At 67.5% G+C, this 134,573-nt stretch overlaps 5 protein-coding genes and 1 long non-coding RNA gene across 32 annotated transcripts in view; 2 read left to right on the forward strand and 4 right to left on the reverse strand.

The window, feature by feature from the left end:
- The first annotated feature begins 673 nt into the window (after positions 1 to 673).
- On the forward strand, positions 674 to 75,789 carry TNXB (tenascin XB). Of its 24 annotated transcripts, none has more exons than XM_089771592.1 (54): positions 674 to 1,124; positions 3,737 to 3,976; positions 6,275 to 6,732; positions 6,970 to 7,446; positions 8,387 to 8,499; positions 9,240 to 9,393; positions 9,809 to 10,084; positions 12,031 to 12,738; positions 13,800 to 14,132; positions 14,427 to 14,717; positions 16,653 to 16,934; positions 17,618 to 17,911; positions 19,007 to 19,300; positions 20,612 to 20,896; positions 22,901 to 23,191; positions 23,644 to 23,919; positions 24,591 to 24,881; positions 25,751 to 26,026; positions 27,722 to 28,009; positions 28,678 to 28,968; positions 29,956 to 30,246; positions 31,317 to 31,607; positions 32,454 to 32,744; positions 33,467 to 33,757; positions 36,925 to 37,212; positions 37,644 to 37,934; positions 42,772 to 43,065; positions 45,914 to 46,207; positions 47,100 to 47,390; positions 48,175 to 48,468; positions 50,060 to 50,353; positions 52,130 to 52,423; positions 54,032 to 54,319; positions 55,185 to 55,478; positions 56,305 to 56,589; positions 58,893 to 59,180; positions 60,175 to 60,453; positions 61,791 to 62,084; positions 63,146 to 63,436; positions 65,097 to 65,387; positions 66,097 to 66,384; positions 66,820 to 67,131; positions 68,222 to 68,539; positions 69,963 to 70,085; positions 70,278 to 70,421; positions 71,073 to 71,192; positions 71,508 to 71,651; positions 72,192 to 72,322; positions 72,602 to 72,734; positions 72,972 to 73,123; positions 73,210 to 73,306; positions 73,799 to 73,960; positions 74,075 to 74,238; positions 75,203 to 75,789. In XM_089771592.1, exons 3-54 carry the CDS (start codon positions 6,294 to 6,296, stop codon positions 75,281 to 75,283), a joined length of 13,842 nt encoding a protein of 4,613 aa, XP_089627718.1. In that variant the 5' UTR covers positions 674 to 1,124; positions 3,737 to 3,976; positions 6,275 to 6,293; the 3' UTR covers positions 75,284 to 75,789. The 24 variants fall into 24 exon arrangements, with proteins under 24 accessions (XP_089627718.1, XP_089627709.1, XP_089627717.1 ...); XM_089771583.1 differs by lacking the exon at positions 3,737 to 3,976 and having other exon boundaries at positions 674 to 955; positions 1,009 to 1,124; XM_089771586.1 differs by lacking the exon at positions 3,737 to 3,976 and having other exon boundaries at positions 675 to 955; positions 1,009 to 1,124; positions 36,925 to 37,154; positions 37,877 to 37,934.
- Positions 75,790 to 76,745: 956 nt separating this feature from the next.
- Positions 76,746 to 85,665, reverse strand: CYP21A2 (cytochrome P450 family 21 subfamily A member 2). 3 transcript variants are annotated; one of them, XM_075918446.2, is made up of 10 exons: positions 85,354 to 85,665; positions 85,075 to 85,164; positions 84,707 to 84,861; positions 83,374 to 83,469; positions 82,786 to 82,893; positions 81,758 to 81,844; positions 80,402 to 80,620; positions 79,582 to 79,751; positions 78,253 to 78,356; positions 76,746 to 77,572 (listed from the first exon to the last, which is right to left on the reverse strand). In XM_075918446.2, exons 1-10 carry the CDS (start codon positions 85,568 to 85,570, stop codon positions 77,325 to 77,327), a joined length of 1,494 nt encoding a protein of 497 aa, XP_075774561.1. In that variant the 5' UTR covers positions 85,571 to 85,665; the 3' UTR covers positions 76,746 to 77,324. The 3 variants fall into 3 exon arrangements, with proteins under 3 accessions (XP_075774561.1, XP_075774562.1, XP_075774563.1); XM_075918447.2 differs by lacking the exon at positions 81,758 to 81,844 and having other exon boundaries at positions 85,354 to 85,664; XM_075918448.2 differs by lacking the exon at positions 85,075 to 85,164 and having other exon boundaries at positions 85,354 to 85,663.
- A 10,301-nt stretch (positions 85,666 to 95,966) lies between these two features.
- On the reverse strand, positions 95,967 to 100,477 carry CENPA (centromere protein A). The gene is made up of 5 exons (XM_089771454.1): positions 100,457 to 100,477; positions 98,603 to 98,651; positions 98,144 to 98,247; positions 96,617 to 96,694; positions 95,967 to 96,467 (listed from the first exon to the last, which is right to left on the reverse strand). The coding sequence occupies exons 1-5, from the start codon at positions 100,475 to 100,477 to the stop codon at positions 96,333 to 96,335; spliced, it is 387 nt and encodes a 128-aa protein (XP_089627580.1). The 3' UTR covers positions 95,967 to 96,332.
- A 350-nt stretch (positions 100,478 to 100,827) lies between these two features.
- Positions 100,828 to 107,851, reverse strand: LOC149522016 (proteasome subunit beta type-7-like). Its single transcript, XM_089771611.1, has 8 exons — positions 107,721 to 107,851; positions 105,449 to 105,542; positions 105,155 to 105,252; positions 103,357 to 103,497; positions 103,097 to 103,212; positions 102,950 to 103,008; positions 101,378 to 101,529; positions 100,828 to 101,009 (listed from the first exon to the last, which is right to left on the reverse strand). The coding sequence occupies exons 1-8, from the start codon at positions 107,780 to 107,782 to the stop codon at positions 100,898 to 100,900; spliced, it is 834 nt and encodes a 277-aa protein (XP_089627737.1). The 5' UTR covers positions 107,783 to 107,851; the 3' UTR covers positions 100,828 to 100,897.
- Positions 107,852 to 110,385: 2,534 nt separating this feature from the next.
- On the forward strand, positions 110,386 to 112,644 carry LOC149522017 (uncharacterized). Its single transcript, XR_016347422.1, has 3 exons — positions 110,386 to 110,469; positions 112,268 to 112,408; positions 112,510 to 112,644. It is a non-coding gene; the product is annotated as an uncharacterized LOC149522017 (long non-coding RNA).
- Positions 112,645 to 112,701: 57 nt separating this feature from the next.
- The window catches only part of C4A (complement C4A (Chido/Rodgers blood group)), a 46,613-nt gene continuing 24,741 nt past the window's right edge, over positions 112,702 to 134,573 (reverse strand). Inside the window, exons 20-41 of one of the 2 annotated variants that reach the window (XM_089771609.1) lie at positions 134,486 to 134,573; positions 133,867 to 134,076; positions 133,700 to 133,751; positions 131,888 to 131,977; positions 130,277 to 130,480; positions 129,996 to 130,071; positions 129,382 to 129,538; positions 127,980 to 128,120; positions 125,258 to 125,423; positions 124,131 to 124,345; positions 121,711 to 121,869; positions 121,580 to 121,639; positions 118,673 to 118,766; positions 118,376 to 118,532; positions 117,959 to 118,049; positions 116,471 to 116,545; positions 116,262 to 116,364; positions 116,089 to 116,178; positions 115,903 to 115,995; positions 115,098 to 115,181; positions 114,891 to 115,026; positions 112,702 to 112,897 (exon numbers count right to left, since the gene is read on the reverse strand). The exon at positions 134,486 to 134,573 is cut by the window's right edge and continues 52 nt beyond it. In XM_089771609.1, coding sequence (XP_089627735.1) covers positions 112,756 to 112,897; positions 114,891 to 115,026; positions 115,098 to 115,181; positions 115,903 to 115,995; positions 116,089 to 116,178; positions 116,262 to 116,364; positions 116,471 to 116,545; positions 117,959 to 118,049; positions 118,376 to 118,532; positions 118,673 to 118,766; positions 121,580 to 121,639; positions 121,711 to 121,869; positions 124,131 to 124,345; positions 125,258 to 125,423; positions 127,980 to 128,120; positions 129,382 to 129,538; positions 129,996 to 130,071; positions 130,277 to 130,480; positions 131,888 to 131,977; positions 133,700 to 133,751; positions 133,867 to 134,076; positions 134,486 to 134,573 — 2,683 coding nt within the window. In that variant the 3' untranslated portion in view covers positions 112,702 to 112,755. Of the gene's footprint in view, positions 112,898 to 114,890; positions 115,027 to 115,097; positions 115,182 to 115,902; positions 115,996 to 116,088; positions 116,179 to 116,261; positions 116,365 to 116,470; positions 116,546 to 117,958; positions 118,050 to 118,375; positions 118,536 to 118,672; positions 118,767 to 121,579; positions 121,640 to 121,710; positions 121,870 to 124,130; positions 124,346 to 125,257; positions 125,424 to 127,979; positions 128,121 to 129,381; positions 129,539 to 129,995; positions 130,072 to 130,276; positions 130,481 to 131,887; positions 131,978 to 133,699; positions 133,752 to 133,866; positions 134,077 to 134,485 lie in introns of both variants that reach the window. The other variant, XM_089771608.1, reaches the window with a different exon arrangement.

Here is a 134,573-nt window from a genome sequence, read left to right on the forward strand (position 1 = left end):
CCTTTCTGCGGGTTGGCCGAGGCGGCTGTGGTCAGTGAGCCGTGGAAGGCAGCCAGGGCAGGGCCCGGTCTCCCGGGGGCACCGCTCCGCTCCGCTCAGTGGCAGGAGTTTGCTGGTTCTCAGGTTAGCTTGGCAGAGGCCTCCGGTCCGCTGGCCCTGGGCACAGATGCAGGCTGGGGGCTGGGTCGCGGCCTTAGCCCCCCAGGTGCCCAGCTGCCTGGCAGGGGTGTGGGGGGGGACCCCCTGCCGCCCCACTGAGCTCAGGCTGGCTGGCTGGCTGGTAAGGCTCTGGCCCAGCCATGCCCTGGACCGTCCCGGTCCCCTCCACCCACAGCCCCCAGGCAGGGGTGTGGCTGGGGTCCAGCCGCCATGGGGCCAGGGCCAGGTGCCTGTGGGTCGGGCCTGTGCCCCATGGCTGCAGCCGGGTGGGCTCTAGGGCATGAGAGACCCGGTGGGGGCCATATGGGACCCGCTCTGCTGGGGGTGCAGCGCCTGGAGCTACCAGCCTGGCTGGGATCCTGCCCTCCACGCGGGGTGAGAAGCCAGGGCCGGGCTGAGGTTGCGGGGGCGGGGCAGGCCCGAGCGGGCGCTGACCCGGCCCGGCCATGACATCACCCCCCCCCCCCCGCAGGGAGCGAGGGGATGAACCGTGTGTATGAAAGTGGGAACGGGCCAGCCCCGGCCACACCCGGCCCGCCCCCCGCCCGGCCCCAGGGCGCAGAGCCCGGAGCGCAGCAAAGGGTCCGGAGCGCGCAGTGAGCGCGGATCCCTCTGCCCCGAGCGCGCATCATTGAGAGGAGCGCAAAGCCGGGAGCGCGCAGCGCAAAGCCCCGAGCGCGCAGCGGGGAGAGGAGCGCAAAGCCGGGAGCGCGCAGCGCAAAGCCCCGAGCGCGCAGCGGGGAGAGGAGCGCAAAGCCGGGAGCGCGCAGCGAGCCGGGATCCCCCAGCTCCGAGCGCGCAGCGCAAAGCCCGGAGCGCAGGGGAGAGTCCCGGAGCGCAAAGCTCAGTGCGCAGCGCAAAGCCCGGAGCGCAGGGGAGAGTCCCGGAGCGCAAAGCTCAGTGCGCAGCGCAAAGCCCAGAGCGGGGCGCAGACCCCCCGGCCCGGCGCAGCCGCCCCCGCCCAGGTAGGTCCTCGAGCCCGACGCGCCGGCACCGAGGGGGCAGCAGGTGGTGGGGCGGGGTTGCAGCGAGTTTGGAAAGTGCCCGCGCGAGAAGCTGGGGGGGGGGGGGGGGAGCGAGGGGGCAGGGAGGAAGGGAGGGGGGCGGGGGCAGGTGGATGGAGAGAGGGATGGCGAGGGGCAGTCGGACGGGGGGAAGGCGGGGGGCCGGAGATGCAGAGGTGGAAGGCGGGGGGGGCCCAGTTCTAGTGATGGGGGGGTCGGTCAGGGCCCCCCCATTGCTATCCCCTCCCCCGCTCCTAGCGCTGACCCAGCCCCTCGCCCCCAGAGCACAGGCCAGGGGGGCCAGTTTCCAGCAACCCCCCATCCTTACAGCCTCCACCCCAGGGCCCCTTCCCACCCACCCACAGCACCGCGCCCCGATACAGGCGCCCGGGAATGGAGCAGGGGGTCGGTCCCTGGGGCAGGGGGCTGCGAGTGGCAGGACAGAGGCCGGGGATGCGGGGGGGGGGGGGGGTCAGGAGCACGTGGGTTTGTGGCTGGGAGGCCAAAGACATGGGGGGCTGGTGGGCCCACGTCCTGCCCCCCTACAGGGGCCAGGCCCCTGCCCCCCGAGCCAGCTAGACCCTCGTTAGAGCGGGGTGGGGGGAAGCGGGCTGGGACCAGGGCTGGGAGGGGCGTGGGGGCTAGTGGTTAGAGCAGGAGGAGCCGGGACTCCTGGGTTCTCTCCCTGGCTCTGGGAGGGCAGTGGGGGCTAGTGATTAGAGCAGGGGGGCTGGGAGCCAGGAGCAGGGGAGCGGGGCCTAGTGGTTAGAGCAAGGGGGGGATGGGCGCCCGGGCACTCTCCCAGCGCCCTCTAGAGGGGCCAGGCCGCTGCCCCCCCGGAGCCAGATCACCCCCCGCGGCCCCTCCGCCCCCGCAGCCGGGCCGGGATCTGGGTGGGGCCCTTATCTCCTCGCAGAAGAATTTCCCGGCTGTCCGCAGCGCGCGGGGACGGAGCCAGGCCGGGTCCTGCGGGGCTGTGCGGGCCGCGCGGTGCCCGCTCTCGCCGGGGCTGCGGGGCGGGAGTGAGGGGCGCCGGCCGGGCTGGGGGGAGGGAGACTCCGGGCTGCGATTCAGGGGCACCAGCAGCGCAGCGCCCCCAGGGCCAGGACTGCGGGCGTCTCTCCTGGCTCCGGGAGGGGAGCGGGGGCTAGTGGCTAGAGCCGAGGGGGGGGGGGGGGGCTGGGAGCCAGGACGCCTGCGTTCTCTCTGGGAGGGGAGTGGGGACTAGTGGTTAGAGCAGCAGGGTTGGGAGCCAGGACGCCTGCGTTCTCTCTGGGAGGGGAGTGGGGACTAGTGGTTAGAGCAGGGGGGCTGGGAGCCAGGACGCCTGCGTTCTCTCTGGGAGGGGAGTGGGGACTAGTGGTTAGAGCAGGGGGCTGGGAGCCAGGACGCCTGCGTTCTCTCTGGGAGGGGAGTGGGGACTAGTGGTTAGAGCAGGGGGCTGGGAGCCAGGACGCCTGCGTTCTCTCTGGGCTCAGAGAGGGGAGCGGAGGCTAGTGGCTAGAGCGGGGGGGGGGGCTGGGAGCCAGGAGGCCTGCGTTCTCTCTGGGAGGGGAGTGGGGACTAGTGGTTAGAGCAGGGGGCTGGGAGCCAGGACGCCTGGGTTCTCTCTGGGAGGGGAGTGGGGACTAGTGGTTAGAGCAGGGGGCTGGGAGCCAGGACGCCTGCGTTCTCTCTGGGAGGGGAGTGGGGACTAGTGGTTAGAGCAGCAGGGTTGGGAGCCAGGACGCCTGCGTTCTCTCTGGGAGAGGAGTGGAGACTAGTGGTTAGAGCAGGGGGCCGGGAGCCAGGACGCCTGGGTTCTCTCTGGGCTCAGGAAGGGGAGCGGGGGCTAGTGGATATAGCAGGGGGTTGGGAGCCAGGACGCCTGCGTTCTCTCTGGGAGGGGAGTTGGGACTAGTGGTTAGAGCAGGGGGCTGGGAGCCAGGACGCCTGGGTTCTCTCTGGGCTCAGGAAGGGGAGTGGGGACTAGTGGTTAGAGCAGGGGGCTGGGAGCCAAGACGCCTGGGTTCTCTCTGGGCTCAGGAAGGGGAGCGGGGGCTAGTGGATACAGCAGGGGGTTGGGAGCCAGGACGCCTGCGTTCTCTCTGGGAGGGGAGTGGGGACTAGTGGTTAGAGCAGCAGGGTTGGGAGCCAGGACTCCTGTGTTCTCTCTGGGCGGGGAGTGGGGACTAGTGGTTAGAGCAGGGGGCTGGGAGCCAGGACGCCTGCGTTCTCTCTGGGCGGGGAGTGGGGACTAGTGGTTAGAGCAGGGGGCTGGGAGCCAGGACGCCTGCGTTCTCTCTGGGAGGAGAGTGGAGACTAGTGGTTGGGGCTGGGAGCGAGGACGCCTGCGTTCTCTCTGGGCGGGGAGTGGGGACTAGTGGTTAGAGCAGCAGGGTTGGGAGCCAGGACTCCTGTGTTCTCTCTGGGCGGGGAGTGGGGACTAGTGGATATAGCAGGGGGCTGGGAGCCAGGACACCTGGGTTCTCTCCTGGCTGCGGGAGGGGAGCGGGGGCTAGTGGTTAGCGCCTGGGCGCCCGGGTCCCCTGTCTGTGTGTGGTGGGCTGAGGCGCTGTCCGTGGCCCAAGCAGTAGCCCCGCTGGGAGTCCAGGGGAAGTCCGAGCCGAGCGGCGGTTGGAAATCCGTGTGAACCAAAGGCTGCAGCTGTGAAAACAGCACGCCGCAGGCACCGGGCCAGCGCTCAGCACTGCCCAGCGGCCACCGGCCTCCCGCGCCTGCCCCTCAATGGCCCCATTATGGGGAGGGGAAACTGAGGCATGAAGCTGGGACAGAATCCAGGATTCCCCGCCTCCCCCCGACAGCAAACCTCAGTACGAAGGCTGCTCCTTTTTAGCCAGATATCGGGGCGTGGGTCCTAGGACTGGGCCATGGGGGGCTGGGCCGGGGCGGGGTCCCGGGGCTGGGCCAATGGGGGGCGGGGGCTGGGGGCTGGGCCATGGGGGGACTGGGCTGGGGCAGGGTCCCGGGGCTGGGCCATGGGGGGCGGGGGCCGGGGGCTGGGCCATGGGGGGACTGGGCCGGGGCAGGGTCCCAGGGTTGGGCCAATGGGGGGCTGGGCCATAGGGTCCCGGAGCTGGGCCATGGGGGGCAGGGTCCCGGGGCTGGGCCATAGGGTCCTGGGGCTGGGCCGGGGCGGGGGCCGGGGGCTGGGCCAATGGGGGGCTGGGGTCCCGGGGCTGGGCCAATGGGGGCAGGGTCCTGGGGCTGGGCCAATGGGGGGCCGGGGGCTGGGCCATGGGGGGCTGGGCCAATGGGGGGCTGGGGTCCCGGGGCTGGGCCAATGGGGGGCTGGGCCGGGCGCTGGGGTCCGTCCGGTGCTGCTCTCCCGGCGTGAGAAGCCTCCGAACGCCCCGCTCCCCTGGCCCAGCTCTTGCCCCGTTTCCCCGGCTCCGGGCCAGGCCTCCAGCTGCTGGACGCGGCCCCCGGCCCGGCTCCAGCCACATTTTTGCAGCATGATCCTGGGCTGTTCCGCCGGCCTGGTTCCCGCTGGGGCGCTGGGGCCCAGCACCTGCCCCCGCCCCCTGCTCCGGCCCCTGCCAGGCCCTGCTCCCCCACCCGGACCCCAGCTCTGGGCCTGGCGACCCCGGCCGACCGGCCTCTGGATCGGGAACTGGGGCTGTGACTGGTGCCAGGGTGCCTGGGGGCTGGGATATGGGGGGAGGCTGGGGCCCTGTCCGGGGCCGGGGTACCTGGGGACTGGGATATGGGGGGGACTGGGGCTGTGACTGGTGCCAGGGTGCCTGGGGGCTGGGATATGGGGGGGACTGGGGCCCTGTCCGGGGCCGGGGTCCCTGAGGGCTGGGATATGGGGGGGACTGGGGCTGTGTCTGGTGCCAGGGTGCCTGGGGGCTGGGATATGGGGGGGACTGGGGCTGTGTCTGGTGCCAGGGTGCCTGGGGGCTGGGATATGGGGGGGACTGGGGCTGTGTCTGGTGCCAGGGTGCCTGGGGGCTGGGATATGGGGGGAGGCTGGGGCCCTGTCCGGGGCCGGGGTCCCTGGGGGCTGGGATATGGGGGGGACTGGGGCTGTGTGTGGTGCCAGGGTGCCTGGGGGCTGGGATATGGGGGGGACTGGGGCTGTGTCTGGTGCCAGGGTGCCTGGGGGCTGGGATATGGGGGGAGGCTGGGGCTGTGTGTGGTGCCAGGGTGCCTGGGGGCTGGGATATGGGGGGGACTGGGGCTGTGTGTGGTGCCAGGGTGCCTGGGGGCTGGGATATGGGGGGAGGCTGGGGCCCTGTCCGGGGCCGGGGTCCCTGGGGGCTGGGATATGGGGGGACTGGGGCTGTGTGTGGTGCCAGGGTGCCTGGGGGCTGGGATATGGGGGGGGACTGGGGCTGTGTGTGGTGCCAGGGTGCCTGGGGGCTGGGATATGGGGGGAGGCTGGGGCCCTGTCCGGGGCCCCTGGGGGCTGGGATATGGGGGGGACTGGGGCTGTGTGTGGTGCCAGGGTGCTTGGGGGCTGGGATATGGGGGGGACTGGGGCTGTGTGTGGTGCCAGGGTGCCTGGGGGCTGGGATATGGGGGGAGGCTGGGGCCCTATCCGGGGCCCCTGGGGGCTGGGATATGGGGGGGACTGGGGCTGTGTGTGGTGCCAGGGTGCCTGGGGGCTGGGATATGGGGGGAGGCTGGGGCTGTGTGTGGTGCCAGGGTGCCTGGGGGCTGGGATATGGGGGGGACTGGGGCTGTGTGTGGTGCCAGGGTGCCTGGGGGCTGGGATATGGGGGGAGGCTGGGGCCCTGTCCGGGGCCCCTGGGGGCTGGGATATGGGGGGGACTGGGGCTGTGTGTGGTGCCAGGGTGCCTGGGGGCTGGGATATGGGGGGAGGCTGGGGCCCTGTCCGGGGCCCCTGGGGGCTGGGATATGGGGGGGACTGGGGCTGTGTGTGGTGCCAGGGTGCCTGGGGGCTGGAATATGGGGGGAGGCTGGGGCCCTGTCCGGGGCCGGGGTCCCTGGGGGCTGGCATATGGGGGGGACTGGGGCTGTGTGTGGTGCCTGGGGGCTGGGATATGGGGGGGACTGGGGCTGTGTGTGGTGCCAGGGTGCCTGGGGGTATCTTGGGGTGCCCGGGGTGTCTGTGCCCCCAACACTAACTGCCTTCCCCCCCACAGGTCCACCCCCCTGCCAGCCATGGGGCCCTGGGTGCTACTGTCGCTGCTGGTGCTGGTGCAGGGGGCGCCCCCTCCGCCCGGCGCGGGGCCCCTGGCCCCCCATCGCCGCCCCCCCCGGGCCACGGCCCCCGCCAACACCACCGTCTTCTCCCACATCTACAGCATCAGCCGGGGAGCGGGGGCCGGGAGGGGCCCCCAGGAGGCGCGGGGCCCCCCCCAGCAGCAGCAGCCCCCCCAGCTGTATGAGCACACGCTGGGGGGCGACGAGCAGGTGGTCTTCACCCACCACATCAACCTGCCCCCCGCGGCCTGCGACTGCGAAGGGGGGGGCGACGGGGCCGCCCTGAGGGAGGCGCTGAGCCGGCTGCGGGTGCTGGAGGCCCAGGTCCGGGCGCTGCGGGAGCAGTGTGGGGCCAAGCGCTGCTGCCCCGCCTCCCCCACCGCCCAGGCCAGCACAGGTCAGAGAGGGGGAGGGGCGAAGGGGGCGGGGACGCCAGGAGGGAGGAGCTTAGGAGGAGGGGGTGGAGCTACAAAGGGGAGTGATATTGGGCAGGGCCAGCGTGGGAGGGGAGGCCAGGGTGTGAAAAAGGGGTGGAGCCATAAAAGGGGCGGGGCCAGGGCAGACAGGCAGCGCCCCCTGGTGGGGCTGCAGGGAGGTTGCCGTTTCACCCCCCTTCCCTCTCTCGGTGCCGCAGGCCAGACGGACACCCAGAGCCTGTGCAGCCGGCACGGCACCTTCGAGCTGGCCAACTGCAGCTGCGTGTGCCAGCCGGGCTGGGGCGGCCCCACCTGCGCCGAGCCGCAGTGCCCGGGCGGCTGCGGGGGCCGGGGCGAGTGCCTGGCCGGGCGCTGCCTCTGCCCCCCCGGCTTCTCCGGCGCCCGCTGCCAGACGCCCGTCTGCCCCGACGACTGCAACGACCAGGGCCGCTGCCTGGGGGGCCGCTGCGCCTGCTTCCCCGGCTACTCCGGCCCGGCCTGCGAGCGGCCCGACTGCCCCGGCGACTGCAGCGGGCGGGGGCGGTGCCGCGAGGGGCGCTGCGTCTGCCAGCCCGGCTACCTCGGCCCCGACTGCGCCGCCCGGGCCTGCCCCCGGGACTGCGGGGGCCGCGGGGAGTGCCGGCTCGGGCGCTGCCAGTGCCAGGAGGGCTACGCCGGCGAAGACTGCACCGTAGGTATGGCCGTCCGGCTCGCCATGCCCTAGGGGGCCCCCCTGCACTGCCCCGGGGGACCCCCCTGCACTGTCCCAGGGGACCCCCCTGCACTGCCCCGGGGGGCCCCCCTGCACTGCCCCGGGGGGCCCGGCCCTCAATGATCTAGGGCGCCCGACCCGCACTGCCCCGGGGGGGGGGGGCTGTCCCACACTGCTCCGGGGCGCCCATCCCACGCTGCCCAGAGGTGCCCGTCCCACAATGCCCTGGGGTACCAGTCCTCAGGGTGTCCTGGCCACTTGTCCCACAGAGCCCAGGGGCAATCCTGACCCCCTGTTCCCACAATGCCCCGGGGCACCCCAGCCGCCCGTCCCACAATGCCCCGGGGCCGCCCCAAGCGCTCGGCTCCCAGTGCCCCGCGCCTCTCCCCGGACTCACAGTCCCTCTCTGTGCCTGCTCCCACATCCCTGGGCATCCATCCCTGTGGCTGGGGGGGGGGGGATTCCTCCCCCCATGTGTGGGGCAGCTGTGGGCATGGAGCTGAATAGCCTCTGTGCTGCCTAATCCGCTCCTGACCCACGGCCAAGGCAGGGGGCCCTGGCCCCAGATCTGTGCGGCGGCCGGGACGTCCCGTCCCCGGGCACAGAGCCCCCCTGTGCGAGCCGCCCGCCCGGCCAAGATCAGCCTGGCGCCGGGCCCCAGCGGCTCGGCTTCCCCCGGAGAATCGGCCCCATTCATGCCGGCTGGGGGCGCGGTGCCGGGGGGCAGCGTCTGAGCTGTGCTTGTTCCTCCAGGTGTTTGCTTTCCCCCCCCCGCCCGGGACGGGACACAGATCAAAGGCCCCGGGTGGATGGAGGGGGGGCCCTGGGCCTTGTCCCTCTATGGGGCCTGTCCCTGGGGGCCCAGCCGCAGGGCGGGGGGGTGGCGGGGGGCCGGAGAACGCTCACCCCCTCTCGCCCCCCAGAGATCCCGGCCCTGGATCTGCGGGTGACGCGCCGGGACGAAGGCTCCTTCCGCCTCCAATGGACTCGGCCCAGGACCCAAGTGGACAGATACGACGTGCACCTCGTTCCCACGGTAACGGGGGACCAGGGGGTCGGCAGGCGTCAGAAGCCGGGTCTGGGCCTGGGGGGCAGGGGAGATCAGCGGGGCAGGAGGGGGTTACTCCCGGGGTCTCCCTTCTGGGGGGCGCAAGAGGGGAGGCGGATGGTTGAGGAAGGAGGCTGAGGGGTGCAGCTAGGGGATCCATATCACCCCCCACTCTCCAACCCCTCTGACCCCCAGCACTGCCGTGTCCCTGCAGTTGGGGGGTGCAGAGGGGGAGGTGCCTGAGAGGACTGGGCCCCCCACACCCCTGAACCCCACTTTCTCTCCCCCCCAGTATGACCCCGAGGGTGCTGTGTCTCTACAGTTGGGGGGTACAGAGGGGGGAGGGGCCTGAGAGGACTGGGCCCCCCACACCCCTGAACCCCACTTTCTCTCCCCCCCAGTATGACCCCGAGGGTGCTGTGTCTCTACAGTTGGGGGGTACAGAGGGGGGAGGTGCCTGAGAGGACTGGGCCCCCCCACACCCCTGAACCCCACTTTCTCTCCCCCCCAGTATGACCCCGAGGGTGCTGTGTCTCTACAGTTGGGGGGTACAGAGGGGGGAGGTGCCTGAGAGGACTGGGCCCCCCACACCCCTGAACCCCACTTTCTCTCCCCCCAGTATGACCCAGAGGATGCTGTGTCCCTACAGTTGGGGGGTACAGAGGGGGGAGGTGCCTGAGAGGACTGAGCCCCCCACACCCCTGAACCCCACTTTCTCTCCCCCCCAGGATGACCCCGAGGGCGCCGTGTCCCTGAAGTTGCCCGGCTCGGCCACGTCCTTCGAGCGCTCCGGGCTGGGCCCGGGCCAGGCGTTCAGCGTCACCATCCGGGCCCAACGGGCCCAGCACCTCGGCCCCCCCGCCACACAGAGCGTCCGCACCCGTACGTGGGGCTGGGGGGCCTGTGAGGGGAGGGGCTGTGAAGGGGGGAGGCTCCCGCGATACCCGACGGGGGGTCCTCCCCTTACAAGGCCCCGATGGAGCCAGTCACCCCCTGCCTGGGACGGCCCATCCCCAGAGCCCCCTGGTCGGAGCCGTCTGCCCCACATCCGGGCTGGCCCGGCCCAGGACTAGTGGAGCCAGACGAGATCTGAACGAGGGCCCAAGGCCAGCCCCGGTCCCAGGTCGACACCCCCAGATCCCGCCGGCGCTCCCAAAGGGGCCCCCGTAGCGCCCCCGTCCGTGCCTGGCTCGGCGCCTTGGCCCCACGCTGCTCTGAACGCTCACGGGGGGTTCTCTAGGGAGGGGCCCCGATCCCCACTCTGAGATCCACACTCTGACCCCTCTGTCCCCCCCAGGGATGGACGCGCCCCGCAGCCTGCACCCCACGGGGGCCACGGCCACCTCGCTGAGCCTGCGCTGGGAGCCCCCGGCCGCCCAGCCCGACGGCTACACCCTGCGCTACGGCCCGGCGGGGCGGGAGAGCACCGAGCCCCCCACCCGTCTGGCCCTGCCCCCCGACCACGCCACCGTCACCCTGACCGGCCTGCGCAGCGCCACGCCCTACACCTTCACCCTGACCGCCCACCGCGGCTCGGAGCAGAGCCCCCCCGTCAGCGCCAGCGCCAGCACCGGTGGGTACCAGGGCCGGGGGAGGGGGCGGGGAGCAGCGGTGGAGGGGGTGGGAGAGGAGGGGCAGGGGGGGGGGAAGGGGAAGAAGGAAACGGGAGGGGAGGATGAACGACGGAGGGAAAGCAGCACAGACTGGCCTGTGCCAGTTGCACAGAGGGACAAGAGCATCCGTCTGTCCGTCCATCCACCTGTCCGTCCATCCATCCGTACGAATGTACATACATCCCACTGTGCGTCCATCCATCCATCCATCCATCCATCCACCCACCTGTCCGTCCATCCATCCGTACGTATGTTCATACATCCCACTGTGCGTCCATCCATCCCTCCGTCCATCCACCCACCTGTCCGTCCATCCACCTGTCCGTCCGTCCATCCGTACGTATGTACATACATCCCACTGTGTGTCCATCCATCCCTCTGTCCATCCACCCATCCGTCTGTCAGTCCATCCACCTGTCCGTCCATCCATCCGTACGTATGTACATACATCCCACTGTGCGTCCATCCATCCATCCGTCCATCCACCCATCTGTCCGTCCATCCACCTGTCCGTCCATCCATCCGTACGTATGTTCATACATCCCACTGTGCGTCCATCCATCCCTCCGTCCATCCACCCATCTGTCCATCCATCCACCTGTCCGTCCATCCATCCGTACGTATGTACATACATCCCACTGTGCGTCCATCCATCCCTCTGTCCATCCACCCATCTGTCCGTCCATCCACCTGTCCGTCCATCCATCCGTACGTATGTTCATACATCCCACTGTGCGTCCATCCATCCCTCTGTCCATCCACCCATCTGTCCGTCCATCCACCTGTCCGTCCATCCATCCGTACGTATGTACATACATCCCACTGTGCGTCCATCCATCCCTCCGTCCATCCACCCACCTGTCCGTCCATCCACCTGTCCGTCCGTCCATCCGTACGTATGTTCATACATCCCACTGTGCGTCCATCCATCCCTCCGTCCATCCACCCGTCTGTCCGTCCATCCACCTGTCCGTCCATCCATCCGTACGTATGTACATACATCCCACTGTGCGTCCATCCATCCATCCGTCTGTCTGGGTACGTCTACACTGCATCCCTAGTTCGAACTAGGGATGCAAATGGAGACAATTGAAGTAGTTAATGAAGCGGGGATTTAAATATCCCGCGCTCCATTAACATGATCTCGCCGGCGCGCTGGTTCTAATCACAGCTGATTCGAACCAGGAAGTGCGCGCCGGGACGCGTTAGTTCGGACTAAAGCCCTTAGTCCAAACTAATGTTACTTGAACTAGGGATGCAGTGTAGACGTACCCTCTGTCCATCCACCTGTGCAATCCATATGTACATACATACATTCATCCCACTGTGCATCCATCCATCCACCTGTCTGTCCATCCCTCCGTCCATCTGTCTGTTCTCCCACGTGTCCGTCCATCCATCCATCCATCCATCCATCCATCCACCCAATTGTCTTACAGCGTCCGTCCATCGATAAAGGAGCCAGATGTTTCTCCTTCTCTTCCCCCCACCCTTCTGCGGGGGGTTTTCCTTCCCTCTCTCCCACAGCGAGCGATTTCTTCCTTCTGGCTGGAGCCGGGCTACCCAGGAGCCTCCCTCCCCTCCTCCCCTCCTGCTCCCCCCCATCTATTTCGGATCCACAGGTCATGGAGCTGGGGGCGCCGGACTAACCCCGTTCTCTTCCCTTCTCTCTTCGCAGCTAGCTCCTGGCACTGGCTCGGGAACACGGGCTGCTCCCCTCTAGGGGCGCTGGCTCCTGTCCGACCTGGGGGGGGCGGGGAGGGCAGGCTGGCTCGGAGGGCCTGTGGCTTTTCCTTTCTAGGGGTGCCGGTTCGGATCCAGTCCTGGGAGGGGCCTGGCTGACTCGGGGCGGCGTGGGGGAGAGGGAACGGGACCCCCTAACCGCACCACTATTTGCTCCCGGCAGCACCGGCGCCCACCCCGCCCCGCCGGCCGCCCACCCGCCCCCCGGCGCCTCGTCTCCGGCCGCCCGGCCCCGGGGGGCAGCCGGGTCCCCAGCCCGCCCCGGCCAACGCCTCCTCACTCCCCAGCCAGCTCTTCCTGCAGACTGTGGCCAAGGACCTCCCGGCCAAGCTGTCCCGTTACAACGGGACGCTGCTGCAGCGGCTGGAGAGCTACCTCCGGGCCGCCCGCTACCCGCTGCGCGCCAACCAGACCCTCGCCGGCGTGGCCACGGCCATCTACCACTACCTGCTGTGGACGAAGTCCCCGGAGGAGCAGCGGATGGTCTACCAGCGGCTGGGCGAACCCTACCCGGAGCCCGGGCCCACGGCGCCCACCCCGAGGGAGCCGGGCCCCTCCCGCTTCTTCAAGGAGGCCAGCAGCATCTTCGCGGAGGGCACCGAGCCGCGGCGCCACGCCAAGCCGGGGGTGGTGGCCCGCTCCTCCGGCGCCATCGTGGTCTCGCTGGACAGCGTGCGGGGCCACTCGGAGCGCGTGGTGGTGCGCTACTGGCGGGTGGCTGACGGCGGCGGCCAGGGGCAGCTGGAGGTGCCGGGGGACACGGCGGCCGTCCATCTCCAGGGCCTGGCGCCCGGCACCACCTACCAGGTGGAGATCCACGGGCTGGCCCAGGGGCAGCTCTCCAAGTCCTATTCGTTTGTCTCCTCCACAGGTAGCGCCGGGCGGCCACCCCCCTCGGCTCCTTAACCCCACGGCACCCCCCACCGCGCCCCCCGGCTGCTCACCATTGCCACCCGCTGGTGCTAAACCTCTCCCCCTTCTGCCCTCCTCTCTCCCGCAGGCTGCTGGCTTGTGCGCACCGGCCTGGCATGGCCATGGGGGGGCCGACTGCGCCCCCCCCTCCACCGTTAACCCCACCCTTTCTTCTGCAGCTGTTTGGCTTCCACCCCCTACAGGCTTCCCGCCATGGACGCAGCCGGCAAGGGGCCGGTCGCCTCTAGGGGGCGCCAGATCCAGGGCAGGGATTGGCTGGCTCGGGGAGGCAGGAAAGGGGGCAGGGTCTCTCCCCTCTAGGGGGCGCCAGATCGCAGCTGGCCCAAGAGCAGGGATTGGCTGGCTTGGGAGGCAGGGAAGGGGGTGGGGTCTCTCTCCTCTAGGGGGCACCAGATCGCAGCTGGCCCTAGGGCAGGGATTGGCTGGCTTGGGGAGGCAGGGAAAGGGGGGGTCTCTCCCCTCTAGGGGGCGCCAGATTGCAGCTGGCCCTAGGGCAGGGATTGGCTGGCTTGGGGAGGCAGGGAAGGGGGTGGGGTCTCTCTCCTCTAGGGGGCGCCAGATTGCAGTTGGCCCTAGGGCAGGGATTGGCTGGCTTGGGGAGGCAGGGAAGGGGGCGGGGTCTCTCCCCTCTAGGGGGCGCCAGATTGCAGTTGGCCCTAGGGCAGGGATTGGCTGGCTTGGGGAGGCAGGGAAGGGGGCGGGGGTCTCTCCTCTCTAGGGGGCACCAGATTGCAGTTGGCCCTAGGGCAGGGATTGGCTGGCTTGGGGAGGCAGGGAAAGGGGGGGTCTCTCCCCTCTAGGGGGCGCCAGATTGCAGCTGGCCCTAGGGCAGGGATTGGCTGGCTTGGGGAGGCAGGGAAAGGGGGGGTCTCTCCCCTCTAGGGGGCGCCAGATTGCAGCTGGCCCTAGGGCAGGGATTGGCTGGCTCTGGGGGGCAGGGAAGGGGGCAGGCCCAGTGGACTCTAGGGGGCGCCCTTTCACCCTTTCCTGCTCCTCCAGCTCCTGAGGCAGCCAGCACCGAGCAGCCCCTGGAGGCCCCCACACCCGGCGTCTCCCGCCCGGGGCCGCCCCCGGGGGACCTGGCCGTGACGGACGTCTCCCCCGACCGGTTCCGCGTCACCTGGACGGCCTCCTCCGGCGCCTTCCGGCGCTTCCTGCTGCGCTACTGGGAGTCCGGCACCGCGGCGCCCGCCCGGCAGGCCCAGGTGCCTGGGGGGCAGAGGGGCGTGACCCTCACCCAGCTGAGCCCCGGCACCAGCTACGAAGTGGAGCTCCGGGGAGTGGCCCCCGACGGGACCATCTCGGAGCCTGTCTCCACCAGCGTGTCGACAGGTAATGCCCCGGCCCTCACTCCCTCCTGGCTCCCAGCCCCCTGCTCTAACCGCTAGACCCCACTTCCCTCCCAGAACCGGGGAGATCCCAGGTGTCCTGGCCCCCAACCCCCTGCTCTAACCGCTAGCCCCCGCTCCCCTCCCAGAGTTGGGGAGGGATCCCAGGCGTCCTGGCTCCCAGCTCCCCGCTCTAACCACTAGCCCCCGCTCCCCTCACAGAGTTGGGGAGGGATCCCAGGCGTCCTGGCTCCCAGCTCCCCGCTCTAACCACTAGCCCCCGCCCTCTCTCTTGCAGCGCCTATGGGTGGGGCCCCGGAGCCCATCGAGCTGGGGGCCATGGGGGTGAGGAACGTGAGCAGCGAGGGCTTCGGGCTGCAGTGGCGGGCGCGCCAGGGCCTGTTCCAGTCCTTCCTGCTGCGCTACCAGGACGCGGCCGGGCGCACGGTGCCCCGGGAGATCGAGATGCCGGGGGAGCAGCGGGAGACCCACATTGGGGGGCTGCAGCCCGACACCGAGTACCACGTCACGCTCTACGGGGTGCACCACGGCCAGCTCTCCCCGCCGCTCAGAGCCAGAGCCCTGACAGGTAGCGCCCCTCCCCCCCGCGGCTCCCGCCTTGGCCCCCTGCCAGCTGGGGCAGCCCCCCTGCACCCCCTTCTGCTCCTCACTAGCCTGCCAGTCTGCTGTCCTTCCGCAGGGCTGGGGGCATTGCCCAGTCGTCCTGGCTCCCAGCCCCCCTGCTCTAACCACTAGTCCCTACTCCCCTCCCCAAGCCAGGGAGAGGACCCAGGAGTCCGGGCTCCCAGCCTCCCTGCTCTAACCACTAGTCCCTACTCCCCTCCCCAAGCCAGGGAGAAGACCCAGGAGTCCGGGCTCCCAGCCTCCCTGCTCTAACCACTAGTCCCTACTCCCCTCCCCAAGCCAGGGAGAGGACCCAGGAGTCCGGGCTCCCAGCCCCCCTGCTCTAACCACTAGTCCCTACTCCCCTCCCCAAGCCAGGGAGAGGACCCAGGAGTCCGGACTCCCAGCCCCCCCGCTCTAACCACTAGCCCCCACTGTAGTGTAGACATAGCCTGGGTAACCACAATAGGGCTACGTCTACACTATGAGTTTTCTTGGCTAAAATATGCTAATGAGGGACTCATTTGATCTCCTTTGCATATTTTCTGCCCATCCATTTTTGCGCAAAACCAAGTCGTATGGACGTTTTCTTTTTGCGCAAAAAGTCCCCTTTCCCTGCCAGATCGGTCGACGTCCTTTTGGGGCGTAAGGATCTTGCGGGAAAAAGGGGTTTTTGTGCCAAAAGAAAGCGTCCACAAGCAGAAACCCCAGCACAAAAATGGATTGGCAGGACATATGCAAATGAGATCATGATGCATGCAAATGAGTGCCTCATTAGCATATTTTTGCCATGAAAACGCGCAGCGTCGACGTAGCCTAGGAGGGCGGCGCCTGCCGCTGTCTCCCAGAGAGCAAACACGCCAGCCCCGAGCCCAGCGACACGTCACACACACAAAGCACACGTGTGACGGACACGCTCTGCAAAGCCCCAGCGTTCAGACATCGGGGGGGGGGGTCTGCTTTGTACCCCGCTCTCCCCACCTGGCTCTGTGCGGAGCGATTCCCACTGACTCCACTGGGACGCCGCGTTGGGGACCCCCCGACCCTGCACCCCACCCACAGCCAGACGGGGCTCCGCCGGCTGGTAGAACAGGGGGGTTCATTGGCTCTCCGAGATACAGCCCAGCCTGGGTACCATGTGGACATCGGAGTGAGGGGCCGGCAGCCTCAGCCCCCTTGGGGTGGGGCACACAGGCCCCGAACCCCCAGTACCCGATTTAGTCTCTTTTCATCACGTTTGCCCAGCCCCCAGCCCTGCCCCCCAGCCAGGTGGCGTCTCCGCCTCCCTCCGTTTGTCTCTCCCCCTGCGAAGAGCCTTGTTCCCTGCCCAGGCTGGGACTGGGTGTCTGGGCCCATCCACGCATGGGTGAGTCAGTGGGAATCAAACAGCCCAGCGCAGGGGGACCCGGGGTTACAGAGCAGACAGCCCCCCCCCCACATCACACCCCTCCCTGGGCCACTTTGCCCAAGATCTGGGGCACACACCCAGCGGGGGGGGCAAGTCGGCTGTGTGTGTTCCTGCTACAGTCCAGCCAGCTGGCAGAGAGCGAACGGGGCGGAGGGGATGGCGGAAGGACAGAAGAGCGAAGGAGGGTGACCGGGAAAGGCAGGCCGGCAGGGAAGGCAGGAGCCGGGCCGCGAGAATGAGCAGAGATGCGGAGGCCAGCCCGGGGCGGGGCAAAAGGGAGAGGGGCAGGAGTGGATGGGGCAGGACGGAAGGGAGGACGTGGGACAGGCGGCAGACAGACGCACCCAGCAATCCCACCCCGCTGCTCCCTCCCCAGTCTCGAGACGGTTTGGTGCGACCCCCAACAAGGCACCTCCGCTAGCCCCATCTACCCCCTTGGCCCTGCCGAGACCCAGAACTACGGGACCTTCCCTCCCATCCTCTCGCTTCCAGCCCCGGCAGAACCCGGCGCCCAGCCCAGCCTGGGGGAGCTCTCAGCCTCCGACGTCACCCACGACTCCGTCCTGCTCTCCTGGACCGTCCCGGCCGGGGACTTCGACTCCTTCCTCCTCCAGTACAAGGACGCGGAGGGCAAGCCCCAGGCGCTGCCCATGGACGGAGGATCCCGCACGGTCACCGTCCCCAACCTGGCGCCTTCCCGCCGGTACAAGTTCAACCTCTACGGCGTGTCCGGCCGCAAGCGCCTGGGCCCCGTCTCCACCGACGCCACCACAGGTCAGCGGCTGCTTCCGGGACACCGGCCCCTTCCCCTCCTGCCCCCTTTGTCTCACAGTGGGGCCTTGGTGGACTGATGGGAAGATGGGTGGGTGGATGGGCAGGGGGTTACTGGGCATGACGCTGGCTGAGAGAATGGAGAGACGTGTATGGGGACGGGTGGGTGAATAGATAGGTACATTAATGGCTGTCTAGAGGATCAGACGGAGGGATGGACAGACAGAAGAGTGGATAGATACGTATGGGGGGAGATGGTTGGAGGGACGGATGCAAGGATGGGTAGGGATCTATGGGCATGGATAGACAGCTGATGGAAGTGTGGTACATGTGTATGGCGACGGATGGACGGACAGAAGGCTGGGTAGCTATGTATGGGGGTGGAGGGATGGACGGACAGACTGAAGGGTGGGTAGGTGGTTATGGGGGTGGATAGACGGATGGGTGGACAGAAGGGAGCTTAGCTATGTATGGGGTCGGACAGACGGTTATAGAAGTGGATGGAATGCTGGGTAGCTATGTATGGGAGTGGATGGACAGACAGACGAAATGCTGGGTCACTATGTAGGGGTATGGACGGACAGATGGACAGCAGGAGTGTAGATATGCAGGGGGATGGATGGACAGACGGACGGCAGGGGCACCTTCCCCTTCTGGGTGCAGTTTCACCCCCTTCTCTCTTCCAGCCGCGGAGCCGCAGGAGGCAAAACCTGCCCCTGAGCCCAGCCTGGGGGATCTCTCGGCCTCCAACGTCACCCACGAGTCCGTCCTGCTCTCCTGGACCGTCCCGGCCGGGGACTTCGACTCCTTCCTCCTCCAGTACAAGGACGCGGAGGGCCAGCCCCAGGCGCTGCCCGTGGACGGAGGATCCCGCACGGTCACCGTCCCCAACCTGGCGCCTTCCCGCCGGTACAAGTTCAACCTCTACGGCGTGTCCGGCCGCAAGCGCCTGGGCCCCCTCTCCACCGACGCCACCACAGGTCAGCGGCTGCCCCCGGGACTCCGGCCCCTTCCCCTCCCGTCCCCTTTGCCTTGCAGTGTGACATGGACGCAGATCAATGGGCCAGGATCTTGCCATGAAGATACTTTGAACCTTCCAGCCTCCTCAACTAGACTGCTGGCTGTAGACGCAGGGATGGGTGGGTGGGTGGATGGACAGACAGAGAGGTGGTGGGTGGATGAGAGAGGGAAGGATGAGAGGGACAGACAGATGGTAGAATAGATAGATATGTTCGGGGATGGATGGATGGATGGACAAGTGTGCAGGTGCACGGATGGATAGACGAAAGGATGGATAAATAGATGGGTGGATGGATAGATGGGCAAATGCATAAGTGGATGGATGGACGGTAGGTGAATGGACGGACGGGTGGATGGAAAGAGGCAGTGGGGAGAGGCATTTATGGGGATCTTTCCATTGACACTGGTGGCTTTGGTTCACCCTCTTCTCTTTCGCTCTCGTTCCTTCCTTCCCTCTCGCTGCTCCTGCCCCAGCTCCGCACTGAAGTTTGTGCTGGTCCCTCTGGGCCAACCCGGCACGGAGGCAGGAAGGCTGTGGGGACCCATGGAGCGCAGTACCTTCTTTGCAGACTGTGACGTAGTGGGGGTACTTGCTGGGCTGTGGTGACCTCTGCTGTCTGGGAGTATGGAGGAGACAGCCTAGGGAAAGGGGCTGGAGTTTAGGGGCCCAGTCTCCCCCATCTCAAGGGGGCCTGAGGCATCCTAGCCCAGCTCTGTGACCAGATTCCATCTGTGCTGTGCTGTACCCTGGAGAGGCAATAAACTTCCTCTATTCCACCGGCTGGTGCAGTCTGTTTGTGCCATTTCGGGGTGCAGGAGACGGAGGACCCCCAACGCGCCGTCACACAGACATGCCCCCTCTGTCTGTCTCTCCTGAATTCTTGCCTGTAGCAGGATCTGAATGTGTTGTGGGCCAGTGTCTGGGGCTCCCTGTCCCCTCCCCACATCCGTTCTCTCTGCAGGTCTCCTCTGGCTGGGAATTAACAAGCCCTTGAGATCGTGGTAAGACATGCTCTACCCGGACCGCACCCTTCACCCGCCTCTCTCTGTTCCAGCCGTGGAGCCGCAGGGGGCAAAACCCGCCCCGGAGCCCAGCCTGGGGGAGCTCTCGGCCTCTGACGTCACCCACGACTCCGTCCTGCTCTCCTGGACCGTCCCGGCCGGGGACTTCGACTCCTTCCTCCTCCAGTACAAGGACGCGGAGGGCAAGCCCCAGGCGCTGCGCGTGGACGGAGGATCCCGCACGGTCACCGTCCCCAACCTGGCACCTTCCCACCGGTACAAGTTCAACCTCTACGGCGTGTCCGGCCGCAAGCGCCTCGGCCCCGTCTTCACCGACGCCACCACAGGTCAGCGGCTGCCCCCGGGACTCCGGGCCCTTTGTTGTGCAGTGGCAGGAATGCCAATGTCTGAGCCTGATCCTTCTCAAGAAGCTTACTGGGCATTGACTGGCTAGACAGAGGAGTGTGGAAAGGCATGCATGGATGGATGGATGGATGGATGGGGAAAGGCGCTAAGATGGGAGGATGAAGGGATAGATGGAGTTACACGCAGAAAGGTGTGTGGTCGATTTCGGTAAGTATAGACAGTGAGAAGTGTTCGTGTTTGTGTTTGGGTTTGGGTGGATGGGTAGATGGAAGTGCGAGTGGTTGTGTTTGGGTTTGGTTGGATGGACAAACGGAAGTGCGAGTGTTTGTGTTTGTGGTTGGATAGATGGATTGTTGGAAGTGCCAGTGGCTGTTTGGGTTGGGGTGGATGGACAGATGGAAGTGTAGGGGGCTGTGTTTGCGGTAGGTTGGTGCATGGACAGACAGCGGTTTGAGTGGCTGTGTTTGCAGTAGGTTGGTGGACGGATAGATGGAAGTGCCAGTGGTGTTTGGGTTTGGGTGGACGGACAGACGGAAATACAGATGGCTGTGTTTGCGGTTGGTTGGTGGACGGACAGACGGCGGTTTGAGTGGTTGCGTTTGCAGTAGGTTGGTGGACGGACAGACGGAAGTGCGAGTGTTTGTGTTTGTGTTTGGGTGGACGGACAGATGGAAGTGCAGGGGGATGTGTTTGTGGTTGGTTGGTGGATGGACAGATGGCGGTTTGAGTGGCTGTGTTTGCGGTTGGTTTGGGGACAGACAGACGGAAGTGTGGCCGGATGGGTGTTGTGAGGAACTCCTGGGGCTGTGTCCATGGGTATCAGGCCAGGTGGCGCTGTCTGCGCCCAGGCTGGGTGCGGTGGCAGACGCACATGTCCGTGTGGTACAGCGATGGGCGTGGGCTGGGATGGATGGGGGCGCTTTCCCCGCGGGGCTCTTCCCACTGACGGTGGCTTGGTTCACCCCCTTTTCTCTCTCTCTCGCTCGTCCTTCCTCCCCTCCCCCCTCCCGTCCCAGCTCCGCCTTTCCCGAGGTTTGCGCCAGTCGCCCTGGGCCAGCCCCTGCATGGAGGCAGCGTGGCCAAGGGCAAACAAGGAATGTGGGATCCTCTTTGCAGACATGCCCTGTCCGTCTGTCTGTCTGTCCCCAGCTCCAGGATCCAGCTGTGTCCTGAGCCGGTCCCTGGCACTGCCTGCATTCCCTCTCCCAAGAATCCTCCCTGAAGGTCCCCTTGGGCAGTGAACTGCCCACAACCCAGCCTGCACCCTTCACCCCTCTCTGTTCCAATCACAGCACCGCGGGAGGCACCCGCCCCCCAACCCAGCCTGGGGGAGCTCTCCGCCTCCGACGTCACCCACGAGTCCGTCCTGCTCTCCTGGACCGTCCCGGCCGGGGACTTCGACTCCTTCCTCCTCCAGTACAAGGACGCGGAGGGCCGGCCCCAGGCGCTGCCCATGGATGGAGGATCCCGCACGGTCACCGTCCCCAACCTGGCGCCTTCCCGCCGATACAAGTTCAACCTCTACGGCGTGTCCGGCCGCAAGCGCCTGGGCCCCGTCTCCACCGACGCCACCACAGGTCAGCGGCTGCTCCCGGGACGCCGGCCCCTTCCCCTCCCGCCCCCTTTGCGTTGCAGTGTCCAGGACCTTCCCAGAAAGTTGCTTCCAAAGCTCCAGCCTCCAGGAAGAGAGTGACAGCCATTGACTGGACAGAGAGGAGTGTGTGGATGGGGGTGAGTGGAGGGAGGAAGGGATGGATGGATGGACAGATGGACAGACAGGTAGATGGACGGCTGTCTAAGGAGGTGGACAGAGATGGAGGGATGGATTGAGAATTGGGTAGATGGATGGATGGGAGGATGGATGGATGGATATGTAGAGGGGTGGGTGGATGAACGGAGGGTTGGATGGACGCCGGTGTAGAGGGACGGATGGATGGATGGATGGATGCTCAGAGGGATGGATGGATGCACAAAGAGATGGAGGGATGGATGAATGAGTAGAGGGGTGGGTGGGCGGAGGGATGGATGGATGAGTAGAGGGGTGGTTGGGCGGAGGGATGGATGGATGAGTAGAGGGGTGGGTGGTCGGAGGGATGGATGGATGAGTAGAGGGGTGGATGGTTGGAGGGATGGATGGATGAGTAGAGGGGTGGGCAGATGGATGGATGGATGAGTAGAGGGGTGGGTGGTCGGAGGGATGGATGGATGAGTAGAGGGGTGGGTGGTCGGAGGGATGGATGGATGAGTAGAGGGGTGGGTGGTCGGAGGGATGGATGGATGAGTAGAGGGGTGGGTGGTTGGAGGGATGGATGGATGAGTAGAGGGGTGGGCGGTTGGAGGGATGGATGGATGGATGAGTAGAGGGGTGGGAGGACAGACGAAGGGTTGGATGGATGGATGAGTAGAGGGGTGGGTGGAGGGATGGATGGATGAGTAGAGGGTTGGGTGGTCGGAGGGATGGATGGATGAGTAGAGGGGTGGGTGGTCGGAGGGATGGATGGATGAATAGAGGGGTGAGTGGAGGGATGGATGGATGAGTAGAGGGGTGGGTGGTCGGAGGGATGGATGGATGAGTAGAGGGGTGGTTGGGCGGAGGGATGGATGGATGGATGAGTAGAGGGGTGGGTGGTCGGAGGGATGGATGGATGAGTAGAGGGGTGGATGGTTGGAGGGATGGATGGATGAGTAGAGGGGTGGGCAGATGGATGGATGAGTAGAGGGGTGGGCGGACGGACGAAGGGTTGGATGGATGGATGAGTAGAGGTGTGGTTGGAGGGATGGATGGATGAGTAGAGGGGTGGGTGGATGGATGGATGGATGAGTAGATGGGTGGGCGGACGGACGAAGGGTTGGATGGATTCAGGTGCACAGGGATGGAGGGATAGATGGACAGATGGATGGATGCACAGGGGGATGGAAGGATGGATGAGTAGGGGGTGGATGGATGGAGGGACGAAGGGTTGGATGGATTCAGGTGCACAGGGATGGAGGGATGGATGGACAGATGGATGGATGTACAGAGGGATGGAGGGATGGATGAGTAGAGGGGTGGATGGATGGAGGGATGAAGGGTTGGATGGATTCAGGTGCACAGGGATGGAGGGATGGATGGACAGACGGATAGATGCACAGGGGGATGGAAGGATGGATGCACAGAGGGATGGATGGACAGATGGATGGATGCATGGAGGGATGGATGGACAGACGGATGGATGCACAGAGGGATGGAGTGATGGATGGACAGACGGATGGATGCATAGAGGGATGGAGCGATGGACGTATTTGGAGATTGAGGAGTAGCCTGGACTCTGGTTGCCGGTGAGAATCTTTCCATTGACATTGGTGGAATGTGGGATCCTGTTTGCAGACATGCCCCGTCCGTCTGTCTGTCTGGGCCCAGCTCTTCTTCCCTGCAGCAGGATCCGGCCGTTCCCTGGGGTCTCCCTGCAGCATCCTTCCACTAATGCTCACTGCAGATCCTCCCCTGGCTGGGAATAGCCTGGCCCTGGAAGGCCCCAGTGAGCCTACAAGGGCCCCGCAAGGACCCTGGCTGCACCCTTCACCCCCTCTCTCTGTTCCAGCCACAAAACCGCAGGAGGAACCCACCCCCCAGCCCAGCCTGGGGGATCTCTCGGCCTCTGATATCACCCACGACTCCGTCCTGCTCTCCTGGACTGTCCCGGCCGGGGACTTCGACTCCTTCCTCCTCCAGTACAAGGACGCGGAGGGCCGGCTCCAGGCGCTGCCCGTGAACAGGGAAACCCGCACGGTCACCGTCCCCAACCTGGCGCCTTCCCGCCGGTACAAGTTCAACCTCTACGGCGTGTCCGGCCGCAAGCGCCTTGGCCCCGTCTCCACCGACGCCACCACAGGTCAGCGGCTGCCCCCAGGACGCCGGCCCCTTCCCTGGAATAAATTGCCTGGGGTGGGGGGGGGTTGTGGAGTCTCCATCCCTGGAGATATTGCAGAGCAGGTTGGACAGACTCCGGTCAGGGGTGGTCTAGACAGTGCTGGGCCCTGCCGTGAGGGCAGGGGACCGGACTCGATGACCTCTCAGGATCCCTGCCAGTCCCAGTGCTCTAGGATTGTGCGGTGGATGGGAGGGGTGGACGGGTGGAGCTGTGGGATGTGTAAGGATGGATGGAGAAGGTGGAACCAGCTGTGGGGTGATGGGGGTCACTCGTGTGGGGGTGACCCTGGTGCCAGGAGGCAGCTGGAGGGGCTGTGATGGGTCTGATCATGGATGCCTGGTGAGATGGACGTGACAGGGCATGTCGCCGCCCCCACCCCGGCTGCACCCGTCACACTCCTCTCTCTGTTCCAGCCGCAGCGCCGCGGGAGCCCAGCCTGGGGGAGCTCTCGGCCTCTGACGTCACCCACGACTCCGTCCTGCTCTCCTGGACCGTCCCGGCCGGGGACTTCGACTCCTTCCTCCTCCAGTACAAGGACGCGGAGGGCCAGCCCCAGGCGCTGCCCGTGGACGGAGGATCCCGCACGGTCACCGTCCCCAACCTGGCGCCTTCCCGCCGGTACAAGTTCAACCTCTACGGCGTGTCCGGCCGCAAGCGCCTGGGCCCCCTCTCCACCGACGCCACCACAGGTCAGCGGCTGCTCCCGGGACTCCGGCCCCTTCCCCTTCTGCTGTTTTCCTTTTCAACAGTGGCAGAGGAAGTGATGTGTTAAAATGTATCACAGACACATCAGAGGGTGGACACATGGAGGGAGGGAGGGACGTTTGAACGGGTCGGTGCGCGGATGCATGGGGGGGTGGAAGGATGGAAGGATGGAAGACAGATATGCAAGCTGAGTGCAGTATTGTGGATGTGTGAGTGGACAGACGGACAGACGGACGGAGGGACTGAGGAATGGTGGGGGCCGAATGGGCGCCAGTTTGTATTTCTCCACTGAAGTTGGTAGCTGTGGCTGCCCCAGTCTCTCTCATTCATTCCTCCTTCCCTCTCTCTCCTCCCATCGGAGCTTGGCTCTCACCCAGGTGTGTGCCGGTGGCTCTGGATCTGGGGTGGCCGTGGGGAACCCAGGAATGTGGGATGCTCCTTGCGGACATGCCCCGTCCGACTGTCTGTGCCCAGCTCTCCTTCCCAGCAACAGGATCCAGCCGTGTCCTGGGGCCAAAGTCTGGGTCTCTCTGCACCGTCCCTCAATTCATCCTCTCTGCAGATCGTCTCTACCCAGGAATAACCTGGCCCTGAAAGGACCCAGCGAGCTGCCCCCCTTGCAAGCTGCACCCTTCACCCCCTCTCTCTGTTCCAGCTGCGGCACCACAGGAGGAACCCAGCCCCCAGCCCAGCCTGGGGGAGCTCTCGGCCTCCGACATCACCCACGACTCCGTCCTGCTCTCCTGGACCATCGACAAGGGGACCTTCGACTCCTTCCTCCTCCAGTACAAGGACGCGGAGGGCCAGCCCCAGGCGCTGCCCGTGGATGGAGGATCCCGCACGGTCACCGTCCCCAACCTGGCACCTTCCCGCCGGTACAAGTTCAGCCTCTACGGCGTGTCCGGCCGCAAGCGCCTGGGCCCCGTCTCCACCGATGTCACCACAGGTCAGCGGCTGCTCCCGGGACGCCGGCCCCTTCCCTGGAATAAATTGCCCAGGGGGGTTGTGGAGTCTCCATCCCTGGAGATATTGAGGAGCAGGTTGGACAGACTCCGGTCAGGGATGGTCTAGACAGTGCTGGGCCCTGCCGTGAGGGCAGGGGACCGGACTCGATGACCTCTCAGGATCCCTGCCAGTCCCAGTGCTCTAGGATTGTGCGGTGGATGGGAGGGGTGGACGGGTGGAGCTGTGGGATGTGTAAGGATGGATGGAGAAGGTGGAACCAGCTGGGGGGCGATGGGGGTCACTCGTGTGGGGGTGACCTTTGTGCCAGGATGTGACGTAGTGGGGGTACTTGCTGGGCTGTGGTGACCCCTGCTGTCTGGAGCAAGAACCAGCAGGGAAAACCTCACTAGGCAGAGGTAATGCCAAACTTGTTGAACCAGTGGCCAGACACCCCCCATGGAGAGGAACAAAGGAAGGTGGATGCTGCCCTGGCTGGGGGGCAGGGCTGGAGGAGGGTTAGTTAGTTCCTCGCTGGAAGGCAGGGTATAAGGAGCTGGGGAGGGGGCTGGGACTCCCCTATCTCAAGGGGGGGCACTGAGGCCTCTTAGCCCCAGTTCCTGTAACCAGATTACATCTGTGCTGCGCTGTGCTGGAGGAGCAATAAACCACCCTCAATTCCACTGGCTGGTGCAGTCTGTTTGTGCCATTTCGGGGTGCAGGAGACGGGGAACCCCCAACGCGCCGTCACACAGGAGGCAGCTGGAGGGGCTGTGATGGGTCTGATCATGGATGCCTGGCGAGATGGACGTGACTGGGCATGTAGCTGCCCCCACCCCGGCTGCACCTGTCACCCTCCTCTCTCTATTACAGCCGCGGCACCGCGGGAGCCCAGCCTGGGGGAGCTCTCGGCCTCTGATATCACCCACGACTCCGTCCTGCTCTCCTGGACCGTCCCAGCTGGGGACTTCGACTCCTTCCTCCTCCAGTACAAGGACGCGGAGGGCCAGCCCCAGGCGCTGCCCGTGGACGGAGGATCCCGCACGGTCACCGTCCCCAACCTGGCGCCTTCCCGCCGGTACAAGTTCAACCTCTACGGCGTGTCCGGCCGCAAGCGCCTGGGCCCCCTCTCCACCGACGCCACCACAGGTCAGCGGCTGCTCCCGGAGCCCTTTGTGCACCCTTTCCTGTTGCACAGTGGCAGAGGAAGTTATGTGTTAAGATGTCTGCATAGAGGTGTATCAGAGGGTGGTTGAATGGATGGACAGGTGGGTAGGTAGGTGAAGGGATGGATGGATGAATGGTTTAGTGAGTAGGTGGGTTGGTGGATGGATGGATGGTTGGGTGGACGGATGTATGGAAGGATGTATGGGTGCATGGGTGGACAGACCAATGGATGGACAGACGGACAGACGGACAGACAGATGGATGGGTGGGTGTATGAATGGATGGACTTATGGGTGGGTGGGTGGCTTAAAATATGGATGGGTGGGTGGATGTATGTGTGGGTAGATGGGTGGGAAGATGGATAGATGGACAGGAAAGTGGGTGACTGGTTGGATGGGTGAGTGGGTGGATGGACGGGTGAGCGGGTGTGTGGATGGACAGATGGTTTGTGACTGGACAGAAGGACAACTGGCAGGCTGGAGGGGTGTGTGCTGGGACGAGTGGATGGAGAATGGATGATTTTCGGGCAGACGAATGGCCGTCTTGTGGGTGTGGGGGTGTGTGTGGAAGGACGGATGGATGTGCAGACCCAGTGGGGTAGGAGGCTGTCTGAGGACAGATGGCCTACAGGGTTGGGTGTGGGGTATAAGTGGGTGGGGGGGCGGGTGTAGAAGGACAGATGGATGTGCAGACTCAGTGGGGTAGGAGGCTGTCTGAGGACAGATGGCCTACAGGGTTGGGTGTGGGGTATAAGTGGGTGTGGGGGGGTGTAGAAGGACGGATGGATGTGCAGACCCAGTGGGGTAGGAGGCTGTCTGAGGATAGATGGCCTACAGGGTTGGGTGTGGGGTATAAGTGGGTGTGGGGGGGGGTGTAGAAGGACGGATGGATGTGCAGACCCAGTGGGGTAGGAGGCTGTCTGAGGACAGATGGCCTGCAGGGTTGGGTGTGGGGGAGGGGGGGGTGTAGAAGGACGGATGGATGTGCAGACCCAGTGGGGTAGGAGGCTGTCTGAGGACAGATGGCCTGCAGGGTTGGGTGTGGGGTATAAGTGGGTGTGGGGGGGGTGCACAGCCCGATGGAGGCAGCCCTGTTCCGCGGGGTGGATGGATGCCTGCCTCTGTATGGGGACAAAGGGTGAGCGTGCTTGGGAGTTAAGGGACGGTCGAGGAGCGCATGAGGAGATGGACAAGTGCACAGGTGCCGACTTCCTCCTTGCTCTGGTAGGAACTCAACCCCTGATTCAACCCAGGCCCCTTTCCCCATCTCTGCCCCCGGCTCTGCCCGCCTCTTCCCTCCTCCACCCCTTCCCCGAGCACTTCCAGCACCCCACGACACAGCTGATCGGGAGGGCGGGGGAGGAGGTGTTTGCTGGGGCGGCTGAAGGACAGGTGTGTGCTGCTTGCTCTGGGCCAACGGAGGCGGGATGGTCGGGGGTAAACCGGGCAATACAGACTCCCCTTTGCAGACATGCCCCGTCTGTCTGTCCCCCCAGCTGTCCTTCCCAGGAGCAGGACACCACTGTGCGCTGGGGCTGGTCCCTGAGACTCCTGCCATCTCTCTGCTCATCCCCCCGCAGGTCCCCTCTGGCTGGGAACATGCCAGCCCCCCAAGACCCCAGCAAGCTGCTCCCTATCCCAGCTGCACCCTTCACCCCTCTCTCTGTTCCACCTGCAGCACCACAGACGGAGCAACCTGCCCCCCAGCCCAGCCTGGGGGAGCTCTCGGCCTCCGACATCACCCACGACTCCGTCCTGCTCTCCTGGACCGTCCCGGCCGGGGACTTCGACTCCTTCCTCCTCCAGTACAAGGACGCAGAGGGCCAGCCCCATGCGCTGTCCGTGGACGGAGGATCCCGCACGGTCACTGTCCCCAACCTGGCGCCTTCCCGTCGATACAAGTTCAACCTCTACGGCGTGTCCGGCCGCAAGCGCCTGGGCCCCCTCTCCACCGACGCCACCACAGGTCAGCGGCTGCCCCCGGGACACTGGCCCCTTCCTCTTTAGCTCTTTTCCCTGGAGCTCAGCGAGGACACTGGCCATGGGGCCAGCATGTTCCCAGAGAGAGAAATCCCAACCGCTGTAATATGGTCACCAGGGAATCAGTGGATAAATAGCTTGGGGGTGGAGTCAGAGGGAAGGTTAGAGTTGTGGGTAGATGGGTGTATATGTGGAAGGCCGGCCGACTGGCCAGCCGTGTGTAAAGGGTTATACAGGAGTGGGAAATGGGAGGGGTTGGTGGATGAGTTTGTGGATAGTCTGTGTGGGAATGGATGGACAGGTGGGTGGGTGGATCCGTGTGGGGATGGATGGATGGACGGATGGACAGGTGTGGGGGTGGATCTGTGTCGAGATGGGTGGATGGATGAACAGGTGGACGGGTGGATCCGTGTTGGGACGTGGCTGTGGGAATCCCCGCTTGTGGGGTCCTTTTTCCAGACATACCCCATCCTTCTTTCTGTCCCCAGCTCTCCTTTGCAGCACAGAGCTCAGCTGTGCCATGGGGTGGGCCCTGGAACCCCCCTCACCTTCCCCCTGCAGACCTCCTCTGGCTAAGAATAACCCAGCCCCCAAGCCAGCCCGGAAAGCCACCCCCCAACCTTGGCCTCACCATTCACCCTCTCTCTGTTCCAGCCGCGGAGCCACAGGAGGAACCCACCCCCCATCCCAGCCTGGGGGAGCTCTCAGCCTCCGACGTCACCCACGACTCCGTCCGGCTCTCCTGGACCGTCCCGGCCGGGGACTTCGACTCCTTCCTCCTCCAGTACAAGGACGCGGAGGGCCAGCCCCAGGCGCTGCGCGTGGACGGGGGAACCCGCACGGTCACCGTCCCCAACCTGGCGCCTTCCCGTCGATACAAGTTCAACCTCTACGGCGTGTCCGGCCGCAAGCGCCTGGGCCCCCTCTCCACCGACGCCACCACAGGTCAGCGGCTGCCCCCGGGACGCCGGCCCCTTCCTCTTTAGCTCTTTTCCCTGGAGCTCAGCGAGGACACTGGCCACGGGGCCAGCATGTTCCCAGAGAGAGAAATCCCAGCCGCCGTAATATGGTCACCAGGGAGTCAGTGGATAAATAGCTTGGGGTCAGAGGGAAGGTTAGAGTTGTGGGTAGATGGGTGTATACGTGGAAGGCCGGCCGACTGGCCAGCTGTGTGTAAAGGGTTATACAGGAGTGGGAAGTGGGAGCGGTTGGTGGATGAGTTTGTGGATAGTCTGTGTGGGGATGGATGGACAGATGGGTGGGAGGAGCCGTGTGGGGATGGATGGATGGATGGATGGATGGATGGACAGGTGGGCGGGTGGATCTGTGTTGGGATGGATGGATGGATGGATGGATGGATGGATGGATGGATGGACAGGTGGGCGAGTGGATCTGTGTCGGGATGAATGGATGGACAGGTGGGCGGGTGGATCTGTGTCGGGATGGATGGATGGATGGTTGGACAGGTGGGCGAGTGGATCTGTGTCGGGATGAATGGATGGACAGGTGGGCGGGTGGATCTGTGTCAGGATGGATGGATGGATGGTTGGACAGGTGGGCGAGTGGATCTGTGTCGGGATGAATGGATGGACAGGTGGGCAGGTGGATCCGTGTCGGGATGGATGGATGGATGGTTGGACAGGTGGGCGAGTGGATCTGTGTCGAGATGGGTGGATGGATGGACAGGTGGGCGGGTGGATCCGTGTTGGGACGGGGCTGTGGGAATCCCCGGTTGTGGGGTCCTTTTTCCAGACATACCCCATCCATCTTTCTGTCCCCATCTCTCCTTTGCAGCACAGAGCTCAGCTTTGCCATGGGGTGGGCCCTGGAACCCCCCTCACCTTCCCACTGCAGACCTCCTCTGGCTAAGAATAACCCAGCCCCCAAGCCAGCCCAACCGTGGCCTCACCATTCACCCTCTCTCTGTTCCAGCCGCAGAGCCACAGGAGGAACCCACCCCCCAGCCCAGCCTGGGGGAGCTCTCGGCCTCCGACATCACCCACGAGTCCGTCCTGCTCTCCTGGACCGTCCTGGCCGGGGACTTCGACTCCTTCCTCCTCCAGTACAAGGACGCAGAGGGCCAGCCCCAGGCGCTGCGCGTGGACGGGGCATCCCGCACGGTCACCATCCCCAACCTGGCGCCTTCCCACCGATACAAGTTCAATCTCTACGGCGTGTCCGGCCGCAAGCGCCTGGGCCCCCTCTCCACCGACGCCACCACAGGTCAGCGGCTGCCCCCGGGACGCCGGCCCCTTCCTCTTTAGTTCTTTTCCCTGGAGCTCAGGTTGGACACTGGCCATGGGGCCAGCATGTTCCCAGAGAGAGAAATCCCAGCCGCCGTAATATGGTCACCAGGGAATCAGTGGATAAATTGCTTGGGGGTGGAGTCAGGTGGAAGGTTAGAGTTGTGGGTAGATGGGTGTATACGTGGAAGGCTGGCCAACTGGCCAGCCGTGTGTAAAGGGTTATACAGGAGTGGGAAGTGGCAGCGGTTGGTGGATGAGTCTGTGGATAGTCTGTGTGGGGATGGATGGACAGGGGAGGGGGACCTGTGTGGGGATGGACAGGTGGGTGGGAGGAGCCGTGTGCGGATTGATGGATGGACAGACAGGTGGGCGGGTGGATCCGTGTGGGGATGGATGGATGGACAGGTGGGCGAGTGGATCTGTGTCGGGATGAATGGATGGACAGGTGGGCGAGTGGATCTGTGTCGAGATGGGTGGATGGATGAACAGGTGGGCGGGTGGATCCGTGTGGGGATGGATGGATGGACAGGTGGGCGGGTGGATCTGTGTTGGGATGGATGGATGGATGGATGGTTGGACAGGTGGGCGAGTGGATCTGTGTCGAGATGGGTGGATGGATGAACAGGTGGGCGGGTGGATCCGTGTGGGGATGGATGGATGGACAGGTGGGCGAGTGGATCTGTGTTGGGATGGATGGATGGATGGATGGTTGGACAGGTGGGCGAGTGGATCTGTGTTGGGATGAATGGATGGACAGGTGGGCGAGTGGATCTGTGTCGAGATGGGTGGATGGATGGACAGGTGGGCGGGTGGATCCGTGTTGGGACGTGGCTGTGGGAATCCCCGCTTGTGGGGTCCTTTTTCCAGACATACCCCATCCATCTTTCTGTCCCCAGCTCTCCTTTGCAGCACAGAGCTCAGCTGTGTCATGGGGTGGGCCCTGGAACCCCCCTCACCTTCCCACTACAGACCTCCTCTGGCTAAGAATAACCCAGCCCCCAAGCCAGCCCAACCGTGGCCTCACCATTCAACCTCTCTCTGTTCCAGCCGCAGAGCCGCAGGAGGAACCCACCCCCCAACCAAGCCTGGGGGAGCTCTCAGCCTCCGACGTCACCCACGACTCCGTCCTGCTCTCCTGGACCGTCCCGGCCGGGGACTTCGACTCCTTCCTCCTCCAGTACAAGGACGCGGAGGGCCAGCCCCAGGCGCTGTCCGTGGACGGAGGATCCCGCACGGTCACCGTCCCCAACCTGGCGCCTTCCCGCCGATACAAGTTCAACCTCTACGGCGTGTCCGGCCGCAAGCGCCTGGGCCCCCTCTCCACCGACGCCACCACAGGTCAGCGGCTGCCCCCGGGACACTGGCCCCTTCCTCTTTAGCTCTTTTCCCTGGAGCTCAGCGAGGACACTGGCCACGGAGCCAGCATGTTCCCAGAGAGAGAAATCCCAGCCGCCGTAATATGGTCACCAGGGAATCAGTGGATAAATAGCTTGGGGGTGGAGTCAGATGGAAGGTTAGAGTTGTGGGTAGATGGGTGTATACGTGGAAGGCCGGCCGACTGGCCAGCCGTGTGTAAAGGGTTATACAGGAGTGGGAAGTGGGAGCGGTTGGTGGATGAGTTTGTGGATAGTCTGTGTGGGGATGGATGGACAGGGGAGGGGGACTTGTGTGGGGATGGACAGGTGGGTGGGAGGAGCCGTGTGCGGATGGATGGAGGGACAGGTAGGTGGGTGGATCTGTGTCGGGATGGATGGATGGATGGTTGGACAGGTGGGCGAGTGGATCTGTGTCGGGATGAATGGATGGACAGGTGGGCGGGTGGATCCGTGTGGGGATGGATGGATGGACAGGTGGGCGAGTGGATCTGTGTTGTGATGAATGGATGGATGGTTGGACAGGTGGGCGAGTGGATCTGTGTCGGGATGAATGGATGGACAGGTGGGTGGATGGATCCATGTGGGGACGGGGCTGTGGGAATCCCCGCTTGTGGGGTCCTTTTTCCAGACATACCCCATCCATCTTTCTGTCCTCAGCTCTCCTTTGCAGCACAGAGCTCAGCTGTGCCATGGGGTGGGCCCTGGAACCCGCCTCACCTTCCCCGTGCAGACCTCCTCTGGCTAAGAATAACCCAGCCCCCAAGCCAGCCCAACCGTGGCCTCACCATTCACCCTCTCTCTGTTCCAGCCGCAGAGCCGCAGGAGGAACCCACCCCCCAACCAAGCCTGGGGGAGCTCTCAGCCTCCGACGTCACCCACGACTCCGTCCTGCTCTCCTGGACCGTCCCGGCCGGGGACTTCGATTCCTTCTTCCTCCAGTACAAGGACGCGGAGGGCCGGCCCCAGGCGCTGCGCGTGGACGGGGCATCCCGCACGGTCACCGTCCCCAACCTGGCGCCTTCCCGTCGATACAAGTTCAACCTCTACGGCGTGTCCGGCCGCAAGCGCCTGGGCCCCGTCTCCACCGACGCCACCACAGGTCAGCGGCTGCCACCGGGACACCGGCCCCTTCCTCTTTAGTTCTTTTCCCTGGAGCTCAGCGAGGACACTGGTCACGGGGCCAGCATGTTCCCAGAGAGAGAAATCCCAGCCGCCGTAATATGGTCACCAGGGAATCAGTGGATAAATAGCTTGGGGGTGGAGTCAGGTGGAAGGTTAGAGTTGTGGGTAGATGGGTGTATACGTGGAAGGCCGGCCGACTGGTCGGCCGTGTGTAAAGGGTTATACAGGAGTGGGAAGTGGGAGCGGTTGGTGGATGAGTTTGTGGATAGTCTGTGTGGGGATGGATGGACAGGGGAGGGGGACTTGTGTGGGGATGGACAGGTGGGTGGGAGGAGCCGTGTGCGGATGGATGGATGGACAGGTAGGTGGGTGGATCTGTGTCGGGATGGATGGATGGATGGATGGATGGACAGGTAGGTGGGTGGATCTTTGTCGGGATGAATGGATGGACAGGTGGGTGGATGGATCCATGTGGGGACGGGGCTGTGGGAATCCCTGGTTGTGGGGTCCTTTTTCCAGACATACCCCATCCATCTTTCTGTCCCCAGCTCTCCTTTGCAGCACAGAGCTCAGCTGTGTCATGGGGTGGGCCCTGGAACCCGCCTCACCTTCCCCCTGCAGACCTCCTCTGGCTAAGAATAACCCTGCCCCCAAGCCAGCCCAACCCTGGCCTCACCATTCAACCTCTCTCTGTTCCAGCCTCAGAGCCACAGGAGGAACCCACCCCCCAACCAAGCCTGGGGGAGCTCTCAGCCTCCGACGTCACCCACGACTCCGTCCTGCTCTCCTGGACCGTCCCAACTGGGGACTTCGACTCCTTCCTCCTCCAGTACAAGGACGCGGAGGGCCAGCCCCAGGCGCTGCGCGTGGACGGAGGATCCCGCATGGTCACCGTCCCCAACCTGGCGCCTTCCCGCCGATACAAGTTCAACCTCTACGGCGTGTCCGGCCGCAAGCGCCTGGGCCCCCTCTCCACCGACGCCACCACAGGTCAGCGGCTGCCACCGGGACACCGGCCCCTTCCCCTCCTGCCCCCTTTGCCTCACAGTGGGGCATGGATGCCAGCCACTGGCCTGGGATGTTCACAGGAAGTTGCATCAAAGCCTCCTGCTTCCATAAGCTAACTCCTGGCCACACAACAGCTAGAGAGACGAAGATGGACGGATGTGTCTGGGGCATGTTGAGTGATTAGATAGATGTGTCTGGGAATGGGTGGGTGGGTGGATGAATGGATGGGAGGGTGGGTGGGTGGGTGGATGGATGGATGGATGGATGGATGGGAAAGTGGGTGGATTGATGGATGGATGGATGGATGGATGTAGGGACAAGTGGATGGGTGGATGGATGGACGGAGAGGTGGGTGGATGGATGGACGGAGAGGTGGGTGGATGGATGGATGGATGGACGGAGAGGTGGGTGGATGGACAGAGAGGTGGGTGGGTGGATGGATGGATGGATGGATGTAGGGACAAGTGGATGGGTGGATGGATGGACAGAGAGGTGGGTGGGTGGATGGATTGATGTAGGGACAAGTGGATGGGTGGATGGATGGACGGAGAGGTGGGTGGATGGATGTAGGGACAAGTGGATGGGTGGATGGATGGACGGAGAGGTGGGTGGATGGATGGATGGATGTAGGGACAAGTGGATGGGTGGATGGATGGACGGAGAGGTGGGTGGATGGATGGACGGAGAGGTGGGTGGATGGATGGATGGATGTAGGGACAAGTGGATGGGTGGATGGATGGACGGAGAGCTGGGTGGATGGATGGATGGATGGATGGATGGATGGATGGATGTAGGGACAAGTGGATGGGTGGATGGATGGATGGAGAGGTGGGTGGATGGATGGATGGATGGACGGAGAGGTGGGTGGATGGATGGATGGATGGACGGAGAGGTGGGTGGATGGATGGATGGATGGATGGAGAGGTGGGTGGGTGGATGGATGGATGGGAGGGTGGATGGATGCAGCGACAGAGGAATGGCTCTGTGTGGGGTTGGATGGACAGACGGGTGGGTGGGCGGTTTGTATTGGAGGGATGGATGGTTTTGGAGAGTCACACGTAGAGGTATATACGTGTATATACGTGGAACCTTCTTCTGCCGGGTGGTTCTGGCAGCAATAATGGCAGCTGGATGCCTGGGGGGTCGACAAACGGAGGTGTAATGTAGCAGGGTTTCTGAAGGCACCACCGAGATGGTCAATTCAGGACAAATTGCTTAGAGACAGCTCAAAGTTCTCCACTATAAGGCACCAAACCAAGTACGCAGCTTCTATTCACCACCCTGGCCAGCACGGAGCCTCACAAGCAAAACCCCCCCAGTCACCCCAGTGTTCCCTGTGACCCACCCAGCCCCCTTTACACAGGGGAGAGGTTATAACCCATCCCCCACCTCCCCTCAGACACCCCAGTGCTCCCTGTGCCCCCCCAGCCCCCCTTACACAGGGGAGAGGTTATAACCCATCCCCCACCTCCCCTCAGACACCTCTGTGCTCCCTGTGCCCCCCAGCCCCCCTTACACAGGGGAGAGGTGATAACCCATCCCACACCTCCCCTCAGACATCCCAGTGTTCCCTGTGACCCACCCAGCCCCCGCTTACACAGGGGAGAGGTTATAACCCATCCCCCACCTCCCCTCAGACACCCCAGTGCTCCCTGTGCCTCCCAGCCCCCCCTCACACAGGGGAGAGGTTATAACCCATCCCCCACCTCCCCTCAGACATCCCAGTGTTCCCTGTGCCCCCCCAGCCCCTGCTTACACAGGGGAGAGGTTATAACCCATCTCCCACCTCCCCTCAGACACCCCAGTTCTCCTTGTGTGAAAGCTGGTCCCAAGATGGAGTTGGTCCCATGAGCGAGTCCCCTGTCCCTGTAGGACTGTCCTTTTTTGTTAGCCACCATTGCTCACATGCTGGTCTGAACCTACACAGCAAAGCTTCTGAGATGTGGACGGGTGCCTATCAAGGTGCATTGTCAGTCAAGCCCTTCGATTCGTGTGGCTAGTGACCCTTTCACAATGGTCTGGCCTAACCTCCCACGGAAGGTCTCCCAGGAGCAAAGATGTGCAATACCCGCACGGAACCGACTCTCCTCACTGCAAGCCCAACAGCGAAACCTGCCGAGGAGCAGCATAAACATAAGCTTCAAGGGGTAGCTGAGTTAGTCTGTTCGGGTGTGTCTAGACTATAGGGGATTTTTTTCGAAAAACTTCCCCTGCCTCTAGACTTCTGCCACGTTCTTTTGAAAGTAAATCGAAAGAACGTGGCAGTTTTTTCGACCGTGGAAAGACTCGATTTACGAAGATGAGTGCCTTTTTTCGAAAGTACTGGTTGTCGTCTAGACGCTTTTTTTCGAAAGAGGCTTTTTCAAAAGTATCTTTCGAGAGAGGCTTGCAGTCTAGACGTAGCCTTACGTAGAAAAAAACAACAAATGGTCTAGTCGCAGTTGATAGACGGATAAAACATGTAGCTGGTATCAAGAGCCTTTGGGGCACAGCCCACTTCTTCAGATGACCAGAGTTATGAGTTTAGGATGTGCACACCCAAAATAGTTAGCAAACGATGAGCTTTCAAGAGATACCTCACTTGGCCCCCTTTGTACAAGACTTGGTGCCAGGCTAGAACGGAGGGTACAACAATGATTTGAACGCTCACATTCGAATTTTAATAACATCACCGGTGACTCAATGGTCAATGACTATATTGGTGTGTGGGAAGGGAGAGACGGGTGCGTCTGGGGATGGAAGGTGTCAATCGGGACCTTTCCTTTCACTTTTCTGGCTATGGTTAACCCTCTTCTCTCTCTCTCATTTGTTCTTCCATCCTCTCCCCGCCCATCCCAGCTCTGCTCTCACCAAGATTAATGCCGGTCACTCTGGAGCAACCAAGGCGGGATGGCCGTGGGAAACCAGGAATGCAGGGTCCTCTGCAGACATGCCCTGTCTGTCTGTCTGTCTGTCTGTCACTACCTCTCCTTGCCAGCAGCAGGATCCAGTCGTGTCCTGGGTCCAGCCCCTGAAGCTCCCTGAACCGCCTCTTGCTAATCCTCTACAGCTCCCCTCTGACTGGGAATGACCCAGTCCCCCAAAGAAGTAGTGAGCCCGCCCCTACCCCAGCCATACCGTCAACCCCCCTCTCTCTGTTCTGCTTGCAGCACCGCGGACGGAGGAACCCAGCCCCCAGCCCAGCCTGGGCGAGCTCTCGGCCTCCGACATCACCCACGACTCCGTCCGGCTCTCCTGGACCGTCGACAAGGGGACCTTTGATTCTTTCCTCCTCCAGTACAAGGACGCGGAGGGCCGGCCCCAGGCGCTGCCCATGGACGGAGGATCCCGCACGGTCACCGTCCCCAACCTGGCGCCTTCCCGCCGGTACAAGTTCAACCTCTACGGCGTGTCCGGCCGCAAGCGCCTCGGCCCCGTCTCCACCGACGCCACCACAGGTCAGTGGCTGCCCCCGGGACACCGGCCATTTCCCTGGAATAAATTGCCTAGGGGCGTGTAGTTTCTGACACTGGAGATATTGCAGAGCAGGTTGGAGAGACACCTGTCAGGGACGGTCTAGACGGTGCTTGGTCCTGCCATGAGGGCAGGGGACTGGACTCGATGACCTCTGGAGATCCCTGCCAGTCCTAGTGCTCTAGGAGGGGTGGATGGGTGGAGCTGTGGGATGTGTAACGATGGATGGAGAAGATGGAACCGGCTGGGAGTTATGGGGGGTCTCACAGGTGGGGGTGGGGGTGACCCTTGTGCCAGGAGGCAGCTGGAGGGGCTGTGATGGGTTTGATCATGGATGCCTGGTGAGATGGACGTGACTGGGCACGTCGCCGCCCCCACCCCGGCTGCACCCGTCACCCTCCTCTCTCTGTTCCAGCCGCGGCGCCACAGGAGGAACCCAGCCCCCAGCCCAGCCTGGGGGAGCTCTCGGCCTCCAACGTCACCCACGACTCCGTCCTGCTCTCCTGGACCGTCAACAAGGGGACCTTCGACTCCTTCCTCCTCCAGTACAAGGACGCGGAGGGCCAGCCCCAGGCGCTGCCCGTGGACGGAGGATCCCGCTCGGTCACCGTCCCCAACCTGGTGCCTTCCCGTCAATACAAGTTCAACCTCTACGGCGTGTCCGGCCGCAAGCGCCTGGGCCCCCTCTCCACCGACGCCACCACAGGTCAGCGGCTGCCCCCGGGACGCCGGCCCCTTCCCTGGAATAAATTACCTGGGGAGGAGGGCTGTGGGGACTCATTGGGTTAGGGCTTTTCCAGATAGATGCGTCCAAGCCTTCCATCTTCAGAAGCGGGTTGCTGGCTACAGAGTGTGGCTGGCCGGGCGTGTCTGGCGAAGGAGGGATGAGGAGTTTGGAGGGGTGGACGGAGGCGTGTTTGGGGATGGAGGGAGCGATCACTTTCTGGGATCGGTGGGTGTCCGGCCCTGTCTACACTGAGCGGGAAGCTCGAAGTTAGTCCGGTTGATTGTCAGCACCCGATTTTGCAAAGTCGAAGGAACAGTCCCCAGGGCGTGCAAGAACTTGTCGCCATTTAAAGTAGCGCATCTCCCGGAGGGTGGCTGCCGCCGGCTTGGAGAGCCCTGCAGTTCCTGCACCCCTTTGCATTCCGGGTTAGGCTCCCATAATGTTCTCGTCTTCTTCCTCCCCCGGCTTGAGGTGTTTCGCGCCCTGCTCCCCCGTTAGTCGCGAGGACACCGTGTCAGGGTGAGCACGGAAGCCCGCAGGGAATCGAAGCCTTATGCTACTGAGATCAGCCATGGTGCGGCTAATGCTGGCCCACGTCCAGAGCACACGCAGGGCCCGCCGGCATGAGGCAGAATTTTGAGAGGCCATGGACGTCTTCTGCGAAACCCTTGGATTGAGCCATTTGGACTGAGCCGGCGTTCACGCCTGTGCCCGCGTAAAGTCACTTCCATGGAGGCTGGTGATGCTCTCCCCCGCCCTGAAGCGCCGGTATAGGACAATGACCATGGGAACCCTGCAATGCCAGTGTGACGACGCAGTCGGGGTTCCCCCAATTCTGCACCCCCATAGCAGCAAGAACAGACTCCGCCAGCCGGTAGAATAGAGGGTGTTTATTGCGTCTCCAGGATACAGCCCAGCACAGACGTGACGTGTCTACAGGAGTCAGGGCCAGGGTGGTCCAGACCCCTTGGGTTAGGGTCTATCACCCCTCGCCCTCAGCCCCAGCAACCTCAGTCTGTCTCCCTCGTGGTCCAGCCACAGACTGCCCGTTCCCCGAACACTCACTCCCCGAGGCCCCTCGCTGCCCCCACTCGTCTGACCGGTTGGGTCTTTGTCTAGTGCCTTAGGCAGCCCCCCCGCTGGGCCGTGCTCACAGGCCGAGGCCAGTAGGGGTCAGTCACAGCCCACAACCCAAGCGCAGCAACCCGCAAGGTACTGACACTACATCAGCACATGTGGGTGAGTCAGTGGGAATTACACAGCCCAGCGCAGGGGGACCCCGGGTCTCAGAGCAGACAGCCCCCCCACTGCGCCACAGCCAGACAGCCACCGGTCAACTGGGAATTGACTCGGAGAGGGAAACCTACAGTGGGTCTGTGACCCAAGGCAATCAATGCCCATCCGCTATGGGCGGCAGTGACTCTGGGAAGTGTGACCAGCGAGCAGGGCTTTGCTGAGATGGGTTCCCGAATGGCGGCGGAGCAGCAGAACGCACGTCCCTACCTTGGCCCCCAGCCACTGTCAAGGAGGACACGAAGCACAAGGGATACGTCTCGGCGGTGTGAACTGGATCACGAGAGCCATTTCACTGACCTCAGCGTAGGATGGCCAGGAGAGGGTGCTTGACGCACGTCTTTGGGGACTTGTGCCTCTCCACAAAGCTGCGCCCTGGAACTTTCTTCCCAGACCGGAAAATTGGCATTGGTGGCATTGAGACGCCAGCTGGGATCCTTGGCCACCAAGCCGACCCCGGGCTGCCGTAACGTACGAAGCCGTACACAGGCCGCCAGGGGCAGCCCGGCTGTAGGCTGAGGAAGTGCAGGACGGCTGTAGGATGTGCTGCTGGGCGCACAGAGGGAAGGTCCCGCTGTCCGCTGGCAAGGTTGGACCTCAGGGGAAGCAACTTTCCTGTTGTCGTGGCCGCCTGCCACGTGCTCCATAATATCTGTGAGCGTAGGGGACAGCCAAGCGGGGGAGCGAGGCTCGAGACAGCGCCCAGATGGTGGCTCGGTGCAGCCAGACGCCAGGGTGATACAGCGAGCACAGGGAGGGGCGCTCCAAATCGGAGACAGCTTTCGGAGCTGAAGGAGGTGTCTGTGCCTTCAGCATGCTTGCCTCCAAACCCACCCTTCTACGCCAGCAATGAGGAGCCTGCTGTGCAGAAGCCATGTGGTTTTACTTAGAGAGCACAGCAGGGAGAGGAAAGGAATCCGGGGCGTGTGTGTAAACACAACGGTGCTTTGCGCTGCCCCCCCCACCAGCAGCGCATTCCTCCGCTGGCTTACACGCTCCCTGGCCAAGTGGGCGGGCGGCGTGTGCTCCTTCGTGCTGTCATCCCTGGTCCGTCTGCCTGCCGGTGTGTGCCAGTGGGTGGAGCCGAGGGAGCACACAGCGGGCCCGCTGCAACAAAAGGCGAGGAGCTGCGTTGTGCAGCGGGTCGCCTTGGATCCGCCTTCTCCCGTTCACACCCAGAGGCAGGGAGCGGAGGCTGCCTGAGTGTGGCCACAAACCTGAGTCTACACGGCAACACTTGGCACGGCCGTGACGCCAGGCCCCTCGCGGCAAGGGAAGGCGTCCTGGCTTGGAGGACAGAATAAGGCACCTCCCCAGACACCCGTGGGGAAGGTGTGATGTAGTGGGCAGGCAGTACACTCTCTTTGGGCAGGTTGCTATATAAAATCATGAGTGGTGTGGAGAGGGCAGATAAAGAAAAGTGATTTATTGGTTCCCATAATAGAAGAACTAGAGGACACCAAATGAAATTAATGGGGAGCAGGTTTAAAACTAATAAAAGAAAGTTCTTCCCACAGCGTGTAGTCAACCTGTGGAACTCCTTGCCAGAGGAGGCTGTGAAGGCTAGGACTATAATAGAGTTTAAAGAGAAGCTAGATAATTTCCTGGAGGTTAGGTCCATAAAAGGCTATTAGCCAGGGGATAAAATGGTGTCCCTGGCCTCTGTCAGAGGCTGGAGGGGGATGGCAGGAGACAAATCGCTTGATCATTGTCTTCGGTCCACCCTCTCTGGGGCACCCGGTGCTGGCCACTGTCCGCAGACAGGACACTGGGCTAGATGGACCTTTGGTCTGACCCAGCACGGCCGTTCTTATGTTGCTGTGTTTGGGCTGTGGGTGACCCCTACTGGCCTGTATCTGTAAGCGCTGCCCAGCGGGGGGGGGGGGGGGGAGGGGGCAGGGTCTGCTGAGGAGTCTGAGGTCCCGTAGATGGTGACCCAACCGGTTCCCACCTGTGGAGGGATGGGACTGAATAAAGGAAGTGAGTGTTTGGGGGAAGGGTCAGTTTTTGGCTGAAAAACATGGAGAGGAGTCTGAGCTGGGGGTTGAGGGGGCGATGGGCCCCCAACCCCAGGGGTCTGAGGCATCCTGGCCCTGACTCCGGTACCCACGTCACGTCTGTGCTGGGCCGTATCCCGGAGGAGCGATAACCCCCCTGTTCTACCGGCCGGCAGAGTCTGGTCTGGCTGCTGCGGGGCTGCAGGATCGAGGGGAGCAGAAGGATCAACGGGTCTCTCTGTGGAGATGCGCAGGGAGGATTCCGGCTCTGGCTCCAGACACGTTAACACGCTGTTCCAGGGACACACCCACACCCTGCTGCGTTTGGCAGAGCGGCCCCCACAGATCACACCCAACTGGCCCAGCCCACTTGTAGCAAGATGAAAAATACGACCTCACCAGAAGCGCCCTCCCTGACGTCCGGGCCCGGCGCGAGGCACCCGAGCGGAGGGGATTGGCTCCGAGGTTAGGAAAAGCGCCTGGCTCTTGGTGACATCAGCTGTCCTGATCATTCTCCCTTCATCCTCCGTTGTATCCTCCCCGCTGCTGCCTGTGGAGTGTCTTCGGAGGAATCCACGGCCTGGCTGGGGAAGCTGGCCGGGTCCCCTGCAAGGATCGCCTGCAGCTCCTCACAGACATGGCGTGATCCAAACCATCTGCTTGCTTCCTTTGTCTTCTGGCATGACGGCACCAGCTCCTTTGTTTTCACTGCTGGGCGTCCCTGGCGGATCCTTCCTCCTCCGTGCACTGTGCAATCTTGGCGCGGAGATCCACGTTTCTTTGGCTGGTTCGGAGTTCTGGGAGAACCGAGTCCTCTCCCCACATAGCAGTGAGGTCCCGCGTCTAAGGCACGCCCCACGCTGGAACTCGGCTGCGACTCCGGGCATTCGTGGTCTGGTGTGCTGCTGGGGTGGGCTGCCAGGCCTGAGGTCTGCTCGCCATGCCGGCCACATGGGCCATGAAATTAATATGTTCCTGTTCCCCTGCCGAGCAGCAGCGTTGACAGTCCTAGCCTGTGACATTTCCCGGAGGCCAAGAATGCCCGCTTTCACAACAGTGTGTCTGCACGACCATAAAGTCGACCAGGCCTGGCCAAATATAGCGCAACTCCTCGTGAAAAGCTGGTGTATCAAATCGACTTCAGCGGTCCTCCGAGTCAGCAGACCGTACTCACTGCATAGAAATTTGACCTACTGCAGCTAAGTTCGACCTAAACTCCCACTGTAGACCAGGCCCCAGTGAGGTCTGTGGCTTTGGGTCGCCCCCTTCTCTTTCTCTCCTTCTGTCTCAGCTCACCAAGGTGTCTGCCGGTTGCTCTGGGCTGTCCCCTCCATGGGGACGGGGTGGTCACCGGGAACCCGGGAATGTGGGGTCCTCCTTCCCAGCAGCAGAATCTAGATGTGTCTTCAGGGGTCCCTGCATCCTCCCCCCATCAGTCCTCTCCACAGATCCCCTTGAACTAGGATTAACCCAACGACCTGCCAACTGGTCCCCCACCCCCACTTCACCCCCTTCCTCTGTTCCAGCCACAACACCACAGAAAGAGCAACCGGCCCTCCAACCCAGCCTAGGGGAGCTCTCGGTCTCTGACATCACCCACGACTCCGTCCTGCTCTCCTGGACCATCGACAAGGGGACCTTCGACTCCTTCCTCCTCCAGTACAAGGACGCAGAGGGCCAGCCCCAGGCGCTGCCCGTGGACGGAGGATCCCGCACGGTCACCGTCCCCAACCTGGCGCCTTCCCGCCGGTACAAGTTCAACCTCTACGGCGTGTCCGGCCGCAAGCGCCTGGGCCCCCTCTCCACCGACGCCACCACAGGTCAGTGGCCGTACCAGCATTGCTCGGGTCCTTAACATAATTAATTTAAAAAAATTAAAGGAAAATGTTCATGATTTATTGAAATGACTCTATTTTTTAAAGCAGTGTTGCTTTTACAAAGTTAATTTTAATAATTTTTTACATGGGAATTCCATCAAGTGTCTTTTTTCACCTCTATAAAATCTTCCCATTCCCTGTATTTTAACAAGAAAAGGGCTGTAGTCAATTTGGTTTCCAAGAACATTTTCTAGTTTCCAAACCTTAAGCATTGACTTAGCTGGGCTAAAACAGAGCATGACTCCATATTTCTCCTTTATCTCTTTTCTGTAAGGTTTCTCGAGAACACTCTTCCCAGCTCATCCTATTTTTCTGGCTCGTCTTGGCTCAGTCTCTCAATATTCGTTCAGTCCTGTCAGTGCTAAGAACTGTCCTTGCTTTGGCAATTCTATCTTTTCTGTTTGGTTTTCTGAGAACTAGTTCCATTCTAGGCACATCCCATTTTCCTGGCACATCCGAAGCCGGACGTTGCTTTAAGTTATGATCAGAGGCAGCTGTATATCGAAGTTGGTAGCCTTTGCTCTTACTGTTTAGCAGGAGTTCTTGATCAAACAAACTGTCTACAACAGTGTTTCTCAAGCAGTGGTATGAGTACTCTTAGTGGTACTCAAGAGAAGTCTGGGGTGTACGTCAACGTAACTGAAACTTGGAGAAAACTGAATTTTTGTTTTAGGTTTTACAGCACTTTATTATTTTTGCACTTTTTACACCCAAAAATTTCATCGCCCGCCCGGTTACGATTAAGCTGTTTAAACAAATGTGTTGCAATAGTAGAAAAAAAATTGTGCGTCTCTGATAACTGTAGGTACTAGCGGTACTCACAATTTTTTTTTAAAACAGGTACTTTATAAAAAATGGTTGAGAAACACCAGTCTAAAATATATAGTAAATGAAAAGTAGGATTTAAGAGGCTGTAAATAACAGCACACAGAACAAAGTCAGATACTAAGTAAAATAAAACCAACCACACCAGCTAAGCCTAATACACTAATATGCGTCTAGACTGGCAAGATTTTGCGCAAATACTTTTAACGGAAAGGTTTTTCCATTAAAAGTATTTGCTCAAGAGAGTGTCTACGCTGGCACGGATGCTTTTGCGCAAAAGACATCTTTTGCGCAAAAGCATCCGTGCCAGTGTAGATGCTCTCTTGCGCAAGATAGCTCCGATGGCCATTTTAGCAATCGGTCTTTCTTGCGCAAGAAATTAACTTCGCTGTTTACACCGGCCTCTTCCGCAAGAATAGTTGCGCAAGAGGGCTTATCCCTGAGCGGGAGCGTCAGAGTCTTTGTGCAAGAACCACTGATTTTTGGTGGTTCTGCACAAATACGTCAATGTTCTGCACAAATACTCGCGGCCAGTGTAGACAGGCGGCAAGATTTTGTGCAAAAGTGGCCGCTTTTGCGCAAAATCTTGCCAGTCTAGACGCAGCCCAAGGGTATGTCTACACTACAGCATTATTTCGAAATATCTAATTTTGAAACAGTTATTTCAAAATATCTTATTTCAAACTAACACGTCTACACACAAAATGCATTTTGAAATAGCTTTTTGCTATTTCGAAATAGCGCGTCCACACTGATTGGATGCTGAATCGCATTTAAGGCCATTCGGAACTGGTTCCAGCAGGGCATCAGGTCAGAAGTTACCTTGTGGCCAGGGCAGCCAGCAGGACACCCTGGGAAGGGCTGGAGGACCCCTATTTCGAAATAAGCATCTACACAGCGCTTATTTTGAAATAGCAATTTTGAAATTGGCGCTATTCCTCATGGAATGAGATTTACCAATTTCAAAATAAGCCCTCCTCTATTTCAAATTAATTTCAAAATAGCAGTTGGCTTGTGTAAACACTAGCACAGTTATTTCAAAATAACGTCTGTTATTTCGAAATAACTTCGCTGTGTAGACATAAGAAACTGGTCACATGGAATCTCTCACCCTCGGTTATTATGGTTAGCTTCTTTCGCAGTCTGGTCCGCCTCCCAATTTGGACTTGATCCTTCCTTCATCTGGTCTTATATGTGTCCAGACTTGTATACCAAGGCCCCCAAAATCTAACACCCCAGGCCCATAGGAGAGGGAATCCAGCCCTGAGCACCTGACCCATTGGTGAAAGCCCTTCAGCTCCTGCACACCCAGTGTGTTCTGCTGTGTCCTTAGCCAGGGCCGTACTCACAGAGAGCTCGAAGCGTCTCTTTGTGTTGCTAAGTGCGAGTTGGGCATAGGGAGACGAGTTCCATGCTACGGCGTACAGCCCCGTAAATCCCATTGGTGGGTGGGTGGCCGTAATGCCAGGAGGCATCTAGCCATGACTGGACAGGACTGCCTGGGAGCATAGGGGCGTATGAGGATGGTGCGAAGGGCGGTTCTGGGGCTGGGTGGGTGTCTGTCTGGGGGGGTTTTCCCCTTGAGGGCGGCTTTCGCTCACCCCCTTTTCTTTTGCTCTTCTTTGTTCTTCCTTCCCTCTCTTCCCTCCCGTCCCAGCTCCGCTCTCCCCGAGGTGTGTGCCGGTCGCTCTGGGCCAGCCCCTCCATGGGGGCAGGATGGTCACAGGGAACCCGATGCAGGAACCGCTTTGCAGACACTCCCCGTCCATCTGTCTGTCCCCAGCTGTCCTTCCCCGCAGCAGGATCCAGCTGTGTCCTGGGATGGATCCATGGGGCTCTCTGCGCCCTCCCCCAATAAACCCCCCTGCAGGTTCCTTTTGCCTAGGAATTACCTCGCCCGCAAAGACCGTGTGAGCAGCGTCCCCCCACACACACACCCTAGGTTAACCCCCTCTCTTGGTTGCAGCTGCAGCACGACGGGACGAGGAACCCACCGCCCAGCCCAGCCTGGGGGAGCTCTCGGCCTCCGACGTCACCCACGAGTCCGTCCTGCTCTCCTGGACTGTCCCAGCCGGGGACTTCGACTCCTTCCTCCTCCAGTACAAGGACGCGGAGGGCAAGCCCCAGGCGCTGTCTGTGGACGGGGGATCCCGCACGGTCACCGTCCCCAACCTGGCGCCTTCCCGCCGATACAAGTTCAACCTCTACGGCGTGTCCGGCCGCAAGCGCCTGGGTCCCCTCTCCACCGACGCCACCACAGGTCAGCGGCTGCCCCCGGGACGCCGGCCCCTTCCCCACTGTTTTCCTTGGCCCTGCAGCACAGGAATAGACTGATCGTTGGGAAGATGCTCACATCCCACCCTTCCACCTTCCCAGCACTCCCTCTCCCCATGGCTCAGCAGTGTGGGGGGCTCAGATGCTGTTTCCATTCCACTTGTCTGAGTCTCCCCTAGTCCCTCTTTCTTGGATGGTCTATGGACCTCTTCATGCTGCCTCTACATGACTGTACTTCTCCATCCATCCCCTGCATGTATCCACAATGCCGTCCGTCCAGCCATTCATCCATCCATCCCCTGCATGTATCCACAATGCCGTCCGTCCGTCCATCCATTCATCCATCCATCCCCTGCATGTATCCACAACGCCATCCATCCATCCATCCATCCATCCATCCATCCCTGGAATGAAGTTTAACTGGTAATTCGAAGTAAGGGGTTTATTTCGGAATCGCCCTTCTTTGCCGCATGTAGACGCGGGCAGTTCTTCCAGGCTAGTCAATTTCTAAAATGGCGACCAGCCAGGAACATGCTAATGAAGGGATATTTAAATCCTGCGCTTCATTTGCAATTTTGGTCGTCTTCATTAGCCTCCCTAGTTCAACCTAGGGGGCTAGTGTAGACATACCCCATCTGGACTGTCCATCCATCCGTCCATCCATCCAGGATACACTGAGGGGCACCATGCTCTGTCTCTAGGTCCCATCTCTCATTTTTGCTGCCTTGTGGCCTCACTGGTTAACTCTTCACCCCCTGCCGAGTCCATGGGTTATGGGGTAGGAGCTCCCGGCGCCCCCTGTCCCTGCTCTCTGTGGCTCGTTGTGCCTTGATGGACTCAGCAAGTGGCCGCACGCTTCACCCCCATCTCTTTTCCAGCCACAGCGCCACAGGAGGAAGTCAGGACGCAGCTGCGCCTGGGGAAGCTCTCAGCAGCCAACGCAGCCCACGACTCCCTCGACCTCTCCTGGACTGTGGAGGAAGGGACCTTCGACTCCTTCATCGTCCAATACCGCGACGCAGATGGCAACCCCCGGGCCCTGCCCGTAGATGGCGCCCTGCGCTCCCTCCACCTCCACGACCTGGCGCCTTCCCACCGATACAAGATCAACCTCTACGGCGTGTCCGGCCGCAAGCGCCTGGGCCCCGTCTCCACCAACGCCACCACAGGTCAGCGGCTGCCCCCGGGTGCTGGGTCTCCTCAGCTGCTTTGGGGTCCTCGAGCTTCACGTGTCTCTCCGGCACTGCTCATGCCTGTTGCTCACTGTTGCAGCCCAGGTTACGGGCAAGCACCGTGTGCACATCCATGCTCATCCGCTCGGCCTCCATCTGGTCCCCTGAGTCCAGGGGCAGTGTTCTCCCTCACGCTTCACCGGCCTCAGCTCCTCGTTCTCTCCCTCCACCCACCTTCCGTCTGTGCGGCTTGCTTCTCTACAGCCCAGCCAACCAGCTCTCCCCTCTTCTGTCCATCGAATGTCCTTCGTTTATCTCTTTCCCTCTCCTGCGCCTCCCTTCTGGCTCCCTTTCTGCCTTCCCAATCACAGTCTGTGACACCTCTCGCCTTCTCTCTCATTTCTGTAACTGGTCTACTCCTCTTTTCTCTTTCTCCTCCACCTTCACTTGCTGTCCATCCGCTCCAGCCAATTCTCACCTCTCCTTCCTCCAGGCTGGTTCTTCAACTTTCCTTCCCCATCATTCTTCTGTTTCCTCCTCCTGCATGCTTTCCTCTCCCCTTCCCTTGCTGCCTCCCCCTTCCCCACGTCCCTTGGAATTTTCCTTCTACTTCCCTTCCTTAGCTGCTTCCTCCCTTTTCACTTGTCCGCTTCCTGGTACGTTTCTCCTCCTGCCTGATTCATTTGTTCTTTCACTCACTTCCAAGCTTTTATTTTTCCTCTCTTGTTGATTCTCATCCCAGACAGCAATCGGCACCCTTCACCCCCTCTCTCTGTTCCAGCCTCAGCACCGCAGGAGGAGGAACCCACCTCCCAACCCAGCCTGGGGGAGCTCTCAGCCTCTAACATCACCCACGACTCCGTCCTGCTCTCCTGGACTGTCTCAACTGGGGACTTCGACTCCTTCCTCCTCCAGTACGAGGACGCGGAGGGCAACCCCCAGGAGCTGCCTGTGGAGGGGGGATTCCGCACGGTCACTGTCCCCAACCTGGCGCCTTCCCGCCGATACAAGTTCAACCTCTACGGCGTGTCCGGCCGCAAGCGCCTCGGCCCTGTCTCCACCGACGCCACCACAGGTCAGCAGCAGCTGCTGATCACCAGCTCAGTGTAACCCTTTGCTTTGCAGTACGGTAGGGACATGTTCACCATGCCAGGAGCAGCCCAGGGAGATGCATCTGAGCATCAGGTGTCCACATGCATGGACACGGATCAGACAACCAACAGAGAGTAGGGAGGGATGTGTGGATGTATGTATGGGGGAAGGGAGAGAAGGAGGAAGGAAGGAAGGAAGGGAGAGAAAGAGGGGTGCTGGATGGAGGGAGAACGGGAGGGGTGGAGAGGTGAATGGGTGGAAGAATGGAGGGGTGGATGGATGGGTGGAGGAAGGGAGGGTTGGAGGAACGGTTGCAGAGGGGTGTGGATGGATAGACAAGTTCACCTAGGACTGTATGGGATCGCTGACCGATGGATGGATGTGTTTAGCAGGACGGGTGTGTGGAATGAATGGCCGGATAGAAGGACGTGGCAGTGGATAGATGGCCACTGGGTATTAATAGAGAGGGATGGATGGATGGATTTCTGTGGGGGTGGATGGATGGATGGATTTCTGTGGGGGTGGATGGATGGATGGATGTCTTTGGGGGTGGATGGATGGATGGATTTCTGTGGGGGTGGATGGATGGATGGATGGATGGATGTCTTTGGGGGTGGATGGATGGATGGATGTCTATGGGGGTGGATGGATGGATGGATTTCTGTGGGGGTGGATGGATGGATGGATGTCTATGAGGATGAATGGATGTCTGTGGGGGCGGGTGGATGGATGGATGTCTGTGGGGGTGGGTGGATGGATGGATGTCTGTGGGGGTGGATGGATGGATGGATGTCTATGGGGATGGATAGATGGATGGATGTCTATGGGGATGGGTGGATGGATGGATGGATGTCTATGAGGATGGATGGATGGATGGATGTCTATGGGGATGGATGGATGGATGTCTATGGGGATGGATGGATGGATGGATGGATGGATGTCTATGGGGATGGATGGATGGATGTCTATGGGGATGGATGGATGGATGGATGGATGTCTATGGGGATGGATAGATGGATGGATGTCTATGGGGATGGGTGGATGGATGGATGGATGTCTATGAGGATGGATGGATGGATGGATGTCTATGGGGATGGATGGATGGATGTCTATGGGGATGGATGGATGGATGGATGGATGTCTATGGGGATGGATGGATGGATGTCTATGGGATGGGGCTTTGGATGGAGGAATGGTCGGTGATGGGTGGGGGTATCCATGGGAATTCCTTCCTCCCCTCCGGCCCCGCTATCTTTCTCCTTGTTTGTTCTCACTTCCCTCTCATGCCCGCCGTCCCAGCTCAGCTCTGAATGAGGTTTGTGCCCGTTGCTCTGGCCAACCCCTCCACAGAGGTGGGACGACTGCGGGGAACCCGGGACATGGGATCCTCTTTGCAGATACCCTCCATCTGTCTGTCCAGGCAGCAGGATCCAGCTGTGTCCTGGGGCCAGTCCCTGCAGCTCTCTGCACCCCTCCCCCATCCTCTCTGCAGATTTCCTCTGGCTGGAGCCCCATGGACCCAGCGAGCTGCTCATTACCCCGGCTGCACCCTTCACCCCCTCTCTCTGTTCCAGCCGCAGAGGTGCAGGTAGTGGAACACAGCCCCCAGCCCAGCCTGGGGGAGCTCACAGCCTCCAGCATCACCCACGACTCCGTCCTGCTCTCCTGGACCGTCCCAGCCGGGGACTTCGACTCCTTCCTCCTCCAGTACAAGGACGCGGAGGGCCAGCCCCAGGCGCTGCGCATGGACGGGGGATCCCGCACGGTCACCATCCCCAATCTTACGCCTTCCCGCCGATACAAGTTCAACCTCTACGGCGTGTCCGGCCGCAAGCGCCTCGGCCCCGTCTCCACCGACGCCACCACAGGTCAGCGGCTGCTCCCGGGACGCCGGCCCCTTAGCCCCTGTCCCCTTTGCCTTGCAATGTGACATGGATGCCAATCAATGGGCCAGGGTCTTTCCAAGAAGATACTTCTAACCTTCCAACCTCCACAACTAGACTGCTGGCTGTAGCGCGTGGGGTTGGGTGGAGGGAAGAGAGGTGGATGGCTGGGTGGATGACAGACAGCAGGGTGATGTCTGGGGGTGGATGGATGAGTAGGCAGATGGAAGATTGGGGAGATATGTATGGTGAGAATCGACAGACAGAAGGGTGGGTGGATATGTGTGTGGATGGAGGGATGGAGGGATGGAAGGATGAGAGATATTTATGGAGATAGAAGGACAGATTGGCTGTGTCTAGACTACATGGCTCCATCGATGGAGCCATGTAGATTAGGGTTGTAGGCAAAGGGAAATGAAGCGGCAATTTAAATAATCGCGGCTTCATTTAAATTTGCATGGCTGCCGCGCTGAGCTGACAAACAGCTGATCAGCTGTTTATCGGCTCAGCGCGCTAGTCTGGACGCTCCACGGTCGACATCAAAGTCCTTTGTCAACCACCCCGTTATTCCTCGTGGGATGAGGTTTACCGGGGCAGTCGACAAAGGGCTTTGATGTCGACCGCGGAGCGTCCAGACTAGCGCGCTGAGCTGATAAACAGCTGATCAGCGGTTTGTCAGCTCAGCACGGCAGCCATGTAAATGTAAAGGAAGCGGCGATTATAAACAAATCTCCATCGACGGAGCCATGTAGTGTAGACATACCCATTGACAAAAGGACCGTTAGATATGTATGACAGACGCAAGGATAGGTAGATATGTATGGGGAAGGATGGAGGGGTGGATGGAAGGATGGGTGTATATGTCTGGGATTAGAGGAATGCCTGGATGAAAGGGTGGACAGATATGTAAAGGCATGGATGGCTGGACGGAGAGAAGGCAGTGTAGATATGTAGGGAGATGGATGGACAGATGGATGGCAGGGAGTGTAGATATGCAGGGGGATGGATGGACAGACGGACGGCAGGGACTGTAGATATGCAGGGGGATGGATGGACAGACAGACGGCAGGGAGTGTAGATATGCAGGGGGATGGAGGGACAGACGGACGGCAGGGAGTGTAGATATGCAGGGGGATGGATGGACAGACAGACGGCAGGGAGTGTAGATATGCAGGGGGATGGAGGGACAGACGGACGGCAGGGACTGTAGATATGCAGGGGGATGGACGGACAGACGGACGGCAGGGAGTGTAGATATGCAGGGGGATGGATGGACAGACAGATGGCAGGGAGTGTAGATATGCAGGGGGATGGATGGACAGACAGATGGCAGGGAGTGTAGATATGCAGGGTGATGGCCGGGTGTCCGGGGGATCTTTCCATTTCGTTATTGACTTTGGTTCATCCCCGTCACTTTCTCTCTCCTTTGTTCTTCTCTCCCCCTCTTTGCTCCCGTCCCAGCTCCGCCCCTCCCCGCCCCCTGGGCCCTGTGCCGGTCGCTCTAGGCCAGCGAGGCAGGGTGATGGTGGGTAGCCGGGGATGCAGGATCCTTTGCAGACACGCCCCACCTGTCGTCTTGCGCTGGCTCTCCTTCCCTGCCGCAGGACCCAGCTGTGTCCTGGGCCAGTCCCTGGGCCGCCCTGCCCCTCCCCCGACCAATTCTCTCTTCAGGTCCCCTCTGGCTTTGAATTCACAGGCCCTGAAGTACCATCAAGGCACCTTCCCCTTCTGGGTGCAGTTTCACCCCCTTCTCTCTTCCAGCCACGGAGCCGCAGGAGGCAAAACCTGCCCCTGAGCCCAGCCTGGGGGATCTCTCGGCCTCTGACGTCACCCACGAGTCCGTCCTGCTCTCCTGGACCGTCCCGGCCGGGGACTTCGACTCCTTCCTCCTCCAGTACAAGGACGCGGAGGGCCAGCCCCAGGCGCTGCCCGTGGACGGAGGATCCCGCACGGTCACCGTCCCCAACCTGGCGCCTTCCCGCCGGTACAAGTTCAACCTCTACGGCGTGTCCGGCCGCAAGCGCCTCGGCCCCGTCTCCACCGACGCCACCACAGGTCAGCGGCTGCCCCCGGGACTCCGGCCCCCTCCGCTCCTGCCCCTTTGCCTTGCAGTGTGACATGGATGCCGACAGATGGGTGATATTCACTCCTGGAAGATGTTTCTAAGCCTCAGGCATCCATGACCCTGTTCACCCCCCACAGATAGTGGGGGAGTGTGGATACATGGACAGATGGAGGAAAGGAAGCAGTGGGGAGGCACTGTGTGCATGGATGCATGGCTGGGTGGATGGATGGAGGGACAGACGGATGGATGGGTGGACGGGTGGGTGAGAGGGTGGATGGATGGAGGGACAGACGGATGGACGGGTGGGTGAGAGGATGGATGGATGGAGGGACAGATGGGTGGACGGGTGGGTGAGAGGGTGGATGGATGGAGGGACAGACGGATGGATGGGTGGATGGGTGGGTGAGAGGGTGGATGGATGGAGGGACAGACGGATGGATGGGTGGATGGATGGATGGATGGATGGATGGATGGATGGATGGGTGGGTGAGAGGGTGGATGGATGGATGGATGGACAGACGGACGGATGGGTGGACAGGTGGGTGAGAGGGTGGATGGATGGAGGGACAGACGGATGGACGGGTGGGTGAGAGGGTGGATGGATGGAGGGACAGACGGATGGATGGATGGGTGGGAGAGAGGGTGGATGGATGGATGGATGGATGGATGGATGGATGGGTGGGAGAGAGGGTGGATGGATGGATGGAGGGACAGACGGATGGATGGGTGGACGGGTGGGTGAGAGGGTGGATGGATGGAGGGACAGACGGATGGACGGGTGGGTGAGAGGGTGGATGGATGGAGGGACAGACGGATGGACGGGTGGGTGAGAGGGTGGATGGATGGATGGATGGATGGATGGGTGGACGGGTGGGTGAGAGGGTGGATGGATGGAGGGACAGACGGATGGATGGGTGGATGGGTGGGTGAGAGGGTGGATGGATGGAGGGACAGACCGATGGATGGATGGATGGATGGATGGGTGGATGGATGGGTGGATGGATGGAGGGACAGACGGATGGATGGGTGGACGGGTGGGTGAGAGGGTGGATGGATGGAGGGACAGACGGATGGATGGGTGGACGGGTGGGTGAGAGGGTGGATGGATGGAGGGACAGACGGATGGATGGGTGGACGGGTGGGTGAGAGGGTGGATGGATTGATGGGGGATGGATGTCAGTGGGTATGGCTGATGGGGAGGGAAGGGGACATTCAGGGCTAGCTGGGTGTCCGTGGGGATCTTTCCATGGACATTGGGGGCTTTGGTTCACCCCCTTCTCTTTCTCTCTTGTTCCTTCTCCTCCTTCTCCTCCCATCCCAGCTCCGCTCTCTCCGAGGTTTGTGCCAGTCGCTCTGGGCCAACCCCTCCACAGAGGCAGGATGGCTGCCGGGAACCCCAGACATGCCCCATCCGTCTACCCCCAGCTCTCCTTCCCAGTGACAGGATTCCTCTATGCCTTGAGGCTGATCCCTGGGGCTCCCTGCTAATCCTCTCGGCAGAGTCCCTCTGTCTGGGAATAACCTGGCACCCCATGGACCCAGTGAGCAGCCCCCATCCTGGCTGCACCCTTCACCCCCTCTCTTTGTTCCAATCGCAGCGCCGCACACAGAAGTACCCACCACCCAGCCCAGCCTGGGGGAGCTCTCAGCTTCCAACGTCACCCACGAGTCCGTCCTGCTCTCCTGGACCGTCCCGGCCGGGGACTTCGACTCCTTCCTCCTCCAGTACAAGGACGCGGAGAGCAAACCCCAGGCGCTGCCCGTGGACGGAGGATCCCGCACGGTCACCGTCCCCAACCTGACGCCTTCCCGCCGATACAAGTTCAACCTCTACGGCGTGTCCGGCCGCAAGCGCCTTGGCCCCGTCTCCACCGACACCACCACAGGTCAGCGGCTGCCCCCGGGACTCCGGCCCCCTCCCCTCCTGCCCCCTTTGTCTCGCAGTCGGGCAACAACACTGGGCAATGGGCTGGGTCCGTCGTAAGAAGATACTTTGCAGACTCAGCCTCCGTGGCCCAGTTTCTGGTGAATCTGCCTTTAGAGGGGGAACCATGTGGGGATGAATGGAGGAGTGGCTACATGGATAGAGAGGTTAAGTAATGTGGGTGCGTGGGTGGGTGGATGATGGATAGGCAGGAGGGCAGATGGATGGACGGACGGACAGACGGACTGGGTGTCAATGGGTGGACGGACGGACAGACGGACTGGGTGTCAATGGGTGGACGGACGGACAGACGGACTGGGTGTCGATGGGTGGACGGACGGACAGACGGACTGGGTGTCGATGGGTGGACGGACGGACAGACGGACTGGGTGTCGATGGGTGGATGGACGGACAGACAGACTGGGTGTCGATGGATGGAGGGATTCTTAGGTGTCCATGGGGATCTTTCCACTGATGTTGGTGGCTTTGGTTGACCCCTTCTCTCTCTCTTCTCCCAACTCAGCTCAGCTCCCATGAGGGTTTGTGCCAATTGCCTTAGGCTGCCCCTACAAGGCCAGGATGGCTGTGGGGAACTGGGGAGGGTGGGGTCCTTACAGTCATGCCCCAGCCGTCTGTCTGCCCATCCCCAGCTCCCCTTCCCCGCAGCAGGATCCAGCTGTGTCTTGGGCCGGTCCCTGGGGCTCCCTGCACCCTCCCCCCACCAATCCTCTCTGCAGGTCCCCTCTGGCTAGGAATAATCTGGCTCCCCAGGGATCCAGCAAACCCCCCCTTGGCCATGCCCTTCACCCTCACCCCCTCTGTTCCAGCCGCGAAGCCGCAGGAACCAAAACCCGAGCCCCAGCCCAGCCTGGGGGAGCTCTCGGCCTCCGACGTCACCCACGACTCCGTGCTGCTCTCCTGGACCGTCGACAAGGGGACCTTCGACTCCTTCCTCCTCCAGTACAAGGACGCGGAGGGCAAGCCCCAGGCGCTGCCCGTGGATGGAGGATCCCGCACGGTCACTGTCCCCAACCTGGCGCCTTCCCGCCGGTACAAGTTCAACCTCTACGGCGTGTCCGGCCGCAAGCGCCTGGGCCCCCTCTCCACCGACGCCACCACAGGTCAGCGGCTGCTCCCGGGACACCGGCCCCTTCCCCTCCCGCCCCCTTTGCCTTGCAGTGTGGTGAGAACTGGCCTGAACAGCTGGGAAGATGCTTCGGAGACTCCAAACTCCACAAGTCATCTGCTGGGCATTGAACAGAGAGAGTTTGGATGGATGGATGGATGGATGGATGGATGGATGGAAGCATATAGCGGTACATGTGGGGGATGGGTGGATGGGCAGGTGGAAGGATAGGTGGATGGATGGATGGATGGATGGATATAGCGGTACATGTGGGGGATGGGTGGACGGACAGGTGGAAGGATAGGTGGATGGATGGATGGATGGATGTGTACACGTGGGGTGGATGGACGGACGAGCATGGGCTTCGAAGGGGATGCAGAGGACATATGACGTGGGCAGACGTGTGAGTGAGTGGCCAGGGAATGGATGAAGGGCAGGTTGGGGATGGCCGGGTGGCATTGGGGATCTTTCCATTGATGTTATTGGCTTTGGTTCACCCCCATCACTCTCTCGTTTGGCTTCTTTCCCTGCCCCCCAGCTCTCACCGAGGTGTGTGCCGGTCGCTCTGGGCCAAGCTCTCCACAGAGACGGGATGGCCGCGGGGAATCTGGGAACTTGGGATCCTCATGCCCCATCTGTCTGTCTGTTCCCAACTCTCCTTCCCAGCAGCAAGGTCCAGCTGAGTCCTGGGGCTGGTCCCTGGAGACCCCAGCACCCTCCCCCCGCTAATGCTGTTTGTGAATCCCATCCGTTGGAGGACCCAGCGAGCTGTCTCCTACCCCGGCTGTTCCCTTTATTCCCTCTCTCTGTTCCAACTACAGCACCACGAGAAGAACCTGCCCCCCAGCCCAGCCTGGGGGAGCTCTCAGCCTCTGACATCACCCACGAGTCCGTCCTGCTCTCCTGGACCATCGACAAGGGGACCTTCGACTCCTTCCTCCTCCAGTACAAGGACGCGGAGGGCCAGCCCCAGGCGCTGCCCGTGGACGGAGGATCCCGCACGGTCACCGTCCCCAACCTGGCGCCTTCCCGCCGGTACAAGTTCAACCTCTACGGCGTGTCCGGCCGCAAGCGCCTCGGCCCCGTCTCCACCGACGCCACCACAGGTCAGCGGCTGCCACCGGGACACCGGCTCCTTCCGCTCCTGCCCCCTTAGCTGTGCAGTGTGCTGGGATAGCAGTTGCCAGCTGGGACCTTCCTGAGACATGCTTCCTAGATTGCAAACTTCACGTCACATTTACTGGGCAGTGAAGAGAGGAAGGGACGGATGGAGGTGGGAGGGTGAATTGAAAGACAGGCAGATGAATCAGTGCTTATGAAGCAGACTGGATGAAAAGATAGATGAGGAAGGAAGGAATAGATAGAAAGATCTATAGGTGTCAGTGGGGATGAATGTATGGGGAGTGCCTTCAATGGATAGATGAGTGAATGTTTCTGGGGAAGGGCAGATGGATGGATGGATGGATGGATGGATGGATGGATGGATGGAAGGGCAGGTGCATGAGTTGATGGATGGATGGATGGACAGATGGATGGAAGGACGGGTGGAAGGAGGGCTATCTTGGGTTATGAATGGAAGGACAAGTGGATGGGTTATGGGTTATCTTAGCTTATGAATGGAGCAAGGGAGGGACGGATGGGAGGATGGAGGGCTATCTTGGGTTATGAATGGAAGGAGGGAGGGAAGGACAGATGGATGGAAGGACGGGTGGATGGAGGGCTATCTTGGGTTATGAATGGAAGGAGGGAGGGAAGGACAGATGGATGGAAGGACGGGTGGATGGAGGGCTATCTTGGGTTATGAATGGAAGGAGTTAGGGAAGGACAGATGGATGGAAGGACGGGTGGAAGGAGGGCTATCTTGGGTTATGAATGGAAGGACAAGTGGATGGGTTATGGGTTATCTTGGCTTATGAATGGAGCAAGGGAGGGACGGATGGGAGGATGGAGGGCTATCTTGGGTTATGAATGGAAGGAGGGAGGGAAGGACAGATGGATGGAAGGACGGGTGGATGGAGGGCTATCTTGGGTTATTAATGGAGGGAGGGAGGGATGGAAGGATGGGTGGATGGAGGGCTATCTTGGGTTATGAATGGAAGGAGGGAGGGAAGGACAGATGGATGGAAGGACGGGTGGATGGAGGGCTATCTTGGGTTATGAATGGAAGGAGGGAGGGAAGGACAGATGGATGGAAGGACGGGTGGAAGGAGGGCTATCTTGGGTTATGAATGGAAGGACAAGTGGATGGGTTATGGGTTATCTTGGCTTATGAATGGAGCAAGGGAGGGACGGATGGGAGGATGGAGGGCTATCTTGGGTTATGAATGGAAGGAGGGAGGGAAGGACAGATGGATGGAAGGACGGGTGGATGGAGGGCTATCTTGGGTTATGAATGGAAGGAGGGAGGGAAGGACAGATGGATGGAAGGACGGGTGGATGGAGGGCTATCTTGGGTTATGAATGGAAGGAGGGAGGGAAGGACAGATGGATGGAAGGACGGGTGGATGGAGGGCTATCTTGGGTTATGAATGGAAGGAGGGAGGGAAGGACAGATGGATGGAAGGACGGGTGGATGGAGGGCTATCTTGGGTTATGAATGGAAGGAGGGAGGGAAGGACAGATGGATGGAAGGACGGGTGGATGGAGGGCTATCTTGGGTTATGAATGGAAGGAGGGAGGGAAGGACAGATGGATGGAAGGACGGGTGGATGGAGGGCTATCTTGGGTTATGAATGGGGAAGCAGGGGGCGGACGGACGAGTGGATGTGTATAAGGATGGAATGAGGAGGTGGATCTGGCAGGGTGATTTGGGGGTTGCATAGGTGGGGGGTGGGAAGGTGGGGGCAGCTGGAGGGGCCATGCTGGGAATGATGATGGGTGCGTGGCTAGCAGGCTGTGACTGGGTGTGGGTGCATGGACGGGTGCAGCTGTAGAGGGTGATATGGACACACACTCTGCCACTAGGTTACCTCCCCCACCCAGGGATGGAAGGGCATCCGTGGGGATCTTGCCAGTCACGTCGGTGGCTTTGGTTCATCCCCTTCTCTCTCTCGCTCGTGTGTTCTTCCTTCCCTCTCGCTCCTCCCGTCCCAGCTCAGCTCTCACCGAGGTGTGTGCCGGTCGCTCTGGGCCAGCCCCTCCATGGAGACAGGATGGCCTGGGGCAACCTGAGAAAGTGGGATCCTCTTTGCGGACATGCCCCGTCCATCCGTCTGTCCCCAGCTGTCCTTCCCAGCAACAGGATCCAGATGCGTCCTGAGCCATTCCTGGGACTCCGTACACCCTTTCTCCACTAATCCTTTCTGCAGGGCCCCTGTGGCTAGGAATAAGCTGGCCCTCCAAGGACCCAGCACACTGCCCCATCCCACCCCCGCTGCACCCTTCACTCCCCTCTCTGTTCCACCTGCAGCACCAGAGACGGAGCAACCTGCCCCCCAGCCCAGCCTGGGGGAGCTCTCGGCCTCTGACGTCACCCGCAACTCCGTCCTGCTCTCCTGGACCGTCCCAGCCGGGGACTTCGACTCCTTCATCCTCCAGTACAAGGACGCGGAGGGCAAGCCCCAGGCGCTGTCTGTGGACGGGGGATCCCGCACGGTCACCGTCCCCAACCTGATGCCTTCCCACCGATACAAGTTCAACCTCTACGGTGTGTCCGGCCGCAAGCGCCTGGGCCCCCTCTCCACCGACGCCACCACAGGTCAGCGGCTGCTCCTGAATTACTGTGTCCTCCCCCGCCCCTCCACTTTGCTTTGCAGTGCGGTGAGAACATCTTCCAACTAGGAATTTTCTGGGAAGACACTTCCCACATTTCAACCTCTACAACCCATCTACTGGCCATTCCAGAGATGGAAGCACTTGGGAGGGAGAGCTAGAGGGATGGGTGGAACGGCAGGTGGATGGATGGAAGGAAGAAAGGAGCAGTGAATGAATGGGTGGAAGGGTAATTGGATGGGAGGACACATGAATGGATGGGTGGATGGATGGACAGGACAGTGGATGGAAGGATGGATGGATGGATGGACAGGTGGATAGATGGGAAGACTGGTGGGTGGATGGATGGATGGACGAACAGGTGGGCATGTGGATTGGGAGGAAGGGTGGACGGATGGATGGCTGTGCTCATGGACGGACGGAGGGCAGGGCACACGGACGGAGGGCAGGGCACACGGACGGAGGGCAGGGCAAACGGACGGAGGGCAGGGCACACGGACGGCTGTCTGAGGAGATGGATGGGGAAGGAGCGCATGGCTGGGGACGGATCTCTGAATGGGCGCACAGGAGCATGTAGGGAAGGGTGGAGCAGGCGTTGGGGCTGGACGAGTGTCCCTGGGGACCTTTCCATTCATGTTGGTGGCTTTGGAGACACCCCCTGGCCGCTCTCTCTGCTTTGTTCTCCCTTCCCTGCCTCTCCTCCCGTCCCAGCTCAGGTCCAGGGTGACCCATCCACACAGGCAGGATGGCTGGAGAGAACCTGGGAATGTGGGGTCCTTCTTTCCCCATCCGTGTGTCGGTCTGCCCCGTCTCTTTCCCAGCTGCCGGATCCGGCTGATCCCTGGAATCCCTGCACCCTCCCCCGCCTCCCCGCTAAGCTTCTCTGCCGATCTCTTCTGACTAGGAACAACTTGCCCTATGAGGACTGGTGAGCTGCCCCCTACCCCAGCTGCACCTTTCACCCCCCCTCTCTGTTCCAGCCGCTGCACAGCAGGAGGAACCCAGCCTGGGCGAGCTCTCGGCCTCTGACGTCACCCACGAGTCCGTCCTGCTCTCCTGGACTGTCCCGGCTGGAGACTTCGACTCCTTCCTCCTCCAGTACAAGGACGCAGAGGGCAAGCCCCAGGCGCTGCCCGTGGACGGAGGATCCCGCACGGTCACCGTCCCCAACCTGGCGCCTTCCCGCCGATACAAGTTCAACCTCTACGGCGTGTCCGGCCGCAAGCGCCTGGGCCCCCTCTCCACCGACGCCACCACAGGTCAGCGGCTGCTCCCGGGACGCCGGCCCCTTCCCCTCCTGCCCCCTTTGCTGTGCAGTGCAGTGTGGACAGCAGAGAACAGCTGGGGCCTTCCTGGGAAGACGTTTCCCAGATTCCAACCTCCCCGACCCTCCTACTGGCCATGGAACAGAGAGAGGCCTGTGGATGGAGGTGGATGGGTGGATTGACAGACAGGCAGATGGATGGATCTGTATGAAGCAGGCTGAATGAATGGTTAGATGAGTATGGAATGAATGAATGAAGGAATGAAATGTTGGGTGTGTTATGAATGAATGTATAATGAATGAATGAACAGATGAATGAATGAACAGATGAATGAATGATTGAACAGATGGGTGTAGAAGGACTGAATGAATGAATAGATGGGGTGGAATAAATGAATGAAGAGATGGGTGTGGAAGGAACGAATGAATGAATCAATGAATGAAGAGATGGATGGCTGTCATTAGGGGCCAGTGGGTGTGGGTGGGTAGGGATGGTCATGGATAGATGACCGAACGTGTATAAGGAGGGATGTCTGGATGAGCGATGGACGGCTGGCTGGCTGGCTGGCTGGCTGGCTGGCTGGCGGGCGGGCGGAGATGGGCATGTGTCTGTTGAGAGAAGGGTGGATTTTTATTGAGATGAAAGGACCAGTAGAGGTCAGGCCGTGGGCGTGGATGTATATTGGTGGATAGGTAGCTGAATGGACGTGTGTGAGATGGCTGGAGTTTAAGCAACTATCGGGGAGATTTGGGGAAGGCCCAGTAGAGGCGAGCGTCTGCCCGTCACCCTCCTGCTGGGTGGAAACTGGAGGGGCTGGGCTGGGAGCGGAGGTGGATGCCTGGGTGGCTGTACGCGAGTGGACATGGGTGGGTGGGTGCCCACGGGGATGGTGCTACAGGCATGTCTGGGGCTGGGTGGGCATCACTGGGGATCCCTCCATCGGCGTGACGACTTCAGTTCACCCCTTTCTTTTCCTATTTCATGTTTTCATCCTTCCTGCCCGTCCCAGCTCCGCTCTCCCCGAGGTGTGTGCCGGTCGCTCTGGGCCAGCCCCTCCATGGGGGCAGGATGGCCACGGGGAACCCGATGCAGGAACCGCTTTGCAGTCACTCCCCGTCCATCTGTCTGTCCCCAGCTGTCCTTCCCCGCAGCAGGATCCAGCTGTGCCCTGGGATGGATCCATGGGGCTCTCTGCGCCCTCCCCCAATAAACCCCCCTGCAGGTTCCTTTTGCCTAGGAATTACCTCGCCCACAAGAACGCTGTGAGCAGCCTGTTACCCCTCCCCCTCCCCCCGCACACACCCTGAATTACCTGCCTCTCTTGGTTGCAGCTGCAGCACGACGGGACGAGGAACCCACCGCCCAGCCCAGCCTGGGGGAGCTCTCGGCCTCCAACGTCACCCACGAGTCCGTCCTGCTCTCCTGGACTGTCCCAGCCGGGGACTTCGACTCCTTCCTCCTCCAGTACAAGGACGCGGAGGGCCAGCCCCAGGCGCTGCCCGTGGATGGGGGATCCCGCACGGTCACCGTCCCCAACCTGGCGCCTTCCCGCCGATACAAGTTCAACCTCTACGGCGTGTCCGGCCGCAAGCGCCTGGGCCCCCTCTCCACCGACGCCACCACAGGTCAGCGGCTGCTCCCGGGATACCGGCCCCTTCCCCCCCTGTGCCTTGCAGTGCTGCGCTAACAGCAGCCAGTACCCAAGACCGTTGCAGAAAGACACTTCCTCGATTCCATGACCCATCTGCTGGCCATTCTACAAAGAGAGATGGGTGGGTGGGTGGATAGATGGATGGGTGGATGGACGGACAGACGGACTGGGTGTCGATGGGTGGATGGATGGACAGACGGACAGGGTGTTGATGGGTGGATGGACGGACAGACAGACTGGGTGTCGATGGGTGGATGGACGGACAGACAGACGGACTGGGTGTCGATGGGTGGATGGACGGACAGACAGACGGACTGGGTGTCGATGGATGGATGGACGGACAGATGGACTGGGTGTCGATGGATGGATGGACGGACAGACGGACTGGGTGTCGATGGGTGGACGGACGGACAGATGGACTGGGTGTCGATGGATGGATGGACGGACAGACGGACTGGGTGTCGATGGATGGACGGACGGACAGACGGACTGGGTGTCGATGGATGGACGGACGGACAGACGGACTGGGTGTCGATGGGTGGACGGACGGACAGACGGACTGGGTGTCGATGGGTGGATGGACGGACAGACGGACTGGGTGTCGATGGATGGATGGACGGACAGACGGACTGGGTGTCGATGGATGGAGGGATTCTTAGGTGTCCATGGGGATCTTTCCACTGATGTTGGTGGCTTTGGTTGACCCCTTCTCTCTCTCTTCTCCCAACTCAGCTCAGCTCCCATGGGGGTTTGTGCCAATTGCCTTGGGCTGCCCCTACAAGGCCAGGATGGCTGTGGGGAACTGGGGAGGGTGGGGTCCTTACAGTCATGCCCCAGCTGTCTGTCTGCCCATCCCCAGCTCCCCTTCCCCGCAGCAGGATCCAGCTGTGTCTTGGGCCGGTCCCTGGGGCTCCCTGCACCCTCCCCCCACCAATCCTCTCTGCAGGTCCCCTCTGGCTAGGAATAATCTGGCTCCCCAGGGATCCAGCAAACTCCCCCCTTGGCCATGCCCTTCACCCCCTCTCTCTGTTCCAGCCGCGGTGCGGCAGGAGGCACCCACTGCCCAGCCCAGCCTGGGGGAGCTCTCGGCCTCCGACGTCACCCACGACTCCGTCCTGCTCTCCTGGACCGTCCCGGCCGGGGACTTCGACTCCTTCCTCCTCCAGTACAAGGACGCGGAGGGCCAGCCCCAGGCGCTGTCTGTGGACGGAGGATCCCGCACGGTCACTGTCCCCAACCTGGCGCCTTCCCGCCGATACAAGTTCAACCTCTACGGCGTGTCCGGCCGCAAGCGCCTGGGCCCCCTCTCCACCGACGCCACCACAGGTCAGCGGCTGCTCCCGGGACGCCGGCCCTTTCCCAGGAGTAAATTGCCCAGGGGGGTTCTAGAGTCTCCATCCCTGGGGATATGTACGAGCAGGTTGGACAGACGCCTGTCGGGGATGGGCTAGACCAGGTCTACTCAACACGCGGCCCATTTGTTCGAAGCCCGCTGAGCGGGTTGGGTTTACACGGGTCCAACACACGGCCCATGGGTGGGACCCTGGGAACAAGGCATATTTGCATTAACAGGTGTGCTGTGAGCACGGCACGAGGGGTCGTTCTCCCGCTCTGCTCCGCGCTGCTCAGGCCTCGGCCAGAGGATTGTGTCCAGTTCTGGGCCCCGCATGGCAGGACAGATGTGGAGAAATTGGAGAGGGTCCAGAGAAGAGCAACAAGAATGATGAAAGGTCTAGAGAACAGGAGCTAGGAGGGGAGGCTGAAGGAATTGGGTTTGTTTAGTTGGGAAAAGAGAAGACTGAGGGGGGACATGAGAGCCGTTTTCAGGTATCTAAAAGGGTGTCATGAGGACGAGGGAGAAAAATTGTTCCTTGGCCTCTGAGGATAGGACAAGAAGCAATGGGCTTAAACTGCAGCCAGGGAGGTTTAGGTTGGACATTAGGAAAAAGTTCCCAACTGTCAGGGTGTCAAACACTGGAATAAATTGCCCAGGGAGGTTGTGGAATCCCCATCTGTGGAGATATTGAAGAGCAGGTTGGATAAATGTCTCTCAGGGACGCTCTAGACAGTATTTGGTCCTGCCAGAGGGCAGGGGACTAGGCTTGACGACTCTCGAGGTCCCTCCCAGTCCCAGTGCTCTGTGATTCTCTGATTTGCATATCGATTTGCATGTCTATGCACCCACACGTAAGTTGTGGCCCTTGGCGTGTGCTGTGAGTATCGTGATGGTCCCCGGGGCTTCCAAAGTTGAGTAGCCCTGGTCCAGACAGTGCTGGGTCCTGCCGTGGGGGCAGGGGACTGGACTCGCTGCCTCTCGGGGTCCCTGCCAGTCCCAGGGCTCTAGGATTGTCGGGGGATGGGTGGAGCCATGGGGTGCACAAGGATGGATGGAGAAGCTGTGACCGTGCATCGGGGACCCCCCCCACCCTACCCCCGGCCCCAGCCAGACAAGTAGAGTACAAATGGGTTTATTGCTCCTCGGAGATACAGCGCGGCCCGGGTTCCATGTGGCAATAGGAGTGAGGGGCTGGCAGCCTCAGCCCCCTTGGGTCCGGGGTACCCAGACCCCTGAACCCCCAGTGCCCCATTTATACTCTTCGTTTGCCCAGCCCCCTGCCCTGCCCCCCAGCCAGGTGTCCGTCTCCACCTCCCTCCCTTTGTCTCTCCCCTGGCAAGAGCCTTGTTCCCTGCCCAGGCTGGGACTGGGTGTCTGGGCCAATGTAAGTGGGTGAGTCAGTGGGAATCCCACAGCGCAGGGGGGGCCACTGGGGTACAGAGCAGACAGCCCCCCATGACATCACAGAAGGTGGAACCGGCTGGGGGGCGATGGGGGTCACTCAGGTGGGGGTGGGGGTGACCCTGGTGCCAGGAGGCAGCTGGGGGGCTGTGATGGGTCTGATCATGGATGCCTGGTGAGATGGACGTGACTGGGCACGTCGCCGCCCCCACCCCGGCTGCACCCGTCACCCTCCTCTCTCTGTTCCAGCCGCGGCGCCACAGGAGGAACCCAGCCCCCAGCCCAGCCTGGGCGAGCTCTCGGCCTCCGACGTCACCCACGACTCCGTCCGGCTCTCCTGGACCGTCGACAAGGGGACCTTCGACTCCTTCCTCCTCCAGTACAAGGACGCGGAGGGCCAGCCCCAGGCGCTGCCCGTGGACGGAGGATCCCGCACGGTCACCGTCCCCAACCTGGCGCCTTCCCGCCGATACAAGTTCAACCTCTACGGCGTGTCCGGCCGCAAGCGCCTGGGCCCCCTCTCCACCGACGCCACCACAGGTCAGCGGCTGCCCCCGGGACGCCGGCCCCTTCCCCTCCCCCGCAATGCAGGGCGGTTCTGGGGGCACCGCTGGGAGGGGCAAATCAGGGCAGATTGCTCAGAACTGGGTCTACTGGGAGCCCCTCCCTATAAGGCACCAAACCAGCCCCACTGAGCACTTCTGTGTGTCACAATGGCCAGCAGCCAGTCTCACAAGCAAACGCCCTCAGACCCCCGGTGCTCCCTGTGCCCCCCAGCCCCCCTTACACAGGGGAGAGGTGATAACCCATCCCCCACCTCCCAGACACCCCAGTGCTCCCTGTGCCCCCCAGCCCCCCTCACACAGGGGAGAGGTTCTAACCCATCCCCCACCTCCCAGACACCCCAGTGCTCCCTGTGCCCCCCAGCCCCCCTCACACAGGGGAGAGGTTCTAACCCATCCCCCACCTCCCCTCACACACCCCAGTGCTCCCTGTGCCCCTCCCCCATCCCCCCCCCCCTCACACCCCAGCCCCCCCCCCCCCCCCTCACACAGGGGAGAGGTTATAACCCACCCCCCATCTCCCCTCACACACTGGGTGCTTGGCCCAGACCTCAGTGGAGAGAGCGCCCGAATTTGCAGAGCGCCTGATTCCGTTCCTCCGAGGTGGGGGAAGCGTCCCCTCCCTTTGCCCCACAGGCTGTTACCGCAGCCTTAACTCTGCCCTTAACCCTCCCCCTCTGGTCCAGCTGTGGGGCCGCGGAAGGAGGAGACGCAGCTCCGTCTCGGGGAGCTCTCGGCCTCCGGCGTCACCCACAACTCCATCGACCTCTCCTGGACCGTCCCGGCCGGGGACTTCGACTCCTTCATCCTGCAGTACAAGGACGCGGAGGGCCAGCCCCAGGCGCTGCCCGTGGACGGAGGATCCCGCACGGTCACCGTCCCCAACCTGGCGCCTTCCCGCCGGTACAAGTTCAACCTCTACGGCGTGTCCGGCCGCAAGCGCCTGGGCCCCCTCTCCACCGACGCCACCACAGGTCAGCGCCGGGTGGTTTCTCCCCCTCCTCCCGCCTTCCCCCCACCAGGGCAGGTCATGGGCTAACCCTGCCCCTTCCCGCTGGCCCCGTGGGGCGAGCATCGCGGTGGAAATGCCAATTCGCTTTCAATTGACACGCTTGCGAAACAGGCCCCCCCCCCGCAGATTCTGGCCCCCCCCACCATTCCCTGCGGCCCCTTCCAGCCCCCATCCCTCGAGTGTTCCCGGCCTCCCCTGGGGGCCCCGGGCAGAGCGTCATGGGGCTGACACTCACCAGCCCTGAGCGGCGCCGGGTGGGTGCGGAGGGACCCGGGGGTGCCTAGGCCGGATGTCCCAGGCCCCAGGTCGCCTGCAAACGAACCAGCAGTTTGCGGCTTTCGTCGGGGGGGGGGGGGCTGAGATGGGGGGCTGGGTCTGAACTGCCCCCTTCTCCCAGGCCGGCCGGAGGAAGAGGAGGAGGAGGAGGAGGGGGAGGCCGGCGCCCCGCTGCCCGCGCTGGGGGAGCTCTCCATCTCCGAGGTCACCAAAGACTCCGTCCGGCTCTCCTGGACCGTCCGTGCCGGGGCCTTCGACTCCTTCCTCCTCCAGTACAAGGACGCGGAGGGCAGGCCCCAGGCGCTGCCCGTGGACGGGGGAACCCGCACGCTGGTCGTCCGCAACCTGCTCCCCTCCCGCAAGTACACGTTCGACCTGCACGGCGTGTCCGGCCGCCGGCGCCTCGGACCCCTCTCCACCGACGCCGTGACAGGTCAGCGGGCGGGCACAGCCTCCCTCCCGCCCAGCTTCCTGGGGGCCAGCCGCGAGCCCCGACGCCTGGGCCCTCCACCTGGCTCTGGGAGGGGCGTGCGGTCTAGTGGTTAGAGCAGGGCTCCTGGGGTCTCTCCTGGCTCTGGGAGGGGAGTGCGGTCTAGTGGTTAGAGCAGGGGGGCTGGGACTCTGGGCTCCTGGGGTCTCTCCTGGCTCTGGGAGGGGAGTGCGGTCTAGTGGTTAGAGCAGGGGGGCTGGGACTCTGGGCTCCTGGGGTCTCTCCTGGCTCTGGGAGGGGAGTGCAGTCTAGTTGTTAGAGCAGGGGGGCTGGGACTCTGGGCTCCTGGGGTCTCTCCTGGCTCTGGGAGGGGAGTGCGGTCTAGTGCTTAGAGCAGGGGGCCTGGGACTCTGGGCTCCTGGGGTCTCTCCTGGCTCTGGGAGGGGAGTGCGGTCTAGTGGTTAGAGCAGGGGGGCTGGGGTCTCTCCTGGCTCTGGGAGGGGAGTGTGGTCTAGTGGTTAGAGCAGGGCTCCTGGGGTCTCTCCTGGCTCTGGGAGGGGAGTGCGGTCTAGTGGTTAGAGCAGGGGGGCTGGGGTCTCTCCTGGCTCTGGGAGGGGAGTGTGGTCTAGTGGTTAGAGCAGGGCTCCTGGGGTCTCTCCTGGCTCTGGGAGGGGAGTGTGGTCTAGTGGTTAGAGCAGGGGGGCTGGGACCCTGGGCTCCTGGGGTCTCTCCTGGCTCTGGGAGGGGAGTGCAGTCTAGTGGTTGAAGGGGGGGCTGGGAGCCCAGCCTCTTATGTTCTCTGCCTATCCCGTGCCTCGGTTTCCCTCTCCGTAACAAACCCATAGTGTTGCTGACAAGCCCCGAGGCCGGGGTCCTTCCTCCTCTGGGCCTCATCCTGCCCCCTCAGTCTCTTCCCTCTTCCCACCCCCCCGCAGTTAACCCTTTCCACTCCACGCCGGAGCCCCGGGGGATAAATGAGCCCTTGGCTCCCAGGCAGGTGCATGATGGGACAGAATTATCCCCGGGGCCAGCCCCATCTCCGCAGGGACAGTGAGCCCCGCCCCTCAGGACCCTAACCCCTCCTGCCCCACAGCCTTCCCCGAAGCCTCCGGCGCGACGCCGGCCCGGCTGGGCCCCCTGCGCATCTCCGAGGTGACACCGACGTCGCTGCGGCTCCGCTGGGACGCGCCCCAGGGCGCCTTCGACGGCTTCCTCGTCCGCTACGGGGAGGCGGGACACGGGCCCGGACTGGGGCCGGGGCCCCCCCGGGAGCTGCCGGTGCCGGGGGCCCTGCGCTCGGCCGTGCTGCGGGGGCTGCAGCCCGGCACCCAGTACAGCCTGACGCTGCACGGCCTGCAGCAGGGCCGGGAGACGGCCGACGCCCACGGCATGGCGCAGACCGGCAGCCTCGGTATGGGCCCCTGGCTGGCTCCTCCCCCGGTGCAGCGCCCCCTGCTGGCTCCTCCCCCAGTGCAGCGCCCCCTGCTGGCTCCTCCCCCCCGGCCCAGCGCCCCCTGCTGGCTCCTCCCCCAGTGCAGCGCCCCCTGCTGGCTCCTCCCTCCATCCCCACCCCCGGCGCAGCGCCCCCTGCTGGCTCCTCCCCCCCCCCCCCCCCGGCGCAGCGCCCCCTTCTGGCTCCTCCCCCAGTGCAGCACCCCCTGCTGGCTCCTCCCCCAGTGCAGCGCCCCCTGCTGGCTCCTCCCCCCGGCGCAGCGCCCCCTGCTGGCTCCTCCCCCAGTGCAGAACTCCCTGCTGGCTCCTCCCCCCCGGTGCAGCGCTCCCTGCTGGCTCCTCCCCCCGGCGCAGCGCTCCCTGCTGGCTCCTCCCCCCTGGCGCACCACCCCCTGCTGGCTCCTCCCTCCAGCGCACCACCCCCTGCTGGCTCCTCCTCCCCGGTGCAGCGCCCCCTGCTGGATCGTCCCCCTGGCACAGCACCCCCTGCTGGATCCTCTCTGCCCCCCCAGCACAGTGCCCCCTGCTGGCTCCTCCCCCCCCCCCAGCGCAGCGCCCCCTGCTGGCTCCTCCCCCCGGCGCAGCGCCCCCTGCTGGCTCCTCCCCCCCCCCGCGCAGCGCCCCCTGCTGGCTCCTCCCCCCCGGCGCAGCGCCCCCTGCTGGCTCCTACCCCCCCCCGGCGCAGCACCCCCTGCTGGCTCCTCCCCCCGGCGCAGCGCCCCCTGCTGGCTCCTCCCCCCCCCGGCGCAGCGCCCCCTGCTGGCTCCTCCCCCCCGGCGCAGCACCCCCTGCTGGCTCCTCCCCCCATCCCCAACCCCCAGCGCACCACCCCCTGCTGGCTCCTCCCTCCAGCGCACCACCCCCTGCTGGCTCCTCCCCTCCGGTGCAGCGCCCCCTGCTGGATCGTCCCCCTGGCACAGCACCCCCTGCTGGATCCTCTCTGCCCCCCCAGCACAGTGCCCCCTGCTGGCTACTCTCCCTGGTACAGTGTCCCCTGCTGGCCCATCCCCCCAGCAGAAGGAAGGAAGGAAGGAAGAGGGAGGAAGGAGGGAAGGTAACTTTAGTTTAAGGTCTTTGGTTTAAGACTTCAGGTGTCGTAGCTGTTAAAGGCATCAACCCCCCCACCCCACCCCGTGGCCAGGGTCTTGGTGCCCGCGTGTGGGGGGGGGGGGAATCCGTCGTCTGAATTCACGTCCCCAGAGCAGACTCCTGACATGAGCAGAGTGAAGCCAAGCGCAGACCCCGGGGGGGGCCCTGTCCATGGGGTGGAGCTGGAGGTGCCAGGGCCCCCGTTCTGGGGGGGCGGTTCCTACGAATGTCCGGTGGGTGTCGCGCGACGGGCTCCCCCGACTGGCCCCCTGACTCCTGCCCCCTCTCCCCAGAGCTGGAGAGCCCCCGGGAGCTGCACTTCAGCGACGTGCGCGAGACCTCGGTGGGGGTGAGCTGGGGGGCCCCGCCCAGCCGCGTGGACCAGTACAAGGTGTCCTTCCAGCTGACCGACGGGGGTAAGTGACCCCTGCCCCCCAGCATCCCAGCACCTCGAGGCGCCCCCCCCCACAGCGCCCCAAGCTCGACCCCCCCCCCAGAACTGCCTGCAGCACAGCGCCTCCTTACTGGCCCTGCCCCACCCCAAGTCCCGCCCCCGCCATGTGGCCCCGCCCACACCGCGTACAGCACTGAGCCCCGTGTCGCTCCAGGGGAGCCGCAGAGCACGATGGTGGAGGGCACCCGGCTGCAGACGACGCTGGAGGGGCTGATCCCCGGGGCCAGCTACGAGGTCAGCGTCATGGCCGTGCGCGGCTTCGAGGAGAGCGAGCCGCTGGTTGGCTACGTCGCCACCGGTAAGGCTGGATGACTGGTCCCCTCCCCCGCCCGGACGCCCAGGTCCCCTCCCCCGCCCGGACGCCCGGGTCCCCTCCCCCGCCCGGACGCCTGGGTCCCCTCCCTTCCCCAGACGCCTGGGTCCCCTCCCCCGCCCGGACGCCTGGTCCCCTCCCCGCCCGGATGCCTGGTCCCCTCCCACCTGGACACCTGGTCCCCTCCCCCGCCCAGACGCCCGGGTCCCCTCCCCCGCCCGGATGCCTGGGTCCCCTCCCCCGCCCAGACGCCCAGGTCCCCTCCCCCGCCCAGACGCCCAGGTCCCCTCCCCGCCCGGATGCCTGGTCCCATCCCCCGCCCGGACGCCTAGGTCCCCTCCCACCTGGACACCTGGTCCCCTCCCCGCTGGGACGCCTGGTCCCCTCCCCCGCCCGGATGCCTGGGTCCCCTCCACTCCCAGACACCTGGGTCCCCTCCCGCCCCGGATGCCTGGGTCCCCTCCCCTGCTAGGGGCACTGGGGTCCCATTCCCTGCCTGCCCGGACGCCTGGTCCCCTCCCGCCCCAGATGCCTGGGTCTCCTCCCCTGCTGGGGCACTGGGGTCCCATTCCCTGCCTGCCCGGACGCCTGGTCCCCTCCGTGGCCCCTCCGAGGCTCTGCGCTCTCTCCCCACAGTGCCCGACGGCCCCTCGGACCTGCGGGCCGTGAACGTCGCCGACTCCTCGGCCCTGCTGCGCTGGCGCTCGCCCCGCGGCCCCGTCCAGAGCTACGAGCTGAGCTACGGGCCCCCCCAGGGTGAGCACGGGGGGAGGGGCGGGCTGGGTCCCCTCACCCCCCTCCCCTGGCTCTGGCTCCAGCATCCTCAGGCCTGGGCCTGGCTCTCGGGTCGAGAACCTCCTGCCCCCGGTGGGCGGCTCCGTCGCTGGCGCCCGGGTCCCCGGTGTCCCCCACTCGCCTCCCTGGGCCCATGCGGGTGTTTCCTGGGCACTGGCCCCTCACCCCACACCTGACCATTCGGTGAGGGGGGGCAGCCCAGACACAGGGTCTCTGCCCCCCAACGCCCCCTCACTCCCCGACTGCCCCACCCCTGATGCTGGCTCTGCCCCCCAGGTCCCACCACCACCGTGCGGCTGCCTGGGGGCCGGGCCGAGCACCCCCTGTCCGGCCTGCAGCTGGACACCGAGTACCAGGTCAGCCTCCACGCCGTGACAGGCGGCAACCGCAGCGCCCCCGCCATCGCCACCTTCACCACCGGTACGGGGGGCACGGGGCAGGGCTGGGCGGGGAGGGAGGAAGGAGTGGGGGAGGGACAGGGGAACGGGGCAGGGCGCAGAGGGAAGGGGATCAGGGGAAGGGGAGGGAGGGGAAGGCGGCAGGGTGCAGAGGGGAACAGGGTGGGGTGCAGAGGGAAGGGGGGGGAGGGAGGGGAAGGCGGCGGGGTGCAGAGGGAAGGGGGTGGGGAGGGGGAGGGAGGGGAAGGCGGCGGGGTGCAGAGGGGAACGGGGCGGGGTGCAGAGGGAAGGGGGTCAGGGGAGGGGGAGGGAGGGGAAGGGGTGGGGTGCAGAGGGAAGGGGGTCAGGGGAGGGGGAGGGAGGGGAACGGGGTGGGGTGCAGAGGGAAGGGGGTCAGGGGAGGGGGAGGGAGGGGAACGGGGCGGGGTGCAGAGGGAAGGGGGTCAGGGGAGGGGGAGGGAGGGGAAGGGAGGGGAAGGCGGCGGGGGGAGGGGCTCAGGTGGGGGCGGAGGGAGGGGAATGAGGCGGGGGAGGGTCCCTCTTTCACGCTTCCCTCCCCCAGGGCTGGACGCCCCCCGGGACCTGCGAGCCACCGAGGTGACCCCCCGCAGCGCCCGGCTGTCCTGGACCCCCCCGGCCGCCCGCCCCGCCGGCTACCTGCTGAGCTTCGAGACACCCGCCAGCCAGGCGCAGGTACCCCCCTCCCCCTCCCCCTCCCCCTCCCCTGTCCCCCCCCACAGCCCCCTGCTCAGCCCTCCCAGCACAGCCCCTCCCCAGCCTCCCCCGTCATCCCAGTTACAACCCCTCCCCCCACAGGCCCCACCACCCTGCCCCACAGCCCCCTGCCCAGCCCCCACAGCCCATCTCTGGATGGACACTGGTAGCCAGAAACACCCCTCCTGACACCCCCGAGCCCCATCTCTGCTCCCTCCCCCACTCCCTTCGCCCCCCCTCACTCCCTGTCCCCCGCAGGAGATCCGCCTGGGAGCCGACGCCGCCTCCCACCAGCTGAGCAACCTCATCCCCTCCAGCCGCTACCAGGTCCGGGTGCAGGCGATCCGGGGGGGCCAGCCCAGCACCCCCATCGCCACCTCCTTCAACACCGGTGAGCTGCAGGGGGCCCGGCATCCCTCCCCCGGCCGGGGGGCAGGGCTGGGAGCCAGGACACCTGGGGTCTCTCCAGGCTCTTGGAAGGGAGCGGGGGCTAGTGGTTAGAGCAGGGGGGAAGCTGGGAGCCAGGATGCCTGGGTTGTTTCCCCGGCTCTGGGAGGGCAGCGGGGCCTAGTGGTTAGAGCGGGCTGCCAGGCCGCCTGGGTGCGATGGGTCTGTCCTGTCCCCGCAGGCTGGCTGGCCTACCCCTTCCCCCGGGACTGTGCAGAGGAGCAGCAGAACGGGCCGGGCCCCTCCCGCGAGGTGACCATCTACCTGGGGGGCGACCGGCAGCGCCCCCTGCAGGTGTACTGCGACATGGAGACGGACGGGGGCGGCTGGCTGGTGAGTGCGGGGCCGGGGGCGGCGATGCACCGGGGGGGGGGCACCGTGCGGCCGACCCTGATCCCCTCCCCCCCCGACTCCCCCAGGTCTTCCAGCGCCGCATGGACGGGCAGACGGATTTCTGGCGCGACTGGGCTGAGTACGCCCGCGGCTTCGGCAGCGCGTCCGGCGAGTTCTGGCTGGGTGAGGGAGAGACCCCGGCATCTGGGGCTGCCCCACGACCCCCCACCTAATCCCCCGCAGAGCCAGGGAGAGACCCAGGCGTCTGGAGCTGCCCCCCAACCCTCCACACTCCCCTGCTGCCCCCCGAGAGCCAGGGAGAGGCCTGGGCGTCCGGGGACCGGGCCTTTCGCTCACCCTGGCTAAGTTCCCCCACCCAATGTCCAGCCACTCTCCTGGTTTCTGGGTGAGGTCACAGCTGGTCCAAGCTGCCCCAACAACCCTCCCCCCTCCCCCAGGTTACACCCGGGGAAACTGAGGCACGCACCAGGTGCGCAGCACTTCCCCCCCCCCTTCACACACGGGGAGAGAACCCAGGCGTCGGGGCCCCCACCCCCGCCCCGCTCTAACCACTAGACACCCCTCCGTCCCCGAGCCTGGCCAGAGCCCCGGCCGAGCTGCCCTCCGCCCTGCGGTGGCGGAGCAGGGACACGAACCCAGGCCTGCCGCCCCCAGGGAACGAGGCGCTGCACCAGCTGACGGCCGCGGGGGAGCAGGAGCTGCGGGTGGACCTGCGGGCCGGCGCCGAGGCCGTGTACGCCCAGTACCAGCGCTTCCGGGTCGACCCCGCCAGCGAGTATTACCGCCTGCACGTGGGCGGCTACCGCGGCACAGCCGGTGAGGGGCGCGGGGCCGGGGGGGGAGGAGATGGGGGCACGAGGGGGGCAGTGGGCGGAGGAGCCCAGGGGTGGGAGGGGGAGTTTCCCCTCTCACCTCCCCCCGCCCCCCCAGGTGATGCGCTGAGCTACCACTCGGGCAGCGTGTTCTCGACACGGGACCGGGACCCGAACCGGCTGCTGACGCCCTGCGCCGTGTCCTACCGCGGGGCCTGGTGGTACCGGAACTGCCACTACGCCAACCTCAACGGCCTCTACGGCAGCGGCCGCGACCACCAGGTACGGCCCGGACCCCTGGGCCTCGCACGGCCGCCTGGGCCTCCCCCAGCCTCCTGGGTCCCCCCCGGCCGCCTGGGGCCTCCCCCAATGCCTGGGCCCCCCCCTGGCCTCCTGGGTCCCCCCCTGGCCGCCTGGGGCCTCCCCCAATGCCTGGGTCCCCCCCTGGCCGCCTGTGGCCTCCCCCAATGCCTGGGCCCCCCCCTGGCCTCCTGGGTCCCCCCCTGGCCGCCTGGGGCCTCCCCCAATGCCTGGGCCCCCCCCCGGCCTCCTGGGTCCCCCCCCCCGGCCGCCTGGGTCCCCCCCGGCCGCCTGGGTCCCCCCACTGGCCTCCTGCGGCCTCCCCCGATGCCTGGGTCCCCCCCGGCCGCCTGGGGCCTCCCCTGGCCTCCTGGGTCCCCCCACTGGCCTCCTGGGCCCCCCCCGGCCGCCTGGGCCCCCCCTGGCCGCCTGGGGCCTCCCCTACTGGCCTCCTGGGTCCCCCCCCCAGCTGCCTGGGGCCTCCCCCGATGCCTGGGCCCCCCCGGCCTCCTGGGTCCCCCCCTGGCCACCTGTGGCCTCCCCTGATGCCTGGGTCCCCCCACTGGCCTCCTGTGGGCTCCCCCAGGCACCTGGGTCCCCCCTGGCCGCTTGGGTCCCCCCCTTGGTACCTGGGGCCTCGCATGATTGCCTCGGTCCTCCTCCAGGCACCTGGGTCCCCCCCGATGCCTGGGTCCCCGCCTGGCCACCTGGGTCCCCCCTGGACCCCCAGGCCCTCGCCCAGCTGGGAGCCCCGACACTGGGGGGGGCTGTTTGGGTCGTCTCCCCGCCAGGAGGGGTGGGGGGATCTGCTGGCCTTGCTGCCCAGCAGGCAGCCAGTGCAAACCTGTGGGGAAACCGAGTCACAGCCGAGCGCTGTTCCAGCAGGAAGGGCTCTCCCCCCTCCCCCGGTTCTCACCCCCTCTCCCTGCCCCCCCCCCCCCCGCAGGGCGTGAACTGGTTTAACTGGAAGGGCTTCGAGTTCTCAATCCCCTTCACGGAGATGAAAATGCGGCCGCAGCGGGGCTGAGCCGCCGGCCGGACAGACGGACGCACGAGGGAGAGTGAGCGAGCGAGAGAGGCTGCAGCACTGCTGGGTGCCACCTGGGGGCGCCGGGGCATTCCCCCCCATCGAGCGCCCCTCCCCTAGCGATGGCCCCACCCCTACATTCCCTCCCCTCCCCCACCACTCACCCATCTCCTCCCCCGTCCCCCGTAGGGGTCACGGCACCAGCCCGGTGGGGGGAGCACATGGAACCCAGGAGTCCTGCCCCCCCAGCTGTTCCCATCCCCTCCCCACTCAGGAGCAGGGGGGCCTGTGGGGCAGGCAGGGGACGCAGCAGCGACCCCCGACGGCGGCGGATGGACCCCACGCACCTTTCTTCCCTGGCGCGGCGCAGGGGCGGCCCTCGGGCTGGGCGGAGCCGGGGGGGGGGTGCGGGGCGAGTGGGGGCAGAGTTAAGGGGGTTCTCAGGGGGTCTGTACAGAGTCTATCGAGCAACATAGTGTATATATTAATAAACCAGCTGAAACGGTTACGAACCCACCCACCCCCGCAAGGGGGAGACTGTGGGGGAAGGGGAGTGGAAGCAGCCCTGGGGCGCCCGGGGCAGGAGGGGGGCACACCCCATGGCCTGGAGGGATGCAGGCGGGTGCTGGGGCGGTCTCGGGGACCCAGAGCAGACGGGGGCTCAGTGGGGAGCCATGGTGGGGGGGGGGTTCTGGGTCACTGGGAGAGGGTGAATACCAGGGTATAGGGCAGTGGGACCCCTGGGGTACAGCCCAGCCCCAGGGGGGCGGCCCGGCCCCTCTCCAGCCCGGCCTGATCTCAGGCTGGTTCTGTGGGGATTGTGGGATCAGATGTGCCCCCCCATCTCCCTCCTGGGGCTCCCGTGTCCAGCACTGTCACCAAGGTACGGGCCCCCCGGGCCCTGCCCCCCCCACCCGCAGCCGGGGGGCTCCCAGATGGCAGGGGGCCCAGGAAAGTCATTGGTCCCAGGGACCCAGCGTGGGGCAGACTGGGCAGCCCAGCTTGGAGGGGGGGCAGGCAGAGCCCGGGCCCCGCCCTCCATCTCTGCCCCCCAAGCCAGCCAGGCTCAATCACAACCCAGCAGCCCCGCACAAGAAAAAGGGGTCACCTGGTTGTGCGCCCCCCCCCGGCTCTGGTGACAGAAGCATCAGTGGCTGTGCCCAGAGGGGAGGCCACCCCCCCAAAATCTCCACCCCCCACCACGCTAGGGAAACTGAGGCACACACCTGGGGATACTGCAGGCGGGTAGAAATCTCCTGCCACGGAACAAGGGAAATAAACCCCCCAGAATCTCCCCCCCCCCCAGTCACAAGAACTCACGGGGGGGGGCCTGTCTCAGCCGGGACCCTGGGGGGAACTGGGGAGATGTGGGCTCACGAGGGGTGAGGGTTGTGACGGCACATCGGGGAGCCCCCCGCCCCTGCCCCCCGTCCTCAGCCAGAGAGGAGACTCAGCCGGCTGGTAGAGCACAGATGGGTTTATTGCTGCTCCCAGACACAGCGCAGGCCTGATCCCTGCGGGGGGGGGGGTCCCACAGGCTCCTGAACCCCCTGGACGGGGGAGTCGGCTTCCTCTGTGTTCCCCAGGCTCCGACCGCATCAACCCCCCCAGCAACTGGCCCCCGCGCCCCGCCCCCGGCCTTGTCCTGCGCCCAGACCCAAGGGGTCTCTGTTGTCCCCATTTCCCCAGGAGGGGAGACACTGACGCGCCTCCCCAGGGAGTCCTGCCTGGCCTCTTCACCCTCCTGCAGAGAGAGCTGTGGAGGGGAGGGGAGGGAAACTGAGGCACACACACACTATGTCACAAGGGTATCAGTGGGGGTCCTCGGGAGGCCAAGAGGGGTTACCTGGGGCAGGAGGAGGAAGGGGGGCAGCACCCCACAAGGTTCTATGGCGCTTGGGGGGGCCCTGGGGCAGGAGGCGCACGCGGAGGGGGGGCAGCGCCCTGGGGGGGGCCCGGGGCAGGAGGCGCACGCGGAGGGGGGGCAGCGCCCTAGGGGGGGCCCCGGGGCAGGAGGCGCACGGGGAAGGGGGGCAGCGCCCTAGGGGGGGGCCCGGGGCAGGAGGCGCACGCGGAAGGGGGCGCAGCGCACCACGGTGCCGAAGAGGCCCTGCAGGGACGGGAGGGCGCCGGGCGCGGGCGGCAGCAGCCGAAAGTCCCGCAGGAGGCAGCCCAGGAAGATGAAGATCTCGGCCCGGGCCAGGCTCTCCCCCAGGCAGGCCCGGGCCCCGCAGCTGAAGGGCAGCAGGAGGCGCTGGGCCAGGCGGGGCTCCGCCTCCAGGAACCGCTCTGCGGGAGACAGGCCTCAGACGGGGCGGCCCCCCCGGGGGAACCGGGCACCCCGGCGCCCGCCCCCCCTCCGAGAGAACCGGGCACCCCGGCGCCCGCCCCCCCTTCGAGAGAACCGGGGCCCCGGCACCCTCCCCCCCTTCGAGAGAACCGGGGCCCCGGCGCCCGCCCCCCCTCCGAGAGAACCTTTGAGAGAACCGGGGACCCCGGCGCCCGCCCCCCCTCCGAGAGAACCGGGGACCCCGGCACCCCGCCCCCCCCCAGAGAACCGGGGACCCCGGCGCCCGCCCCCCCTCCGAGAGAACCGGGGACCCCGGCGCCCGCCCCCTCCCCCCAGAGAACCGGGCACCCCGGTGTCCCCCCCCCCCCGAGAGAATCAGGGACCCCGGCACCTGCCCCCCCCTCCAAGAGAACCGGGAACTCCGGCGCCGGCCCGCCCCCCGAGAGAACTGGGGCCCCGGCACCCGCCCCAGAGAACCGCGTACCCCAGCACCCGCCCCGCCCCCAGAGACCCGGGTACCCCAGCACCCGCCCAGCCCCCAGAGAACCGGGCACCCCGGCACCTGCCCCTCCCCCCCAGAGACCCGGGGACCCAGCCCCCAGCCCCCCCCGAAGGACCCGGGCACCCGGCGTGTGGGGGCAGCGCCCGGCCCCCCGAGGGCAGCGGGGCCCCGCAGTACCCGGCCTGAACTCCAGGGGGCGGCTCCAGAGGGTCTCGTCGTGCTGCGCCGCGAAGAGGTTGGCGATCACGGTGGTGCCCTTGGGGATGGCGAAGCCCAGGAGGCTGCAGAGCCGAGGGGAGGGTTAGAGGGGGGGGGGGTAGGGAAGCCAGGGGCAGGGAGGTGGCAGATGGGGGGGACCGTGGGGCAGGGCGGGGGCTGGCGCCGTGGGGCAGTACCTGGTGTCCCGCGTGGTGCGGTGGGGCAGGGGAGGGGGGAGCAGGGGCCGTGGGGTGGCGCCGTGGGGCAGTACCTGGTGTCCCGCGTGGTGCGGTGGGGCAGGGGAGGGAGGAGCAGGGGCCGTGGGGTGGCGCCGTGGGGCAGTACCTGGTGTCCCGCGTGGTGCGGTGGGGCAGGGGAGGGGGGAGCAGGGGCCGTGGGGTGGCGCCGTGGGGCAGTACCTGGTGTCCCGCGTGGTGCGGTGGGGCAGGGGAGGGGGGAGCAGGGGCCGTGGGGTGGCGCCGTGGGGCAGTACCTGGTGTCCCGCGTGGTGCGGTGGGGCAGGGGAGTGGGGAGCAGGGGCCGTGGGGTGGCGCCGTGGGGCAGTACCTGGTGTCCCGCGTGGTGCGGTGGGGCAGGGGAGGGGGGAGGAGGGGCCGTGGGGTGGCGCCGTGGGGCAGTACCTGGTGTCCCGCGTGGTGCGGTGGGGCAGGGGAGGGGGAAGGAGGGGCCGTGGGGTGGCGCCGTGGGGCAGTACCTGGTGTCCCGCGTGGTGCGGTGGGGCAGGGGAGGGGGGAGGAGGGGCCGTGGGGTGGCGCCGTGGGGCAGTACCTGGTGTCCCGCGTGGTGCGGTGGGGCAGGGGAGGGGGGAGGAGGGGCCGTGGGGTGGCGCCGTGGGGCAGTACCTGGTGTCCCACGTGGTGCGGTGGGGCAGGGGAGGGGGGAGCAGGGGCCGTGGGGTGGCGCCGTGGGGCAGTACCTGGTGTCCCGCGTGGTGCGGTGGGGCAGGGGAGGGGGGGAGCAGGAGCCGTGGGGTGGCGCCGTGGGGCAGTACCTGGTGTCCCGCGTGGTGCGGTGGGGCAGGGGAGTGGGGAGCAGGGGCCGTGGGGTGGCGCCGTGGGGCAGTACCTGGTGTCCCGCGTGGTGCGGTGGGGCAGGGGAGGGGGGAGGAGGGGCCGTGGGGTGGCGCCGTGGGGCAGTACCTGGTGTCCCGCGTGGTGCGGTGGGGCAGGGGAGGGGGAAGCAGGGGCCGTGGGGTGGCGCCGTGGGGCAGTACCTGGTGTCCCGCGTGGTGCGGTGGGGCAGGGGAGGGGGAAGCAGGGGCCGTGGGGTGGCGCCGTGGGGCAGTACCTGGTGTCCCGCGTGGTGCGGTGGGGCAGGGCGAGCGGCGCCACGGGGCGCATGCGCAGTGTCTCGGAGATGGTGGCGCTCAGTAGGGGCAGGTGCTCCCGGTCCCCATAAGTGAGGGGGCGCTGGGGGCCCAGGACACGTTGCAGCTCCGCGTAGATCCCGTCTTGGATCTGTGGGGACCCATGGAGGCTGACCCCTTAGAGCCCCCCCTTGTCAGCGGTCACCCCTACTCATCCCGCCGGCCATATAGATGGGGAAACTGAGGCAGGGGCCGACTTGACCCTGCTCACCTGCAGAGACCCCCAGGACGCCCGCCCCCCACCAGTGCGTGCAGGGCCGTCGCGGGAGGGGGCGTTTGAGGGGAGACTACGGCGGGGGTGAGAATGGGGGTGCAGAAGTCGGGGGGCTCCGGACTGCAGGGACTGTCGGGGGGCTGAGGGGTGTGGGGCAGCAGGGAGGCCACAGCCTAGGCGAACGGGGGGGGGGGTTGGGGGACTCAGGAGTATGGGGTGTCATGGCCCCCCCATGGTTTATGAAAATGAGCTCATGAATATGAATGAGGATGCAGAACCGATGCTTTATGCAAAGTGGGCCCGGCCCAGGGGGCAGGGACGGGGCCGGTTCGGGGTCCGAGGCGCTCTGCGGGGGGCTGTGCCCCCCAACTCTGTGCCTTGGCCGGGGGAGCCCCGCAGGATGGGGGGTGGGGCGCCCCAGGGGGCAGGAAGGCGGCTCAGTGGTGCGTGGGACCAGCAGCTCAGGGGGGTTCCTGGGACGCAACCCGCCCCATGGGGCTCCGGGGATTTGGGGGTTCGGGGCTCACCTGGGGGTGATGCAGCAGGAAGGCCACGGCCCAGGTGAGCAGGGACGCCGTGGTCTCGGTGCCCCCGATGAAGAGGTCAACAAGGGCCATGTGAATGTGCTCCGGGGTGAGGCCCCCCTCTGCCGTGGGGTCCCCCCCGCCCCCCATCTCCCGCCGCTCCCCCAGCAGCTGCAGCATGTGGTCCACCACGTCCCGGGCGCCCTCCGGGCTCGGCGACTCCTGGGAGACAGACACGGGGGACCCCTAAGCCCGAACCCCCAACCTACTGACCCCCCCAAGCCTCACCCCGTAACTTCGCATCTGTGAACCCCCAAGCCCCGTCCCCGCACCAGAGACACCCCCAGCCTCCATCTCCCATTCCCACCCCACAGACCCCCCCATTCCCCACTCCCAGCTCACAGACCCCCTGAACCTCACGCCATACCCACTCGCACCCACAGACCCCCCCGAACCTCACCCCATACCCACTTGCACCCACAGACTCCCCCCCAAACCTCACCCCATACCCCCCCACTCCCCCAGCCCACCAGCCCCCCCCAAACCTCACCCCATACCCACTTGCAGCCCACAGACTCCCCAAACCTCACCCCATACCCACTCGCACCCACAGACCCCCCCAAACCTCACCCCATACCCACTCGCAGCCCACCGACCCCCCCCAAACCTCACCCCATACCCACTCGCAGCCCACCGACCCCCCCAAACCTCACCCCATACCCACTCCCAGCCCACCGACCCCCCGAACCTCACCCCATACCCACTCGCAGCCCACAGACCCCCCCAAACCTCACTCCATACCCACTCCCAGCCCACCGACCCCCCAAACCTCACCCCATACCCACTCGCACCCACAGACCCCCCAAACCTCACCCCATACCCACTCGCACCCACAGACCCCCCCCAACCCCCCACCTCACCCCATACCCACTCGCAGCCCACAGACCCCCCCAAACCTCACCCCATACCCACTCCCAGCCCACCGACCCCCCAAACCTCACCCCATACCCACAGACCCCCCAAACCTCACCCCATACCCACTCGCACCCACAGACCCCCCCAAACCTCACCCCATACCCACTCGCAGCCCACAGACCCCCTGAACCTCACCCCATACCCACTCGCACCCACAGACCCCCCGAACCTCACCCCATACCCACTCGCACCCACCGACCCCCCCAAACCTCACCCCATACCCACTCGCACCCACAGACCCCCCCGAACCTCACCCCATACCCACTCCCAGCCCACAGACCCCCAAACTCCACCCCCACACGAGACCTGCTCACACTGCCCCCCCCATTCCCTGCCCTCAGGGACACATCCCACCCCACTAGCAGACCCCGCCCCCACCCCCACCTGGTGCTGCTGGATCTGGGCCCGGACGAAGGCGTCTCGGAACTGGACCTGCCGGAGGAACCGCCGCAGGGTCCCGTTCGGGAACAGCTGGGGGGGGACCCCGGGAGTCAGCGGGGGGCGGCGCCCCCTGCCGGCCCCTCCCCCCCAGCGCCCCCTGCCGGCCTCCCCCCTCCCATAGCGCCCCCTGCCGGCCCCTCCCCCCCAGCGCCCCCTGCCGGCCTCCCCCCTCCCATAGCGCCCCCTGCCGGCCCCTCCCCCCCCAGCGCCGCCTGCCGGCCTCCCCCCTCCCATAGCGCCCCCTGCCGGCCCCTCCCCCCCAGCGCCGCCTGCTGGCCCCCCCCCCTCCCATAGCGCCCCCTGCCGGCCCCTTCCCCCCAGCGCCCCCTGCCGGCCTCCCCCCTCCCCGCCCCCTGCCGGCCCCTCCCCCCCAGCGCCGCCTGCCGGCCCCCCCCCCCATAGCGCCCCCTGCCGGCCCCTCCCCCCCCCAGGCGCCCTGCCGGCCTCCCCCCCCCCCCATAGCGCCCCCTGCCGGCCCCTTCCCCCCGTAGCGCCCCCTGCCGGCCCCTTCCCCTCCCCCAGCGCCCCCTGCCGGCCCCCCCCCCCGTAGCGCCCCCTGCCGGCCCCTCCCCCCCAGCGCCCCTGCCGGCCTCCCCCCCCCTCCCATAGCGCCCCCTGCCGGCCCCTTCCCCCCGTAGCGCCCCCTGCCGGCCCCCCCCTCCCATAGCGACCCCTGCCGGCCCCCCCCCCGCAGCGCCCCCTGCCGGCCCCTTCCCCCCGTAGCGCCCCCTGCCGGCCTCCCCCCTCCCATAGCGCCCCCTGCCGGCCCCTTCCCCCCGTGGCGCCCCCTGCCGGCCTCCCCTCCTCCCATAGCGCCCCCTGCCGGCCCCTTACCCCCGTAGCGCCCGCTGCCGGCCTCCCCCCTCCCATAGCGCCCCCTGCCGGCCCCTTCCCCCCCGTAGCGCCCCCTGCCGGCCCCTTCCCCCCCCGTAGCGCCCCCTGCCGGCCCCGCTGATCCCGGCGCCCCTCACCCGCAGCAGGGGCAGCGAGTCCAGCGCCTGCACCGCCCCGCGGCCCCACAGCTCCACCAGCTCCGTGATGCAGCGGTGAATGGCCTGGATGGCAGCGTCGTCCGGCGTCTGGGGGGGCGGGAGCGAGATGGAGCCCCCGGGGCCTCCCCCGGCCCCCCCCGTACGCCCGGCCCCCCTCCCGGATGCCTGGGCCCCTGGGGTGCACGCCCGGCTCCCCCCCCCGACGCCTGGGTCCCTGGGGTGCACGCCCGGCTCCCCCCCCCGACGCCTGGGTCCCTGGGGTGCACGCCCGGCTCCCCCCCCCCCGACGCCTGGGTCCCTGGGGTGCACGCCCGGCTCCCCCCCCCCCCCCCCGACGCCTGGGTCCCTGGGGTGCACGCCCGCCCCCCCCCCCGACGCCTGGGTCCCTGGGGTGCACGCCCGGCTCCCCCCCCCCCGACGCCTGGGTCCCTGGGGTGCATGCCCGGCCCCCCCCCTCGACGCCTGGGTCCCTGGGGTGCACGCCCGGCCCCCGCCCCGGACGCCTGGGTCCCTGGGGTGCACGCCCGCCCCCCCCCCCCGGACGCCTGGGCCCCCGGCCGGGCTCACCATGGGGCCGAAGGCCAGGGCGCTAATGGTGCGACAGGTCTGCAGCGAGAAGTCTTGGGCCACGTCCACCGCGGCTCCCCCATAGCTACGGAAAATCTGGGGGCAGAGACTGATGAGGGGGCCCCAGAAACAGCCCCCCCACTGGGCCATGGGCCCCGATGCCAAGGCGAGCGCCCTCCAGAGGACAAAGGGGTCCCCAAGGGCAAAGGGGGGTCCCAGGGAGTGAAGGGGGGTTACCCAGGGCAAAGGGGGTCCCAGGAGTGAGGGGGTCCCCAAGGACAAAGGGGGTCCCAGGAGTGAAGGGGGTCCCCAAGGGCAAAGGGGGGTCCCAGGGAGTGAAGGGGGGTTACCCAGGGCAAAGGGGGTCCCAGGAGTGAGGGGGTCCCCAAGGGCAAAGGGGGTCCCAGGGAGTGAAGGGGGTCCCCAAGGGCAAAGGGGGGTCCCTAGCGGGTTCCAGAGGTGATGGGGGTCTCCAAGGGCAAAGGGGGGTCCTGGGGGTCCCAGGGACCGAAGGGGGGTCCCCAAGGGCAAAGGGGGGTCCTGGGGGTCCCAGGGAGCAAAGGGGGGTTCCCCAGGGCAAAGGGGCGGTCCTGGGGGTCCCAGGGAGTGAAGGGGGATTCCCAAGTCAAAGCGAGGGTCCTGGGGGTCCCAGGGAGTGAAGGGGGATTCCCAAGTCAAAGCGAGGGTCCTGGGGGTCCCAGGGAGTGAAGGGGGTTCCCCAGGTCAAAGGGGGTCCCAGGAGTGAGGGGGTCCCCAAGGGCAAAGGGGGGTCCCAGGGAGTGAAGGGGGGTTCCTAAGGGCAAAGGGGGGGTCCTGGGGGTCCCAGGGAGTGAAGGGGGGTCCCCAAGGGCAAAGGGGGGTCCCTAGCGGGTTCCAGAGGTGATGGGGGTCTCCAAGGGCAAAGGGGGGTCCCTAGCAGGTTCCAGAGGTGATGGGGGTCTCCAAGGGCAAAGGGGGTCCCTAGCGGGTTCCAGAGGTGATGGGGGTCTCCAAGGGCAAAGGGGGTCCCTAGCGGGTTCCAGAGGTGATGGGGGTCTCCAAGGGCAAAGGGGGGTCCCTAGCGGGTTCCAGAGGTGATGGGGGTCTCCAAGGGCAAAGGGGGGTCCCTAGCGGGTTCCAGAGGTGATGGGGGTCTCCAAGGGCAAAGGGGGTCCCTAGCGGGTTCCAGAGGTGATGGGGGTCTCCAAGGGCAAAGGGGGTCCCTAGCGGGTTCCAGAGGTGATGGGGGTCTCCAAGGGCAAAGGGGGTCCCTAGCGGGTTCCAGAGGTGATGGGGGGTCCCCAAGGGCAAAGGGGGGTCCCTGGGTGCCCCGGGGCCGGAGCGGGCTCCTCACCTGGCAGAGCGCGGCAGCCTGCGCCCCCAGCACCGTGTCCATGTGGAGGCGCTGGGTGCGGACCAGGGCCGAATGCGCCACCTTGCGCTGCAGCCGCCAGCTGGGGGTGAAGTCGCCCAGGGACAGGTCGTGGCCCCCCAGCGACATGAGATCCCCTGGGGGGGGGAAGGGTAAGTGACTGGGTGGGAGAGAGCCCCACCCACCTAGTGCCCTGCGTTCACTCTGAACCCTACCGATGGTGGTGCCTGGGAAGCCAGGTGTCAGAGCGGCCGACACTGCCCAATTTCCCTCCCCCGCATGCCCCCTCCCGTCAATCCCTCCCCCCAAAAGCTGGCCCCACCCCTTTCCTACCCCTCAGCCCCAGTTACCGACAAAGCTCGGTGGGCGCCCGGCAAAATCGGACCATTTCTGGGTCAGCGCCTGGCGGATGCCCTCCACGCTGCTCAGCACCACCACGTCTGTGGGGACATGCGGCAGGGGGTCAGCTGCACCCCATTGCCCCCCAGACGGCAGGGGTGGGCTGGGTTAGTGGGGGGCCCGGGAGAAGGAGGAGGGTGGCGGGGGCTGGAAAGGGGCCCAGGGGAGGTGCCAGGCCACATGAGGGGCAGTGGGTCACAGCGGGGGAGAGGGTCCCTGGCCCCCCTCACCTTTGACCCCGAAGCGGAGCCGGAAGATGGGCCCGTAGCGGCGGGCGAGCGCCTGCAGGTGCAGGGGCAGCCTGGGGTGCAGCATGTGGGGCAGCCCCCCCACCAGGGGCAGGGCTCGGGGGCCGGGCAGGGCCTCCAGGCTGGACCCCCGCCTGTCCCCCAGCACGGCCAGGGCCAGCAGCACCAGCAGCAGCAGCAGGAGGGCGACCGTCAGCATGGCTGGGGCCCCCCGGGACCGGCCTCGCTATAAAGCGCCCGCACCCTTCGTCACGGGGCCTTGGTGAGATGGGAGTGACGCAGGGCGCCCCCCACGCCCCCCCGGCGATCCCCTCCCCGCCCACATCCCAGTGCCTCCCGCCCTGCCAGCGCCCCCGACCCACAGGCCCCTCCCAGCATCCCTCCTCCCGACCCACAGCCCCCTTACCCCCTCTGCCCCCAGCCTGGCTGGCACCCCTCCCGACCCACAGCCCCCCCACGTCCCCCCGGCGATCCCCTCCCCGCCCACATCCCCCGTGCCTCCCGCCCTGCCAGCGCCCCCGACCCAGCATCCCTCCTCCCGACCCACGGCCCCCTTACGCCCCTCTGCCCCCAGCCTGGCTGGCACCCCTCCCGACCCGCAGCCCCCTTACGCCCCTCTGCCCCCAGCCTGGCTGGCACCCCTCCCAACCCGCAGCCCCTCCTGTGCCCCTCCCTCCTGATCTGCAGCCCCCCAGTCCGGCCCCACCTCAGAAATGGGATGGGAAGGATGGAAAAGGAAGATGCAGGGGGTGGAGGGAAGGGTTAAATAAACCCCCCACCACCACAGCCAGCTCCGCCTGGGGTCCCTGGTCCACCAATGTGTTCTGTGCAGCTCCCCAGAGCCAGCTGCATCCCAGTGCCAGGCTGGGGGCTGCAGGTACCCGCCCCTCCCCAGAGCCAGCCGCATCCCAGTGCCAGGCTGGGGGCTGCAGGTACCCGCCCCTCCCCAGAGCCAGCCGCATCCCAGTGCCGGGCTGAGGGCTGCAGGTACCCGCCCCTCCCCAGAGCCAGCCGCATCCCAGTGCCAGGCTGGGGGCTGCAGGTACCCGTCCCTCCCCAGAGCCAGCCGCATCCCGGTGCCAGGTTGGGGGCTGCAGGTACCCGCCCCTCCCCAGAGCCAGGGGCCCCAGGGAGCCAGCAGGGAAGCCCTGTCCTGGCCTTGGGTGTCTGTCAGCACAAATCATCCCACAGCCTTGGTCGGTGCCCGTGACCCTGGGGAGGGCCCGGTTGCCATGGGAACGGCGGGAAGGCCCCCACCCATGGGGGGGTCAGGGCTGAATCTGGAAGCTAAAAGGGCCCAAAGGGGGCAGGTCCCAGGGTCCTCCCCCGGCTGCTGCCCCCCTGCGCCCCGCGACGAGACCGTCTCCCAAGGGGCGACGGGAGGGTGGGTTGAGCTGTAGGAACCAGGGTGTGCGCCTCAGTTTCCCTGCGCACTGCCCCGTCGCCAGAGGGGCATTCCAGGGGGGCTGCGGGGTGGGAGTGGGTATGGGGAGCCCGGTGCCCCTTGTGACGGCACGTCAGGGACCCCCCGAGCCTGCACCCCCGTAGCAGCCAGAACAGACTCTGCCGGCTGGTAGAACGGGGGGGTCATCGCTTCTCCAGGGCACCGCCCAGCACAGACGTCTGGCTACAGGAGTCAGGGCCAGGATGCTCAGACCCCTTGGGGTGGGGGCCATCACTGCCCCCCCAGGCCCTCAGCTTAGGCTGTTTCCTTCAGCAATTGCCTCGCTCCCAGATCCTGCCCCCCAACCAGGTGTTCATCCCTCCCCCCAGCCTTGTTATCTGCTCAGGCTGGGACGAGGTGTCTGGGCCAATCCACAGCGGGATTACCCCGGGGGGACACCGGGGTACAGAGCAGAAAGCTCCCCCACACTATGTCAGCCCCCTCACTCTGCCCCACAGCTCCTGTGCCCCAGCCCCGCCGGTGCCCCTCCCTCCTGCCCCCCAGCCCTGCTGCATAACCCAGTAGCTACATTCCGGGCCAGGCCCGCGCCTGAAAGGCATCTCGCCTGCGCTAGACACACGGCAAAATGGAGACTGGTTCAATGTGACAAGGGGAGGGAGTTTTGGGGGTGGGGGGGCTGCGTGCAGAGGGGCGCTCAGTGCCCGGATGTGACTGGTCAATGTGACAAGGGGAGGGAGTTTTGGGGGTGGGGGGGGCTGCGTGCAGAGGGGCTCAGTGCCCGGGTGTGACTGGTTCAATGTGACAAGGGGAGGGAGTTTTGGGGGTGGGGGGCTGCGTGCAGAGGGGCTCAGTGCCCGGGTGTGACTGGTTCAATGTGACAAAGGGGAGGGAGTTTTGGGGGTGGGGGGGCTGCGTGCAGAGGGGCTCAGTGCCCGGGTGTGACTGGTTCAATGTGACAAGGGGAGGGAGTTTTGGGGGTGGGGGGCTGCGTGCAGAGGGGCTCAGTGCCCGGGTGTGACTGGTTCAATGTGACAAGGGGAGGGAGTTTTGGGGGTGGGGGGGCTGCGTGCAGAGGGGCTCAGAGCCCGGATGTGACTGGTTCAATGTGACAAGGGGAGGGAGTTTTGGGGGTGGGGGGGCTGCGTGCAGAGGGGCTCAGTGCCCGGGTGTGACTGGTTCAATGTGACAAGGGGAGGGAGTTTTGGGGGTGGGGGGGCTGCGTGCAGAGGGGCGCTCAGTGCCCGGGTGTGACTGGTTCAATGTGACAAGGGGAGGGAGTTTTGGGGGTTCGGGGGGCTGCGTGCAGAGGGGTGCTCAGTGCCCGGATGTGACTGGTTCAATGTGACAAGGGGAGGGAGTTTTGGGGGTGGGGGGGGGCTGCGTGCAGAGGGGCGCTCAGTGCCCGGATGTGACTGGTCAATGTGACAAGGGGAGGGAGTTTTGGGGGTGCGGGGGGGCTGCGTGCAGAGGGGCTCAGTGCCCGGATGTGACTGGTCAATGTGACAAGGGGAGGGAGTTTTGGGGGTGGGGGGGGCTGCGTGCAGAGGGGCGCTCAGTGCCCGGATGTGACTGGTTCAATGTGACAAGGGGAGGGAGTTTTGGGGGTGGGGGGGGCTGCGTGCAGAGGGGCGCTCAGTGCCCGGATGTGACTGGTTCAATGTGACAAGGGGGGGGAGTTTTGGGGGTGGGGGGGGGCTGCGTGCAGAGGGGCGCTCAGTGCCCGGATGTGACTGGTCAATGTGACAAGGGGAGGGAGTTTTGGGGGTGCGGGGGGGCTGCGTGCAGAGGGGCTCAGTGCCCGGATGTGACTGGTCAATGTGACAAGGGGAGGGAGTTTTGGGGGTGGGGGGGGGCTGCGTGCAGAGGGGCGCTCAGTGCCCGGATGTGACTGGTTCAATGTGACAAGGGGAGGGAGTTTTGGGGGTGGGGGGGCTGCGTGCAGAGGGGCGCTCAGTGCCCGGATGTGACTGGTTCAATGTGACAAGGGGAGGGAGTTTTGGGGGTGGGGGGCTGCGTGCAGAGGGGCTCAGTGCCCGGGTGTGACTGGTTCAATGTGACAAAGGGGAGGGAGTTTTGGGGGTGGGGGGCTGCGTGCAGAGGGGCTCAGTGCCCGGGTGTGACTGGTTCAATGTGACAAGGGGAGGGAGTTTTGGGGGTGGGGGGCTGCGTGCAGAGGGGCTCAGTGCCCGGATGTGACTGGTTCAATGTGACAAGGGGAGGGAGTTTTGGGGGTGGGGGGGGCTGCGTGCAGAGGGGCGCTCAGTGCCCGGATGTGACTGGTCAATGTGACAAGGGGAGGGAGTTTTGGGGGTGGGGGGGGCTGCGTGCAGAGGGGCGCTCAGTGCCCGGATGTGACTGGTCAATGTGACAAGGGGAGGGAGTTTTGGGGGTGGGGGGGGCTGCGTGCAGAGGGGCGCTCAGTGCCCGGATGTGACTGGTCAATGTGACAAGGGGGGGGAGTTTTGGGGGTGGGGGGGGCTGCGTGCAGAGGGGCGCTCAGTGCCCGGATGTGACTGGTTCAATGTGACAAGGGGAGGGAGTTTTGGGGGTGGGGGGGCTGCGTGCAGAGGGGTGCTCAGTGCCCGGATGTGACTGGTTCAATGTGACAAGGGGAGGGAGTTTTGGGAGTTGGGGGGGCTGCGTGCAGAGGGGCGCTCAGTGCCCGGATGTGACTGGTCAATGTGACAAGGGGGGGGAGTTTTGGGGGTGGGGGGCTGCGTGCAGAGGGGCACTCAGTGCCCAGATGTGACTGGTTCAATGTGACAAGGGGAGGGAGTTTTGGGGGGTGGGGGGGGCTGCATGCAGAGGGGCGCTCAGTGCCCGGATGTGACTGGTCAATGTGACAAGGGGAGGGAGTTTTGGGGGTGGGGGGGGCTGCGTGCAGAGGGGCGCTCAGTGCCCGGATGTGACTGGTCAATGTGACAAGGGGGGGGAGTTTTGGGGGGTGGGGGGGCTGCGTGCAGAGGGGTGCTCAGTGCCCGGATGTGACTGGTTCAATGTGACAAGGGGAGGGAGTTTTGGGGGGGGGGGGCTGCGTGCAGAGGGGCGCTCAGTGCCCGGATGTGACTGGTTCAATGTGACAAGGGGAGGGAGTTTTGGGGGTGGGGGGGCTCCATGCAGAGGGGCGCTCAGTGCCCGGATGTGACTGGTCAATGTGACAAGGGGAGGGAGTTTTGGGGGTGGGGGGGGGCTGCGTGCAGAGGGGCGCTCAGTGCCCGGGTGTGACTGGTTCAATGTGACAAGGGGAGGGAGTTTTGGGGGTGGGGGGGGCTGCGTGCAGAGGGGCTCAGAGCCCGGATGTGACTGGTTCAATGTGACAAGGGGAGGGAGTTTTGGGGGTGGGGGGGGCTGCGTGCAGAGGGGCTCAGAGCCCGGATGTGACTGGTTCAATGTGACAAGGGGAGGGAGTTTTGGGGGTGGGGGGCTGCGTGCAGAGGGGCGCTCAGTGCCCGGGTGTGACTGGTTCAATGTGACAAGGGGAGGGAGTTTTGGGGGTGGGGGGGCTGCGTGCAGAGGGGCGCTCAGTGCCCGGGTGTGACTGGTTCAATGTGACAAGGGGAGGGAGTTTTGGGGGGTGGGGGGGCTGCGTGCAGAGGGGCTCAGTGCCCGGGTGTGACTGGTTCAATGTGACAAGGGGAGGGAGTTTTGGGGGTGGGGGGGCTGCGTGCAGAGGGGCGCTCAGTGCCCGGGTGTGACTGGTTCAATGTGACAAGGGGAGGGAGTTTTGGGGGTGGGGGGGCTGCGTGCAGAGGGGCGCTCAGTGCCCGGGTGTGACTGGTTCAATGTGACAAGGGGAGGGAGTTTTGGGGGTTCGGGGGGCTGCGTGCAGAGGGGTGCTCAGTGCCCGGATGTGACTGGTTCAATGTGACAAGGGGAGGGAGTTTTGGGGGTGGGGGGGCTGCGTGCAGAGGGGTGCTCAGTGCCCGGATGTGACTGGTCAATGTGACAAGGGGAGGGAGTTTTGGGGGTGCGGGGGGGCTGCGTGCAGAGGGGCGCTCAGTGCCCGGATGTGACTGGTCAATGTGACAAGGGGAGGGAGTTTTGGGGGTGCGGGGGGGCTGCGTGCAGAGGGGCTCAGTGCCCGGATGTGACTGGTTCAATGTGACAAGGGGAGGGAGTTTTGGGGGTTCGGGGGGCTGCGTGCAGAGGGGCGCTCAGTGCCCGGGTGTGACTGGTTCAATGTGACAAGGGGAGGGAGTTTTGGGGGTGGGGGGGCTGCGTGCAGAGGGGCGCTCAGTGCCCAGATGTGACTGGTTCAGTGTGACAAGGGGAGGGAGTTTTGGGGGTGGGGGGGGCTCCATGCAGAGGGGTGCTCAGTGCCCGGATGTGACTGGTTCAATGTGACAAGGGGAGGGAGTTTTGGGGGTGGGGGGGCTGCGTGCAGAGGGGCGCTCAGTGCCCGGATGTGACTGGTTCAATGTGACAAGGGGAGGGAGTTTTGGGGGTGGGGGGGCTGCGTGCAGAGGGGCGCTCAGTGCCCGGATGTGACTGGTTCAATGTGACAAGGGGAGGGAGTTTTGGGGGTGGGGGGGCTGCGTGCAGAGGGGCGCTCAGTGCCCGGATGTGACTGGTTCAATGTGACAAGGGGAGGGAGTTTTGGGGGTTCGGGGGGCTGCGTGCAGAGGGGCGCTCAGTGCCCGGATGTGACTGGTTCAATGTGACAAGGGGAGGGAGTTTTGGGGGTGGGGGGGCTGCGTGCAGAGGGGCGCTCAGTGCCCGGATGTGACTGGTTCAATGTGACAAGGGGAGGGAGTTTTGGGGGTTCGGGGGGCTGCGTGCAGAGGGGCGCTCAGTGCCCGGGTGTGACTGGTTCAATGTGACAAGGGGAGGGAGTTTTGGGGGTGGGGGGGCTGCGTGCAGAGGGGCGCTCAGTGCCCGGATGTGACTGGTTCAATGTGACAAGGGGAGGGAGTTTTGGGGGTGGGGGGGCTGCGTGCAGAGGGGCGCTCAGTGCCCGGACGTGACTGGTTCAATGTGACAAGGGGAGGGAGTTTTGGGGGCGGGGGGGCTGCGTGCAGAGGGGTGCTCAGTGCCCGGATGTGACTGGTTCAATGTGACAAGGGGAGGGAGTTTTGGGGGTGGGGGGGCTGCGTGCAGAGGGGTGCTCAGTGCCCGGATGTGACTGGTTCAATGTGACAAGGGGAGGGAGTTTTGGGGGTGGGGGGGCTGCGTGCAGAGGGGTGCTCAGTGCCCGGATGTGACTGGTTCAATGTGACAAGGGGAGGGAGTTTTGGGGGTGGGGGGGGCTCCATGCAGAGGGGTGCTCAGTGCCCGGATGTGACTGGTCAATGTGAGGAGAGGGGGTTTGTCCTGCTTCCCCACACCAGGTGCTGTGAGCTGTCCCCTGGGCCTCAGGCCTGAGAGACTGAACCTACTTCCACCAGTGAGTCCTGCCCGGCCTCCCCTCCTGTCCAGAGAGTGCTGCCGGACCCGGGGAAACTGAGGCACAGACACAGAGTCACTGCAGGGCAGCCTAGGACAGTCGGAATCGCACACGCACCGCAAGGCAAGCGGGGGACGTAACAGCAGAGCGCCCACAGGCCCAGGAGGCTGGACCCCCCCCCCCCCCGACCAGCATTACAAAAGCGTTTCTGTTTCACACTTGATTGACTGTTCCAAAAGCAGCGCTTCCTCTTCCTGGGCGCTGTTCAGCACGAGGGGGGGGGGGGGGGGGCTTACAGGCGCCCGCCCATCCTGCGGGGTGACCAGCCCCCAGCTGTGCCTCAGTCTCCCCCTCCCCTGTAAAATGGGGCCCCGAAATGGCCCCGGCAGTGTCTCGGTTGCTAGGCAGGCAGCAGACTTGCTCATGATCCCGAAGCCGGTTCCTGGAGCAGCCCCAGGTGTGCGGTGGCTCCTGGCACACCCAGGGGTGGCGGGGCCCGGGCGGCAGTCGCCTGGCACACCCAGGGGTGGTGGGGCCCGTGCGGTGGCTCCTGGCACACCCAGGGGTGGCGGGGCCCGTGCGGTGGCTCCTGGCACACCCAGGGGTGGCGGGGCCCGTGCGGTGGCACCTGGCACACCCAGGGGTGGTGGGGCCCGTGCGGTGGCTCCTGGCACACCCAGGGGTGGCGGGGCCCGTGCGGTGGCTCCTGGCACACCCAGGGGTGGTGGGGCCCGTGCGGCCGGTCGCCTGGCACACCCAGGGGTGGTGGGGCCCGTGCGGTGGCTCCTGGCACACCCAGGGGTGGCGGGGCCCGGGCGGCGGTCGCCTGGCACACCCAGGGGTGGTGGGGCCCATGCGGTGGCTCCTGGCACACCCAGGGGTGGTGGGGCCCGTGCGGTGGCTCCTGGCACACCCAGGGGTGGCGGGGCCCGGGCGGCGGTCGCCTGGCACACCCAGGGGTGGCGGGGCCCGGGCGGCGGTCGCCTGGCACACCCAGGGGTGGCGGGGCCCGTGCGGTGGCTCCTGGCACACCCAGGGGTGGCGGGGCCCGGGCGGCGGTCGCCTGGCACACCCAGGGGTGGCGGGGCCCGTGCGGTGGCTCCTGGCACACCCAGGGGTGGCGGGGCCCGGGCGGCGGTCGCCTGGCACACCCAGGGGTGGCGGGGCCCGTGCGGTGGCTCCTGGCACACCCAGGGGTGGCGGGGCCCGTGCGGTGGCTCCTGGCACACCCAGGGGTGGCGGGGCCCGTGCGGCGGTCGCCTGGCACACCCAGGGGTGGCGGGGCCCGTGCGGTGGCTCCTGGCACACCCAGGGGTGGCGGGGCCCGTGCGGTGGCTCCTGGCACACCCAGGAGTGGCAGGGCCCGTGCGGCGGTCGCCTGGCACACCCAGGGGTGGCGGGGCCCGTGCGGTGGCTCCTGGCACACCCAGGAGTGGCAGGGCCCGTGCGGCGGTCGCCTGGCTCTGGCGGAGGAAGGCTCAGCGGAGAGCGTGGACCAGCCTGTCCCCAGGGCCCGTTCTTTCTGGCCCCAGCACCTGCGGGTTCCTGCCCCTTCCAAACGTCCGTCTGCTCTCTGGCGTCTCCCTTGCGCCAGGCAGGGCCCAGCCTCTCTCTGCCGCAAACAGTGATCCTTTCTGGAGGCTGCTGAGACCCGGGGCTGTGACGGGTCCCCCCGATTCTGCCCCCCCGCAGCAGCCAGACCAGACTCCCCAGGCCGGTAGAACAGGGGGGTTATTGCTCCTCCAGGACACGGCCCAGCACAGACGTGACGGGGGTACCAGAGTCAGGGCCAGGCAGCCTCAGCCCCCTTGGGACAGGGTGCCTGGGCCCCTCGACTCCCAGCCCTCCGCTTAGTCTGCCCCTTCATGGATGGACCCTTCCCCCAGACACTCCCGTCCTTTATTCAGTCCCTGCCCTGGAGGGGTAGGGCCGGGCAGGGCCCTGTCTGAGACCTCAGGCTCCTTAGCCCCCACTGGGCAGTGCTTACAGATATAGGCCAGTAGGGGTCACCCACAGCCCACTCAGAGTGTACTCCCCCCCCCACGTCCCCCCTCTCCCCCCTCCGAGAGCCAGCTGAGCAGGGTGACTCCACGTGTGACCTGGGGAAGTTCCGGTCCCCTGCCCGGGAAAGCCGCCGCGGTGACACGGGCTCCCCTTGGCTTGAGCCGGCTCCCCCGTCCAGTTGCTGCACGGCTCTGAGGGGGCCGGCGTGGGCCCACTCTCTGTGGCTGTCCCAGCCCTTCTGCTTCCCTCGGGCCCTGCCCAGGGGCTCTCCGGCCGGGCCCACGAGCCCAGCGAGCCTTTCCCGGAAAGCCAGGACGTCCTCCGCCCCCATCCAGGGAGGCCTCCCCCTCCCATAACGCTCTCAGCAAGCCCAGGGGGCCCCTCCCTTCTGCAGCCCGGCTCGGTCCCGGAGAGCCTGGCAGACCCTCGGGGGCCTCCCCCTGTGCAGACAGCGTCCCAGTCCTGCGGGTGCATAAAGGCCTCCAGCATCTGCTTCAGGGTCCCCGGGAACCTTCCACCAGCCCGCTGGGCCGGGCGCCCTACGCTGGGGTCCAGGTGAGCCGGGCCCCGTGCGTCTCCCACAGGCACCGGAGCGGGGCCGACATGAAGCGGGGTCCCTGGTCCGTGAGGACTCCTGGGGGAACCCCCTGCTGAACAGGGCCAGCAGCGTCTGCCACCGGGTCTGCTCGCTAGAGGGCAGCGCCACGGCCCCGGGGCGGGGGGGGGGAGCTGTATCCTCAGCTCCCAGGATGTATTTGTTCCCTGTCCGGGTCGCCTGGCCCACCGGCCCCACTGTCTCTATTTTGCCTTCCAGAACCGCTCCTCTCTATGGGGTAGGGGCCCCCAAGCAGCTTCCTCCCATCTTGGGCCTTCCCCCCCCCCCCCCCAGCAGGAGTCGCAGGACCGGCAGCACCGCTGCAAATACCCCCAGCCAGTAGAAGTGCTGGAGCAGCTCAGCCGGGGGCGGCGGATCCCCAGGGGCCCTGTGAACGGGACGTCGTGGGCCAGGTACAGCAGCCTGGGGCGATATTTCTGGGGAACCACCATGGACCCCCCATGGTGGTTCTGCCATTGGACCCCCCATGCCCTCACCATCCTGGGGGGAAGCCATTCCGGGTACAGGGATCCCCCCGCCCACAGGAATCTCTCCTGGCCACCTCCCCCCAGGGGCAGAGCTGCACGGAGGCCTGGAATTCAGCCGCTGGGGCAGGGACCTGTCTACGTGACCTCAGGCTCCTCAGCCGAGCCCCCCGCCAGGCGGTGCTTACAGGGGTCACCCACAGCGCATCCAGAGTGTACTGCTCCCCATGTCACAGGGTCCCCCTGAGAGCGCCTGGCCCCGAGATCCACAGGCCCCTCGTGCTGGGGGGACAAAAGGGATTTTAGGGTCCCGTGTTGAAAGCAGCTGCCGTCCCGCGGCCTGGCGTGCGGCCTGGCGTTGTGGCAAAGCATCCCAAGCCGGCTCCCTCTCTGCCTGCTGCTCGACACGGCCTCCTTCAGCACCAGGCCCCCCTCCCCCCGGGGCCAGCGCGGGTTCGGTTCCACCCGCCAGCGTCCTGGGAGCCGGGGCTGCAGGCGTCCGAGGACGCCGGGGCTGCAGGCGTCCGAGGACGTGAGGAAAGCATCCCAGCCCAGGCCCACAGGTACCTGGGTCAGGAGGTGAGTCCCTGCAGGCTGGGGCCGGGGGCTGTTGCTCCCACAGGGGGCAGGGGAGGTTCTGCCCCCTGAGAGCAGGCAGACCCCCCCCCCCAGAAGAGCTGTGATGCTGGGGGGGGGGCCCACATGGAGCCAAGAAGGGGGGGGAACTATTTCAAACCAACTTTATTGAACTCAGAGCAGCTGGCGTGCACATTATATACAGCGCGCTGGCCCCCCGATCCGGGGGGGGCTCCCTCCTCTGTTCCAGGGTCACGCCCCCAGCCAGGCCGGGGGGGAAATGCTAGCCCCTCCCCCTCCCAGGACGGCGGGGCCGGGGCGAGACGCTGGGCCAGAGAGGAGCTAAAACTCAGCACAGCCACCGGGCCCCAGGAGCGGAGGGCGGCTCCGGCTGGCTCCGGCTGGCGGCTCAGGGCAGTAAGCAGCGCGGGGGGAATGGAGGGAGGGTGCAGCCCGTGGAGAGTCCTGAGGCGCTGGGGGGAGCCGGAGGGGGCCGGCCCCACAGCCCAGGCCTCAGCCCAGCCCCTCATGGATGCCGCGGATGCGCCGGGCCAGCTGGATGTCCTTGGGGAAGAGGGTGACGCGCTTGGCGTGGATGGAGCAGAGGTAAGAGTCCTCCAGCAGCCGCACCAGGAACGCCTCCGCCGCCTGCGGGGGGAGGGGGAGCAAGGGTCAGGGGGGGCAGGAGCCCTGACAGCCCCCCAACACCCCTCTGCCCCAGGCCCCACCCACCCCGCTCCTGCCCCAGGGACTCCTCCCCCAGCCCTGTAGCCCCGCGCCCCCCGCCAGCCCCTCACCTCCTGTAGGGCCAGCAGGGCCATGGACTGCCAGTGATAGTCCACGCCGCGGGTGTACATCAGGCAGATCTCCCGCACCTGGGGGAGGGGCAGCGGGTGAGATGGGCCCACGGCAGGTCAGGAAGGCCGGGGGGGGGGGGGGGTCCTAAGGACAGGTTGCGGGCAGGTCACAGCAGGGAGGCTGGGGCACACGGGGCAGGCGGCAGGCGGGGGGGCGGGGGGAAGGCTGAGGGGAGGGAGGGAACAGAACAAAGGCAGGTGGGATGGGGGGACCAGGGACAGGCTGGGAGGTCAGGTGGATGGGGCCTTCATCACACTGGGAAGGGCAGGCGGGGGGTACACGGGGCAGAGATTGCTCACCACGCGGGAGAAGGGCAGGCGGGGGGCAGGCTGGGGGGCAGGGGGTGCGGAGGACGCTCACCACGCGGGAGAAGGGCAGGCGGAGGGCAGGCAGGGGGGCACAGGGGCAGAGATTGCTCACCACGCGGGAGGAGGGCAGGCACGGGGGCAGGCTGGGGGGCACAGGGGCAGAGGACGCACACCACGCGGGAGAAGGGCAGGCGGAGGGCAGGCAGGGGGGCACAGGGGCAGAGATTGCTCACCATGTGGGAGGAGGGCAGGTGGGGGGCAGGCTGGGGGGCACAGGGGCAGAGGATGCTCACCACGCGGGAGAAGGGCAGGCGGGGGGCAGGCGGGGGGGGCGGAGGACGCTCACCACGTGGGAGAAGGTCAGGCGGGGGGCAGGCTTGGGGGCAGGGGGGGCGGAGGACGCTCACCACGCGGGAGAAGGGCAGGCTGGGGGGCAGGCTGGGGGGCAGGGGGGCGGAGGACGCTCACCACGCGGGAGAAGGGCAGGCTGGGGGGCAGGCTGGGGGGCGGGGGGCGGAGGACGCTCACCACGCGGGAGAAGGGCAGGCGGGGGGCAGGCTTGGGGGCAGGGGGCGGAGGACGCTCACCACACGGGAGAAGGGCAGGCGGGGGGCAGGCTGGGGGGTGGGGGACGCTCACCACACGGGAGAAGGGCAGGCGGGGGGCAGGCTGGGGGGCAGAGGGGGGCAGGGGACGCTCACCACGCGGGAGAAGGGCAGGCGGGGGGCAGGCTGGGGGGCGGAGGGGAGCAGGGGGGGTGGGGGACGCTCGCCACGCGGGAGAAGGGCAGGCGGGGGGCAGGCTGGGGGGCGGAGGGGGCAGGGGACGCTCGCCACGCGGGAGAAGGGCAGGCGGGGGGCAGGTGGGGGGGCGGAGGGGGGCAGGCTGGGGGGCGGAGGGGGGAGGACACTCACCACGCGGGAGAAGGGCAGGCGGGGGGCAGGTGGGGGGCGGAGGGGGGCAGGCTGGGGGGCAGGCTGGGGGGCAGGGGACACTCACCACGCGGGAGAAGGGCAGGCGGGGGGCAGGCTGGGGGGCGGAGGGGGGGGCAGGCTGGGGGGCGGACACTCACCACGCGGGAGAAGGGCAGGCTGGGGGGCAGGCGGGGGGCGGAGGGGGGCAGGCTGGGGGGCAGGCTGGGGGGCAGGGGACACTCACCACGCGGGAGAAGGGCAGCTTGCGGATCAGCAGGTCCGTGCTCTTCTGGAAGGTGCGAATTTCCTTCAGCGCCCGCTGGCCTGGCCGGTAGCGGCGCCGCGTCCCTGGGGAGCGACCGTGTTAGCGGGGGGGGGGGGGGGGGGGGGTTAGGAGCGCGCAGAGCGAGTGGCACCCAGGGGCTCCCCCGGTCCCGGTCCCCCCGGCCAAGGGAAGTGCCTGGGGGGGCAGGCGGGGGCTCCGGGCTGGCGGGGGGGCAGCGTCTCCCCGGGCCCTTCCCCTCTCGCTCCCGGGACACTCCTGTTGGGAGGGGCAGGGCGAGGGGATTCCCTCCGCGGGCCAGGGGCTGGAAGGACCCCGGGGACACTTACCGGCGGGCGGCGCGGCGGGGGGGGGAGATGGGGGGGAGGGGGGGGCACAGACCGGGCGGCGCGGCGGGGGGGAGGGGCGGGGGGCACTTACCGGGCGGGCGGCGCGGCGGGGGCGGGGGGATGGGGGAGGGGCGGGGGGACTTACCGGGCGGGCGGCGCGGCGGGGGGGGAGATGGGGGGGGAGGGGAGGGCAGACGGGGGACGGGCGGGGGGGCGAGCCGGCGGGGGGATGGGGGAGGGGCGGGGGCACTTACCGGGCGGGCGGCGCGGGGGGGGGGCGGGGGCACTTACCGGGCGGGCGGCGCGGCGGGGGGGGCGAGCCGGCGGGGGCCCGGCGGGGGAGCGGCGGGGGGGGGCGCTGCTCTTGCGGCGGGTGCGGGGGTCCGGGGGGGAGCCGCGGTGCATGGCGGGTCCGGCCTGCGGGGGGAGGGGCAGAGATGGGGGGTGAGCCGGGAACTCAGAGGTCTGGCCCCTGTCAGTGACGTCACAGCCCCCCCTCGGTGACGCAGCATCCCTCTGTGACGTCACAGCTGCCCTTATGACGTCGCGGCTCCTTTCCCACTACGTGGCCTCAGCCCGCCCCCTCCCCGGCGATGACGTCACGGCCCCAGGGTGTGACGTAGGCGGCTCCCGGCCCCTCACCGGCCTGCGGCTGCGGGGTCTGTGTTGGCTCCGGCTCCTCTGGGATTCAAACCTCCCGCCCCGCCCCTCGGCCTCCACGTCACTTCCTGCCCCGCGCTTCCGGCTTCCGGCGCGCTCCGGGCCCCGCCCCCCTGCCCGTCTGGCGCCACGGCGTGGGCGGGGGAGGGAGGCTCCTCGTTCTGCGCGTGCGCGGCGCGGGGCCCCTCCCCGCCCAACCGACCGGCGCGCGCCGCGCTGCTATTGGCTGCGCCCCGGGGGCCGCGCGCGAGGGAATTATTCCCCGTGTGTGGAATAATATTGCTGCGTGCACCCGGGGACGTGCACCACCCTGCGCCCAAACCAGACCCCTGACCCCCCCCCCCGGCGCCCAGCGATCCGCCCTGCCCCCGCACACGGCAACGGGCCCCATGGCATTGCCCCCCAGCACAGAGACACGGCCACGCTCCCGCCTGCCCCCCCGCCATGGGCACCGCGCGGCCGCACACCCCCCGTACCCACGCCCCCCTGCGACCCCGCCCAGCGACCCGCCCTGCCCCCGCACCCGGCAACGGGCCCCACGGCATCGCCCCCAGCACAGAGACAAGACCACGCTCCCGCCTGCCCCCCCGCTATGGGCACCGCGCGGCCGCACACCCCCCGTACCCACGCCCCCCTGCGACTCCGCCCAGCGACCCGCCCTGCCCCCGCACCCGGCAACGGGCCCCACGGCATCGCCCCCCAGCACAGAGACAAGACCACGCTCCCGCCTGCCCCCCCGCCATGGGCACCGCGCGGCCGCACACCCCCCGTACCCACGCCCCCCTGCGACCCCGCCCAGAGACCCGCCCTGCCCCCGCACCCGGCAACGGGCCCCACAGCATCGCCCCCCAGCACAGAGACAAGACCACGCTCCCGCCTGCCCCCCCGCTATGGGCACCGCGCGGCCGCACACCCCCCGTACCCACGCCCCCCTGCGACCCCGCCCAGCGACCCGCCCTGCCCACGCACACGGCAACGGGCCCCACGGCATTGCCCCCCAGCACAGAGACACGGCCACTGTATAAAGGATCCCACGAAAGTGGGCAACACAATGGGCCATGACATTCAATGTTGCTAGTACAAAGTCCTGCACTGGAAAATGTGAGCCCAGGAAAATGGTGGGGGGGCAGATCACACCAACAGTCACGAGAGATCCTGGAGTCACTGTGCAGCGTTCTCGAACCGCGTCCACTCAGTGTGCGGCGGCAGTCCAAAAAGCAACACCCTGAACACAAGCACTGGGGGTTACCAAATGAAAGGAACAGACAGCAGCTGTAAAACCAACCAAAGGCAAGTGTTTCTTCATGCCGCGCACAGTCAACCTGCGGAACTCCTCGCCAGAGGAGGTTGTGAAGCCCAGGACTTTAAAAGGGTCCAAAAAAGAACTAGATACATTCATGGAGAACAGGTCCATCAATAGCCAGGAGGGGCTGGGAATGGGCAACGGGGGGCGCTCCCTGGATGGTCCCCTGTTCTGTCCCCTCCCTCTGGGCACTGGGCGCTTTGGGCTGACAGGACACAGGGCTGGACGGGCCTTTGCTCTGACCCAGCCCAGCCGCTCTGATGTCCCCTCCTTGTCCCTCCCCCCATGGCATGACACCCTGGCCCCACCTTCTCCCCCACAGGGTCACCGCGCCCCCAATCACAACTCTGGGCCTGGGCGGAGCCAATTTATTGATTCTCAGAGTCGGGGGTGGGGAGGGTCGGTGCCCCACGGGGCCCGTGCTCAGTCCAGCTCCATGCAGGTCACGGTCTCGTCCAGCAGCTCCAGGCGCAGGGGGGTGATGGCTTCGGTCAGCACCGCCGTGGTACCGGCGCGGTACCGGTACCGGCCCTGCCTGGAGGGGGGGCAGCAAGTGAGGGGCCGGGCACCGCACACCATGACATCCCGGGCACCGCCCTCCCTGGGCTCCTGGGTCACTGCCCCGTCTCACCCCAGCTCCACCCCAGATTCCTGGCTCCCTGCTCCCCCAGCCCTCCTGGATCCCGTCTCATCTGCCCCCAATCCCTCCTGGAGCCCCTCCCCATCACCTCCCAACCCCTCCAGACTCTCAGGTCCCCACACGACCCCCCCGAACTCTCATGGGCTCTTGAGTCCCTGCCTCCTCTTCCCCCAACCCCCTCCCGGACGCCTGCGTCCCCACCCCATCTGCCCCGGGCCCCTAGGTGCCCCGCCCCTCGGTGCCTGAGCCTGCCCGGCACTCACCGCTGCCCGCGGACGATGGGGGTGCGGAAGGGGCGCAGGACCTGGGCCCCCGCCGGGGTGAGCACACACAGGTCCACGTTGCTGCCCGAGCCCAGGTCGCTCATGATCCCGGCTGTGATGGCGTCGGCCAGCAGCTCCTGGGCCTCCGCCAGCTGTGGGGAGAGACGGTGAGCCCACCGGCACGGGGGCCTGGGTCCCGGCCCCAGCCCCAGCCAGGACACCAGGGTCCCCGCATCACCCCACCCCTGCCCCCCACACCTGCGGGCCCGCATCCCTGGGTCCCGACACTCCCCCATACACCTGCGGGCCCGCATCCCTGGGTCCCGACACTCCCCCCCCACACCTGCGGGCCCGCATCCCTGGGTCCCAACACTCCCCCCCAATACCTGCGGGCCCGCATCCCTGGGTCCCGACACTCCCCCCCCACACCTGCGGGCCCGCATCCCTGGGTCCCGACACTCCCCCCCCACACCTGCGGGCCCGCATCCCTGGGTCCCGACACTCCCCCCCCACACCTGCGGGCCCGCATCCCTGGGCCCCGACACTCCCCCCCCCCCACACCTGCGGGCCCGCATCCCTGGGTCCCGACACTCCCCCCCCACACCTGCGGGCCCGCATCCCTGGGTCCCGACACTCCCCCCCCACACCTGCGGGCCCGCATCCCTGGGTCCCGACACTCCCCCCCCACACCTGCGGGCCCGCATCCCTGGGTCCCGACACTCCCCCCCCACACCTGCGGGCCCGCATCCCTGGGTCCCGACACTCCCCCCCCACACCTGCGGGCCCGCATCCCTGGGTCCCGACACTCCCCCCCCACACCTGCGGGCCCGCATCCCTGGGTCCCGACACTCCCCCCCCACACCTGCGGGCCCGCATCCCTGGGTCCCGACACTCCCCCCCCACACCTGCGGGCCCGCATCCCTGGGTCCCGACACTCCCCCCCCACACCTGCGGGCCCGCATCCCTGGGTCCCGACACTCCCCCCCCACACCTGCGGGCCCGCATCCCTGGGTCCCGACACTCCCCCCCCACACCTGCGGGCCCGCATCCCTGGGTCCCGACACTCCCCCCCCACACCTGCGGGCCCGCATCCCTGGGTCCCGACACTCCCCCCCCACACCTGCGGGCCCGCATCCCTGGGTCCCGACACTCCCCCCCCACACCTGCGGGCCCGCATCCCTGGGTCCCGACACTCCCCCCCCCACACCTGCGGGCCCGCATCCCTGGGTCCCGACACTCCCCCCCCCACACCTGCGGGCCCGCATCCCTGGGTCCCAACACTCCCCCCCCACACCTGTGGGCCCGCATCCCTGGGCCCCAACACCCCCCCCCCCACACCTGCCCCTGCCCCCAGCCCTGCCCCCGCCCTGCCCCCACCCCCACACCTGTGTGCCCTGCCCCCACTACCCCCACACCTGCCGGCCCTGCCCCTGCCACCCCCCACACCTGTGGGCCCACATCCCTGGATCCCAACACTCTCCCATCCCAACATCTCCCCCCACTTGGGTATTGGGCTCCTCGATTTTCCTCACCCCCGTCCCCTCCCCAGCGCCTGAGCCCCCTGCCCCTCACCTCCATGTTGGGCTTGAACCGGTCCTCCAGCACAGCGATGGCAGCATCGGCCCCGGAGCCTGGGGGGGGAAGAGGGGTCAGAGCCAGCCCCAGAGACACCCGGCCTCGCCCCCAGGATGCCCTGTGCTGCCCCGGCCCTGCACTCACCCATGGAGGCGAAGGGCAGTTTGCTGGTGGAGCCGTGGGGGTGGACGCTGTACAGGTGGGGCCCGGTGGGGTCCACGCCCCCCAGGATCAGCGACGTCCCAATGTGACCCTGGTACCTGGGGGGGGAGAGACGGTCAGAGCCTGTGACCCTCCGCCCAGTGACATCACACCTCAGCCTGTGAGGTCACCCCCGGGCTGTGATGTCACGCCCCGAGGCCCTGCCCACGCCGTGAGGTCACCGCGCGGGCCCCGCCCCTCACCGGAACAGCATCTGCTTGAGGAAGCGGCAGGCGGTGACCACGCGGGGCAGGCGGCCCGTGGACAGCGCGTGGAGCTCCATGTTGGACGAGAGCATCTGGGTCGTCATCTCGGCGTCCGCCGCCACCCCCGCCCCACAGCAGCTGTGGGGAGAGACCGGGCTGTGGGTCCGGAGTGAGGGGCGCTGGCAGGGGTAGGGGCTGTGGGGCAGGGACTGTGGGGCAGGACTGAGGGACACCGCGGGGCTGCGGGTAGGGACTGTGGGTCGGACGGAGGGGCACCAGGGGCCTGTGGGGAGGGATGCGGGGCTGCGGGAGGAACAGGGGGCTGCAGGGAAGGACGGGGGCACCAGGGGACTGCGGGTCGGACGGAGGGGCACCGGGGGGCTGCGTGGGGGATGGGGGGCACCGGGGGCCGGGGGGGGGGGAGGGACCGGGGGCACCAGGGGCTGGGGGGAGGGAGGGGCACCGAGGGGCTGCGTGGGGGATGGGGGGCACCGGGGGGCTGGGGGGGAGGGACCGGGGACACAAGGGGCTGCGGGGAGGGATGGGAGCACCGAGGGGCTGCGTGGGGGATGGGGGGCACTGAGAGGCTGAGGGGAGGGATGGGGAGCTGCGGGGGTGACAGGGGGGCACCGGGGGCTGGGGGAGGGACTGGGGACACCAAGGGGCTGGGGAGAGACCGGGGACACTGAGGGGCTGTGGGGAGGGACTGGGACACCGAGGGGTTGCGTGGGGATGGGGGCACCGAGGGTCTGCGTGGGGGACGGGGGGCACCAGGAGGCTGTGGGGAGGGACTGGGGACACCGAGGGTCTGCGTGGGGGACGGGGGGCACCAGGAGGCTGTGGGGGGCACTGGGGACACATCTCACTAGATGTTGGGCGCGATGTGGTGGATTTTCTGGGGGGGGGGGCACCGGGGGAGGGATGTGCGGGGGGGGGGGGCACCGGGGGGCTGGGGGGGGGACTGGGGACACTGAGGGTCTGCGTGGGGCACGGGGGGCACCGGGGGCCGTGGGGGGGGGGGCACCGGGGGCTCACTCACTAGACGTTGGGCGCGATGTGGTGGATTTTCTGGGGGGGGGGGCACCGGGAGGCTGTGGGGGGGGACTGGGGACACTGAGGGTCTGCGGGGGGCACCGGGGGCTGTGGGGAGGGACTGGGGACACCGAGGGGCTGCGTGGGGGATGGGGGGCACCGGGGGGCTGTGGGGGGGGGGGACACCGGGGCTCACTCACTAGATGTTGGGCGCGATGTGGTGGATTTTCTGGGGGAGGCACCGGGGGGCCGTGGGGGGGGCACCGGGGCTCACTCACTAGATGTTGGGCGCGATGTGGTGGATTTTCTGGGGGGGGCACCGGGGGCCGTGGGGGGGCACCGGGGCTCACTCACTAGATGTTGGGCGCGATGTGGTGGATTTTCTGGGGGGGGCACCGGCGGGCTGTGGGGGGGGACTGGGGACACTGAGGGTCTGCGGGGGGCACCGGGGGGCCGTGGGGGGGCACCGGGGCTCACTCACTAGATGTTGGGCGCGATGTGGTGGATTTTCTGGGGGAGGCACCGGGGGGCCGTGGGGGGGCACCGGGGCTCACTCACTAGATGTTGGGCGCGATGTGGTGGATTTTCTGGGGGGGGCACCGGGGGGCCGTGGGGGGGCACCGGGGCTCACTCACTAGATGTTGGGCGCGATGTGGTGGATTTTCTGGGGGGGGCACCGGCGGGCTGTGGGGGGGGACTGGGGACACTGAGGGTCTGCGGGGGGCACCGGGGGGCCGTGGGGGGGGCACCGGGGCTCACTCACTAGATGTTGGGCGCGATGTGGTGGATTTTCTCACAGTTCTTGTCGGCTACGACCATGTCGTCGGTGGCGCGCGTGTCGGCCGCCAGAATCACCCCGTCCTGCGGGGAGACGTGGGCAGGTCAGCGCCCCACAGCTGGCCCCACGCCTGCCCCCCGCCCAGGGCCTCCCCTCGGGACAGGCGCTTAGCCCCGCCCCCCGCCCCACACCTCCCCTTTGCATTCGCCCCAGGCTCATTCCTGCCACAGCCCGTCCCCACAGCCGCCCCCCGGCCCTGCCCCCCGGCCCTGCGCCCACCTTGTAGATGAGGCCGGCGATGGTCGTTCCAGTCTTCCTGGCTTTGGGGGCTGGGAAGCCCTGGGGGCCCCCGGCCTTCAGCAGACCTGCATTCCTGGGGGCAGAAAGGGTGGATGGGAGAGCCCCTGGCCTCCTTTGGGCCCCCCCCCCCGCTGACCAGTGTCCCCTCTCTGGTCCCTCCGTGTGCGGAATGCATGCTGTTGTGTGCACCGAGGCGCGTGGCACTGTGCACCACCGGCATGGCCGGGAGCCTGGCTAATCAGCCTGCGGGTCTCTCCTGGGCGCCGCCAAGCATTCAGCTTCCAGCTCCGACCCACGGCAGCCACGCCTCCCTCGGCCCTTTGCCAGGGGAATTCCAGCCCCGGCATCCGCGCCCACAGCCCCTTTCCCACAACCCACTGCAGGGGCGGGAGTGAGGGGCCCTGGCTGGGCTGGGGGCAGGGGCTGTAGGGCAGGAGTGAGGGGCACTGGAAGGGCTGTGGGGAGCTGTGGAGCAGGAGTAAGGGGCACTGGCAGGGGTGGGGGGCAGGGCTGCGGGTCGGCAGTGAGGGGCATTGGCAGGGCTGGGGGGCAGGGGCTGTGGGGCGGGAATGAGGGGCATGGACAGGGCTCAAGGGGGCTGTGGGGCGGGAATGAGGGGCATGGACAGGGCTCAAGGGGGCTGTGGGGCAGGAATGAGGGGCACGGACAGGGCTCAAGGGGGCTGTGGGTGGGCATGAGGGGCACAGACAGGGCTCAAGGGGGCTGTGGGGCAGGCATGAGGGGCACGGACAGGGCTCAAGGGGGCTGTGGGGTGGGAATGAGGGGCATGGACAGGGCTCAGGGGGGCTGTGGGGCGGGCATGAGGGGCATGGACAGGGCTCAGGGGGGCTGTGGGGTGGGAATGAGGGGCACGGACAGGGCTCAGGGGGGCTGTGGGGCGGGCATGAGGGGCACGGACAGGGCTCAAGGGGGCTGTGGGGTAGGAATGAGGGGCATGGACAGGGCTCAGGGGGGCTGTGGGGCGGGCATGAGGGGCACGGACAGGGCTCAAGGGGGCTGTGGGGTGGGAATGAGGGGCATGGACAGGGCTCAGGGGGGCTGTGGGGCGGGAATGAGGGGCATGGACAGGGCTCAGGGGGGCTGTGGGACGGGAATGAGGGGCATGGACAGGGCTCAGGGGGGCTGTGGGGTGGGAATGAGGGGCACGGACAGGGCTCAAGGGGGCTGTGGGGTGGGAATGAGGGGCATGGACAGGGCTCAGGGGGGCTGTGGGGTGGGCATGAGGGGCACGGACAGGGCTCAAGGGGGCTGTGGGGTGGGAATGAGGGGCATGGACAGGGCTCAGGGGGGCTGTGGGGCGGGAATGAGGGGCATGGACAGGGCTCAGGGGGGCTGTGGGGTGGGAATGAGGGGCATGGACAGGGCTCAAGGGGGCTGTGGGGCGGGAATGAGGGGCATGGACAGGGCTCAAGGGGGCTGTGGGGCGGGAATGAGGGGCATGGACAGGGCTCAAGGGGGCTGTGGGGCGGGAATGAGGGGCACAGACAGGGCTCAAGGGGGCTGTGGGGCGGGAATGAGGGGCATGGACAGGGCTCAAGGGGGCTGTGGGGCGGGAATGAGGGGCATGGACAGGGCTCAAGGGGGCTGTGGGGCGGGAATGAGGGGCACGGACAGGGCTCAGGGGGGCTGTGGGGCGGGCATGAGGGGCACGGACAGGGCTCAGGGGGGCTGTGGGGCGGGAATGAGGGGCATGGACAGGGCTCAAGGGGGCTGTGGGGTGGGAATGAGGGGCATGGACAGGGCTCAGGGGGGCTGTGGGGCGGGAATGAGGGGCATGGACAGGGCTCAAGGGGGCTGTGGGGTGGGAATGAGGGGCACGGACAGGGCTATGGGGGGCTGTGGGGTGGGAATGAGGGGCACGGACAGGGCTATGGGGGGCTGTGGGGTGGGAATGAGGGGCACGGACAGGGCTATGGGGGGCTGTGGGGTGGGCATGAGGGGCATGGACAGGGCTCAAGGGGGCTGTGGGGCGGGAATGAGGGGCACGGACAGGGCTCAAGGGGGCTGTGGGGCGGGAATGAGGGGCATGGACAGGGCTCAGGGGGGCTGTGGGGCGGGCATGAGGGGCACAGACAGGGCTCAGGGGGGCTGTGGGGCGCGCTGGCCGGGGCAGGTGTTTCACTTTCACTCTCGGGGCGCAGGAGGTGGGGGCTGCAGCTGGGGAGCAGGGGGGGCCCCTCTGGCAGTGGGGGGGCCCCAAGGCAGGACCCGGGGGGCAGGGAGGTCTCACCTGAGGCAGTTCTCGAAGCCGAAGCCCCCACTAGGCTCTGGGACCTCCCCGGCTCTGTCCATGCTGGGGCTGGGGTGCTGGGCTGGGGGTCACCGGAGGGCCCTGCTGGTGGGGCTGGGGGTCACCGGAGGGCCCTGCTGGTGGGGCTGGGGGTCACTGGAAGGCCCTGCTGGTGGGGCTGGGGGTCACTGGAAGGCCGGGCCTGGCTGGTCCCGCTGCGTCGTCTCCTGCCTCGCTGGGTCCTTTCACTTTCCCTTTGGGTCACATGGAGCCGGGCAGGGCCCAGAGCTGAGAGCCAACCCCCCGGCTGATGCTCTGCCTGGGCCCCACACGCAACAGCCTGGCCCCCCGGCCTGCCAGTCACCCCCCTACGCCTGGTCCCCCGGGCCGGTCACCCCCCTACGCCTGGTCCCCCGGCCAGTCACCCCTAGAGGCCTGGACCCCCCGGCCAGTCACCCCCCTATGCCTGGTCCCCCGGCCGGTCACCCCCCTACGCCTGTTCCCCCCGGCCGGTCACCCCTACGCCTGTTCCCCCCGGCCGGTCACCCCCCTACGCCTGGTCCCCCCGGCCGGTCACCCCCCTACGCCTGGTCCCCCCGGCCGGTCACCCCCCTACGCCTGGTCCCCCCGGCCGGTCACCCCCCTACGCCTGGTCCCCCCGGCCGGTCACCCCCCTACGCCAGTCACCCCCCTACGCCTGGTCCCCCCGGCCGGTCACCCCCCTACGCCTGGTCCCCCCGGCCGGTCACCCCCCTACGCCTGTTCCCCCCGGCCGGTCACCCCCCTACGCCTGGTCCCCCGGGCCGGTCACCCCCCTACGCCTGTCCCCCCGGGCCGGTCACCCCCCTACGCCTGGTCCCCCGGCCGGTCACCCCCCTACGCCTGGTCCCCCGGCCGGTCACCCCCCTACGCCTGGTCCCCCCGGCCGGTCACCCCCCTACGCCTGGTCCCCCCGGCCGGTCACCCCCCTACGCCTGGTCCCCCGGGCCGGTCACCCCCCTACGCCTGGTCCCCCCGGCCGGTCACCCCCCTACGCCTGGTCCCCCGGCCAGTCACCCCCCTACGCCTGGTCCCCCCGGCCGGTCACCCCCCTACGCCTGGTCCCCCCGGCCGGTCACCCCCCTACTCCTGGCTCTCCCCAGCCAGTCACCCCTAGAGGCCTGGACCCCCCGGCCAGTCACCCCCCTACGCCTGGTCCCCCGGCCAGTCACCCCTAGAGGCCTGGACCCCCCGGCCAGTCACCCCCCTACGCCTGGTCCCCCCGGCCGGTCACCCCCCTACGCCTGGTCCCCCCGGCCAGTCACCCCCCTACGCCTGGTCCCCCCGGGCCGGTCACCCCCCCTACGCCTGGTCCCCCCGGCCGGTCACCCCCCTACGCCTGGTCCCCCGGCCAGTCACCCCCCTACGCCTGGTCCCCCCGGCCGGTCACCCCCCTACTCCTGGCTCTCCCCAGCCAGTCACCCCCCTACGCCTGGTCCCCCCGGCCGGTCACCCCCCTATGCCTGGCCCCCCGGCCAGTCACCCCCCTACGCCTGGTCCCCCCGGCCAGTCACCCCTAGAGGCCTGGACCCCCCGGCCAGTCACCCCCCTACGCCTGGTCCCCCCGGCCGGTCACCCCCCTACGCCTGGTCCCCCCGGCCAGTCACCCCCCTACCTCCCCCCCCTGGCCTCCCCCCTGGCTAGTCACCCCCCTACTCCTGGCTCTCCCCAGCCAGTCACCTCTAGAGGCCTGGACCCCCCGGCCAGTCACCCCCAGACGCCTGGCCCCCCCCGCCAGTCACCCCACAACCTGGTGCCCGGCCTCCTCCAGCCCACAGGCCGCCTCGAGGTCCCGGCCCCACGGCGCCCGCCCTCAGCTACAGGACGCCCCCACTGCACTCACCACAGCACCTGTGCGCTCCCCCCCGCAGAGCACCCCCCTCCCCCAGCCCCAGAGCTGAGAGACATGCTGTGACGAGGGGGGGTGTAGTCGGGCTCTTCGCTTCATGTGCCATGGGGCTTCCCCGTCCGCCAGTAACCCTGCGGGTGTGCCTCAGTTTCCCTGGGCGCTGCCCCGATAGCGAGCTGGAGGTGGGGATTTTGGGGGGACAGCCTCCCCCCCATGTGCACAGTGGCTGGTGCTTTGTGGGACCTGAGATGGGAGTGGGGGGGAGCAGCTGGGACCCTTTCCCTGGGCCCTTGGACACAGGCTGGGAGTGGGGCTGGCTGCAGACAGGGCGGGGCTGCTGGGTGAGTCTGGCTGCCTTGGGGGGCAGGGCCCGGGCCCCAGACCCCCACCCCCGGCCCCTGTGCTGCCCAGTGTGGGTCACGCTGGGTCCCTGGGAGCCAACGACCCGCCTGTCCCCCTGCCGGCTGGGAGCCCCCCTGCTGTGAGTGGGGGGCAGGGGCCGGGGCTCCCCGCCCCAGTGACACCTGCCTCTCTCTGCCCCCTCCCCACGGCCACGGCCTGCTCAGCTCAGCACCCCCCACCCGGCCCAACACGCCCCGCCACCCCCGCACGAGCACCCAGAGACCCCGCGGGCCCCCTGGACTGCGGGGGGGCAGGGCTGGGGGGGCAGGAGTGAAGGGCACCAGCAGGGCCGGGGGGGGGCTGAGAGTGAGGGGCTGGGGGATGCAGTGACATCATCCCGATGACCTCACAAAGCTGCAGGCCAATGAGCTCGCTGCGGGGGCGGGGCCTCTGGGGCTCTGCCGAGGATGCCGGGGGCTGCCTGGACCCTGCTTTCTCTGCGCGTGTCTCTGGTCCGGGGTGAGGGGACCCGGCCCCCCCTAACCTGGGGGGCACTTTGCAAGGGGGGACCCGGCCCCCCCTACGCTGGGGGGCACTTTGCAAGGGGGGACCCGGCCCCCCCCACCCCGGGGGGCACTTTGCAAGGGGGGAACCCGGCCCCCGGCCCCCCTACCCCGGGGGGCACTTTGCAAGGGGGGACCCGGCCCCCCCTACGCTGGGGGGCACTTTGCAAGGGGGGACCCGGCCCCCGCCCCCCCTACCCCGGGGGGCACTTTGCAAGGGGGGACCCGGCCCCCCCCACCCCGGGGGGCACTTTGCAAGGGGGGACCCGGCCCCCGGCCCCCCTACCCCGGGGGGCACTTTGCAAGGGGGGAACCCGGCCCCCCCCACCCCGGGGGGCACTTTGCAAGGGGGGACCCGGCCCCCCCCACCCCGGGGGGCACTTTGCAAGGGGGGGACCCGGCCCCCGGCCCCCCTACCCCGGGGGGCACTTTGCAAGGGGGGAACCCGGCCCCCCCCACCCCGGGGGGCACTTTGCAAGGGGGGACCCGGCCCCCCCCACCCCGGGGGGCACTTTGCAAGGGGGGGACCCGGCCCCCCCCCCGCCCCCCTACCCCGGGGGGCACTTTGCAAGGGGGGGACCCGGCCCCCCTACCCTGGGGGGCACTTTGCAAGGGGGGGACCCGGCCCCCGCCCCCCCCTACCCTGGGGGGCACTTTGCAAGGGGGGACCCAGCCCCCCCTACCCCGGGGGGCACTTTGCAAGGGGGGGACCCGGCCCCCCCTACCCTGGGGGGCACTTTGCAAGGGGGGGACCCGGCCCCCCCTACCCTGGGGGGCACTTTGCAAGGGGGGACCCGGCCCCCGGCCCCCCTACCCCGGGGGGCACTTTGCAAGGGGGGACCCGGCCCCCCCTACCCTGGGGGGCACTTTGCAAGGGGGGACCCGGCCCCCCTACGCTGGGGGGCACTTTGCAAGGGGGGGACCCGACCCCCGGCCCCCCTACCCCGGGGGGCACTTTGCAAGGGGGGAACCCGGCCCCCCCCACCCCGGGGGGCACTTTGCAAGGGGGGACCCGGCCCCCCCCACCCCGGGGGGCACTTTGCAAGGGGGGACCCGGCCCCCGGCCCCCGCCCCCCTACCCTGGGGGGCACTTTGCAAGGGGGGGACCCAGCCCCCCTACCCTGGGGGGCACTTTGCAAGGGGGGGACCCGGCCCCCCCTACCCTGGGGGGCACTTTGCAAGGGGGGACCCGGCCCCCCCTACCCTGGGGGGCACTTTGCAAGGGGGGGACCCGGCCCCCCCTACCCTGGGGGGCACTTTGCAAGGGGGGGACCCGGCCCCCCCTACGCCGGGGGGCACTTTGCAAGGGGGGAACCCGGCCTCCAGCCCCCCTACCCTGGGGGGCACTTTGCAAGGGGGGACCCGGCCCCCCCTACCCTGGGGGGCACTTTGCAAGGGGGGACCTGGCCTCCAGCCCCCCCTACCCTGGGGGGCACTTTGCAAGGGGGGGACCCGGCCCCCGGCCCCCGCCCCCCCTACCCTGGGGGGCACTTTGCAAGGGGGGACCCGGCCCCCCCTACCCTGGGGGGCACTTTGCAAGGGGGGGACCCAGCCTCCGGCCCCCCTACCCCGGGGGGCACTTTGCAAGGGGGGAAACCCAGGGGTCCCGGCCCACCCTGCCCAGGCCTTGGGCTCCCATGAGCTCATGTGGTCACCGTGGGACCCCAGCATCTGTGGCCCCATTGGATGGGGGTTTCCTGCCCTCTGGGGAAGCTGGCGCCTCTCCTACCCCTACCCCTGCCCCTCCCTTGCAGGTCTCTGCTCCTGCCCCCCGGCCGGGGTCGCCACCCCCAGCAGCTGGGTCCCCGCTCTCTGCATCTGGCTGGCCCTGGACCTGTCGCTGCTGGCAGCCCTGGGGGTCGGGGTCGGGCTCCTCCGCCGCAGAAAGGAGCCAGGTACCGGGGGTGGGAGGGGGGACCCCGGGGTCCCCTCTGGGTGCAGCTGTACTGAGCCCCGGGCGGGGCGCCTGACCCCCCCCCCCCCCGCTCTGTTGCAGGAGCCGCTCCCAAGTGATGCCGAGAGACCGGGGAGGGGGCGCCTGGCCCAGCCCCCCCCGGCTGCCTGGAAGGAAGGGGGCTGGGGGCAGGGGAAGCGCGGGGCCCGGGTGCACCCCAAAGAACTGAGACGACAGTGAGAGAAGCCGGTTTTATTCTGTGTGGGGGGGTCGCGGGGGGCTGCGCCGGGGGGGGTCGCGGGGGGGGGCTGCGCCTGGGGGGGTCGCGGGGGGGGGCTGCGCCGGGGGCTACACCTGGCAGCCGTGCTGCTTGTACGTGTCGGTGAAGCGGTGAAGCTCGGCGCAGCGGTTCCGGTGGGTGGTGGCCCGGCACTCGCCCTCCTCCGGCAGCTCCTCCAGCCAGGCCGCCGCGTCCAGCAGGTACCGGGGCCTGGGGGGCGGCGGGGTCAGGGGGGTGGGACGGGCCTGCCCCGCCGAGCCCCCCGCCCCGATCCCGCCCGCCCCGATCCCGCCGAGCGCCCCGCCCCGATCCCGCCCGCCCCGATCCCACCCGCCTCCTGCCCCCGCCGAGCCCCCCGGCCCAGATCCCGCCCGCCCCGATCCCGCCGAGCCCCCCGCCCCGATCCCGCCCGCCCCGATCCCGCCGAGCCCCCCGCCCCGATCCCGCCCGCCCCGATCCCGCCGAGCCCCCCGCCCCGATCCCGCCCGCCTCCTGCCCCCGCCGAGCCCCCCGCCCCGATCCCGCCCGCCCCGATCCCACCCGCCTCCTGCCCCCGCCGAGCCCCCGGCCCAGATCCCGCCCGCCCCGATCCCACCCGCCTCCTGCCCCCGCCGAGCCCCCCGCCCCGATCCCGCCCGCCCCGATCCCACCCGCCTCCTGCCCCCGCCGAGCCCCCCGCCCCGATCCCGCCCGCCCCGATCCCGCCGAGCCCCCCGGCCCCGATCCCGCCCGCCCCGATCCCGCCGAGCCCCCCGGCCACGATCCCGCCCGCCCCGATCCCACCCGCCTCCTGCCCCCGCCCGAGCCCCCCGGCCCCGATCCCGCCCGCCCCGATCCCGCCGAGCCCCCCGCCCCGATCCCGCCCGCCCCGATCCCGCCGAGCCCCCCGCCCCGATCCCGCCCGCCCCGATCCCACCCGCCTCCTGCCCCCGCCGAGCCCCCCGCCCCGATCCCGCCCGCCCCGATCCCACCCGCCTCCTGCCCCCGCCGAGCCGCCCGCCCCGATCCCGCCCGCCCCGATCCCACCCGCCTCCTGCCCCCGCCGAGCCCCCGGCCCCGATCCCGCCCGCCCCGATCCCGCCGAGCCCCCCGCCCCGATCCCGCCCGCCCCGATCCCGCCGAGCCCCCCGCCCCGATCCCGCCCGCCCCGATCCCGCCGAGCCGCCCGCCCCGATCTGCCGAGCCCCCGGCCACGATCCCGCCGAGCCCCCCGCCCCGATCCCGCCCCGATCCCGCCGAGCCGCCCGCCCCGATCCCGCCCGCCTCCTGCCCCCGCCGAGCCCCCCGCCCCGATCCCGCCCGCCCCGATCCCGCCAAGCCGCCCGCCCCGATCCCGCCCGCCTCCTGCCCCCGCCGAGCTGCCCGCCCCGATCCCGCCCGCCTCCTGCCCCCGCCCGAGCCGCCCGCCCCGATCCCGCCCGCCTCCTGCCCCCGCCAAGCCGCCCGCCCCGATCCCGCCCGCCTCCTGCCCCCGCCGAGCCCCCCGCCCCGATCCCGCCGAGCCCCCCGCCCCGATCCCGCCCGCCCCGATCCCACCCGCCTCCTGCCCCCGCCCGAGCCCCCCGCCCCGATCCCGCCCGCCCCGATCCCACCCGCCTCCTGCCCCCGCCCGAGCCCCCCGGCCCCGATCCCGCCCGCCCCGATCCCGCCGAGCCCCCCGCCCCGATCCTGCCCGCCTCCTGCCCCCGCCGAGCCCCCGGCCCCGATCCCGCCCGCCCCGATCCCGCCGAGCCCCCCGCCCCGATCCTGCCCGCCTCCTGCCCCCGCCCGAGCCCCCCGCCCCGATCCCACCCGCCTCCTGCCCCCGCCGAGCCCCCCGCCCCGATCCCGCCCGCCTCCTGCCCCCGCCGAGCCGCCCGCCCCGATCCCGCCCGCCTCCTGCCCCCGCCAAGCCGCCCGCCCCGATCCCACCCGCCTCCTGCCCCCGCCGAGCCGCCCGCCCCGATCCCACCCGCCTCCTGCCCCCGCCCCCCGGCCCCTGCCAAGCCCACCGCCCCGGATCCCGCCTGGCAGCTGCCTCTGCCCTCGCCCAGCTCCTGCCCCCACCGAGCCCCTCAACCCCTGCCCCCACCTGGCGGCTGCCCCCGCCCAACCCTACTGCCCCCACCCCCGCCCGGCTCCTGCCCCCACTGAGCTCTCCTGCCCCCCACCTCTCTGCCACCATTAGTCCCCATGATCCCCCCACCGCCCCCTCCCCACTCACCGGCCCTGGGGGTCCTGGGTTTCCCCGTCTTGCCCCATGAGCAGGTAGCGTTTGCCCGGCCCCAGGCGGATGCGGCAGGAGTCCCGGACCAGGAACCAGCGGCTCTGACCCGCCTGCAGCTGCTCCGCGTCCCGCGCTGGGGGCAGAGGGGGGGTTAGATGGGGGGGTCCCCTGGCTGCCCCCCTCCCCCCATCTCCCCACACTCACTGAACTGCAGGGGATCCAGGATCTCCACCTCGTAGGCCTGGAAGCCGCCCTGTTCCTCCTTCCTCAGGACCCGAACCTCGTACCCTGGGGGAGGGAGGGGTCAGCAAGGGAGGGGGGGTCACACAGCCCCTCCCATGCCTGGGGGAGGGGGCTGTGGGTCAAGGGCTGTGAGCAGTGGAAGGTCCTGGGGGTGGGACGGACGTGGCGTGCCTCAGTTTACCCAGGTGCTGCTTGCCTCGCAGGGGAGGGGGAGGGGTTTCTTTGGGCTGGAGTAGCTGAGCTGCAGGGGGCAGCCGGTCTGCCTCGCAGGGGGAGCTGGGACCCCGGTTTTCCCGGAGAGGCAGGGCTATGGCGTAGAGGTGGCTGGAAGGGAGAGTCGCTGACTGGGGGCTTGGCCCTTGGGGTCTGCCCCACGTCGCTGGCCCTGCGCTCGGCACTAACAGGAATCCATGAACCCCCATGTGGCCCACAGGACAGGGCCAGAACAGTGGGGCAGGAGCTGTGGGGCAGGAGCTGCGGGGCGGGGCCATAGGGCAGGAGCTGCGGGGCAGGAGCCATGGGGCGGGGCCGTGGGGACAGGAACGCGGGGCGGGGCCATAGGGCCGGAGCTGCGGGGCGGGGCTGTGGGGCAGGAGCCGCGGGGCCGTGGGGCAGGAGCTGTGGGGCAGGAGCTGCGGGGTGGCCATGGGGCAGGAGCTGTGGGGCAGGAGCCGCGGGGTGGGGCCGTGGGGCGGGGCCGTGGGGCAGGAGTCGCGGGGCGGGGCCGTGGGGCAGGGGCCGTGGAGAGGGGCCGCGAGCTCCATACCATACTGCACCCGGGGGTCGTAGCAGGCGAAGTCCATGCGTTTGCTCGGCGTCACCTTGTCCGACAGCGTCCGCCTCAGCCGCGGGCAGGCTCCTATGGGGCAGAGCGGTCAGGACGCCTGGGCCCCTCCCAGCCTCGTGGGGCAGAGGGGGGAGGGCCGGTCCCCGGGCGGGGGGGGGGGCTCACCTTCCGCGCACTGGCAAACCTCCGGCGAGCACAGGGTGGCGACGAAGCGGCTCCGGGCCGGGGCCGTGTAGAAGACGCTGCAGTGCTGAGCTGGGGGAGCAGAGGGGCGTGAGGGGCCGGCGGGAGCCCCCCACCCCCCTTCTCCCCTCCCGCCTGCCCCCGCCCCGCCCCACCTGGCTCGTAGAAGTCGTAGAGGCTGGCGCTGACCGGCTGGACCAGGCCCACGGCCACCGTCTGGGAGGCCCGGAAGCCCACGCAGTCCCGCTCCTCGGGCACCTGGGGGCACGGGGGTCAGAGCCAGAAAAACGCCCCTCCCCCACCAGCCCCCCCAAACGCAGCGGCCCAGGGGTGCCTCCCTCCCGTCCCCGCGGCCCCCCCTCACCGTCTCAAAGTAGAGCAGCAGTCTGCGCCCCTGCATCTCGTAGTGGCTGATGTAGCGATCGGACAGGTCCTTCAGCTGGGGGGGGCGGGGGGGTTACACACGCCGTACACGCCCCCCCACAGCCCCTTCTCCAGCCTGGACACCCTGCAGCCCCTCCCCACCTCAAACACAGCCCCCCCACCCGGACACCCCAGCTCCTCCCCCCACTCCCTGCCCCATCCCACCCACCGTCCCCTCCCCCAATCCCAGCCCCTTCTCCAGCCTGGACACCCTGCAGCCCCTCCCCACCTCAAACACAGCCCCCCCACCCGGACACCCCAGCTCCTCCCCCCACTCCCTGCCCCATCCCACCCACCGTCCCCTCCCCCAATCCCAGCCCCTTCTCCAGCCTGGACACCCTGCAGCCCCTCCCCACCTCAAACACAGCCCCCCCACCCGGACACCCCAGCTCCCCCCCCCACATTCCCTGCCCCATCCCACCCACCGTCCCCTCCCCCAATCCCAGCCCCTTCTCCAGCCTGGACACCCTGCAGCCCCTCCCCACCTCAAACACAGCCCCCCCACCCGGACACCCCAGCTCCCCCCCCACTCCCTGCCCCATCCCACCCACCGTCCCCTCCCCCAATCCCAGCCCCTTCTCCAGCCTGGACACCCTGCAGCCCCTCCCCACCTCAAACACAGCCCCCCCACCCGGACACCCCAGCTCCTCCCCCCACTCCCTGCCCCATCCCACCCACCGTCCCCTCCCCCAATCCCAGCCCCTTCTCCAGCCTGGACACCCTGCAGCCCCTCCCCACCTCAAACACAGCCCCCCCACCCGGACACCCCAGCTCCTCCCCCCACTCCCTGCCCCATCCCACCCACCGTCCCCTCCCCCAATCCCAGCCCCTTCTCCAGCCTGGACACCCTGCAGCCCCTCCCCACCTCAAACACAGCCCCCCCACCCGGACACCCCAGCTCCCCCCCCCACATTCCCTGCCCCATCCCACCCACCGTCCCCTCCCCCAATCCCAGCCCCTTCTCCAGCCTGGACACCCTGCAGCCCCTCCCCACCTCAAACACAGCCCCCCCACCCGGACACCCCAGCTCCCCCCCCACTCCCTGCCCCATCCCACCCACCGTCCCCTCCCCCAATCCCAGCCCCTTCTCCAGCCTGGACACCCTGCAGCCCCTCCCCACCTCAAACACAGCCCCCCCACCCGGACACCCCAGCTCCTCCCCCCACTCCCTGCCCCATCCCACCCACCGTCCCCTCCCCCAATCCCAGCCCCTTCTCCAGCCTGGACACCCTGCAGCCCCTCCCCACCTCAAACACAGCCCCCCCACCCGGACACCCCAGCTCCCCCCCCCACTCCCTGCCCCATCCCACCCACCGTCCCCTCCCCCAATCCCAGTCCTTCCCCACCCCGAACATCCCCCACATTCCCCAACCGACACCCCAGCCCCTCCCCCCACGAGGCAGGGGGCGGGGGAGGGGGCTCCCGCGACCTTGTCAAGGTCGTCCAGGTGGGGCTGGAAGCCGCTGAGCAGGGTGATGTCGGCGATGGCCATGCCGGAGAGGCGGGAGCCCGGCTGCCTCCTGCGGGGGAAGGGACGGGGTGAGAACGGGGCACACGGGGAAGTCCCGCCCCCCCAGGGCATCCTGGCCTTGGAGCACATGGACACGTGGGAAGTGCCACCACAATGAGGCTAAGGCAGGAAGCCCCGCCCCTCTGGCACGTGACTAAACCAATCCCGTTCCCCTATAGGAATTGACACGTGGCAGGAAGTCCCACCCCACAGTACAGGGACAACAGGAAGTCCCGTCCCATTGGGATGGGGCTAAGACAGGAAGTCCCGCCCCTATCAGGATGGCAAGAGACAGGAAGTCCCGCCCCCGTGCTAGTGTGTGCTGCCCCAGCTCACCAGATGCAGATGGAATAGGCCACGTCCTTGTCGCGCTGGCTGGGGTCAGCGGCGTCCCTGCGGCGCCGGCGCCGGGCGTCGAACCAGTGGATGGGGTGCAGGGGGGCCTCGGGCGCGGGGTCCTCCACCCCGTAGTCCTCGTAGTCCTCCTCCTCCTCCTCTGCGGGGGGCACGGACGCAGCGCTCAGCCGCCCCGCCCCCCCAGAGCGCTCTGGCGCCGCGCGGGGGCGGGGCCTCCCCCGCACTGTCAGTCAGCCGCTGAAGCCCCGCCCCCGCCCCGCCCCGGCAGGGACTCACCCTCGAAGCGGACGTCGCCGCTGACCGTCACCTCCAGCCCCAGGGTCAGGCAGGAGACGTTCCGCAGCTCCAGCGTGTTGTACTGCTTCAGCACCTGGCGGAGACAGGCTCTAACCACTGCTCCCCACTGCCCCCCCCCCCCCGTGTGCTACTGCTTCAGCACCTGGCGGGAGACAGGCTCTAACCACTGCCCCCCGCTACCCCCCTCCCCCGTGTGCTACTGCTTCAGCACCTGGCGGAGACAGGCTCTAACCACTGCCCCCCGCTGCCCCCCCCATCCCCCGTGTGCTACTGCTTCAGCACCTGGCGGAGACAGGCTCTAACCACTGCTCCCCACTGCCCCCCCCCCCCGTGTGCTACTGCTTCAGCACCTGGCGGGAGACAGGCTCTAACCACTGCCCCCCGCTACCCCCCTCCCCCGTGTGCTACTGCTTCAGCACCTGGCGGAGACAGGCTCTAACCACTGCCCCCCGCTACCCCCCTCCCCCGTGTGCTACTGCTTCAGCACCTGGCGGAGACAGGCTCTAACCACTGCCCCCCGCTACCCCCCTCCCCCGTGTGCTACTGCTTCAGCACCTGGCGGAGACAGGCTCTAACCACTGCCCCCCGCTACCCCCCTCCCCCGTGTGCTACTGCTTCAGCACCTGGCGGAGACAGGCTCTAACCACTGCCCCCCGCTGCCCCCCGCTACCCCCATCCCCCGTGTGCTACTCCTTCAGCACCTGGCGGGAGACAGGCTCTAACCACTGCCCCCCGCTACCCCCCTGTGTGCTACTGCTTCAGCACCTGGCGGAGACGGGCTCTAACCACTGCCCCCCGCTACCCCCCTCCCCCGTGTGCTACTGCTTCAGCACCTGGCGGGAGACAGGCTCTAACCACTGCCCCCCGCTACCCCCCTCCCCCGTGTGCTACTGCTTCAGCACCTGGCGGGAGACAGGCTCTAACCACTGCCCCCCGCTACCCCCCTGTGTGCTACTGCTTCAGCACCTGGCGGAGACGGGCTCTAACCACTGCCCCCCGCTACCCCCCTGTGTGCTACTGCTTCAGCACCTGGCGGAGACAGGCTCTAACCACTGCCCCCCGCTACCCCCCTCCCCCGTGTGCTACTGCTTCAGCACCTGGCGGGAGACAGGCTCTAACCACTGCCCCCCGCTACCCCCCTCCCCCGTGTGCTACTGCTTCAGCACCTGGCGGGAGACAGGCTCTAACCACTGCCCCCCGCTACCCCCCTGTGTGCTACTGCTTCAGCACCTGGCGGAGACGGGCTCTAACCACTGCCCCCCGCTACCACCCTGTGTGCTACTGCTTCAGCTCCTGGCGGAGACAGGCTCTAACCACTGCCCCCCGCTACCCCCCTCCCCCGTGTGCTACTGCTTCAGCACCTGGCGGAGACGGGCTCTAACCACTGCCCCCCGCTGCCCCCCTCCCCCGTGTGCTACTGCTTCAGCACCTGGCGGAGACAGGCTCTAACCACTGCCCCCCGCTGCCCCCCCCCGTGTGCTACTGCTTCAGCACCTGGCGGAGACGGGCTCTAACCACTGCTCCCCGCTGCCCCCCCCCGTGTGCTACTGCTTCAGCACCTGGCGGAGACAGGCTCTAACCACTGCCCCCCGCTGCCCCCCTCCCCCGTGTGCTACTGCTTCAGCACCTGGCGGGAGACAGGCTCTAACCACTGCCCCCCGCCCCCCCCCCCGTGTGCTACTGCTTCAGCACCTGGCGGGAGACAGGCTCTAACCACTGCCCCCCGCTGCCCCCCTCCCCCGTGTGCTACTGCTTCAGCACCTGGCGGGAGACAGGCTCTAACCACTGCCCCCCACTGCCCGCCCCCCCCGTGTGCTACTGCTTCAGCACCTGGCGGAGACGGGCTCTAACCACTGCCCCCCACTGCCCCCCCCCGTGTGCTACTGCTTCAGCACCTGGCGGAGACGGGCTCTAACCACTGCTCCCCACTGCCCCCCCCCGTGTGCTACTGCTTCAGCACCTGGCGGAGACGGGCTCTAACCACTGCCCCCCACTGCCCCCCCCGTGTGCTCCTGCTTCAGCACCTGGCGGAGACAGGCTCTAACCACTGCCCCCCGCTACCCCCCTCCCCCGTGTGCTACTGCTTCAGCACCTGGCGGGAGACAGGCTCTAACCACTGCCCCCCGCTGCCCCCCCCGTGTGCTACTGCTTCAGCACCTGGCGGAGACGGGCTCTAACCACTGCCCCCCGCTGCCCCCCCCGTGTGCTACTGCTTCAGCACCTGGCGGAGACAGGCTCTAACCACTGCCCCCCGCTACCCCCCTCCCCCGTGTGCTACTGCTTCAGCACCTGGCGGAGACAGGCTCTAACCACTGCCCCCCGCTACCCCCCCCCGTGTGCTACTGCTTCAGCACCTGGCGGAGACAGGCTCTAACCACTGCCCCCCGCTACCCCCCCGTGTGCTACTGCTTCAGCACCTGGCGGAGACAGGCTCTAACCACTGCCCCCCGCCCCCCCCCCCGTGTGCTACTGCTTCAGCACCTGGCGGAGACAGGCTCTAACCACTGCCCCCTGCTACCCCCCCGTGTGCTACTGCTTCAGCACCTGGCGGAGACGGGCTCTAACCACTGCCCCCCACTGCCCCCCCCCGTGTGCTACTGCTTCAGCACCTGGCGGAGACGGGCTCTAACCACTGCCCCCCGCTGCCCCCCCCCGTGTGCTACTGCTTCAGCACCTGGCGGAGACGGGCTCTAACCACTGCCCCCCACTGCCCCCCCCCGTGTGCTACTGCTTCAGCACCTGGCGCAGACGGGCTCTAACCACTGCCCCCCGCTCCCCCCCACACAGAACCCAGGCGTCTGGGCTCCCGGTCCTCTAACCACTCCCCCCTACTCCCCTCCCAGCAGTGCTACAACCCAGGCGTCCCCCCGCCCCCACGTTACTCACGGTCAGGGTCCCCTTTCCTTTCCCCTCCACCTTCACGCGGACGTCGTCGCCCAAGGAGAACTGGGGGAAGAGGGGGGTGTCAGTTCCCGGGGTGCAGGCCGGGGCTGGGGGGGGGGGCTGGGTTCACCCACCTGCAGCTCTTCCTGGATGTGGTTCTGGGATTGGTCCAGGACGATTTTCTTGGTGGCCGACTTGCCCGGGCTGGAGAACGTTAAATCCAGCTTGTCCCCCTCCGGCGTGTAGGTCGTGATCCAGTACTGGGACAGGGCGTCCAGCGCCACCACCGTGTCCTGCCGACAGCCGGCCATGGGACCCAGCGTCCGCACTAACCCCTGGGCCCCGCCCCCTCCCGGAGCCATGGGACCCAGCGTCCGCACTAACCACGGGGCCCCGCCCCCGCCCGGAGCCATGGGACCCAGCGTCCGCACTAACCCCTGGGCCCCGCCCCCTCCCGGAGCCATGGGACCCAGCGTCCGCACTAACCACTGGGCCCCGCCCCCGCCCGGAGCCATGGGACCCAGCGTCCGCACTAACCCCTGGGCCCCGCCCCCGCCCGGAGCCATGGGACCCAGCGTCCGCACTAACCACTGGGCCCCGCCCCCGCCCGGAGCCATGGGACCCAGCGTCCGCACTAACCACTGGGCCCCGCCCCCGCCCGGAGCCATGGGACCCAGCGTCCGCACTAACCCCTGGGCCCCGCACCCGCCCGGAGCCATGGGACCCAGCGTCCGCACTAACCACTGGGCCCCGCTCCCTCCCGGAGCCATGGGACCCAGCGTCCGCACTAACCACTGGGCCCCGCCCCCTCCCGGAGCCATGGGACCCAGCGTCCGCACTAACCACTGGGCCCCGCCCCCGCCCGGAGCCATGGGACCCAGCGTCCGCACTAACCCCTGGGCCCCGCCCCCACCCGGAGCCATGGGACCCAGCGTCTGCACTAACCAGTGGGCCCCGCCCCCGCCCGGAGCCATGGGACCCAGCGTCCGCACTAACCACTGGGCCCCGCCCCCACCCCCGCCCGGAGCCATGGGACCCAGCGTCCGCACTAACCACTGGGCCCCGCCCCCGCCCGGAGCCATGGGACCCAGCGTCCGCACTAACCACTGGGCCCCGCTCCCGCCCGGAGCCATGGGACCCAGCGTCCGCACTAACCACTGGGCCCCGCTCCCTCCCGGAGCCATGGGACCCAGCGTCCGCACTAACCACTGGGCCCCGCCCCCGCCCGGAGCCATGGGACCCAGCGTCCGCACTAACCACTGGGCCCCGCCCCCGCCCGGAGCCATGGGACCCAGCGTCTGCACTAACCAGTGGGCCCCGCCCCCGCCCGGAGCCATGGGACCCAGCGTCCGCACTAACCACTGGGCCCCGCCCCCACCCCCGCCCGGAGCCATGGGACCCAGCGTCCGCACTAACCACTGGGCCCCGCTCCCGCCCGGAGCCATGGGACCCAGCGTCCGCACTAACCACTGGGCCCCGCTCCCTCCCGGAGCCATGGGACCCAGCGTCCGCACTAACCACTGGGCCCCGCCCCCGCCCGGAGCCATGGGACCCAGCGTCCGTACTAACCACTGGGCCCCGCCCCCGCCTGGAGCCATGGGACCCAGCGTCCGCACTAACCAGTGGGCCCCGCCCCCGCCCGGAGCCATGGGACCCAGCGTCCGCACTAACCACTGGGCCCCGCCCCCGCCCGGAGCCATGGGACCCAGCGTCCGCACTAACCACTGGGCCCCGCGCCCGCCCGGAGCCATGGGACCCAGCGTCCGCACTAACCACTGGGCCCCGCTCCCGCCCGGAGCCATGGGACCCAGCGTCTGCACTAACCACTGGGCCCCGCGCCCGCCCGGAGCCATGGGACCCAGCGTCCACAAACCACTGGGCCCCGCCCCCGCCCGGAGCCATGGGACCCAGCGTCCGCACTAACCACTGGGCCCCGCGCCCGCCCGGAGCCATGGGACCCAGCGTCCGCACTAACCACTGGGCCCCGCCCCCGCCCGGAGCCATGGGACCCAGCGTCCGCACTAACCACTGGGCCCCGCACCCGCCCGGAGCCATGGGACCCAGCATCCGCACTAACCACTGGGCCCCGCCCCCACCCGGAGCCATGGGACCCAGCGTCCACACTAACCACTGGGCCCCGCCCCCACCCGGAGCCATGGGACCCAGCATCCGCACTAACCACTGGGCCCCGCCCCCACCCGGAGCCATGGGACCCAGCATCCGCACTAACCACTGGGCCCCGCCCCCGCCCGGAGCCATGGGACCCAGCGTCCGCACTAACCACTGGGCCCCGCCCCCGCCTGGAGCCATGGGACCCAGCATCCGCACTAACCACTGGGCCCCGCCCCCACCCGGAGCCATGGGACCCAGCGTCCGCACTAACCACTGGGCCCCGCCCCCGCCTGGAGCCATGGGACCCAGCATCCGCACTAACCACTGGGCCCCGCACCCCTCCCGGAGCCAGAAGAGAGCCCAGGCTCCCAGCCCCCTGCTCTGACCACTAGACCCCACTCCCCTCCCAGAGCCGGGGGAGCCCAGGCGTCCGGGCCGGTACCTGGGTGGATTTGAAGCCCCCGCCGTAGTTCCTCTGCTGGCTCAGCCAGCGGGCGACCTTCTTGGCGTCCGGGAGGTTGTTGCGCAGCAGGAAGTGCAGGAGGCCGTAGGCGCTGGCCTCCACCGAGATGGCCGAGGCCGAGGGGACCCGGCCGGCCTCAGACTCGCCCCGCAGCCGGTCCTGCTCCTCCACCGCCCAGAACATCACGGTGCCCTCTGCGGGGAGACCCGGCCTTACACTGGCTCTGGGCGCCGCCCCGTCCGCCTGCCGTCACCGGCCCGCCCCCCGCCGCCGCCGGGGAAGTCCCGCCCACTGCCCCTGGCCCACAGTCCCGCCCCCCGCCGCCGCCGGGGAAGTCCCGCCCACTGCCACTGGGCCACAGTCCCGCCCCCCGCCGCCGCCGGGGAAGTCCCGCCCACTGCCCCTGGCCCACAGTCCCGCCCCCCGCCGCCGCCAGGGAAGTCCCGCCCACTGCCCCTGGCCCACAGTCCCGCCCCCCGCCGCCGCCGGGGAAGTCCCGCCCACTGCCACTGGGCCACAGTCCCGCCCCCCGCCGCCGCCGGGGAAGTCCCGCCCACTGCCACTGGGCCACAGTCCCGCCCCCCGCCGCCGCCGGGGAAGTCCCGCCCACTGCCACTGGGCGACAGTCCCGCCCCCCGCCGCCGCCGGGGAAGTCCCGCCCACTGCCACTGGCCCACAGTCCCGCCCCCCGCCGCCGCCGGGGAAGTCCCGCCCACTGCCACTGGGCCACAGTCCCGCCCCCCGCCGCCGCCGGGGAAGTCCCGCCCACTGCCACTGGGCCACAGTCCCGCCTGCCTCCACCGGGGGGCAGCCCCACCCCCTGCCACTAGGCCACAGTCCTGCCCACTCGCCCGTCAATGGCCGCCGCTGTGGGGAAGTCCCGCCTACTGCCACTGGGCCACGGTCCTCTCCACCACCACTGGGGGGCTGTCAGAGGGCATGGGGGGCGGGGGAGCCACAGCCTGAGGGGACTCTCCAGCGGCAGGTAGGGGAGAAGGGTCAGTGGGTCCTGGGGAGCAGCCGGCCCGGCCCAGCACCCCAGGCAGGGGGGAGCACTGTGGGCAAGCGGGGAGGGAGGGCCCACGGGGCGGCCGGACGCCACCCACCCTGCGTGGCGAGGGCCCGGAGCCGGGAGTCGGCGGCCGCGATGGCCGACACGCTGTCGGACGCCAGCGAGAGGGCGTAGGCCGTGATGGCGGCGGGGTAGGACTCCAGGCCCCGCTGCTCCACCGCCGTGGCCAGGTACCCCGTGGCCTGGGCCAGGCCGCCTTTCTGGGGGACAGCAACCGTCAGGGGGCCCCGCCCGGCTCCCTCGCCATCCCCTGCTCCCCCGGCCCCCCGGCCCCGCCCCCGGCCCCCCGTCTCCACCCCCGGCCCCCCGTCTCCGCCCCCGGCCCCGCCCCCGGCCCCCCGACTCCGCCCCCGGCCCCCCGTCTCCGCCCCCGTCTCCGCCCCCGTCCCCCCATCTCCGCCCCCGTCTCCGCCCCCGGTCCCCCATCTCCGCCCCACCCCTGCCTCCGGCCCTCCATCTCCACCGCCGGCCCCGCCCCTGGCCCCACCCCCCCGTCTCCGCCCCCAGCCCCCCATCTCCGCCGTCGGCCCCGCCCCCAGCATCCCGTCTCCGCCCCCAGCCCCCCATCTCCGCCGCCGGCCCCGCCCCTGGCCCCACCCCCCCGTCTCCGCCCCCGGCCCCCCGACTCCGCCCCCGGCCCCCCATCTCCGCCGCCGGCCCCGCCCCCGGCCCCCCGACTCCGCCCCCGGCCCCCCATCTCCGCCGCCGGCCCCGCCCCCGGCCCCCCGACTCCGCCCCCAGCCCCCCATCTCCGCCGCCCGGCCCCGCCCCTGGCCCCACCCCCGTCTCCGCCCCCAGCCCCCCATCTCCGCCGTCGGCCCCGCCCCCCGGCATCCCGTCTCAGCCCCGGCCCCCCATCTCCGCCGCCGGCCCCGCCCCGGCCCCACCCCCCCGTCTCAGCCCCCAGCCCTCCATCTCCGCCCCACCCCTGCCCCCGGCACCCCGTCTCCGCCCCCCAGCCCCCCATCTCCGCCGTCGGCCCCGCCCCCAGCACCCCATCTCCGCCCCCAGCGCCCCATCTCCGCCGTCGGCCCCGCCCCCAGCACCCCGTCTCCGCCCCCAGCGCCCCATCTCCGCCGTCGGCCCCGCCCCCAGCCCCCCCATCTCCGCCCCACCCCTGCCTCCGGCACCCCGTCTCAGCCCCCGGCCCCCCATCTCTGCCGTCGGCCCCGCCCTCAGCCCCACCCCCCATCTCTGCCCCCGGCACCCCGTCTCCGCCCCCAGCCCCCCATCTCCGCCGTCAGCCCCGCCCCCAGCCCTCCATCTCCGCCCCACCCCTGCCTCCGGCCCTCCATCTCCGCCGTCGGCCCCGCCCCCGGCACCCAGTCTCAGCCCCCAGCCCCCCATCTCCGCCGCCGGCCCCGCCCCCGGCCCTCCATCTCCGCCGCCGGCCCCGCCCTTGGCCCCACCCCCCATCTCTGCCCCTGGCACCCCATCTCCGCCGCCGGCCCCGCCCTTGGCTCCACCCCCCATCTCTGCCCCTGGCACCCCATCTCCGCCGCTGGCCCCGCCCTTGGCCCCATCCCCCCATCTCTGCCCCTGGCACCCCATCTCCACCCCTGGCCCCGTCCCCAGCACCCCATCTCCACCGCCAGCCCCGCCCCCAGCACCCCATCTCCACCCCTGGCCCCGCCCCCGGCCCTCCATCTCTGCCCCTGGCCCCGCCCCCGGCCCTCCATCTGCACCGCCAGCCCCGCCCCTGGCCCTCCATCTCCACCGCCAGCCCCGCCCCTGGCCCTCCATCTCCGCCCCTGGGTCCGCCCTCGGCCCTCCATCTCCGCCGCCGGCCCCGCCCCCGGCCCTCCATCTCCACCGCCAGCCCCGCCCCCGGCCCTCCATCTCCACCGCCAGCCCCGCCCCCGGCCCTCCATCTCCGCCCCTGGCCCCGCCCCCGGCCCTCCATCTCCACCGCCAGCCCCGCCCCCGGCCCTCCATCTCCGCCCCTGGCCCCGCCCCCGGCCCTCCATCTCCACCGCCAGCCCCGCCCCCGGCCCTCCATCTCCGCCGCCGGCCCCGCCCTTGGCCCCACCCCCCATCTCTGCCCCTGGCACCCCATCTCCGCCGCTGGCCCCGCCCTTGGCCCCATCCCCCCATCTCTGCCCCTGGCCCCGCCCCCAGCACCCCATCTCCACCGCCAGCCCCGCCCCCAGCACCCCATCTCCACCCCTGGCCCCGCCCCCGGCCCTCCATCTCTGCCCCTGGCCCCGCCCCCGGCCCTCCATCTCCACCGCCAGCCCCGCCCCTGGCCCTCCATCTCCGCCCCTGGGTCCGCCCTCGGCCCCTCCATCTCCGCCGCCGGCCCCGCCCCCGGCCCTCCATCTCCACCGCCAGCCCCGCCCCCGGCCCTCCATCTCCGCCCCTGGCCCCGCCCCCGGCCCTCCATCTCCACCGCCAGCCCCGCCCCCGGCCCTCCATCTCCGCCCCTGGCCCCGCCCCCGGCCCTCCATCTCCACCGCCAGCCCCGCCCCCGGCCCTCCATCTCCGCCCCTGGCCCCGCCCCTGGCCCTCCATCTCCACCGCCAGCCCCGCCCCCGGCCCTCCATCTCCACCGCCAGCCCCGCCCCCGGCCCTCCATCTCCGCCCCTGGCCCCGCCCCTGGCCCTCCATCTCCACCGCCAGCCCCGCCCCCGGCCCTCCATCTCCACCGCCAGCCCCGCCCCCGGCCCTCCATCTCCGCCCCTGGCCCCGCCCCCTGCCCTCCATCTCCACCGCCAGCCCCGCCCCGTCCTTTCAGCCTCCTGGCCCCCCACCCCTACCAGGCGGGTCAGCTGCTCCTGCTCATTTAACTCCTGCCCCGGCTCAGCCTCTTGCTTCCCGTAGGCCACCTGCGCCTGCTTCAGAGCCACCACCACGAAGGCCGTGAGTGACACGGCCCCCTGCTGCCCCCCGACGCCGCCCTGGGGGAGAGAAGGGGGGTGAGCGTGCGAGGGACGCCAGGAGCGCCCCCGGCCGTGTCTCCTGCCCCCAGCGTGGGCTTCGGGGCAACGGAGCGGTGCCGGGGCAGGTACAAAGATGAGCACGCCCCTGTGCATTCACCCCTGCACGCGTGTGGGCTACGTGCAAATCCACACGGGCACGGTGTGAGGGGCAGCCAGCTCGGAGCGTGCACAGGCAGCAAGTGTGCACGTGCAAATCTGCACTCTCCAACTCTGCCTGGCGGGGGAGGCGCCGAGGGCCAGACGAGGGTGCCCGGAGGCCGTGTGCAGCCGCAGCGCCCGAGCCTGGGGACGGGGAAGGCGGGTGCACCAGAGGGTGGGCAGACAACGTGTCAATTCTTGCACCACTCGGGGGCCTCTGGGAGTGTGAAAACGTCCCAGCAGGGCCCCGGCACTAACCCGCTGGGATTTTGCACACATGGAGGGGGTGAGATTACTTGCACTGCAAGTGTGAGTTTGCACCATGGCAGCGAGTGTGCGAGGGGGTCCGTGCAATGTGCGAGTCCCCTGTGCGCTGTGGCTGTGCAAGAAGAGCAATGCGACTCAACAGCAAGCATGTGAGTGCAGCTGGGCAATACCCCTACCAGCGTGAAAAGGGATCGTGCAGTGACACGGCTGAGCACGCAACGTTCAGTGAGTGGGGGGGGGCGTGTGCACTGGATGTAGGTGAACGTGTAACAGGTGGGAGAGTCTGATGTGCACCAAGTGTGCAAATTCTTCTGCAAGTCGTAAAGTGCTCAGCAGTGTGAAAGGCAGCACTGTGGGAGAGCGGGTGTGCAAATAAAAGTGAACAGGCCAGGGTTGGGATCTGGTGTGTGTGGTTAGGGAGTGCATGGCACAGGGACGGGCGTGGGAATGCGTGAAAGTGATACAAGGCAAAGGCAAGAGTGTGAGGCAGTGTGCAATCCAGCCACAAGTGTGCAAAGGGGGGCATAGGCCGTGGTTAGTGCATGAGAGGGAGCACAGGCAGTGGCGAGTGTGCAAGGGGAGAACACAGGCAGTGGCAAGCGTGCGAGGAGGAGCACGGGCAGTGGCGAGCGTGCGAGGGGAGAGCACAGGCAGTGGCGAGCGTGCGAGGGGGAGCACGGGCAGTGGCGAGTGTGCGAGGGGGAGCACGGGCAGTGGCGAGCGTGCGAGGGGGAGCACGGGCAGTGGCGAGCGTGCGAGGGGGAGCACGGGCAGTGGCGAGCGTGCGAGGACACGGGGGGCGAGGGGACATCACCTGCATTTCCCGGTGGATGACGGGACACGGGTCACGGAAGGAGCCGTCGGGCTGTTGGTTTCCCAGCAGCCACGTCACCGACTGTCGGATCCCGGCGTCGTCCACCTCCTGGTACTGCCGGGCGAGCGCCAGGACCCTCACCACGAACGCCGTCAGCCTGCGGGGCCGGGTCAGGGCGGGCACGGACCCTCGGCCGCCTCCCCGCCCCCCGGCCGCCCCCCCGGCCGCCCCCCCCCCCGCCTCCCCGCCCCCCACCCCCCGGCCGCCCCCCAGCCACAGCCCCACCCCTCTGGCCGCCTCCCCGCCCTCCGGCCACCCCCCGCCTCCCCAGCCGCGTCCCCGCCCCCCCGGCTCTCCCCCCGCCCCCCCGGCTCTCCCCCCGGCCGCCCCCCGCCTCCCCAGCTGCCTCCCCGCCTCCCTGGCCACCTCTCCCCCTTCCCCTGGAAACAGAACCCCCCCCCCACACACACACACACACACAAGCCGGTCCCCCCTCAAACCCTTCAGCCCTGGCTCCCCCTGCATGGACCTTCCGGCCATCCCCTGGCTCTGGATTCCCGCTCAGCCCTGGCCCCCCGGTGCCCCCTCCCCACCAGCCGCCGGCTCCGGCTCACCAGGTGCTGCTGGGCCGGTGCAGCCAGGCCCCGTAGGACCCGTTGGACTTGCGGAAGGTCAGGATCCGTTCGTAGCCTGCGGGGGGGACAGGGGCTCATCCCTCGTGCGCCCGCCTGGGCCGTGCGGGGGAGGGAGAGCGGAGCAGGGGTGTGCGAAGGGGGAGCCGTGCACGGGGGCTGCACACGCGTGTGCAAAGGCTGGCAGAAGGCCCACAGCGGCGAGGGGTGGCGGGTGCTGCTGCCTGCCCGTGGCCCCCACTCGCCCTCCCTGGCCCGCTCACCCTGCCGCAGGGTCTCCAGCCCTTCCTGCTTGCGCTCGGCCTTCAGCTGGGCCCACTGCTCCGTCTCGTCCAGGTAGCGCATGGCGTACAGCCCCGGCGCCATGTAGATCATGGTCTGCTCCGCGCAGCCACGCGGGACCCGCAGCAGCCCCGACAGCCCCTGGGCCGAGAGCGAGTTCTCCAGCGTGTCCACCGCCTCGTTCGCTGCGCCCCCGGGAGAGAGCGAGAGTCACCGCGCCGGGACGGCGACAGACACGGCGTCACCGCGCCGGGACGGCAACAGACACGGCGTCACCGCGCCAGGATGGCAACAGACACGGTGTCACCGCGCCAGGATGGCAACAGACACGGTGTCACCGCGCCGGGATGGCAACAGACACGGTGTCACCGCGCCGGGACGGCAACAGACACGGTGTCACCGCGCCAGGATGGCAACAGACACGGTGTCACCGCGCCGGGACGGCAACAGACACGGTGTCACCGCGCCAGGATGGCAACAGACACGGTGTCACCATCCCGCACGCACAGTGACAGACACAGCGTCACCGCATCACCGCACCGGGACGGCGACAGACACGGCATCACCACGCCGAGACGGCGACAGACACGGCATCACCGCGCCAGGACGGCGACAGACATGGTGTCACCGCGCCGGGACGGCAACAGACACGGCATCACCACGCCGAGACGGCGACAGACACGGCATCACCACGCCAGGACGGCGACAGACATGGTGTCACCGCGCCGGGACGGCAACAGACACGGCGTCACCGCGCCGGGACGGTGACAGACACAGCGTCACCGCACCGGGACGGCGACAGACATGGTGTCACCGCGTCACCGCGCCGGGATGGCGACGGACACGGCGTCACCGCGCCGGGACGGTGACAGACACAGCGTCAACGCACCGGGACGGCAACAGACACGGCGTCACCGCACCGGGACGGCGACAGACATGGTATCACCGTGCCGGGACGGCAACAGACACGGCGTCTCCGTGCCGGAATGGCAAGAAACATGGCGTCACCGCGCCGGGATGGTGACAGACACGGTGTCACCGCGCCGGAATGGCGACGGACACGGCATCACCGCACAGGGAGAGTGACAAACACAGCGTCACCGCCCTGCGTGCACACCACGCCGGGACACTGACAGACACGGCGTCACCGCGCCAGGCCAGAGAGAAGAAGCCGGCACAGGAGGGGGAGCCGCTGCAGGGCTGGGGCGTGTTGCTGGGCGTGTGAGTGACTCTGGCCCCTGTGCCGCAGGTGAGGGGCCTGTCCCAGCCCCATGGCGCTGACCCAGGATGGACCCCCCCGTGTCTGGGAGGCCCCCCTGTGGGGCGGGGCCGGGGCGGGGCACCACGGTGACTGGACACCGCGTGTGGCTGAGCCCCTGCTCTGGCGGCTGCCTCACCCCAAGGGGTCTGGCTCTTCGGGGGGGAGGCAGGGGGGCAAAGGGGGTGGCTTGCGGGACGCTGGCAGGCCGGTGTGGGGGGGAGCTCTCCGCTTGGCTGGGGGGGGGGCTGTCCCGCCGTGTCCCCAAGGCCCCAGAGCCCCCCCAGGGCAGGGGAGAGGGGGAGGGGACAGGTGTGGGGGAGGGGTCGCTCACTTGTCACACGGACGCTCATCTTGGATTCCGCTTGGGGCACGGCGTTGGGGGGCAGCGCCCCCGGGATCTCCAGCTGGCGGCCGCGCAAGACTGTGGGGCAGAGGGTGTCAGGCAGGAACCCGGCAGCCCCCCACCCGCCCCACGTAGACACCCCCCGTCCCCAGTCTCCCCAGACACTTCCACACCCACCTGTCCCCCACCGACACCCCCGCTTCCCCCTCCGGCTCCCCTCAGTGCCCCCCACCTCCCCCTGCTCCCCGACACCCCCGCTTCCCCCTCCGGCTCCCCTCAGTGCCCCCCACCTCCCTCTGCTCCCCGACACCCCCCGCTTCTCCCTCCGGTCCCCTCAGTGCCCCCCACCTCCCCCTGCTCCCCGACACCCCCCGCTTCTCCCTCCGGTCCCCTCAGTGCCCCCACCTCCCCCTGCTCCCCGACACCCCTGCTTCCCCCTCCGGTCCCCTCAGTGCCCCCCACCTCCCCCTGCTCCCCGACACCCCCTGCTTCTCCCTCCGGCTCCCCACAGTGCCCCCCACCTCCCCCTGCTCCCCGACACCCCCCGCTTCTCCCTCCGGTCCCCTCAGTGCCCCCCACCTCCCCCTGCTCCCCGACACCCCCCGCTTCTCCCTCCGGTCCCCTCAGTGCCCCCCACCTCCCCCTGCTCCCCGACACCCCCGCTTCCCCCTCCGGCTCCCCACAGTCCCCCACCTCCCCCTGCTCCCCGACACCCCCCGCTTCTCCCTCCGGTCCCCTCAGTGCCCCCCACCTCCCCCTGCTCCCCGACACCCCCCGCTTCTCCCTCCGGCTCCCCTCAGTGCCCCCCACCTCCCTCTGCTCCCCGACACCCCCCGCTTCTCCCTCCGGTCCCCTCAGTGCCCCCCACCTCCCTCTGCTCCCCGACACCCCCCGCTTCTCCCTCCGGTCCCCTCAGTGCCCCCCACCTCCCCCTGCTCCCCGACACCCCCCGCTTCCCCCTCCGGCTCCCCTCAGTGCCCCCCACCTCCCTCTGCTCCCCGACACCCCCTGCTTCCCCCTCCGGCTCCCCTCAGTGCCCCCCACCTCCCCCTGCTCCCCGACACCCCCCGCTTCTCCCTCCGGTCCCCTCAGTGCCCCCCACCTCCCCCTGCTCCCCGACACCCCCCGCTTCTCCCTCCGGTCCCCTCAGTGCCCCCCACCTCCCCCTGCTCCCCGACACCCCCCGCTTCTCCCTCCAGCTCCCCACAGTGCCTCCCACCTCCCCCTGCACCCCGACACCCCCGCTTCCCCCTCCGGCTCCCCACAGTGCCCCCCACCTCCCCCTGCTCCCCAACACCCCCGCTTCCCCCTCCGGCTCCCCTCAGTGCCCCCCACCTCTTCCTGCACCCTGACACCCCCCGCTTCCCCCTCCGGCTCCCCTCAGTGCCCCCCACCTCCCCCTGCTCCCCGACACCCCCCGCTTCTCCCTCCGGCTCCCCTCAGTGCCCCCCACCTCCCCCTGCTCCCCGACACCCCCTGCTTCCCCCTCCGGCTCCCCACAGGGCCCCCCACCTCCCCATGCTCCCCGACACCCCCACTTCCCCCTCCGGCTCCCCTCAGTGCCCCCCACCTCCCCCTGCTCCCCGACACCCCCTGCTTCCCCCTCCGGCTCCCCTCAGTGCCCCCACCTCCCCCTGCTCCCCGACACACCCACTTCCCCCTCCGGCTCCCCTCAGTGCCTCCCCACCTCCCCTTGCCCCCGCTTCCCCCTCCGGCTCCCCTCAGTGCCCCCCCACCTCTAGTCTGTTCCTGCCCCCCCAGACCTCCCCGAGCCCCCTTCCCCCTCCCAGGGTCGCCCACCTTCAGAATCCAGCTCGTAGTTGATCTCCTGTATCTGGGTGGCCCCTTCGCTCTGGGGGGCGAGAGGGGGGGTCAGCTCGGTCCCAGCACGGGGGGGGGGGCAGAGGGGAAAGGAGCAGGTGGGGGAGGGGCGGGCGGGAGCTCTGTGGGGCTCAGCCCCCCCTCACCTCCACACGCAGGCTCCGCTGGATGCTGTCCCCGAGCCCCCAGGGCCCCACGGCCGTCACGGTGATGGGGATCTCGGCGGCCCCCATGGGCACCACGGCGAAGGGCACGGCCAGCGCCCCCTGGGCCGGCACCAGCACGGCCTGTTTGCGCATCCGGCCCCCCGTCGCCGGCGAGCAGAGCCCCTCCCGGCGCACCAGCTCCACCGACACCTGCGGGAGACCGGCCCGGGGGCTGAGGGGGGCAGCAGAGAGGGGCGGGGCGCAAGGGGCGGGGCTGGGTGCGAGGGGCGGGGCTGGGCGCGAGGGGCGGGGCTGGGGGCACGTGGGGCGGGGCTGGGGCATGGCTGAGGGGGTGGGGGTGCAGGAGTGAGGGGGTGGCTGGGGGCCGTGCGGGGGGCAGGAGTGAGGGTCGTGACTGGGGGAGTCATGAGGGGTGGGAGCGAGGGGGCGCGTGGGGCGGGAGTGGGGCACGGCCGAAGGTGTGGGGATGCAGGAGTGAGGGGGTGGCTGGGGCCTGCATGGGGCAGGACTGATGGACGTGGCTGGGGGCCGCGGGGGGCCGAGAGCGAGGGGCCAGGAGCCGCGGGGGGCCGGGCTGGGGGCGGCCGAGGGGCCTCACGTTGACAGGCTGCTCCCGGTAGTTGTACAGCACCGGGCGCAGCTCCAGCTGCTCGAAGCGCTTGACGGCGTAGGGCAGCCGCAGCGAG

This window comes from Pelodiscus sinensis, chromosome 19 (genome assembly GCF_052426305.1).
Source record: "Pelodiscus sinensis isolate ZL-2025 chromosome 19, ASM5242630v1, whole genome shotgun sequence".
NCBI classification, from domain to species: Eukaryota; Metazoa; Chordata; order Testudines; family Trionychidae; genus Pelodiscus; species Pelodiscus sinensis.

Coding starts and splice junctions, on each gene's coding strand:
- LOC149522016 (XM_089771611.1), bottom strand. CDS start 107,782: ATGGACAGAGCCGGGGAGGTCCCAGAGCCTAGTGGGGGCTTCGGCTTC. Junction 103,009..103,096: donor ACTGCCCTTCGCCTCCATGG/GTGAGTGCAGGG, acceptor TTCCCCCCCCAG/GCTCCGGGGCCGATGCTGCC. Junction 101,530..102,949: donor GGTTCAAGCCCAACATGGAG/GTGAGGGGCAGG, acceptor CTCTCCCCACAG/CTGGCGGAGGCCCAGGAGCT.
- TNXB (XM_089771592.1), top strand. CDS start 6,294: ATGGGGCCCTGGGTGCTACTGTCGCTGCTGGTGCTGGTGCAGGGGGCG. Junction 55,479..56,304: donor CTCCACCGACGCCACCACAG/GTCAGCGGCTGC, acceptor TTCCAACTACAG/CACCACGAGAAGAACCTGCC. Junction 73,307..73,798: donor GTCCGGCGAGTTCTGGCTGG/GTGAGGGAGAGA, acceptor TGCCGCCCCCAG/GGAACGAGGCGCTGCACCAG.
- CYP21A2 (XM_075918446.2), bottom strand. CDS start 85,570: ATGCTGACGGTCGCCCTCCTGCTGCTGCTGCTGGTGCTGCTGGCCCTG. Junction 80,621..81,757: donor CCCAGATCCAGCAGCACCAG/GTGGGGGTGGGG, acceptor TCTGTCTCCCAG/GAGTCGCCGAGCCCGGAGGG. Junction 77,573..78,252: donor CCCCCTGGAGTTCAGGCCGG/GTACTGCGGGGC, acceptor TGTCTCCCGCAG/AGCGGTTCCTGGAGGCGGAG.
- CENPA (XM_089771454.1), bottom strand. CDS start 100,477: ATGAAGAAACACTTGCCTTTG. Junction 98,652..100,456: donor TGAAGAAACACTTGCCTTTG/GTTGGTTTTACA, acceptor CCGCCCGGTAAG/TCCCCCCGCCCCTCCCCCAT. Junction 96,695..98,143: donor AGCTGCCCTTCTCCCGCGTG/GTGAGTGTCCCC, acceptor CCCCTCCCCCAG/GTGCGGGAGATCTGCCTGAT.